This window comes from Poecile atricapillus, chromosome 21 (genome assembly GCF_030490865.1).
Source record: "Poecile atricapillus isolate bPoeAtr1 chromosome 21, bPoeAtr1.hap1, whole genome shotgun sequence".
Classification (NCBI taxonomy): Eukaryota; Metazoa; Chordata; class Aves; order Passeriformes; family Paridae; genus Poecile; species Poecile atricapillus.
In genome coordinates, this window is record NC_081269.1 from 8,480,014 (window position 1) to 8,587,364 (window position 107,351).

At 50.1% G+C, this 107,351-nt stretch overlaps 8 protein-coding genes across 10 annotated transcripts; 6 read left to right on the plus strand and 2 right to left on the minus strand.

Moving 5' to 3' along the window:
* The first annotated feature begins 2,416 nt into the window (after positions 1 to 2,416).
* CLIP2 (CAP-Gly domain containing linker protein 2) lies at positions 2,417 to 62,453 on the plus strand. Of its 2 annotated transcripts, none has more exons than XM_058854482.1 (16): positions 2,417 to 2,519; positions 12,872 to 13,085; positions 29,009 to 29,547; positions 34,770 to 34,894; positions 39,160 to 39,373; positions 40,322 to 40,519; positions 41,654 to 41,757; positions 43,713 to 43,773; positions 49,635 to 50,579; positions 52,709 to 52,766; positions 54,092 to 54,175; positions 54,563 to 54,719; positions 55,198 to 55,357; positions 56,249 to 56,434; positions 57,944 to 58,006; positions 58,482 to 62,453. In XM_058854482.1, the coding sequence occupies exons 2-16, from the start codon at positions 12,974 to 12,976 to the stop codon at positions 58,491 to 58,493; spliced, it is 3,018 nt and encodes a 1,005-aa protein (XP_058710465.1). In that variant the 5' UTR covers positions 2,417 to 2,519; positions 12,872 to 12,973; the 3' UTR covers positions 58,494 to 62,453. The 2 variants fall into 2 exon arrangements, with proteins under 2 accessions (XP_058710465.1, XP_058710464.1); XM_058854481.1 differs by having other exon boundaries at positions 2,433 to 2,593.
* Positions 62,454 to 64,106: 1,653 nt separating this feature from the next.
* Positions 64,107 to 77,541, plus strand: LOC131587177 (myosin-10-like). Its single transcript, XM_058854750.1, has 18 exons — positions 64,107 to 64,574; positions 64,843 to 64,893; positions 64,987 to 65,028; positions 65,104 to 65,148; positions 65,339 to 65,434; positions 65,628 to 65,719; positions 65,864 to 65,960; positions 66,125 to 66,328; positions 66,560 to 66,682; positions 67,307 to 67,471; positions 67,630 to 67,745; positions 74,590 to 74,655; positions 74,936 to 75,001; positions 75,556 to 75,679; positions 75,850 to 75,943; positions 76,342 to 76,503; positions 76,641 to 76,924; positions 77,467 to 77,541. The coding sequence occupies exons 1-18, from the start codon at positions 64,320 to 64,322 to the stop codon at positions 77,539 to 77,541; spliced, it is 2,157 nt and encodes a 718-aa protein (XP_058710733.1). The 5' UTR covers positions 64,107 to 64,319.
* A 1,916-nt stretch (positions 77,542 to 79,457) lies between these two features.
* LOC131587178 (glutamine-rich protein 2-like) lies at positions 79,458 to 80,300 on the minus strand. The gene is made up of 3 exons (XM_058854751.1): positions 80,208 to 80,300; positions 79,733 to 79,897; positions 79,458 to 79,574 (listed from the first exon to the last, which is right to left on the minus strand). The coding sequence occupies exons 1-3, from the start codon at positions 80,280 to 80,282 to the stop codon at positions 79,458 to 79,460; spliced, it is 357 nt and encodes a 118-aa protein (XP_058710734.1). The 5' UTR covers positions 80,283 to 80,300.
* Positions 80,301 to 83,166: 2,866 nt separating this feature from the next.
* SPACA6 (sperm acrosome associated 6) lies at positions 83,167 to 87,826 on the plus strand. Its single transcript, XM_058854752.1, has 9 exons — positions 83,167 to 83,520; positions 84,042 to 84,134; positions 84,225 to 84,235; positions 84,402 to 84,528; positions 84,674 to 84,697; positions 84,784 to 84,861; positions 85,318 to 85,421; positions 86,629 to 86,782; positions 87,069 to 87,826. Exons 1-9 carry the CDS (start codon positions 83,271 to 83,273, stop codon positions 87,221 to 87,223), a joined length of 996 nt encoding a protein of 331 aa, XP_058710735.1. The 5' UTR covers positions 83,167 to 83,270; the 3' UTR covers positions 87,224 to 87,826.
* A 1,525-nt stretch (positions 87,827 to 89,351) lies between these two features.
* LOC131587151 (fibrinogen-like protein 1-like protein) lies at positions 89,352 to 91,775 on the plus strand. The gene is made up of 3 exons (XM_058854716.1): positions 89,352 to 89,543; positions 89,982 to 90,110; positions 90,676 to 91,775. The coding sequence occupies exons 1-3, from the start codon at positions 89,540 to 89,542 to the stop codon at positions 91,302 to 91,304; spliced, it is 762 nt and encodes a 253-aa protein (XP_058710699.1). The 5' UTR covers positions 89,352 to 89,539; the 3' UTR covers positions 91,305 to 91,775.
* A 1,789-nt stretch (positions 91,776 to 93,564) lies between these two features.
* Positions 93,565 to 96,041, minus strand: LOC131587152 (fibrinogen-like protein 1-like protein). Its single transcript, XM_058854717.1, has 3 exons — positions 95,886 to 96,041; positions 95,293 to 95,412; positions 93,565 to 94,341 (listed from the first exon to the last, which is right to left on the minus strand). Exons 1-3 carry the CDS (start codon positions 95,887 to 95,889, stop codon positions 93,701 to 93,703), a joined length of 765 nt encoding a protein of 254 aa, XP_058710700.1. The 5' UTR covers positions 95,890 to 96,041; the 3' UTR covers positions 93,565 to 93,700.
* A 2,186-nt stretch (positions 96,042 to 98,227) lies between these two features.
* LOC131587161 (fibrinogen-like protein 1-like protein) lies at positions 98,228 to 101,745 on the plus strand. Its single transcript, XM_058854733.1, has 4 exons — positions 98,228 to 98,386; positions 99,182 to 99,325; positions 99,709 to 99,771; positions 100,694 to 101,745. Exons 1-4 carry the CDS (start codon positions 98,383 to 98,385, stop codon positions 101,326 to 101,328), a joined length of 846 nt encoding a protein of 281 aa, XP_058710716.1. The 5' UTR covers positions 98,228 to 98,382; the 3' UTR covers positions 101,329 to 101,745.
* Positions 101,746 to 103,134: 1,389 nt separating this feature from the next.
* On the plus strand, positions 103,135 to 105,950 carry VPS37D (VPS37D subunit of ESCRT-I). 2 transcript variants are annotated; one of them, XM_058854175.1, is made up of 5 exons: positions 103,135 to 103,422; positions 104,200 to 104,371; positions 104,874 to 104,956; positions 105,061 to 105,210; positions 105,292 to 105,950. In XM_058854175.1, the coding sequence occupies exons 1-5, from the start codon at positions 103,300 to 103,302 to the stop codon at positions 105,562 to 105,564; spliced, it is 801 nt and encodes a 266-aa protein (XP_058710158.1). In that variant the 5' UTR covers positions 103,135 to 103,299; the 3' UTR covers positions 105,565 to 105,950. The 2 variants fall into 2 exon arrangements, with proteins under 2 accessions (XP_058710158.1, XP_058710157.1); XM_058854174.1 differs by having other exon boundaries at positions 103,143 to 103,422; positions 105,061 to 105,950.
* Positions 105,951 to 107,351: the final 1,401 nt, after the last annotated feature.

The following is a 107,351-nucleotide window of genomic DNA, read 5'->3' on the forward strand; positions in this document are numbered from 1 at the left end:
GACAAGTAGGTACAACAAAAGCTGAGGCACAGCTTTGTAGGAGAGCACTTGATAGAAGACAAATTGAAGTCTACAGGCACTTCAACCAACTCACTGCCAGACCTCTGTCCCTGGATGAGCTTTCTTGCTCTCCCTGGAAATTCTCCTGAGAAAGTTTAATCAGAGAGGCAGATTTGTCAAAAGGATTTAAAGAAATGACTATAAGAGCTGTGAACTTTTTTCTAGCTTCATCATATTGAAGCCAGTGGGCTTTATTCTCCTCCCCAAACCCAGATCTGTGTACCACAAATTATTGGCAGGCAAAATACAATCCCTAATACAAAATACAATCTGCTGACCTTCTTTGTCATCATGTAGACACAGGGCTGTAATTTAAACATTTATGTGGAAGTTATTTGTACTAAGAACAAATTAGTGTATATAAGATTAAGCATAAAATTGTACAATTGATCAAAAATGAAGTTTAACTTCTAAGCAATTCCTGATTTGAAATCCTACCCTGAAGCACCTAAAAATATTAAAGAGGATTTTTTTTCAGAACAGCTTGAAATTTACACTCCTCCTTACCAAATGCATGTCTGCATGTAATGCTTCTTGTTAGTCTCACAAAGAGAGGTCTCCATTATTGCTCTACCCCCATTTGGGTAAGGAAAGAGACTTGGACCAAAGGATTGGGACTGACTGAGCTGGCAAATCAGGGCTGGATGTGGATGGAGAAGTGAGAAGTTGTGTTGGAGTCCAAGCCTGATTCAATAGGCACCTTCTTCTCATCTAGCTCTTCTCCTGGTGCCATACTGTCTCCCTAGGCAACTACAGATTAGAGAGGAGACAAAATTTCTTGTATACTCAGAACTGCAAAGCAATGACTTGAACTTGGATGCAGGAAAATGTCAGGGAAATACAGTGAACTAGCAGTTGAAGCAGAGGCGTTGAAGTCAGGTGCTTCAGGTTCTATTTTTGGCTTGGACCAGCCATTTCACTTCTTACTTTGGCTTCCCCTTTGCAAGATGAAAAATGAGGATGCCTACAGCTGCCTCCTGGATCATCTTGCTGAAGACAGGACTGTCAAATCTCATGTTCTGGATGATGCTCAGTTGACCTCAGCTCTATTCTTCTCTGCTTTGGTGCCTGCACCTCCTTCATTTCTATCTCCCCTCTGCTTTTTTGGTCCCCTGCAGGCAAAACAGAGCAGCATCACAGCAGCAAATCTGGGGATTGCTGCTGGGTGGGAGCCTCCTCTGTTTCTTTGTACCCTGGGGCCTCCAGCATAGCATCTGATGTGCAAATTATCCTGGGCTACCCCTTGATGTGGGGTAGTAAAGTACACTGAGTTACAGTCCCTGTGCAAAGCACTTCCGCTCCTGTCTAAATTCGGGATGCAGTTTCAGGGCACAGGCACTAGACAGGTGCTAGAACATGTACAGAGAAGGGCAGCAGAGCTGGAAAGGGTCTAGAGCACAAATCTGATGAGGAGTGGCTGAGGGAGCTGTGGAAAAGGAGGTTCAGGAGGGACCTCACAGCCCACAGCTCCTTGACAGGAGTGTGCAGCCAGGTGGAGGTCAGGCCCTGCTCCCAGGGAATAAAGGACAGGAAAAGAGAAAACAGACTCAAGTAGCACCAGGGGAGATTTGGATTTGATATCGTGGAAAATTTCCTCATCAAAAGAGCAGTGGTGGAGTCACAATCCCTGGAGGGATTTAACAGACGTGTAGAATTAACACCTGGGGACATGAGTTAGTGGTGGCCTTGTCAGTGCTGGGGGAATGGTTGTACTTGATGAGCTCAAAGGGGTTTTCCAACCTAAATGATTTTATGTCCTTGCTCCTTTGTATATCCGTGCAATGTCACCCCAGGCATGGCTCTGGCAGGGAACAGCAGGAAGCGATAAAGGACAAGTGATGATCACCACCTCAGCCCGGCCACCATCACTTGGAGTTGTCAAGTTCTCTTTGCTGTGTTCCCTGTTAAATCCCGGCTAATTAGGGGTCTCTTCTTTTTCACAGGAAGTACCGCCAGCTCTTCCTGCCCTTCCTTCCCTTCTTGTATCAATCAAAATCGCTACTACCTAAATTCAGGTGTGCCTGGAGAGCTCCTCCTTCCCAATGCCGCGGAGAGGGAGGCGGCGGCTCCAGCGAGCGAAAGGTGATCCATCTCCCCTTTATTTCGGGTTTTAGGGCAGGAGCGCTCGGGGCTGCCAGGAGGAAGCTCCGCGCTGCCTTTCCACCCTCCCACCCGACTTCGGGAGGCGCCAGGGCCCGGCAACCAGCAGGATTTCGGCCCGGCCCCTTTGTTCGCGTGGGCCCGGCCGTGAGCCGGGAGGGACGGAGGGAGCGGCGGTGGCGGCCCCGCATCCTCCTCCGCCCCCGCCGCTCCGAGCCGCCGCCCAGATCCCTCCTCCCGGCTCCCCGCTCCCTCCTCCCGGCTCTCGGCTCGGCCGCGCAGGGAGTGGCAGGGCGGCTGCCGGCCGCATCCTGCGCTGGCACCGAGCCCCGTGCCCCGCTCCGCCGGGCAGCCCCAGGGTAAGGGGGACATCGGGAGGGACGGCAGAGCCCGGCCGGCCCACGCCGCAACAAAGGAGGGATGAATGGAGAAGGTGCGGGAGGAGCCCGGGCGAGCGGGGATGCGCCGCTCGGTACCGATGGGAGGCTCGGCATTGTCCTTGGGCTGGGAAAGGCAGCGAGCATCCTCGGCGGGCCGGCATCCCGGCTGGATCCCCGGGCTGGGCAGCACCGGCGGCGGGAGGGGCTCGGGGGGTGCGGGCCCGCCGGGGGGAAGCCACCCACAGCCGCGGGCAGGGTGCGGGGTGCGCTCCCCGCCGCTCCTGGGTCACGGAGAGCGCTGGCAGCGGCCCGATGCCATGGAGACGGAGGTGGGAGTGGGTGTCAGCATCCATGTCTCGGTGCCGAGCGAGTTTTGGGGTTTGAAATGGGAGGAAAATTGCCTTTTGTCTTTGGGAAGCTTGCTGGGCTGAGTGTCCTCGCTCGGTTTTTCTCGTTTAACGATCCAGATATCGACATTAACCGCATCCTGCAGGATCTGATGTGGGTTTTTTGTCTGTTGCAAGATGTGCTTCTGGAGAAGGCCCAGGCTGAGCTGCTGGCATTGGCGTAGCGCTCAGGTTATGAGCAGCCAGGCAGATGCAGGAGGGCTCTGCCCTTGCATCTCCTGACACGAGACAGCAAAGGGTGTTTGGGGCAGCATCCAGAGGCAGAAGCATGAGTTGTTATCTCCACAGGATCCAGGCAGGCTGCAGCGGCGTTTTGGAAGCGCTGGGAGACAAAGCACTGTGTCAGCACCGAGTGTTATTTGCTGCTCTGTTGAGCATCACTCTCACAGGCCTACAGACCTTGTCTCAGAAACTCATCCTGCTGGAATGGATGTCAAGTTTTACCACTCCATCCATTACTGCTGGCTGGAAGTGTTTCCTTGAGGGTGACTTGCAACTCAGGAGCTGGTCTGCATGTGGACAGAGATACATTTGGGGTGCCTGGCGAAGCGTGTTTGCCTCTGCCCAGCTGCCTGCTGACAGCATTCCCCTCCCCAGCAATGCTCCAAGAGAGCCCCATTCATCAGCACAGCTCTGTCATTGCTGGTGTGCTGATGCTTTTGGACACAGTGCAGCTCCCGATCTTAAAGTTGCGTCTGAGATACGGCATTTTAAGAAATTACCTGCCAGGGATTAGGAAGGAGGGAGTCTGCATCAAACAGCTGTGTTCTCACAGAAGTTGTCACTACCTACCACAAATCTCTGGGAGTACAGCACTTCAAAGGCTCAGCTCTGAGACAGCACAAGTGACAACATTAGCACCAGCCACTGCAGCAGAGCAGGGAGGAGGTGTGCAGGAGCCTCAGGAGCACTTGTGCGGGGCTGCCTTCCATGAAGGGAAAGCTCCAATGTTTTTTCAGGAGATGCTGTCGGGTTCAGTATGGATGGGATTATCTACTGATAAACCAAGGGTTGGTTTGTGCTCCTCTAGCCTTGCAGGCTGCCATAATCTACTCTAGCAAGGAGCAGCTCCTGGTGTGTTTCCTCTTTATCCCTTGTGCTTTTTGGTTTGGCAGAAGAAGTGATGGAGAACCCAGAGGGGGGTTTCTGGTACAAGGGATGTGGCTCTGTGAGGGCATCCAAGCTGATTCTTCTGTTGTGTTACTGTGTGGTTAAAATGGATCAAAGCATGTGTTCCATCTCCTGACTGAGGTTGTTGGTTTTGTTTATCAAAATGCTGCCTTTGTCCATGAAACTTGGGGAAATTAACTTTTTTTTTTTTTTAATTCTGGTGAGGACAAGAGACAATATTTAAAACAAAATGTAGATGGTGTTGGTAGCACTTTGCAAAGAGTACACAATGCATGGCAAGGTTAGATACTTTGAAAGCTCTGGGAAAGCCCAGACCTGTATGTGACTTGTTGCTAGCCTGTGTTAGACACTGGTGTGCACTTATCTATAGAGATATCTGTGGATATTTATAGAGAGATCTATCTTTTCATGGATGCCTTTTGTTAAATACCTTGTGACTCTTTCCCTCTCCATCTCCCAAGGGCTCAAGAATGACCAAGGAAGTTGCTGACATGGATTGAGATTTTTCCTCTGTTTCTGACTTTAAATGCCCCCAATAATCAGTCTCTGGCTGTTGTTCTTTTATCACTGTTCTTATGGTATTTATGGTAGAATTTCAGGTCTTGTTAGCCAGGGAGAGCACCTTGGATAGTACTGGTGATGTCAGTCTCCAGCATGACTTGGGCTTTGTTTTACTGGTCAGATTTTTAAAACAACCACATTAAGTTACTGAATAAAAACAAACTGTCCATGCTCACTCCAAAAGTCCAGGTTAGAGTAAGGAATTGGGCTTGGTCTTTCTTGTGTCCTGCTCTATTCCTCTCTTCTCCATGTGGGTCCTTCCTATCTTATCCCACGTGGAAACTCTTGTCTCCATGGCTGACACTGATGGAGACACACAGAATTCTCAGTGTATCATTGTACAAAGTCTCTTTCTGCAGCACCCCCATGCTCTTGGAGCCTTTCCCTGTTCTGCTGAGAGCAGCCTGTGTGCTCTGTTGTGTGTTGATGCTAAACAGGACAAAGCAAATTCACTCCCCTCATAGCTGGATTTAATTTCTTGCTCTAACATGATTGTGCAGTAGCTCTTGTTGTGGAAAAATTACTTTATTGCAAGTGACTGATACTTTCTGCTATTCCAGAAAAAAAGATCCTGTTGAAACCCCTTTTTTTAAATAGAACCTGCAGCAAACCCACAATGTTTCTGCAGCAGACTTTTTGGAAATCATTCCTGTACACTGGTACAGTTTTTATTATCCCATTCTAAATAAATGAAACTGTGTCTATGAAACATCTGTGGCTGGTTCAGATGCAGCATAAGCAAAGAAAGATGTGTGAAGAAATAAAGCCAAGCTTTGTCATATTTTTGTTGCTTTTTTTTTTTTTTTAAACTTCAGACTGATTGAATTAAATATGATGCTGACTTGAATTGGCACTGAAATTGATATTTTCATTTCAGTTATTTATTTGTATTGAGCTAATGTTTAGTCACCTGCGTAGTTGCAGAGGAATGTGGCACAGACTGGCAAAATTCCATATTGCAGTTTCTGAGCCTGTCTTGGAGTCTCTATCTCCTCATCCCAGTTTTCTGAAGCACAAAGGGAATCTAAACCTTGGTTTATTTTGAGTGTTTATGCTCTGAATTCTGCTGTTGACTCCCTTGATAACTCCATTTGTGCCTGTGAAAACCAGATGATTATTTTTGAAAATATTTATACTGTGTGTCTATAAAATAAACACTTCAGAAGGACTTCCCAAAGTGCTTTGATGGGTTAGATATTCAGGGAGATACTGGTACCATCTCTGCCACTGCTTTTTCAGAAGTCTTGAGAAAAATAGTTTCTTTCTATCTGTTTCTTCCAGGTACAAAAAGGTGTAATTCTGACCTCCTTTGAGGTTTTTGAATGAAATGCTCTGGGGATGTTGGGTATGTGGATCTTGGAACTTTTAAATCCCTTATTGCTCCTCATAAATCCCTTTCCTGTGCTTTCACACATGCTTGCTTTAAAAAAGGTAATGGAAATCAAATTGTATTGCCTGTTCCAGAGCTCTTGGTCAAAATCAGTTCTATTTTACTGAATAACTTGTGTAGTGTAGTAAAGACCACGTGGATGTTGGTTACACTGGAAAGATTTCACAGAAACTTCAGGAAATCATCTGATCCATCTGGCTGTTCCAGACTGGATCTGTCTTCACCTGCCATTCAAGACAGAGGTTTGAAGATTTTTAATTTTTCGAAGAGTAATGTAGCAGTGAAGGAATTTGCACAGCCTCTCTGGGCAGTCTGGCCCAGTTTGAACTCTTTTCTGTAGTGCATTTGCTTTGTTGTTGTCATTGTCACTTTGCCTATCTGCCTGTTTCTGTTCAAAGGTGTTTCACTGACAGAAACCATCACAATTTCTTTTACAGTATGAACTTCTTTTGCAGCACATCCTCTGCTGGGGCAGGGAAGGCTCCCAGCCTTGGGCACCAGCTTCTGACAGAGTCACTGACAAAGGATTTCTCTGGCTGATCCGTTCTTTTTCTTCCTTTGGCATATTCCTCCCCTATTTATCTGTTGCATCATGCTTTGACAACTTCTGTGTCCTGTAATTAGTACTGGAAACTCTTCAGTAGCCTGACAGGCACAAAAAGCAGCTGCCTGTTGAAAACAAGCAACACTTTCCCATCCTTTGTGAACACTCACATTCATGACCTGCAAGTGCCTCCCCTGGATGCAGGGACTATCCTGGCTGTGGAACAAACTTCCCTAGAAAAAGAGGGAGTTTGTTTTTTTTTTTAAAACACCCTCTCCAGTTGTGTTTAATGGGCTTTGTAGCCTCATATTTGGCTGTTTTATATTGTGTACTGTGCTACCTCTGTGGCTCCCATCAGCATGAATTTGGCCCTGGTGAATAAAGCCCCTCCTTGGCTATATTTAGCATTCAGCTATTTGTTTTATAACTGAAATCCTTACTATGCAAATTGGAGCAGGTCAGTCTGCAACCTTGCATAAGTGCCTTTTTTTTATTATTTTATTTTTCTTTTCCTCCCTCTGGACTTTTGTTTCCCAGCTGGTAAGTTTGGCTTTGTTTAGCTGGTGACCCATCCACCAGAGCCATCCCTGATGGAGATTTAATGATGGACAATATTGCACAAAAGGGCAGGCTTGTGTGGAGTGTGCTGGTGAGACAGAAGATGCCTGTTGAAGGAAGGATGTTTTGCCTTTCACTGTTCATCTTTTATGTGTCTGTTTATGTGGGCTTTTACTGGGGCCTGTGGAGTAGCTTTTTTGAACTTGCTGAGTCTCATCCATAGGAAAACTTTGTTTATGTGTGTAAAGATATTTATTTATTTTTCTAGTAAACAATACTGGCAATATCAATGCCTCCTGCAAGCTTAATCTTGATGTCTTTGAAGCATCTGCAAGCACTATTCCTTTTTTTTTATCTCTGAATCTCCCCAGAGCACACTGGCTAGGTGCCAGGAAGGTGTAGGAGCACTTCCAGCACACTTAGATGGAAATGTCAAAGTCAAATGATACTTTTTGGTGATCATATGATTCAGGTTTATGGAGTGCTGTGATACACTCTGCCTTAGGATGCCAGCAACTTTGATTGCCATTTTTAGAAGTGACAACTCAGTTTTTGCTCTTCCTTTTTGGTTGAAACACGACCAGTTTGTGTTAAAGATGTTGTGCCACTGCTCTGCACTGTGATGTAGGGAGGCTGCTTTTTGTAAGGGCTTGCTCTCCTCGTGTTCCTCTTCCAGATGCTGGTTTTCACAAATAAGACTTCCTGTGAATAGGGAACTTGGATTTTATCAAAGCCTCGTGAATTGTAGAGAAATCTCTAATGGAATAGAGTGGTGATAAATCAAGTCTGAACCGACCTGCAGGACACCAGTTGTGAAATCTCTGTGTACATTCTGTTCCCTTCCCATGTGCAACTTTGGTGTCATGCCCCTAATAAATCTCTGCAGGGACACTGTCCCCTGCCCCCAGGGCTGAGCTCTAGGGAGCAGAAACTCAGCAGAACCAAGACCATGTCCAGGACTTTTCCCACAAATTAGGGATAGTTTTGCTCTGCAATTAGTACAGAATTGTTGCTATCTGCTGTATCAGTCCTCAGAAGGCATTTTGTCAGTGTGAGGAGCACAAGCTCATCCAGCCCATAAATTACTCCACAGGTTATGTGATGACTTCCTTGAATGTACTTTGGCTTTTTCTCTCTGCACTTTGCCTCAGGATTTGCATTGTGGTTTTTAGAGTGCAATAGGAGTGTTTTGCACATTGCTCCTTTTAAAAATCTTGTTTTAGAAGTAAATCACAGGATGTTCAGCCTATCATAGAGGTTAGAATTAGTTTTTAAAAAACTGAGCTTTTAAATAAAAGTCCTCTAGGCTTTCTTTTGGCATTCTGTGCTAATTATTACAAAACTTGAGTGAACAAGAGGACTAAACACACCTTCTCACGCTTGTCAGGGGAACTGTGTAGTGACAGCAGAGCTTTGTGGCTGAAAACCTATTTGAATTCTCCAACTCCAAGACAGAAAATACTTGATGGCTGAGAGATGGTACCAGGATTCCCTGGTTTTCCCTACAAATAACTGGAAGCAGTATTCTCCTTCCATTCCTGCAGTACTCTGCCTTCATTCCCTCTATGGGAGAAGGAAAGGTTTTCTTGGAAGAAGAGTCTGACCTTAATTAAAAATGAGTGTCTCTCATTTCCTCTATGCTTCAGCTAAGTGCAAGGATTTACTCCTAATCTGCCACGTGCCTCAGAAATGGGTTTCTGGTGGCTTGTCAGCAGGAGTAACTCATCAGAGAAGTGAGAAGGTGATGACACAATTACCTTGGATCAGATGGAGCATCTTAAGGAATTAAAAGATAAAATTGCCTTTTCTTCTCAGCGTAATCTCTGTCTCTGTTAGCAAAGCTGCAGTTTGGCGTTACCATATCCTGTCTCTGATGGGATTCATTTCCTGCCCCTTTCACCCAAGGCTGAGCACTTCAAGCCTGGCCCTTGGATTTGGATTTTCAAGGCAAAATTCTGTTCTCGGAGTCCCTAACCCATCTTTGCAGCATGGTCAGTGTTGTGAGGTTGTGAGCCACAATACCACAGACATTTCTGGGCATAAAGCAGATGAGGAGGGAATAAAGTATCATCATAAAATCACCCCAAGACACTTCCCCTTTTTGAGCCTGTGTGACTCACATTCAGCTGTCCCCTTTTCTGTTGGAATTTTGGTCATTGAAGCATTCCTGGGATGCTTTTCTTGGTTGTGGGAACAGACAGAACCATTCATCCCAGTATGGAGAGACTGCAGGAATAATCTAGCAGATATCTAGAAAATGCTTGTTGTTTGTCATATCTTAAAAAAGAAATAAAAACAAAATAAGCAGAGCTGGTGGCACTGGAATATCCAGAGGGGCAGATGGGGTTTTCTTTACAGTGTATCTGGAGAAAGTCACATTTCCATGAAGTTTTGCAGGAGGGCAAAGCATACAGCTTGTGCAGGTAATACGGGGACTAGGAATGATAAATAACATAGAGAATAGAGATTTTCACTTCCCCTGAAGTTTCTGGATAGAGCTTAAAGCCCATTCTGGCTGATTTCAGTATCAGGGAAGAGAGATGGCTGATGTGTTTCTCACACCACATGTTTGCCTGTGTTCAGCCTTTACTGCTGGAAGCAGATTTTTTAGAAGAGCTGGAAACAGGTTTTTCAGGAGGGCTCTGCTCACAGAGCCCGTTGGGAAGCTGAGGGTTCTGTATGGGAGCTCAGAGCATGTTGTTATCTCTAATGGAGCAGGGCAGTGCCCTGTGGAGATACTGGCCTGTGTCCCAGGCCAGGGATATTTCTGCAGCATCACTCACCTGGGAGCTAATGTGGGACTAGGATGGCTCAGGCAGCGTTGCTCTGGGTGGTGAAGATGACCTAATGGCATCATTTGGAAAAGCTCTGTGCTGAAAGCATTCAGAACTTCCTAAAAATCTGCTCATATTCATTTGTGTTGAAGTGGGGGAGAAACTTGTGACAGAGAAGGAGTATCCATCCCCAGCAGCAGGCAGAGAGTTCTTTAAAAGCATCCCAGACATTTATTTTTATCTGTGTAGTACTGACAAACCACATTTGTAGTAAAATTTACTCCAGTTCATCCTGATTTCCCTGTGTGATGATGAATGTGCAGGGGTGTGCTGTGGTCAGCCTGCAGCTTGTGACAGTGACACTTTCCATGATGAGCTTGCCCCTGTCACTCTCCCCAAAAACTGACATGCCATGGGCACAGCCAGCCAGGGGATCTGCTGCCATTCCCTCTGGCACTTGAGAAGTTTTTTGGATCTGTTGGATGTGACCCCAGTGAGTGTGGCCATGAACTGGTTGTGGTGGTTGTATTTCAGGATTAAAGCATCTGTCTGTTCCAAGGGGAGCATGATTAGCAACCTGTGGAGTTCATTTGGTTTTAGCATTGGTGTGTTGAAAGCAAATGTGTTTGTGTAAAGATTTCTGGCAGAAATATTTATGTGGTGGGAATACACTTCCTCTTGTTTCCCTCCCCAGTGTAAAAATATCCAGTTGTCCTGAGAAGAAGCAGAAAATTACAATATCCTGTGATGGGAGTGGACAGCTGATCTTTAGGGATAATGACATGTGGAAAGAGAATGGAGTTCCTGTTCCCTCAAAGATGAGCAGCAAAATAGAGGAATGCACTAAATTCACTGTTCCCTAAAGTTTATGTGGTTCTGGCTGCAAAGTTAAGGATCCAGAGAAACTCTGTAACAGAAGATGGAAAAACTGTATAATCCTTTTATTCCTCTGGCACCCTTTCCTACTTAAATTCTTCTCTACTACTGTTTTTTCCTTCCCTGTGTCTTTTTATCTTATTATCCACATTCCTGGTTAGTTCAACCAGCTGTGTGGAGGCAGCAGCAGCCCAGGGTTGCTTAATTCTGAGTAGAACATCAAACCTTGTAACCAAAATGTAGGACCAAATAATGTGTCAGTTCAGGAGGAAGGTCATGTTGTGAAGAGGGCAAACTTTCAGGCTGAAGGTGATGGATCAAGATCTCTAGGTAGAGCACATCACCCTCCAGCAGGAGAGCTAGAAATCAAGTTGGTCTCTAAAATCAAAGCCAGCCCTGGGCAAAATGTGTGATATGAGATGGGTGGGTGGGAGATGCTATATCTGATGGTTTGACAGGTAAAAGGAACCTGGCTGATCAATGTTTCTCACCTGCAGATTCAGTTCCTTTTCTCCCTAATTTATGCTAAACAGAGCTGGAAGCTGCAGCCTCCTGTCCAGCTCTGATAACTGTTCCTTGCCAGTTCTGTTGCAGGAAGGCTGTTTTATCTTTTCCTTAAGAAAAGTTTGCTGCTCTTGTCTGTTATTTCTGCTGTGGGTGATGTGATTGGATCATCCTGCCTCTTGTAGCCAGCCCTGACTTCTGTTTGAGGTGAATGTCTGCAGGTGTCTGAATCCATCCCAGGTACTGAGCACCTTTGTGAGCACATGGGGAAAAGACATTGGTCCCTCATTTTTTTGCTCAGGCTCCCTTCCCAGGGATCTGCTGATCCCTCCTTTCATTGTCTCTTTAAGCTGATGTAGGATGACTGACTCTTACTGCACTTCGTTGTTTTAGACATTTGTGAGCCCTTGGGAATGCAATTTTGGAATTCTCCTTGTGGTTTTTCCTCCTCTGTGTCTGCTCACAGCTTTTCCTGGAGCTGTGCCAGCCCTCTGCTCTCTTTGACCCAGCCTGTGCTGAAGTCCTTACTCATGCCTTAATCATTTCCCATCTCATTATTGCAATTCCCTCCTTGCAGCATCTGTAAATCTTTGCTGCACTGATTCTCAGGGGTGCTGGATCCTTCCTTTGCCCAGGAAGCAGTGTCCTCACTTTCTGGCTGGTCCTTCCCATTAGGTCCCTGCCTTACTCTGCTGCCACCTTTTTTCCTCCACTGACTCCCAGCCTCAGCTTCCTTTTGGTTGATAGACTCAATATTTTATTATTTTTCTTTATCCATTAGGAATGTGACTGCTTTTTTTTTTTTTTTTAACAATTTAGTCATTTCCTTTATTTTTCCTTTCTTGCCATAAAATTGTGCTTGTTGATGCAACATCCTTGCAAGGAATTTGGAGGTTTTATTCCATTTGCCTGCTGGGAAGGGAATGACATAAGGAAGGGTTGTGACTTCACTAATGAATAGTTGGTAGAGTTATGCTTAAGTTCTGAGAAGTTTTGGGTTTTTGTTTTTTTTTTTTCAAATTTTCTTGTAAATCCATAGGGTCAAATGCCCTTTTTTCTGTGATAAGTTTTCAGATTTGTCTGTAAGGAAAGGAGCTGAAAATCCCATCTCAGACACTGGCTTCATCCTTCTTTCCCTGCCAGTTTGGAGAGGCTGCCCTGAGGGCTGGTGAAACTCAGGGCTTTGCATGAAAGGTGGTGCCTTTTGTCAGGGTTCTGACAGCACAACTGAAGCTTAGCAGGTGCTGAACTGAGCCTTTAGAGTTTAAAACCAGTCAAAACCATTTCAGTGACTCAAATCCTAAACTTTAGGATTTTAAAATTTTAATTTTAAACTTTTTAAATTCTTATTTAATGGCTCCGAGAAGTTTCAGGCTGGGCCAAGACTTTGAGATTGATGAAAAAAAAAAAAAGTAACATGAAGATGGGAGATGAGGGAAAATATCACCCTCATTTTTTAGGGAAAGAAATGAAAGATTCTGACTCTTCTAGGACTGTGAGGACAGAGCTGGGCACTGCTTTCTGGAAGCCTGGTCCATGCTCTCCCACTCATTCTCCACCTGATTTTCTGTGCTCTTCTCTCCCAGGTGTGTGACAATGGAAGAAGAGGTGCAGCATCAAGAAGCCTGAACACCAGGACAGCTTGAAGCCACTGGCAGTAGGAGGCTGAGATACAGGGGACAGGAATCATGCTGAAACCAAGTGGACTTAAAATCCCAGGCAGGGCTGGGAAGCACTCCAGCCCAGTGGGACGAGCATCAGGGACCACCACAGCTGCTGTCACCACTGGCTCAAAGGAAGGTAAGGGCTCCATGCAGGGGCAGGAGCTGAGCCAGACTGCCTGGCTTGGAGGCAGTGCACTAGAGGAGCCAGTGGGATGTGAAATTCCCCATCTGTACGTGGGCTGATGGATCAAAACAAGTGCAGCAGGGTGAGGAAATGGACTCCCTCTCCCAAGTAATGCACAAAACAGGCAAGTTGTGCAGTGGGAGGGAGGCAGATGGATCTCCTGATGTTTAGGGCTGACAGAGGTGCCTGTACAGACACTGGCATGGGAAGGGCTGGGAATTAGGCAGATGGGAAACTCCCCCATGACCTTAAACACTGCCCTGTAGCCATTGCTATTGGCCTGTGAGGATGCAGGAGTAATGACTGAGCACTTAAGGTGATTTGGCCTGTGCTGTTCACGTCAAATTAGTGCCTTTGTTCAAACAGAAACATTTGAAGCCCTAGGATTTGAATAATGACTTCACATACCTACACAAGCCTTGCTGGTGTTGATTTATATCCAGTGTATACACAAGCTATGCAGACTGCCATTATCAGTATAATTAACACTTCAAAAGTAGTTGAGGGGGTATTTTGCTTAGGATTCATTTTTCTGGCTTATTAGCTGTTTTTTATTATATATAATTTAGTAAATATTCAAGATGGGAGTTTCGTGTGTCGTGGTTTTTATTTAACTTTGTTAAAAAAGACCTTCTTGCTTCTGGTGAAACATGTCAGGATGATGTATATCCTATCAAAACTTGTACTTTCACTACATTACACTTTCATTTGAGAAGGTCACTTGCTTTAGGTCTGTCAACCTTTTGTCCTTATAATTCAGGCTACTTTCTACATTCCTGGTTACTTTACTGTGTGTTTCAGTCTCTAAAATATAGAACATTTAGCAGAGTCAGGAAAGCCTTTTACCTCTTAGACAGCATTTCTAATCAAGGGGATAATATTGGCCAAAATTTGCTTTAGCATGCTCGAACAAATTAGTTTGGGATACTGATGCTGCAGAATGAGGGTCACAAGACAATGCTGTCTCTTGACAGAGTAATGCAGAAATGTTAATTATTTAATCAAAGCAAAAAAATACCTGTCTCTGAGGTTCTGTTTTTCTTGGGCACATTGGGATGGTGATTCAGGCACAAGCTCTGCACAGGATGTTCACACACAGACTCTCCTTGCTGCTGAGCCACTGGCTCTGCTCTCTTATTACACATCAGGGGCTGTGCTTCGCTCATGGATTCTTCCAGCTGAGCTCTTTCCTCTTTCAGTGACCAACAGTGTGTGTGTGTATAACCTCTGCCACTGTAAATTCTTTCCCTAAACAGTAATGTAAAAGCCACAGCTCTAATTTTGTTTTTTGCACATCTACAAGTCTTGTTTGAGGGGCCAATCGCTGCTTGAGGTCACAGGCAGAGTTCCAGATCCTTTGGTGTGATGCAGCACTACAGGGATTGGAAAGGTGCTGCTCTTCCCTTGCACATTGGTCCAATTATTACCAAATGTTTGGATTGCAGTTTTGTGTGAATGGCTTTTAATATTAGAAAGCCTGACTTCTTTATTTTGTGCCCAAATCTAAGATACTGAAGTATCCTTTTATTTTTTTTTTTGCTAGAGGGAAGCATAAATTGACAAAGAAAAAGCTTGATAGGTTTGACTGTGTATTTTGAAGTTATTTTTCTGACCTGTATTTCTGAATTTCCCCCTTGTTTCTCCATACCCTCAACTGTGTTTGAGAAATGAACCTGAACTCCAGTGATGTATCTGTACAACTCCCTGTTGTGATTCTCTCAAGGTGCTTGGGCCTGGATTTATAATTGCAGTGTGACATGGAGTGGCTTTCAGTTGATTTTAATCACATGAAAAACATCAAAATGAGAGAAAAGATCTGAGATTTCTCTTCCCCCCAGAGGCTTTGTAGTGGCATCTCAGCAGGCACAGTTGGTGCATGTCCTGTGGGATGAAAGGGTCAGTCAGTGGCAGGGTGAAGGCAACCTCTGGGCTGAATGCAGTGCCTGTTCACTGGAGTTCCTTTGTGCCTTGTTCAGCTCCAGCCATCTGTCACCAAGGGATGTGCAGCCACGTGCCCTGTGTGGCTCCAAATGCAGCCTGGCCTTTGCTTGAGACGTTCTAAGTTTTATTCCTGGAAAAAAGTGGGCATGGAGAAGGGGAGAAGTCTTGTGATGGTGGGTTGGTACTGGGTGACAGATGTACTGCTGCTCCTCTGCCTCTCAGGGCAGTGCAGGAGGCTTTTGGAAATTGTGGAGCACTGAGCCATTCCTACCTGGAAGGTGAGAGCAGAGCACAGTGGTGTTAATTAAACAACGTGGGCTGGGTGTATGGCAGTGGTTGGGCTGGTAGTGTTATCTCTGACACCTTCTCACTCAGTGTCCTGCTCCAGAGCTGCTCTGTGCCCCTGCATGGGCTGTACCTGCTCTTCCTCCTGCAAATCTCTCAAAAAAGCTTCACACTTTGATCCTCTTCCCCTCCCATAAGTTTATCCTTTTTATCTTTAATTTTGTCTGCACAAGTGCAAGTGGAGGTACTTCCCTTTATTCTTACTCTGGAACACACAAAGTTGCTTTGATTTCTCCTTTCTCTTTTCCCCAGTGTTCTGTCCACATTCTTTTGTAGAAAATCAAGTGTCTCTTATCTGTCTGTCATTTCTCTCTTCCTTCCCCAGGCATGGAGATTCCTCTTCAGTATTTCCATGTACTCTTGACAAGTCACATCTGATGTACCAGAAAGGGGGTGGATGCAGATGGGAGATGCTGTGTGTGCAGAATTTCACAGTTCATGGCTGTGGGTTTCTAGAGACCAAATGTGCTGTAGTCACACTGAGCCAGCTTGTCACACATTCTCTATCAGAGTTATTTTTCCTGAAAACATATTCAGAGTCAATTCAGCTTATGGAATATCCTACGTCCTCTTTGAGCTTTCCTTGAGTGGAGAATTGTTGTGTCTCCTTACCTGAGCTGGTGCTCTCAGAGCTTTTGTGGTGGTGGTCTGGGTTAGGTACATTGGCTTGCTGTGCTTGTGGGCTTTTTTATAAAAAAACCAAAATTGTCATTCCCACTGAAAGTCAGTGGGGAACTGGCTGCTGACATGGACTCCTGGAAGAAATCAGCCTTGAGTGGTGTCCCTGCTGGCTGTACCCCTCCCTTCTCTCCTATAAAGCTGGAACAACAGAAAAAATAAGTTCTGCTGCTTTGCAGTAACTATGTTCCTTACCCAGACTGAAAATTCATCTCTAGCTGCCTTAGGAGAGGATTTCCCACCAATGTGTTGGCTTATTTCCCACGTTTCAAGTGAAGAAAGTCACTGCTCTTGAGCCCACATTCAAGAGAAGTTTGTGCTAAAGGTGTGGGTCACGGGTAAAGGGCTCAATATAATATTTGGATTTCTTGGTACAAAGCTCATATGTCTCCATTTCTTTCTCACCCTCCTCCTGGAAAAGCAAAATCCTGCTTTTGCAAGATGGAAAGAGAATGGAAGCTGTGATGAATGGGCCCACAGAGCCCTCCCAGCTGGTGGAACAGGTGAAAGCTGCTGGGAGGAGAAGCATTCACATTTCAGAGTGGGTTTTGTCTGCTCAGAGCAGTGTTAGAGTAATGTGGTTGGAGGAGAAATTTGCCTTTCATACTTCATTTGGCTGTCAGCTGGCTCTAGTGTTTGTTTATGGTTCTTAAATCTCCTGTTCAATTAAAAAAATCTAGCAAAAGACAGGGGACAAAAGAAATGTTTGTATTTGCAGAAGGAGCTGGGCAACATTGAGACTTCAGTGCTTGAGGCAAAAAAGCCCAAACTTGTTAAGTTTTCTGTGAGACTTATGTGCATTCAGTCAGAATCCTCAGATTTTACAGATGGATCCTGTCTTTCTGAATGGGCAAGTGCAAATTTGTCACATGAATTTCATATTCAGGCATGGCTAACAATATCCAAACTGTTTTTCAGCAGTTACCTGGTTTTATTACCAAAATCTGTGCTTTGACAGCTAAACTATACAGCATATTTCTGGGAGCCTGGCAATGCCTTCTTGTTTTCATATAAGTCTTGTGCATTATTTTTGATGAAGAATAAACGCACTAGGCTAATAATGTTGGCATAATGTCTGCTTCTGCAAACACTGTGTGTTGCTTTTGTTCACTAAAAAGAAAAGTGAAGCAGACTGTAACGCTCCCAGGGCCATTAAAGGGAAGGGGATGACTGGTTCCATAGGGTAATTAAACTAAAATATGCTGTAATGAGGGTTTGATAAGCCTGAGCTGGGTATTGGATCCCAGTTAGTTGCATTTGGGTTTTGGGTACTGATGGGCTGAGGCTGGTCCCTCCTGAGGGACATTTACTGCTGTGCCCCAGGGCTGGGTTTGCATGAGGGGGTTAACTTTTTTTAAAAAAAAAAATATATTTTCTAGAAATGTGATTATGTTCTGAGGGCTGCTTCTAGTTTGAGATTCAGCAATTCTGTGGCCAAGTCTCTTTTTATCTGTAGCCTCCTCAATTCTGCTGGAGGACCCTAAATCTCACCATCACCTTAGCTCTCTTGTGCATTCACTGCCTTTCTCTTGCCTTTCCCAGTGGAAAATCTTCATTCCTTTTTATTTATCTGCCACAGTGTTAACAGCAACATCTTGGTAAATTAACTTGGAAATCAGTTGTTCGCCCCTCAAGTTTCTCAGGAGGTTTTTTAAGTTAAATTGGCCGGATGCATAGCAGTAAGAAGCAATTTCTGTTGCTTCTAGAATTTTCTGTGGTAAAAAGTAGAGGGAGGGATGGTGTTCTTCCTGGGGAATTTATTCCTCAGTAATAAGAGAGAACTTGGGGAGGTCATTCTCAGGTAATTATTCATGTTTTGGTGGCATCTTCACACAGGTTTTTCTTTAATAAAGCTGCAAGAAACTGCTGAGGCTCTCTGATTTTGTAACAATCTATGAATTCTAATTCTCAAATAAATATTAAAGACACTAAACCACTGTTTTGTCTGCAACAAAATAGGATTGTAATGTCCAGAGCAGCTGATTGACTGGCACAGACATAGGGACCTAATTCTTGTCTGTTCAAAGGCTTTGTGCCTCTTGATTAATATTAACTTGGGGTGTTACGTGCTGGTGAATTGAGAGAAAAGACCCCACATCATGGGGCCAGGGGCTGCTTTTATTTCTAGCAAACATTTGGTTTTGCTGTTTTGCATCATGGCCTCATGGAGTGATCAGTATTGTCAGCTCCTGTCTGAGTGCTGTCCTCAATTAAATCCATGCTGCAACCCTGGGGTCGGATTAGTGATCCTGCTGGAAATGTGTCACTGGTGTTGGTGAAGTTTGATTAGTTCTTGCTTTATTTTAATGGCTCTGTGTGTACAGGGTCTTCAGCTCCTTGGGGAATTAGGAGGTTGAGGTGCCAGAGAGGTGTTTGAGGATCAAATCCCTCTGTTATGGTGTCAGCAGATTTGCACTCCCTCGGTACCCAGAGCTGTGGGATCTGCACAGACCTGGTCAAGGAGCTAACAGGTGGCTGAAAGAAAACAGGATTGTTTTCAAGGGCTGAACAGGAAAAACTGCAAATGGGAGTTGATGCTGTCATGAGACCCTGTATATTTGTCCTCATCCTCGTGGCATCTCCTGTGCCAAAGTTTTCTGGCTTGGTTGTGGATCAACCACTTGGCTGTTTGCATGGGGCTTGTACTCACCTCACGTGCCTTTTGTGAGCTGCTCTGCCTGCCATCCTGCACTCTGAAATACCTTTTGTACTGGGGTTTTTGAAGGTGGTGGTTCTTCCACCCTTTCTGGTTCCCCTCCTGAAGGGAAGAAGTACCTTTGGTGTCATTCCTCTCCCAGGAAATGATTCAATGCATTCCAAGCAATATAAAAGGACATTGAATCAATCTTAGTTTAATCAGCTTTACAGGTAACACATAGAGATAACTGTGAGTCTGCTTTTAATTGTCTTAATGATTAGATACTCTTAGAAGGATTTGATGTAGTTAATCCTTAATATTCAGCTCGTTCATTGTGGATGAGGCACACACCAAAGACATATGGAGGTCAGACGCCCTCCTGCTCTCTCTGTCTGTGGCTCTTCACACAACAGCAGGGAAAGAAAATCTGCTTCCCACAGATGTTCAGCTTATGGAGGTTGGAATATAATGAACTGAATCCTGCTCAGCTGGGCTGGTGTAAGTCTGCAGTAGCATCACTGTGGTTGTGGTTATGCCCATCAGAATAGGGATGCAGCTTTGGGGTGGGATCTGCTCCTTTTATGCAACATTTAAGTTACTCATGTAATTTCTGGTGGTCACTGTGGCTTAGATCTGTTGGGTTTGAGAGCACTTGCTGTGGGGGTCGATGTTTGTGTCATAGCTCATGTATTTTAGGATCAGATCTGGATCATGCTCATGTTTACTTTCCAAAAAAAAATAAAAATAAGACACCCACTGCAAATAGGTGACTTGAGTTTTCTGCAAATGATGCCTGTTTGTGTACAGCTCATTGCCTTTTGAATTGGATGCTTAGCTGTTTAAGCCAGGTATTTGGAATGAAGTAGATGACTCAGTGTTAATCTGCTCTCAAATATCCTTTTTATTAGATTAAGCAAAGCAAAGCCAGCCCAACAAACTGCATTCTGCACAGTGTGGGGCTGTGTACAATCAGTCCATTGTGTGCTCTGTGCATGGATGTATGGCTGTAGGAATAAATGGCTGATGGAGCAATGAATCAAAGCTGTGTTTAGTACAGTGCAGCCCCAGGATTGTGCCCAGGTTTGCTTGGCAGTTTTGAGGTGGTCGTCTTTACCTCTGCTTGGTTCCTCTGGGATGCTGGAGATGGCCCCTGATCTCCCTCTTTCAGGTGTTTCATCTTCTCAAAGAGATGCTGTAATTGTACTGATGTCATGTTTCTGCTGAGGAAGAGGAAAAACTACATGCAAGGGAAAAAAGCCCAGTGCTTGTCTGTGTGCTGGTACCATCCCAGTGGCTCAGACTCTTTCTCAGCACAGCTGGTCACACTGAAAATCAGCCTCTCAGATAAGGAGCTAACAAAGCATCCTCCTTCATTCTTACATGTCAGGTGTTAAATTTTTGTGTTTCTCCCCTTCAAGAGTAGCTGCAGACAGGGCATGAGGAAATACCATTTGTGGCTGCAGGCTGGCAGCTCTTGTAAAGAGCAATTGCTGTGAAGATTATCCTAACTCCTGCCAGAGGCAAGCAGAGCAAAGTAAAATTAGAAAGTCAGGGAAAAGCTTGTGGTTGTACCAAAGAAATATTTCTGAGATTGAGCAGGTCGAAATGAGCAGTGGTTATCTGTCAAGGGAGGAGGAGTGAGGAAGATTTTACTGCTGTGCTGTATTGCTCCATGTCTAGCCCTGATTGTGGGGAGATTCCATGGTGCCAGCAGAACACTTTCCGCCTGAGCTTGCAGCTCCCAGTTGCACAAATGTACCCAATAAAGGATGCTTTGAGCCTGAGCTGGGGGAGTGTGGGCCTCTGCAGTGCTCAAAGTGCAGTGAGAGCACAGGTGTGAGTGGCTCATCACCTGTCACAGCAGGGAAAACACTGCCCTGGACTCCAGCTAATCAGACCTGACCAGATCACTGAGCACTCCGAGGATGTGTGAGAGGTTATAATGCTTCCTCCATAGCTGGAGTAAATACTGTGCCCTCAGGCAGTCTGTGCCAGAGCTGGAGTCAAACTAGACTGACTCCTGTCATTTAACTTTCCTTTGCCATGGATTGTTAGAGCTGCAGTCGATCTGCTTGTGCATGGCTGCTCAGGTTATGCCCTATCAGCAAATACCCTGAGTTATGCACACACAACTTCTGCATCTCTTTCCCAGTACAGGGAGCTGCTGGGATCCCCTAAACTGGCTCCAGTCTAACCAGAAAGTAATAATTGCCCTCCAGACAGAGCCAAGCTCTTTTTTTGGTGTCTCCTATTCTACATTTGATTGGGACTGAGCTGATGCTGTAATTTCTGAATGAATAAGTCAGTGCACCTGCTTGAGCAATGTACTGCTTGGCTGCTCACCTCAGCTGATGCTGTAGGAATGGTCCCAGAGTGCATCCCAGTGGGTTTTTATGTAGGAATGATGCCTGAGCAAAATTCCAATATGTAAAAAGGCTATGAAATGTCAAAACCCTGCTGCTCAATTACTTCTTCTGGTGGAGGGAAAGCACTGTGCTTTACTTGGCTGCTCGTTACAGTGCTTGGTTCTCAAGATAAATTTCTCCAGTTCAGAACAGTCCCAAGACTGTCACACTCTCTCTGCTAGTGCCAGTGTTCTGCCTGGGAAAGCGTTTATAAATGTCTTATTAAAGACCTGTGTCTGCCTCCTTCTCTTTCTTTTTGTCATTGGATCAGCTCAGTGAGAGCAGCTGTCTTCACTTCCATCACAGCAGCCCCCAAACCACACTTGTGCCGTACAGATTCCCACAGAAACGGCAGACAACTGTGCTGTGTGTGTGTGCTGGGGTTTGTGGGCTTAGGCTGAGCTCCTCCTCGAGCTTCTCCATGCTTCTTTGGAAAGAAAAGGCTCCAAGGAATCAGCTTTGTGCTGGTTTTATAGAGAACTGAACATACGGTGTGACTGCAGCGAGTGGGAGCTGCTGGAGGGAAGCTCCCTGTGCCGGCCAGCAGCTTTTCCTGTAAGTATCTCCCCCCTCCCCACTTGCTATTTCTGCTCTTGGGGGCCACCTCACAGGTTACTCTGGGCTGCTTTCTAATGCTCCTTTCTTTAGTCTTTCATTACTTGGTCTGTGCAAGGTAACCCAGTTTGGCTATGGGGCTAGTGGGACAAAACTGAGTGAGTCCTCAGAGCTAAGGGCTTGCTTGAATGGAAAACTGCATTTTCTTGTGAGAATAAGTTATGGTGAATAAAGTGAGTAATGCTTCTGTGTGGAATATTCTCTAGCTGAAGTGATTTTGTTGTTTATTTAAGGAAAATGGAGACTGTTGTTTTGTAATACACCCTGGGTTACGTTAACATACTAACCTCACATTTATTAAATTTTAGTTTTGCAGATGTGTCTGTAGGTTATTTCTAAAGATGAGGGGTGGCACATGCTGAGGAAGAAGATATGGGTGCCCCAATCTTTGTTAAACTTGCAAAGCTGTTAAAATTGTGGGATTTTTGTTTTCATTATTTTCAGTAAAAACAGGGTGCTTCTCCAGAGGTGTTATGTATAGGCCCTGTTTTAAGGCTGAAAAATGTTAAATAGAGTATTGAAAACTGAATGTTGAAAGAATATGGTTTGAAAAGTAATAATTACATAAAAATTAAGACTGCAATCTTGAGATGAATAGATCCATCCATATGCTGCAAGGTAATTATCCCTCAGTGAAAGAAACCTTGTGCATTTTCTACTAGTCACTTGCCTCCCTTGTGCCTTGTACTGCCAAAACCAACCTGCTTTGCATATTTCGTTGAATACAGTTGTTTACTTGAAAAGAACTTTAAATCCTCGCACACAAATATAGAGTTTTGCTGTTTGTTTCTTTTCAGAATTATAGTAGATTTGATTTAGCATAGCTTGTAACCCCCCCCCAGCTCCTCCATCCCTCCCATCTCTAGCAGGCACCAAGAATGTGTGTCTCGCCTGTGGCAGAGCAGATTTTGTACCAGTCAGCATCTTGAATGAGACCTTTATAAGAAAGCCTTTGTTTGGGGTGTCTGAGGTTCACTGCCCTTCCCAGCTGCCTCTCTGGAGGCAAATATTTGTCTCAATGGGCATCTCCTTCCATTCAGTGCAAGACAACTTTGCAATGGTCCTTACTCGGTTTAGCTTCTCATTCATAATTCTCATTCTTATTGTCTTCCTCCTCACTGCAGTTTTATTTCTGGATATGCCTCCTCTCTTCGAAGGAGCTAGACATGGGGATGCTGAAATTGTATCAGATCTTATTATCCATTGGGGTTATTCCTGGGAGCAGCAGGGGCAGTGGATTTTCAGGGTGCCAGATGCAGAGCTTGCCTCTGTGCCAGATCACGGCCCCAACTGTTCAGCTTTGAACTTGCAGAGCTTTCAGTCCTTGTTTCCAAGTCAGCCATAAATCTCTGGGGCTCCTTCCTCCCACAATGTGCTGCCAGGCAGTTGGCTATTGTCTGCAAAGTATTGCTTTTTATCCCAGGCACCTATTCCCTCTCTGTTTCTGCCTCATCCTGCAGTTGGAAAGGGCTGTGATAAATCCTGCAGAAAACAGCTACCTCATTGCTGTGCTTGATAGTTTGAATTTCGTTATGGCAATGGGATGGCTTTCACCTGATTGCTAACAACGTCATGTTTACGTAACCCAGGTTGCTTTGAGAAGCTCAAAAGAAGCTCCCCATGTGGGCACCTAGAAATTCCATGTGGCAAGGCCTCACCATCACTGAGTGCTGTGGAGGCAGCAGGCACCAGCTCTTCTCCCATGGGTGGTGCCTGTGCAGCTGCTGATGCTGCCAAGGGAAGAATCCCTGTCTCCCTGCACAGGTGGCAGCTCCTGGAGGTGCAGCAGGTTGTGCATCCTTCCCTCTTGCCTTCTCTCTAGCTGCTCTAGGTGGTAGGGAACAGATGCTCTGGACTGGCCTCCTCTGAGGGGAAGCTCTGATGAGCTCTGTTCTCCACCAGTGAAGTTTTGCAGTGCCTGGAGATGAAATGTCATTGCAGACCCAGAGAAGCTTACACAACTAGAGTGTAAATAGATGAGTAAAAACCACTGCACCAGGAGCAGATGGTTTTGTGGCTGTGAGGACAAGACCATTGTCCTTCAGCTCACAGTGGAGGGTGGTGGGCTGTTGGATGGGATGGGATCATCCAGCACAGATGTTTGGTGTCCTGAGCAGGGATGGAGTCTGACTGTCATCCCCACCTCATCATCTGAGCACTGAACCAAGCAGTGAGCCAGGCTGCTCTGATGTCTCCAAGTCTCAGTAAAACCAGACATTATTCCTTTCAGCTGGCACCCCTGTGGCCAGCAGTAGAATTTTCCAACTGACAAAATCTTGGCTTCAAATGGGCATTTACAGTCCCCTGGTCTCAGGACTGTCCTGAAGCCCTGCCCGGGCTGGGAGGAGCAGCCCAGAGAGTACCAAAAGGTTTTTTTGACCAGTCTGGGTTACAAGGCTGCACTTTGAGATGCTCACAGACTGCACAGCTCGCTGCCTTGTCACAGGTTAGTGGCATCTACAGCAGGGGCCAGTGACATGAAGGTGAAGTGTCTTCAGTCTTGTGACAGTGGCAGTTCTGCTGGGCTGGGGCACCTTTTGTTGCTAGGTAGTGGATGAGAAGTTTATTGATTACCATTGAAAAGGGAATGCAGCCAGCAGTGGGTGGGCAGCTCTGTGCTGCATGTCAGGCTGTCTCGTGATGTGGTGATGTTTGAGGGTAAAAACCTCTGAAAATTAAAATACAAAAGGAAAAAGACCTCCTTTAAGGGCACTGTAAAGCTCTTCTGTAAATACAGTGTTTGTGCTTATTTCTCCTTCCTGACACAAGACCCTGCTCTGGAATCTCTTCTTTTTGTTTGGTTGTGGTTTTGGGTTTTTTTGGTTGTTGTTTTGTCATTTTTTCTTTGGTTGGTTGGGATTTTTTCTATGTATGTTGTTTTTTTGTTGTTCTTGGGGTTGTGGTTTTTTGTTTTTGTTTTTTTTTTTTCTTTCCTCTTTCTTTTAAATCTAGTGTGCCTCCATTTTATCAATTAACTGCTTGTCTCCTGATTCCCATGGCAACACAACAGGCTGTTGCATTTCTGAGTCCTTTGGCAGTTGTGGTGCCTGGCATGTGCCTTGGGAGCAGTCAGACTACAAAAGGGTTCTGCAGGGAGTAGGAAATAACATGGGCAACGCTCACTGTGCCCTGCTTCTCACACTAAACTGCTCTTCCCTTCCTCTCCCTCCTCCCCTTCAGATACAAGTTTCCTTTGTTTCAGTGGCCTGGTGTTAAGAAATGAGCAACTGGAGTGCTGTGGGAGGTCAGGAGATGTGGAGGGAGTGAGGGGATGGATGGGTTCAGTGGATGTGGCTGGAATATAGCACGAGGCTGAGCATGTTGTCAGGGATGCTGCAGAGAAAAGCCATTCCTGCTGATGCTGCAGAGCAAGTGCTCTCTTCCTCCCACTTCAGAGTTTCCAGAGCTTTCTTGAGCAGGGGGGCTTCTTCCTTCTGTACTATACAAAGCTTCTGTTCACTCCTTCCTACAGCAGTTTCCAAGAGCTGGAAGAATCCATGCCCTCTTTGCAGAAGCCCTTGTGCTTGGAGGGATTTTGGACACATGGCTTTCATTGACACGGTAACAAGAGCCCTGTGAACAGGCTGAAACTTCAGTTAAACTTTTCACCTCTCCAGCTCCTGGCTGGTAGGAATTTGGCTTCTGAAGTACTTGTGCCCTGTCAGTGTGGGTCCCTAAAGCTGATGGGATGAGTTTTAAGAAAGAGCTCTAAGCACCAGGTTTGCTGTAGTGGTTAATGTGTCAGCTTTGTGAAGGCCAAGGGGAAAGTAGAGATTTGGAGCTGGGTAAGAAGTGTGTTTAGTGGATACTCTGTGTGACTCTGATTTACAAGTTGCTGCTCAGCCCTGGAAGCTGTGACCTACAGGAAGCCCATTTACTCCAAAAAGAATGAGCCAGCTAATGAACACAATAGGATTGTAAAGTTGGAAAGCCCGGGTGGAAGAGATCCTGCTCACTGCTTATTGTGTCTTGGAGCCTGGTCCCAGTGAGAGGAGGAAGGCAGTCACTCCTGTCACAGTCCTGACTAGCAAGTGAGGTTTGTGCTGGACAGAGCAGCACAGGGAGATCCCCTTGGATCAAGCAGGAAGAGCCTTCCTCATCTCTGGCTTCCAGGTGAGCTGCTGAGTTAGAAGCCTAGCAGTGACCTTCAGAGAGTTCCTGTGGCTTCTTGGTTGGCATCAGCAGGGTTGGGGTAGAAAGTACCCAGTTTGTTCTCTTGGGTGTGTTTCTCTTGCATAACCCTTCTCAATTTCATACCTGAGATCTGTACCCTTGTTTTGCTGCTTCTTGGAACTTTTTTCTTAGTGAGTTTTTTGGAACTTGTTGGTATTTGTCCAGGGAGTCTGACTAGAAAATGACTTTTCTTCTTCAAAACAGCAAATCCAAGTGACACAGACCAATAGACCAATTCCTTAGGTGCCTGTAGGCTGGGAAAGCTCAGGAATCTTTCATGGCAATCCTCTTGGGTAGATTTCCCTTCAGCTGTAAGAAGCAGCTGGAGAGTGGCAACACCGATGTCAGGTCTCTGAGAGCAGTGCCATCAGCTGCTCTCACTTTTGGGCTATCCTAAGATACTCATGGCATGGAAATCAAGTTACTCATTTGCCTTTTGGAAGGCTGGTGACCAGACACCTGCCTGGGAGGATCAGAGCTCAAATCTGCTTGGACTACTCCAGATGCTGTCTGACCATCTAGTTAATGGGTGAGTAAAATCCAAGGGAAATTAGTTCAACTTGATCATGGTTACTCTTGGCTTCTCTGAAAACCTGCTGCATGAAAGCCCATTAGCTGCTCTGTGGTTATTATTTCACATGTGGGTAATGAAAGCCATGTAAAACACAAGTTTCTACATTGTGGCCATAATAAACAAGGTGAACCTTCAGGCCATTCCTTATTTACATCCTGTACTTTTGAATAATTCACCTCATGCTCAAGAATAATGATGCTTCTGCCTGCACTGCTCAGGAGCCTGGAATAATATTGTTTCCCTGAGATGTAATTACTGTAGTTCAACATACCTGCCTGTCAGACAGGCACCTAAAATGAACAAGAGTGTGTAAAGTTCCACTAAAATTTTGGCTTCTGGGAGAAGACAGTGTTGCATCAGGTATCCATTGAACTGTTCTTTATTTTTTTCTTGGTCCAAATCAGTTTTGAAGGTGTTTGCAGTGAAATATGAGTCTAAATGCAAATTTAAATCCTGCTGCATTGTTTTTTCAGCCTTGGGCAGCCTTCCTGCCTTTCTTTGCTTGAGCTTTGCTGCTGAAGGGTTTGCTGTCCTTCCTGTGCCCATCATGGGATTTGCTTGAACATTCCCTGTGTTTTATTCTGTGCTGATCTTCTCAAGGGTTGTTCCAGCTCCAGCCCAGCGTGCTGCTTGGAGATACTTCTGCTCATGAGAGGCATTTGTACAGTCACACCTTCATTGCTGCTCTCTTCTTGTTCAGATGAGGTTCAGACCAGGCAGAGGTACTGCTTCCAGGGGCCCCAAAACTGGTGGCCGTAGGAATTTCTCAAGTGTTGACTCTGGAGTCTAATAAGAACCAAAGTGTCAAAACTGATCCCTCATAACACACATGATTTAGCAGAAACTAAGTTCTTCATGCTATTGCCCTGCTGCTCTTTTCTTTCCTCTTTACTAGCAAAGCTTCAGAGTATCTTGCTTTGAGAGCTTTTATGTTTTTCACTCTTTCTAGGAGCTGAGCCTGATCTGTCAGGCCCATTCCTTGTGGAAATGCTGTGGGCTGAGCCACAGTGATGGCTGAGGCTGAGCAAGTTTCACACTTCGTTACACATAAGCACTCAAGTTTGGTTTGTCTCTGCAGCTGCTCAGGGTGTCCTCTGACAGCCCTCTCTGATAGCAAACATTTTTTTTTTCCCCCTGGGTGTACTTTGGACTTTTCTGGTTGGTGGCACCCAGAAACTTCAGCTGAAAGTTTGGCTGAAGAGCTTTCACTGAGTGCAGGGTATGTGGGACCAAGTCTTCTCCAAGCACTCCCTACACCAGCTGTGGGAGAACCACCCTTGGGACCTCAGGGCTAATGAGAGCTGAGGATGGCTGAAGGTACCTGGTGTGTGACTTGCTGGATCTTATTTTGCAAGGTTTCTCAGTTTCTCTTGTGGTTTCTTTTAGGGCTTTATTCAACCTCCCCCTTTAACCCTCAGAGAGTTTTAATGAAGTTCACATGTCCTTGTCATTTGTTGCCTGGGGCCCAGGCTGAAAGCCCAAAGTTTGTGACAGGAGTGTTTGACAATGGGGTCAGCAAGAATTGGGTCACTGCTGTCTCATTTGCTTGGGTTGACTCTGTTCCCATTCAGGCACCTGTCATGTATTTAAGGGTTCCCTTTTGTATTGTGGACAGTTTGGCCAATCAAGACTCTGCTGGAGAGTGTGAGCAGAGCAGTGAATACCAGCATCACCTGCAGTTTTCCTTCCCTGGGATGCAGGGAATTGCTGGAAGGCTGGTGCTGGAAAAAGGGTCAGCTATCTTGAGTTCCATGCACATTGTGTGGCCCTGGAGGGCTGTGCATGAAGGTTTGTAGATGTTTCTTGTTTAAAGAGAATATTATATACTGTCCAATATATTTATATTGAACATACCCCAGGTTGTCTGCTTGCTGCTGCATTTGCTCCAGCAAAGGGCACAGCAGCAGCTGGGAAAAATGGGGAATTTTTGGAGGCTGCTGTGTGGTCCCACAGGGGCTGTTAGTGCCATTGGTGGGACACTCAATAGGGTTCTCATAGTCCCAAGTACTAAAACATCAGCCTCATACTTGAAGAGAAAAATAAATATATATTTTGATTTATTTTGGGGGGTAAAAGGATGACTTTGGCTTCTTTCTGCAAAGCAGCAGTTCATTGGGCTGCCTTTGGTCAGTCCTTGAGCTCTTACCCACCACTCCTGTCCCTTTGAGCTTTTCCACACTAGTGCAGCCCCCCGGGAGGTGTGAGGGGGCTGAGATATTGTAAAGGGGATGAGGACATGGGGTCGTTTCTTTATGTTTGTTCTGTGTGAGACCTGCAGAAACTGGGCAGCAGATGGAGAATCTGTGCAGATTCTGATCTGCAATCCTCTGATCTGAGGAAGGTGTGTGAGTAATGGCATTGCTCAGGTTTAATCTCCACAGGGCGCACGCCTGCAATTTCAGTTGTTGTCCCAGATGTTTCCTTTCTGTAAACACCTTTTCCTGATGTTTTGGCTTCCTTCTAGGATTTCTCCTTATACCAAAACCTCTTTTTCCTTGACTCACAGGCTCACCTTTACACAAGCAGGGTACCACATCCACCACCAGCGCCGAGAAGTCGGGATCAAAGGTTGCCGAGGTGGGCGATGATTTCCTGGGAGACTTCGTGGTGGGCGAACGTGTCTGGGTGAATGGAGTGAAGCCAGGCGTGATCCAGTACCTCGGGGAAACTCAGTTTGCTCCAGGCCAGTGGGCAGGGGTTGTTCTGGATGACCCTGTGGGTAAGAATGACGGCTCTGTCGGAGGAGTGCGGTACTTCGAGTGCCAGCCGCTGCAGGGGATTTTTACGCGACCATCCAAGCTGACACGGCAGCCGGTGGCCGAGGGCTCAGGGAGCGACGCCCCCTCCGTGGACTCCCTGACGGCTCAGAACTTGTCACTGCACTCGGGGACGGCCACTCCACCTCTGTCCACCCGCGTGATCCCGCTGCGGGAGAGCGTCCTCAACAGCGCCATGAAGACGGGCAACGAGTCCGGGTCGAACCTCTCGGACAGCGGCTCCGTGAAAAAAGGGGAGAAGGACTTACGGCTGGGAGATCGAGTGCTGGTGAGTTCATTGTGGGGTCCCTCTGGCAAAGGACAAGGATTTGTCCCTCTGCTGAGTGTTCCTGGTCAGCTTCAGGATGAGACAAAAGGAGGAGAGGTTTTGGTGGTGAGGTATGGGATGGAGGGTGGTCTTGGGAGATGCCTGGGCCAAGGAGGCATCAAACATCTCCAGTGTTGTTTGGGATGCTGCTGCATCTTCTGGACATGTCTCCTTCACATTGGTGCAGGAGAACGTGTTCCAGGGTACTTCTTGTATTGGACAAGTCCTGAACTGCAGAAAGTAGAAGTCCTGAACTCGTGTTGGTGTGTTAGAGCAGCCACACACGGGGGAAAATCAACCTGAGGATCTGTCCTCTTTTGATCAGTTTATTTGCTCCCATTTTCTCCTTTGCCTCTTGCAGGGACTGGGGAGAGTGTTCAGGTGAGAACTTAAGATTTCAGAAGCAGCAGTCATAGAAGGCAAATTGCAAAGTATAAAATCTGTGGTAAACCTGACTGTTCATTCTGAGTCAGGCAAGCAATGGAATGATTTTCTCCAGACTTGTTTTACCCCTTTCTTCTCCTGGCCAGAAGTTCTCTGGGACAGGACCTGTTCCCTGAACACTCTGCTCACCTCAGTAGGGCCACAGAGTGAATTTTGGCATAGCCACAGAATCCAACCTGGGAGCATCTCTCCCCTGGGCTTCTGTTGACTTGTGTTTTGGGAATGCTTTGGGTTTTTATTTTGTTTTTAATGAGGTTGCATCCTTAAAATCCTGCCCTCCCTGCCTGTTAATTTACCCACCTCAGATGCTGATAGATTAAGTTTCTGCTATGACTTGTTAGTGTAATAAATATCTCCAAAACAGTGAGCCTGGAATAAGCTTAATCTCTCACTGGTTCCAGCAGGAATGTTCAGCTTACAGAAACACCAGGAATTGTTTGCACACAAACATAGAGATCCAGGAAAAGAACAGATAATAACAAGAAGAAATAATTTGCTGTTATGGTTCATTCATTGTGCTTGGCTTTTATTTTACTTAAGGGAGGTGTCAGTCAATCATGTTGGGTACTGGAATACATAAACAATAATTCTGAATTAACTTGAGTTGCCTCAAATTCCTTAAGCAAATCTTTGCTCATCCTCTATGGATTGGTACAGTTTTAATTGTCTTTATTACTCTTAGTGTTTCCTTTTCTGAAAGAGTATATTTTTATTTGAGAGTGGCTTTTAGCTGTATGGGATCCACCAAAGGCTTTTCAGATGAGGAAGGACATGTTTTTATTGATTGCTTGTGATGGAGCACAAGGTTGCAGGGGACACTTCCAGGTTGGCCAGATGGACACCTGGCTCTCTCTGCAGTCTGGCCTTTTCCTGATGCTGCCTTTTTTTAAGTTCATTAAAGTCCATTATAGCTTGAAGACATTTTTGCTTTTCAGTTACTTTGTTCCAAGACCCTCTCTGACTCTCCAGCACTTACAGAAAGTGACTTTCAGCTTTCCATTAGAAGCTTTCCATTAGAAGAGTTAGATAATATTTGCCTTTGGCACTCAGACTCTTTCCCAGAGATGTAAAAATTGCATTAAAGAGATGAAAAATCTGCCCTGATATTGTAGAACTCATCTCTTGAAGCCTGGCAAATAAATGTGGGACAATTAACCTTTGCTTTCATGACAGTGGAACTTCCCAAAACGGAATAATTGCTGAAGTTGTGTTAATGTGAGGCTGGCTTATTGCTTTTCTGTGGGGAAAGAAGGGATGGAAACAGAGCAGTGGAGCATTTGCTGCCTGGGAGGAATTTCTTCCTGTTTTTTTGCCTAAGAAAATGTATTTTGCATTCTTTGTGGAAAGGCCTTCTTAGCAGCTGAACTCATTCCCCCTTAGATGCCATTGCTTTCTGAAGAAGTGGGGGAAGCATGTGGTTTTATTATATGTCAGCCTAAATAAAAAAATAATTTAAACTAAAAACATTCCCCTTAGAATAGGTATTCTGCCCTTCAGCCATGCTTGTATTTCCTAACTGGAATTGTGCACTTCAGCATTGAAATGGGGTAATAAATAAGACTGCTCAAGGGCCAGGTTATATCCCAGTGGCTGGTTTAGTTTGCCCCAGATACCTTTAGGATGGGTTCCAGGTTTTTTGCTGGAACTTGCAGGTCTCCAAAGCCAGGAGACACAGGCAGAGTCAGTGAAGCAGCACTTCAGCTGACACTGGGCAGGGCTGTGGAGCCTGGGCTGCTGAGAATGGATCCTGGCCTTCCCCCTGAGCCTGTGGTTTTAATCATCTTGTCTGTCTGCTGCCAGTTGTTTTTGCCTGCAGTGTGCTGCAGCTCCTGGCAAATGATGGAAAGCACTCATGAATAAACTAATCAAGTTCTTTCTTCAGTATCCCCCCACTATGTCCCTGTCACAGCCCTGCTGGGCCAGCCCAGAGCTGCAGAATGATTGAACCTCCTGAGTGAGAAATCATTTCCTGAGAAGCTCCCTGGGCAGGAGAATTGCAGCCTAAGCCCTTCTTCTTGGGCAGAGACAACTCACTGCTCTGCTGCCACCAAGTCCCTGAGCTGTTCCAGTGCCTGAGACTGGAGCCTTGCTGCAGGAAAGGCATGCAAGGTGTCACGAAGGAAGGATTCCTGCTCTTTATTTTCCTGGTTAACCATTGGAGCCTCTCCCACTTTGTTTTTTGCCTAAGAAAATGTATTTTCTTTGTGGAGTCCTAGAGGTGCAGCAATGCAAACAATCACCAGGCATATTCCCTTGTTGCTAACCAGGCAGAAAAGAAGGAAGGATCCCATTCTGTAGTTGTGCCAAGGCAGGATTCTTAGTATTCCACTGCCTCCTTAGAGCTCCATCCATAAGACCAGCAACTGCTGTGTCATGACTAGAGAGTGGCAGGATGGCAGTGTGGGAGTGATGGATCTCTGTCCCTGTGGAAGTTTGTGAGAGGCAATGGGAAGTGCAGTGTTCCAGCTATTTGCAGGATTCAAGGGACAAGAAAACATCTAGGATTCCTAGCTGGAACTCTTTCCTCTCTAGATAAGATTTTTGCAGGAGTGTGGCATGTCAGGATAAGGGGAATGGCTTCAAAGTGACAGAGCAGGGTTAAGAGTCAATATTAGGAAATGTTCTTCCTGGTGAGGGTGCTGAGGCCCTGGCACAGCTTGTCCAGAGAAGCTGTGGCTGCCCCATCCCTGGAAATGTTCAGGGCAAGGTTGCACAGGGTTTGGAGCAGCCTGGTGTAGTGGAAGGTGTCCCTGCCTGTGACAAGGGATGGAACAAGATGAACTTTAAGGTCCCTCCCAACCTAAACCATCCTGTTTCTATGCAGTGAAACCAAGAGGGAAATAAATAGCCCAAAGCATCTGCCCTGCCACCACATTAACCCTTAGAGGCTCTTTGTGCACACACTCCTAACCATTAATTTAGGCTGAGACACTGCCTGGCCCTTGTCTGCTGGGTCTGTAGTTATCTCTGGTTAAACAGGAGTTGTAAATGGACTGTGGTGGAGCAAACTGTGTTACTAACATGGGTGGACTTGGTATCAAAGACAGCCCCAGGAGGGGATGCTGTAATTCCAGGCTTCCCTCTTACACCACCTCCCCAGGATATTATTTTCTCACTGGTGCCTGACAGATAAATGCACAGAAATGTCTTGCATCAGCAGTGCTGTCAGACTCATTGCTGTGCAGCGCTGACTTGTGCTGTGGGGATGGGTAGGCACAGAGATAAGTGGCTGGATGAAAAGAAACTGTAAAAATTCCTGTAGCTTCACTTACAGAGGGCTGGCCTGTAATTCCTGGCTGTCTGTTTCTCCCCTTATCCTAACAGCCAGTTCTGGCATTCTCAGATGACATGGTATTTATCCAATCACACAAAGCTGCTGAGGGTCAGATGGCACATGGAGATGACACAGCCCCAGTGTGTGATGGCCACATCTCCCACAGGTACACACATTTACCCCCTGGCATATACAGGTCATCCTTTCAGGACTCACAGCCTTTGCCAAAAGCACCCTCTGTAAATCAAATATTATTGCACAGTGATTTTTCAGTGCTTGGAAGGACTTGAGGTAGGACCCAGATTTCAGAGCTGTGCTGTTTAGTCCATAAAGATGCAGTTATTTTTAGTCTGGCAAAACTCTTTTTCCCTTTGCATAAGCGATTTTTTTTAGGGATTTAGAATTGGTAAATCTAACATCCCTGGAATACACAAACCCAGAGATTTCTGCATTCAGCTCTCACTGTTTTCTGTAGGAAAATAATAATCTGTTGACACCTTTTTATGTTCAATTTAATATTAATAAAATTAGTAACTACAAGTCATTCGGGACGAAGCTGCAAATTGAATTTTAAAACTTATTTTTAAGCTTTCTTCCTTGAATTTAGGCATTAGCAGAGATAGGCTAAAAAGGCTTAGATCTTAGAAGTATGAACCTTTAGAACCACCCTCCTCTTTTCTTCCTTTTCTCAGCCCAAGTGTCTGAGTGGGAGTGTTTAGCACAGAGGCAGCTGCTGCTCAGTGCCACAAGCTCTCAGAGCAATGATCAAAACACAGCTCCCAAGGCTCCTGCTTGCCCTCCTTCTCCTCAGTAAGCTGCAAACTTCAAGAACTTTTAAGTGTAAACTCAGGAGAAAAAGGTGTGGTTTATGTGTTCTTATTTCTCCATGGTGGGGGAATAAACCTGTGCTGGAGGAGGCCTGGCAGTGAGCTGAGCCCCACTCCCATACAGTTTGCCAGCACTGGGAATTGCTGTGGGAAGTGTAGATAAAAGTGGAACACCTCTATTTTGAGCAGTTTCTACAAGTTGAGGAGCAGTGAATGCTTTCCTGCCTCAGCTGTCCTCTTGCTGTCCTGTCCCAGTATTCTCAAAGCTGTTGGCTGAAGGAGCACAGGGCTGAAAACCTGTCAGTGCAGGTGATGGCTCTTCAGGTATGAGCTGTGCCTGCAGGGCTTAAACTCCTTTGTGGCCTCAAGTAGCTTGGTGCAATTCGTTGATACCTTGAAATATGTTTTCATTATATTTACTCTGGTATTTTTCCAGGCAGGCAGTCCCAAAAATCACTTTGGAGTTGTTGGAAAGACAACTTTAGTGCTGGGAGAACTCGGTGTGAGATCTGCCGATTCCATCAGATCTGAAAACACGGACGTCTTGTCCCCCTCTCTAAATACCTGCCCCAGCTTCAGTCCCCTGGTGTCAGGGCTGGTGCTGCCACCTCTAATCCTCAACATCTTGTCTCTGGCAGGTCGGTGGGACGAAGACAGGAGTCGTGCGCTACGTGGGAGAGACGGATTTTGCCAAGGGCGAGTGGTGCGGCGTGGAGCTGGACGAGCCCCTGGGGAAGAACGATGGGGCAGTTGCTGGGACAAGGTACTGTGTGCTCTGAACACCAGCCCAGGTCCTGCACACCTCCTGGGGGTCTGGGGGGCAAGTGCCATCACCTGGCAGGAGAGTTAGGTCTGTGTTTGGTTGAGGGTAATTTTGAGTCTTTTTGCAGGGAGATCAATACAAACCTCATCACTGGGCCATTTTAAAGCAGGATCAGATAACTTCTGTGAAGGAGGAACCTGAATGGCTTCAGGAAACAGGAGAAAGTAGGGACAGAAGATAACTTGCAGTGGGATTTAATTTTTGCTAGAAACTGATTCTGTTGATTGCATTAGCTCTGCTTTCTACCACACATTCCTCTCATAAACTTTCTTCTTGTGCTACAAGTCCCCCTGTCAGAACTACAAAAGACAAAGATTTTTACTTTCTTCTCAGCTTAATGTTTTATTCTGTTCTTACTGGGAACAAATTTCCAGAGAACTGAAAGAATTCTGTCCTTGTACTAATTCTGTGGTGCGATAGGTGTCTGCTGATTGATCTTACCACCTCTGGCTCCATAGGCACCTCCACTCTTTTCCAAAAAAAACCTTGTCAGTACCTCTAAAACTAGGCAGGGACATCTCACAGGCATGCTGGGAAGCTCTTTCTATCCATGTGGAATTTAGTTAAGGGAATGACCCAGACCTTGGATTTGGGGCTTGGTGGTGCTCAAATCTGTTATAGAGCAGCTCTTTGACTGTGCTTCAAATACAGGTGCAACTTATCCCTTGTCCTACACAAGTTCCCTAGGTGGGAAATACTGATGGTTTCTTGGAGCTTCTGAAGGCAGTCTGGCTTTAGAGGTGAGATTTATCTTTCACAGAATTAACTAGGTTGGAGAAGATTTTGATATCATCAAGTCCAACCTGTAACTTTGAAACTGTGAGGAGCTGAGAGTTCCTGCCTTGTTAGATCTCAGGTTCTGTAATAAAGGTTTCTTATGTTGGGTCAGCCTTGTTTTGTCCAGCTTGTGCTTTCATTTAAATTAAGAGAAAAAGCTGTCTTGTTCAATGTCAGGGCAAGAAAGCAGTAAATGATTGGCAGCAGATGGCTGAGTTCCAGCCTGTTCTCAAAATAAAAGAACCAGGATGGTAGAGAATAAATCACGGAGTGAATGCTGCTTTCTTTATCATACAATTCACACTGCTTGGAAGATTAATCTTCAGGGTGCTCAGAATTTGTCTCTGTGCATGTGGATGGTGTGAAAGGCAGATGTGAGTGTTGTGCTGTCTGCCTCTCCTCCTCACCTCTGTTGCTGTGTTTTGAAAATCCAACTTTTGGAAGTCATCTGTCTTCTGAAACTGCTGCATCTTGGCTGAGGCACTTCTGGTGTGTGCCCTGTCTGCAAAGGCTTCTCCTTTTCACAGTGTTTAGAGCAACATTTGCAGCATTGTCCATGTCTGTCCTTTTGAGCCTTCATCCAGCCCTTTGATTTTCTTGCAGCATGTGCCCATTTCAACTGCAGTGGTTTGGAGAAGCTAACAGAGTAGAACCAGCTCTCTCTATGGCACGCCTCAGTGGGTCTTCCCTGTTTGCTGTGGCAGCATGGAATTCTTGAGGCTGTCCTGATCTTGTCCTGCCAGGATCAGCCTGGGCAGAGGCTGTCCAGGACTCTGGAGTCTGTGTTTGGGTGATGGTTGCCATCTAGTGAGCATCCCTGGCCTGGCCAGCAAGCCCAGCACTGCCTGCTGCAGCTGCAGGAGGAGAGTGAACCCAAAACTGGAGCTGAAGGCACTGAGGCTGCTGGAAGCAGTAGAGGTAGCGTGGAGCCTTGGTGACATTGTCCACCTTTGCTGTCATAGGCAACTCCACTTGAGTGGGTGGTGAATTGGGTGAAATTTGTGGTGAGACACTGATTTTCTTGCAGGCTCAGGTGTGGATCAAGGGAAGGCCAAAGGGCTGGGCTTTCCCAGCAGCTGTGGCTCTGAATTCAGTGGAGGCTGCCTGCAGGCTGTGGAGCAGTAGCAGTGGCCCAGGGGACAGGGTATCACTGTGGGGAGCCCCTCTGTACATCAGATTTGCACTGGGGTTTGCTGCAGCTGCTTTCCTGTCTGCACAGGAGACCACAGAGGTGCTGGTGTGGCTTGGTTTGGTGTCAATTCCACAAAGCCAAGCAAGTTCCATGTACTCATCTCTAGTGATTTAAATGTTACCCGCTTATTTTGCTGTTCTCCCTTCTCTCTCTGCTCCAGCTGGAGTCCTTGCTCACTAAACTCCTAGACATTTTACTTCTGCATTGTTTGTCAGCCTGGGACACTGAAGATTTTTCCATCTATTTCAACATTTCCTGTGCTGTTTTCCACCTGCAGTTTGCATTGACATCACAGCACTACTTTTCTGTCCTGTTTCCTCTCTGTAATGTGAGTTGGGAGCTCCTCCACACTCAGTGAGAGCAGCTCTTGGTTTTCAGATAGATTTATTTTATTTTTTTTTCCCTGCCAAGTGGTTTGGACCCAATTCCTGCTTCTGAATTATAAAAGTTAATTGCAGGCACTTTTCAATCTGGAACTGAAAGAAAACGGGCAGACAGAGTGATGCAAGTTTGAGCTTGCTAAGAGCTGTCAGAGGCTTTTAAGGGAATTAACATTTGGGATTGTTGTGCAGCCATGAGTACCAGTCTGTGCTTACCCCAGGCAGAGCTGTGTGCCTGCTGGAATTTGGGAAAATGATGCTGTGCAGGGCTTTGCAAGAGGTCAGCCTGTGGTATTTTCAAACCCAAGGGCCTGTGTTGGCAGGAAGTCAAGGAGGCTGAGAGATTTGGGGTTGTATAGAGGAGCTGTTTAAAGTTTGTTAGAGAAAAAAAATAGATCGGAGCTGATGTTTAAAAATTAATTTTGTTCTCATCTGGCTGGAGATCAGGCTGTTCCCTGGCCTCTCCAAGCACACAGGGGTCTGCCTGTGACACAGCTGTATGGCTGCCAGCACTTAAAAATAAAAGGGAGTTGGGGAAACAGCTGCTCACATCTGGAGAGAGAGAAAACTTGTGCTAGTAGAACTGGATTTGTGTAATTTAGTCATTAGAACCTACTTTTTTTATATTAAGATAGGACAGATGGTTTTATGACCCAGTGTTTAGTCCTATTCTTGCTGGGAGGCCTGTGAGAAAGCTCTTAAAGGAGCTTTTTGTGTTGGCTGCTCCCCTGAAACGAGGATACACAATGCTGGAGGTGATGTGGTTTTTCTTGCTGCAGTGCAGCTGGCCAGCAGCAAATGAACCTTGGTTTATGCTGGTCAGCCAAGCCCCTGAAGGAATTTCCAGGGTTTGACACTGAGCTGTGGCTCATTTTTATTCTGGAAGAGGCTTCTGGAGAGACAGAATCTTTGGGCTCACTGCAGTTGTGGAAGAGACTGTCATTATCTGATCCTCCCTTTTCCAAGTTTGTTTGCATGGGAAACAGTTTCTCTGCCACCTGAAGGAGGTGGCACACGCTGGAGTTTGCTGTAATGGTATTTTTAGCTTCAAAGGTTTGAGGTTTCTCCTGTTTTGGTAGGGAAGATTTTCCCTGTTGGAACATTTATACAGAACTGTGTGATTCAGATCTTTTTGTCTGACAGAGTCACAGTGTGGGGCAGGTTGGAACCACAGCTGGTCATCTAGCCCAGCCTTCCTGCTGAGGAAGGGTTATCCCAGAGCACATGGCAGAGCATTATGTCCAGAAGGTTCTGGAATATCCCTAATTTGGGAGACTCCACACCTGCTCTGGGCAGAGCAGCCTACTCAAGGCTTGCTCACTGTACATGGAAGAAATATTTCCTCATGTTTAGCTGGAGCTTTCTGTGGCCTCTTGCCTCATTGCTGAGCTCCACAGCGCAGAGCCTGGTCCATCTTCTGACATCTCCCTGCAGACACACTCCACTGCACCACGATCTTCAAAGCTGGGTGAAGGGCACAGGCAATTTTGGGAAGATTGGTTGGTAAGGAAGGGGTGCTCGTGCTGTGGCTGTGGTTATGTTCTGGGAGATGGGCTCTCCAGGCTGCCAGCTCTGTCTTTCCTGGCATCTTATCAAATGCACAGCAACCTAGTGCTTGGCAACTACCTCAGGTCTCCCTGCTGAAACACCACAAATGCAAACATGGAGTTGCCAGCACTACAAGTAGGAAAGGAGAATAATCCAGTTATTTGTACACAGGAAACAGTGCCACAGCAAAGCACCCAGGGATCAGCTGTGGGCTGGGGTTTCTGTACTCTTGGCAGTGCCATTGTGCGAGGCCTGGGTAGAGATGGCTGCTCTGCCACGTCTCACTTGGTGCATCTCCTGTGTCCCAGGTATTTCCAGTGCCCACCCAAGTTTGGCCTCTTTGCTCCCATCCACAAGGTGATCCGGATCGGGTTCCCATCAACCAGCCCTGCCAAGGCCAAGAAGAGCAAGAGGATGGCCATGGGAGTGTCAGCCCTGACCCACAGCCCCAGCAGCTCCTCCATCAGCTCCGTCAGCTCCGTGGCCTCCTCAGTCGGGGGCAGGCCCAGCCGTAGTGGGCTGGTAAGTGGCTCCTGCATGGTCCCTGCAGCCTCAATCTACCTTTGTGACCCTTTGGGACCCTTTGGGACCCAACTTCACAAAGCAGGAGGGTTGGGGTTTTCTTCCCGTGCAGCTGCTCCTTCACCATTCATGAGGTGAGGGGAGTGGAGTGTTGGGAGGGTGTTACCCCCTCACAAACATGGACACAGCTCCAAGTAACACACACCAAGTAACTGTGACCACTGATGAGCCTGAAGTACAATTTGCAGTGGGATGAGTCTCAGTTCTGCTGTCAAGAGCAGCTTTATAAGGGATCCCTGCAGAAAAAGGACGCTGTTTCCAGTCTCACGTGGTTGTGCTGCTCCACTGCCCAGCTGGGCAGAGCTCCTGCTGTGACTGTCTCACTGAGGAGGGTGACGGTGTCCTGGTCACATGCCTGGGGTTTTGGCAGGTGCTCAAGCAGGCAGAAAGCAGAGCAGGCAGTGATATTAAAATTTCTGGCTCTGCTGTGGTGTCACTGCAGAACAGCCGCAGCCCTCTTGGCTGGGGACAAGGGTGCAGTGTCATTCCTGGAAGAATAACCCCATAATGGTCTCCACTTGAGATCATTCTAACCCAGCTGAGCTCACTTTTTGGGATTTCATCAGTGCAGGCCATCAATAAAATATATCTAAGAAAGCAGATGATACAATGCATGATAATTTTTCCTGACCCAGTTCCCACCCCATGTTCTGACCTTTGGGAAATGGTGATTTTATTGCAGTGCAGAAGAGCAATTGAGCTTGTGAGCATTGTCCAGATGTTTCTCAGACTTAACCTCCCCTGTAGGGCCCAGAGCTGGAACTGCAGCTCTGCTCAGCTGAATAAATGATCATTAGGTGAGCAGCACTCCAGATTTAACAGGGGACTTCAACTATCCTGGACTGGAAAGGACACAGCTTTACCCCCTCTCTCTTTACCTCTCCCCAGCTGACAGAGACCTCTTCTCGGTATGCCAGGAAAATCTCTGGCACCACAGCTCTGCAGGAGGCACTGAAGGAGAAGCAGCAGCACATTGAGCAGCTGCTGGCAGAGCGTGACCTGGAGCGGGCAGAGGTTGCCAAAGCCACCAGCCACATCTGTGAGGTGGAGAAGGAGATTGCCATCATGAAGGCCCAACACGAGCAGGTAGGAGGTGATAGGGCTTTTTATCACCAGCTCTCAGATATATATGAATATTTGATATCCACTGGAAGTGTCAGATCATAATGCTGCCACTGTGTGTGAAACTTGGGCTCTGAATTTCTGCCTTTTGTGTGGTGAGTTAAGCTGAGGCTCTTTCTCCACATCCCAGTGTCACATGTTCTACCTCTGCCCCGAGCCAGGAGCTGGAAAAAGTCTGTGCCAGATAAGAGGCAGTAGATAGTCTGTGTCTGGTGGATCAATACATTTCAATGCTGAAATGCAAGTGTAACGCAAATTTGTTCCCCTCAGCCACTGAATCTGGCTGTGGCTGTGACTGCATTGCAGTGATTTTATGGTGCTGAGAACATCAGTTCATATTCCACTGCTTTCTCACCAGAGAGGATGTTTTTATAACCTTAATAAAGGCAGGAAATCTGGAAGGAAAACAGGCTGATCATATTAGGTTGGTGTTTGTTTATTTGCTTGGTTTTTGCTCAAGCATTTGTACAGAGGATATTTTATGTTTTAAAATGCTTGAAGAGAGTTGTGTTTGTGCTATTTGTCAGTATGTGGTTCTTCAGTGTCTGCTGTTGTCCTGAATTCTTGTGCTTGTAAAGCCCAGTGAGCTACCTGGGAGAAAGGATGACACTGTATGTTTGTGTGGTGGGTCACACCTGCCTGTCAGAACTGCAGGAGAAATTGGGAAATCAACTGCAAGCTGACATCCTTCTTGTGTGTTGTGTTTTCCAGTAATTATCAGTAACAACTGAATTAACAGAAATCTGAAATATCTCTCTTGTTTCATGACCGAGGCTGAATTGCACTGGTAAACTCTGACCAGATTTTCAGAACTTTTCAGGCTTCAAGTTCTTAATTCTAATCAGAGCTGGGTTCTCTGAAAGGGTCAGGTCAGAGAGGCACTGAAGCATGGATCACTTCCAGCTGCTGGAGACAGAGCAGTTTTTATTGTCTTGATCCCTACATCCTAAGCTCTTTGGAAAATGTGCTGTTACCACAGCATCCTCTGAAACAGATCATCAAAACTTCCTGTTCCCTACTTCTGACCCTTTTTTAAACAGCTTTATACTACTTCAGACATGGCTAATTTTTGTGTCTCGGGCTCCTTTTTTGCTCCAGTATGTCACAGAGGCAGAAGGAAACCTCCAGCGAGCACGAGCCTTGGTGGATGGGATGCAGAAGGAGAAGATTGAGCTGTTGAACCAGCTGGAAGAGGAGAAGAGGTAAAGCAGGATGGGTGTGAAGGAGGTGAAGTCATGTGTGGACAGTGATAAAGCCTTCAGGTGGTTTTGGCTTAAGGATGAAATAAAAATTGGGTCATAAACAGGCATGTGCACGTTGGGCCATCACAGACCCTCCTGTACAACCTGGATTTGCTGAAGACCCTTTCCTCCCCTCCAGTTGTGATGGGCTGATCTTGAGGATGTTCTTTGTGAGGAAGGGAAGGCAAACTGGAGCACAGTCTGACTGTAGTGTGATCCACTCTCTCCCCGCATCCCAGAGACCCCCATCTGTGCAGATGTCATGGTGCACACATTTCCTCTCTGGATAAGAGTGAAGACCTGTGTGTTATTCTTGGAGTCCAGGTGCTCCATGTATGTAATTAAACTCTTCAGTGGGAATAGAAACACATTTCTGTGTATTAAATAACTGAAAATAGTGTTTATTTCAATTGACTGATGCCCTTCCTGAGGATGAAATGTTCTTTCATGCAGAAGTCTCCCCATACTCCTGGTAGGCAGCTGACTTTCCCAGCTCCAGGCAGCCCTTTAACCCAAGACAGCTGAGTTTCCCTCTAAATATCAACAGATGCCTCCCTCCTCTAATTAGAGGAGGTTTAGACAAGGAAGCTTGTTTATGAAGTTAGTTTATGTACACTCACAGCTATTTTTATCTGTAACAGAATCATAGTCCTTACATCTGGCTACTAGCTAAACATCCTCTGTCTTTTTTTTTTTTTCTGATCAGTAAAGAGAAAAAGAGGGATGAGGCTAGCAGAAAATGGAATTATTTTCTACTGTTACTGGCTTCTCTCTTCCAAAAGAGAAGAGTTTCCTTGGCATGTCTCTGGTTTTATTTGCATTTATGCATGACTGGCCTGTGCAATCTGTGGGGAAGGCTCCTCTGTCTGCCAGGGTAGCTCACAATTTCCACGCTGTGGAAACATTAAACACTGCCCACCCTCTGCCAAGGAGGCAGAGGATCCAATTCCCTTGGAATATTTTGTATGGACCCTGTGCATTTGGCACAGGAATTTCCCAGTGCAGGATAATAAGGTTTAAATAATCAGTGAAACCTTGTTGTGGTTTGCTTGTTTTCAGGATCCTGTGTCAGAGAACAGGAGTTGTGTGTCTGAGAGGATGTGCCTTGTAAAAAGGCCGTGTTTGTGTGTGAAAAGCTGATTATAACTGTCCTGCCTCATGGGTCTTGCTGCTCAGTTACTGCTGAGCTGTTTGTATTGAAGAAAGCTGACCTAGAACAGAGGCTGGACAGAGCTAAGAATAAAGTAGGTATTTATTAAAAGGCCTTAAAAGATACACCCTGAGCAGTACAAGAGCCTGGCCAGGACTACACCCAAGATGGACCTAAAAATGGTCACAAAATTGATGACTGGTCATGAGGTCTCACATTTTTATAAGTTTTGGTCCATCTGCATATTTGGATTAATTGTCCAATTACAGCTCCAGGTTATGAAGTCCCACCCTTCTTGTTTTCTCTCTTCAGCCCACTGTTGTTTCTGCTTTTGGGCCTCAAACTGTGATTGTCTTTGGTATTAAGATAGAAAAGGAATTGTTTTGTCTGCCTGCTCTGTGAAGAGAGCTCACTAACACTTCATATGAAGCCCAAAACTACACAGCTAGGAAACACAGAATATGAAAAATATGAAAGCTAAAACTTAAGGCATCAGCATCCAAAGGTGGTCTGTATCCCTCTCCTCTTAGACTTTGATTCTGCAGACCATGACATGATTTTTAATACTGGGTGGGTGGTTTTAGAGCACAAAAAGCTTATCAGTAGTTTTTGGGCAGCTTTTCTGTTTGTTGGTAATGATCTCTCCACTGATGGTTGCAGTAATCCATAAAACCTGATTAATAGTGAAAATATGCCATGTCTGCTCAGACAGAGGGTGCTGAGCTGAGTGTTCCTGATTGCTCTTTGTGTCCCTTTCCTTCCCCAGGAAAGTGGAGGACTTGCAGTTCCGTGTGGAGGAAGAATCCATTACCAAAGGGGATCTGGAGGTAATTCCTTATCAACTTGTCAAAATGTGGGGTCCAAAGTTGCATGTGGGGCCTCACTTGAGTAACTTCTGCCACCTTTTCCTCCCCTCTAACAATCCTTTATTGATGGCTTTGGACCTGCAGGGAACACCGTGGTGTAAATGGTGAGGATTGTTCTTTGGTGTGGTGCCCAGTGTCTGTTCACCCTTGGAGCTGCCTGGAGTTAGTCTGTCACTCTGAGTTGTTAAAATCTGTATCTGAATGTGTTGGAACTTAGGTTTTTCCACTCTAGAAATGAATTGACAGTTCCATTCCTGTCCCTGCAGTGTCCTGCTCTTAGCACACGGAGTCTCCTGGTTGGATGCTGTGTAATATGAATACAAAATTCTGTGTATCCTGAGGAATCCTCATGTGGAGTTCACTGCCCAGGAGTGTGGGTTTGACTCCAGGATTGAAACCCTGTCAGTGGGAGGGGCTGTTGCTGAGTGATGCTGTTGCAGTGAACATCGTGCAAACTGGAAGTGATGTTGGGGTGAGGTGATGTTGGCCCTTGAGTGGGAGGCTTTTCCTTGGGGGAGAAGGAAAAGAAAATCTTTCTGTGAAAGCAAGGCTCTGCTCTCCAAATGTAAATAAATAAATCAAGGGCGTTTTCCATCTCTTTAGCTGGAGTGCCAGGTTAGTAACAGCCAGAAATGTCAAGGGCCCTGCTCCTGTGCTTCACTGTCACTCACAGCAATAAAAGCCCAGGAAAATAGCAAAACTAGGAAATGGATATGTTGCTGTGGCTGTGATCCTGTTGGCATAAACCTCTCTTCCTTCATCCAGAAGCTGAAGGAGATGTTTGACAGGGTGTAAATTAGCAGTGAACTGATAGCAGACCTTTGTGGAAGCACAGCAAGTGCAGTCTCTGCCTGTTGTGTGGGTGCAAAATCAGATTTCTGTTCATCCCTGAGCTGACAGCTTTCCCACAGTGCTTTAGAGAAGGGTGGTTGATCTGTGCATCATTTTCTTTCAGAGCAGTGAATTGTCCCTTTGTAAGCTCCAAGTGTTTAAGCCTGGCTGTGGAATTATGGCAGTGGGACCAGGGTTAGCCAGATGATATATTTGGATGTATTTTTGTTTTAAAAAAGCCACCATGCTTAGCAAAATGATAATCTGCTATGGATAAGGGCTCCTATTCTCAGTTTGGGACTCGCAGTCTTGGATTTAATTTTCCTTTGGGCTGGGAAGGAATTGTTTTGCAATGGGGATATGGCCAAGCTTTCAGCAGGACATCATGGTCCTGTCCTCACTTCCATGCCTGTCTGTAGAAAATAATTTAAGAAATGCTTGATTTCCTCTGATCCAGGGAAGTGGCATGCCCTCCATGAGTCCAGAATCAGTCCCAGCATTGGCAGAGGGTTTTGCTGGGGCCATTTTTTACATCTTGTCTGCCTAATTTGCATGCTCAGACTGAATGACTGACCCACTAGAGTTAATTCTCACCTTCCTGCTTTTTTTATGGAGACAGTTAAGCTTTCCAGAAGCAAGTAATTAACTTAGAGAAAAAAACCCAGAACTCCTTATTAGAAATCAGGAGGATAAGAGCTCCTTCATGTTGCAGTGTGTTTCCTGGGAAATGGTTTTCCTTGATATTCCTTGTGTAAAATTGCAACAAAGTCAGGCAGTAGCTGCAAGCACAGCCCTTGGCATCCCTCTCTAGAGCTGAGCTAGCCAAAAGCAAAGTCCAGTGGCAGCTGCCTGCTTTCCTCTGGTCTTGTTAGTCCTCTTACAGCAGCAGTTTTTCTAGGTATTCAGAGAAGAGTGTTCATACTGACTTGACAGCCAGTGGCAGACATGATGACATTGGTAAGAACAGATTCTTGCTCTGGGGTTTCTGCTGAAGGCTTGGCCAAATCCCCTGATGTTTGTCCCAGTAGCATGTTTTGAACAAATCTAGGGCTCTTGGGTGTTGAGCACAGCAGACAGCATCCTTGGAAACAATTTGACCAAAGAAGTCCATGTGTTGGTGGCCTGAAGATAAAGATCAAGGTTTTGGACCTCTGATAGAGGGGCTGTGGCTTTAACCTTGAAGTTTAGTTATGAACTCAACCCATTTTTGATCCTGGTTGGCAGCTGATGCTCTAGTGATTTGGAAGATGAAAAACAAATGTAGGAAAAGCTTTCAAGAAAGACTTTTTGTCGTGGGAAGACTGTGATTTACAGGAAATGTTACCCTCATCAAGGAACTCTCTCATGCTCATCTCCTGGATCCTGCAGCATGCCTTGAATGCCAGTGGGAAGTCAGTTTGTAATTTGTGAACAGTAATTTAAGGCTAATAGCTGCAAGTAAATCTGAAATTCATATCTGGGCTTCCTCAAAGTGCAGAACTGTGGATTTGAGGTTCTGACTCATACAGGCTAGTACTAGCAAACCAATTTGCATAAAACTATACAGGATTTAATGTAAATCTAAGAGTTTAGGACTGTAAAACAGTTAATCTATTTTTTAATTGTTTTTTGGTTGGTTGGTTGTTTTTTTCTTCTATTTTCATATGTTTTTCTGGAGTTGGAAGATAGCAGAATTAATAGATACTGAGCAAGAATTTCAGGTGGGACTGAGAGCTTGATTGGGCACTTGTGTTAAACTCCAGAGCCTGGAGAGAATCTCTTTGAGAAGTCCAGAGGTGAGTTTTGTAATAGGTCAGCATGCTCAGCTAGCAAATATCTGATGTGCTGCCACCAGTTAATTAATTGGTATCAATGGAATATTTATTCCTCTTGATTAAAATCAATCCTGGAACTCCCTGTCGAGATGTGAATCTTAGGGCTTTGCAGGAAGCAGAATTAATTTTATTTAATTAATTAAATGCCTTTTTTTTCTTAATTAGGATGCAATAAACCAACTTTTGCACTTAAGTTATATAATCTAGGGTTTTGATAACATTTGGGCTCTTGAATCCACATCTTTTTTTCCCCTCCTTCAGGGGTTAAATAAGGCACATAAAATCCAGAGCCATGTGAATATAAATGGCAGTTTTGTCACCATCTGTGAATACATGTACAATGTTATTTTGCAAGCACGAAACATGGATTTTTTTAAACTTCTGTTTCTATAATTTGTACACAACTAGCCAAGCCTTGCTTTATTGTAGGGCAGGGCTGAAAAATCCTTACAAATGGTTCCAACAGAAAGAGAGGGGGAAGCAAATAATTATTTGGAAAATGAAAGGGGAAAAAATGGAGGTAAAAATGGTCCTGAGCAGGTTTGTTTGCTTTTTGTTAGATTAATTTTATTGTTTGATAGATTAATTAAGTTTAAGGAAAATGTGGGTTTTGTAAGGCTAAAAGATGTGAAGGCCAGAGTGTGCACGAACCTTCCTGTGTCTCCTCTCTTTTATTTATAGGGAATTTTACAAGATATTACAGTGGTGGTTGTGGAGTGCTGAGCTTTGCCACCAAGTGCAGCTTTGTGGTACTTCAGCTTTAAAAGTGAAGGGCACTGAGGCAATGCTCAGAGCCAGTGCTCCTGGATTTGGGTAGATTACATGAACTTTTTGTGCACAGTTGAATTTGTCAAAGAAAAGACCCCTTGAAAACAAACCAAACCAACCAACCAAAAATCCCCAAACCAACCAACCAAAAAAAGCTCTGTTTTCTTGTGCCAAAGTCAGTAGAGTCTTACTGTACAAAAATCACTTTGAAATTCATGTCAGGCCCATTCAAACTCAAAGCACTGATTTACAGAGCAGTTTGGTATCTCAATTCCCTGATCTTTTCAGTGCAGTGTATTTTTTGTTTTACAACATGCCACGTACAGCATGACCTGAGGTGTTTTATCCCCACTTAGGGTAGGACTCACACTGTCTCCAAAGCAAAAATAAAGGTTGGGAACATCTGACTCTTTCCAGTCTACCTTGTGATTCTTCTTGAGGAAAGATGTGGAGAATCATTGCAACCTCTTTGCATTCTCTGTGTGTACAAGGGCCTTGTACTGGTGAGAGCTTTGCTTTTTGGGAAGTGTCTTCAGTTGATGCAGCAAAACACTGAAGCAGGTTTCTAATGCAGAAGGATGCTTTCCTATCACAGATTCAATTTTCTTATGAAGAGCCACTACAAGTACCACGTAAAATCCCTTAGGGACCATTTTCTGTTTGGTTGGATTTTTCCTCCTTGCTTGGGTTTTTATTCTCTTCCTGTTGTGAACTGCCTTTCCTTGTCTTTTATGCTGGAGATGATGTTGCAGCCTTCTCTTTCCCTCTCTCTCTCTCTCTCCCTCCCTTCCCCTACTCCCATCTCCACTGTTCTTTTTTCCCTCTGTGTGAGCAGACTCAGACGCAGTTGGAGCATGCCCGAATACGGGAGCTCGAGCAGAGCCTGCTGTTTGAGAAGGCACAGGCTGAAAAACTCCTCAGAGAATTAGAGGACACCAGGGTAATGGACCCTCACTTGCCCTGCCTGCAGACAGCGCTTGCACTGCCCTGGTGCTCATGATGCCTTGCTTTGGGTTTCTTTCTTTTTGGTTTTTTGTGGGGGTTGATTGATTTTGGCTTGGTTTTTTTTCTGTTTGTTTTGTTTTTTATTTGCTCTCTTTCCCAGAAATAGTAAACTATATGATTTCTAGCTTTGCTTCTCTTGTGGGGAACTTGTTTCTCAGACTGAGTTTGCTTCCCTGCCCCACGCCACCATCTGACACATGAGCTCTTACAATTCATACATATCCCAATAATATCCACACCCTGCACAATTCATTCTGCTTCGAGGCTCCCCCAGGCTGTAAGAGGAAATAACATTGCAATCAACATTCCAGTCTCCCCTGCTCCTTGTGGGAGCTGCCATCTGAAGTGGAAGGTGCTGCTGAATGCAGGTGGGCCTGCAGCAGGACAGGCTGCCCAGAGGAATCCTAAAAGCAGCCAGATGTGGAAAGGGCTTTTTCATGCTCATGTGGTGTGGGATGCAGCAAACTTGCTGCAGCGTGAGCAGCAATGGGTTTGAGAGCTGTAGAAAACACAAATGTGAGGGTCTCCAAAAGGTCTGGATGGTTTGAAGCACCCTGTGCCCATCTAAAATAATGACCACCAGCCTCCTGGGCTGATGGCTGCTGGGGAAATGGCAATTGAAAGGGAGTGAAATTGATCTCTTGGAGTTTGCCTCGCTTTCCTTCTTTCTTTTGCCTTTTTCTAATATTTCATCCTCTTCTCCATCCGTAGTGGCAGCACCCTGTACTCCCTGTGACGTGCAGGGAGTTCAGCCCTGCCAGGTTACATTCAGATGGCAAAACATGGATCCATAGCCCTTAAGCTCAATGTGTACCATGGCCAGATTTTATTGTCTTGCATCCTCTAGCCTCCTTTGTTATTTTGACTTTGCTAATAGACTCTAACAAGTACTCATATGTAAAAATCCCTTTTCCTTTTTACACCAGGGTAAACAAATTCTGTTACAGAAGAGAGGTTTGCAGGCTGAGGATTGCTGAGCAATAAAGAAAACATGATATGCTTAATGCTGGTTTTGATGCTTGTGAAATTCTTGCATGTGCAGTCACATCTCTGTGCATCATCTGGCAAGATGCCTGGTCTGGAAACATAATGCCCTTCCAGGACATTATTTTTCATAAACCACCGTTGCTCCCTAGTGAATTTCAGGAGTTATTTCCAAGGTGTTTTTCTGTGGAAAGCAAGAGGTTTGTATTAGGAAAAAATGAATTGCAATTGGCACAGACATAAGCGCGAGGTGTCGGCGTTGGTTACCCTGGTGCAAAACTGTGCTCAGGTTGGAGGGCACCGGGCGTTCTTTACCTCTTTATTTGAACTTTGACTAATCTACCTTGAATTTATTTCCACTGGAGAACGCTCACTAAAGGGGAGAGAGGCGCTGACTTTGTGTTCTCTGTCGCGTTGCAGTTAACCACGGTGGCGGAGAAGTCCAGGATCCTGCAGCTGGAGGAGGAGCTGAGCCTCAGGCGCAGCGAGGTGGACGAGCTCCGGCAGTGCCTCCAGAGCTCCCACCAAGCAGAGACCCCCGAGCACAACCTGGGCTTGCAGTCAGAGGCTCTTCGGCTGCGGGATCAGCTGCTGTCTGCCAACAAGGAGCACCAGAAGGAGAGCAGCCAGCTGAAGGAGAAGTACGAGAAGACGCTGAAGAAGTACCAGCAGGAGATGGAGAAGCTGAAATCTGTCAATGAGAAGTACTCACAGGAGATTGTTGATCTAAAACATAAAGTTCAGCAAGCCACTAATGAGAACATGGGGCTCATGGACAACTGGAAGTCCAAGTTGGACACGTTGGCTTCTGACCACCAGAAGTCTCTGGAGGACCTGAAAGCCACACTCAACTCGGGCCCTGACACCCAGCACAAGGAGATTGTGGAGCTGAAGGCAGTGGTGGAGAGTATAAAGTTGGAGCACCAGCTTGAGTTGGAGAACCTGAAAGCAAAGCACGACATTGAGACAGCTGTCCATATAAAGGAGAAAGAGAGTCTCAAACTGAAGCTGCAGGAGGCTTTGGATGAAGTGGAAAAAAGCAACAGCAACTGGAAAATGCAACTGGAAAGCAACAGCAGTCAGCACCTTCTTGAGCTCCAAGATGTGAAGGACAAGTGTCGAGATGCTGAGCTGAGGGTGCATGAACTGGAGAAACTTCATGGTGAATATACAGATCAGACAGAAGCAATAGCTTTCTTGAAAGAGCAGATATCTTTGGCTGAAAAGAAGATGTTGGACTATGAAACATTACAGAAAACAGAAGCCCACAGCAAACAGGAAATCCAAAGATTGCAGGAAAAAGTGCTTGTCTTAGAGAACAAGCTGCAGTCCATGGAGGCCCTGCATCCTTCTCAGCATGCAAATGTATGGCTTCGGGGTCATTTTGCTTGTTTATTTTCACTCTTGGGAACTCCTCAGCCGCTGCCTTGTGCAGTTTTCTGAGGGCTCAAATATCTGGATGGTTTTTCCCTTCCACTGAGGGTGCTCTTTCTGCACTGTATCTCCATGCTGAAAGTGTCTTTCCACTCTGGAAAGCCACTACAGTGGGACAATTAGGAAAAAAGGAGCAAGTGGGGCCACACCTGGGTTTGGAGGCTGCTGTGACAGCAGACCAGGGCTGGCATGGTTTGTCAGGGTGGGCTCTCATCCTAGTGGCACCAGGCATGGGGTAATAAAATGCTTGATTGAATATAAGACCAGGGAGGGCTAAAATAAGAGTGGTAATATGAAGGGGTCAATTTGCTGTGGCCTTTGTGTCTCTTTAAGTCATTCTTTTATATATATATATATTTTTATTTTTTTTTTTGACTATTTGCCACAGGATGCATCATCCCCCCCTTTGTGCATGGCACAAGGAATCGTGGCTGGTTCTGCACTGTAGTGAGCAGGGAGATTGGTACTCATGGCTCTGGGCTGGGCCCCTATTTGTCTTTGGATTTTGCATGAGAAATGAGGAAAAGCCCAGTTTCCATCCTGTGGGGATGCAGAAAATTAAAATAAGCTGTGAAATGTGTGCATTTTAAGAATACTGTGTTGAAATTTCAGCTGGTGATGTAGTTTCTGTTCCAGACAGAGATGCCAATGAAATGAATTCAATGCCTGTGTTTAACTTCCCAGCATGAACAGCCCCACTGAAACCAGTTGCACCTCCAGGGAGCAAAGTCAAACCCATGAATTCCACGTTAAGTCAGAACTTCACACCTTGGAAACAGGCACACTACAACAGAGGCAAAGGCCAAGGAGGAATCTCCAGCATTTTTAGTGTTTGAAGGGTTGCTCCAGGATGTTTCATCTAGTAAGGACAGTTGGGAACAATAAGTACAGCCAGGAGCCTGGGAAAAAAGGGGTTGTTATTATAATATGTAACACATTATAGCCAATATTCAAACAGGAATGAATAGAAAAGAAGCTGGAGGCTTGTTCCAGAGCCCTTTAGATAAATGGAAGGGCTCTGGGGAATATTGATAGTGGATTAGAAGCAGGGAAGTCTTGAAGTAATTATTTCAACTATGTGTCAATTAAAATTGGGAGATTATGGGAAGAAATGCATGGGTGAAAGCCTTTGAGTATCATGGGGCAAGTTCTATTTAAAATTGTCTTAGTTAATTTGAAGTGACTGCAGTATTCACCATTCAAGTATTTTAAACAAGCAAAGGTGTCTTGTGACACCCTTTCCTAGACCTTCAAGGAAGAACTACAACTGTGCTTCCCAGGAATGGTTAAATAGTTATTTCCATACCAAAAATACATCAGGAAACACACACATCTCCTCTGGTGCTGCTGTTTGACTTGTCCCACAGCCCAGACTTCAGAGAAGTGACCCTGGAGCTCTGGACTGTGGTGGCCACAGCAACTGTGTGTGCTGAGGTCCCAGCAAAGGCTGTTGGATGGGAAGAGGTGTGAAGGGCTCAGTTTTGGCCTCTGCCACAGAAAGTTTGGCACTGAAAGCTCTGCAGTCTCTGGCTTTTCATTGAAGTATAGAAAAGAGGATGGGGAAAAAAGCAGAATCCCCTGTATGGACCCGGCATTTGCTTGTTATTATTTTTATGAATGCATTAATTGTATAAAATCAATTATTATTTTATCAATGTTTTTATAACTTTGGGCACAGCTAGGTTCTAGAGAAGTTGAGGAACTTGTTGCCTGGTAGGTGTCAAGCTGCATGCTGGAGAGCATTTGCAGCTGGATATTTGGGATTGAGCAGAGGTGTCTGAGGGACAGCAGCTCTTCCATCCCTCTGGAACCAGAACTGGTGGGGAAAAACCTGGGCTCTGTTCCCTCTGAGTGAATCCTGCTGTTGTGTGTGAGCACTCTGGTCAGCCTCAGTAGTACCAGCTGGACAAGTGGCTCCTCAAAAAAGCTTTTATTTCCCTCTTGGGAAGGATGTAAAACATCCTAACGTGGACACGGATGGGGCTTTGTGGTTGTTAACATTTGCTTTGAATCTTTGGGTGAGGGGTTGGTTTATATCTTATATTTTACATTTATTCTAGATGATTGAGACTAATGATATTTCAGAAGAAAAGATAAAGATGAAGCAGACTATGGAAGGTATGAAGCTATTATTTTTACCCTGTTCTAGTGACTTGTACACTTTCTCTTCTTCTGACTTTCTGCTCTTGCAGGGATGGCTGCATGGCAGGGGTTTAGGAAATCATCTGTCAAAATTTGCTGCATGACATTTGTTGTCTGGATTTGTTTTTTCCTTGTGATCAAGCTGAGCATATGCAAGGGTGGATGTTTTTACCTGTGTTAGATGCTCTCCATGCAGATGGTGCAGGTTTGAGACAGATCTGGGGAAATAGGTGCATTTCCATCCCATCACTGATTTTTACAGCAGGTAAAATTCAGGCATTAGATGTTATTTGGTCACAGGAGAGGAGTGGTAATGGTAGATATTCAAATAATGATAGTTAACTTTTTATTAAGCTTACTATAAATCAAATCCATCCTTTTAACAAAATGTGAAATTTATACACTCAGGAAATTTGTATAAAGTGTTCTTCAAACTGAACCATACTCAGCCCCCTCACAGAGGGTGAGCTGTAACACTGAGTCTGAGCAATAGCAGAGATGGATTCAGAGGTGTTTTGTCCTATTTCCATTGCCCCCAGTGCAAGCCAGGCATTGTCCATAAGCCTCATCTGCCTCTGCAGATCTGGGATTCTGTAGAACACATCCATGTTACTCCCCATCCATGGAAGTGCCCAAGGCCAGGCTGGACAGGGCTTGGAGCAGTCCAGGATGAAGAGCAAAGATATCTTCCAGGTCTAGTGGAAGATGTCCCTGCATAAAGCAAGGGTGTGGAACAAGATGAGCTTTAAGTTCCTTTCCAAACCAAACTATTCCATGTTTCTCTACCAAATTGTTTGCTGATTGACAGGTAATTCCTGCCTGGTGATGGCAGAGCTTAACTAGATCCAGCAGCCGCTGCTCTAAATGGCCACTCAGTGCACGTGTGCATTGTTTCCACACTGAATAAAGCCTGGAAAGATGTACTGGAAACAACCAGGTCACATTTGCACCACAGAAGCATCAGACTTCAGATCTACAGCTCTGAGCATGGAAATGCATCAGTTCATCAGAAAACATGTCTTTTGAAACAGTCCCTGCCTTCCACTGTAGGATTTGACACAAAGAAACGTGCTAAAAGCTCCTTTTGGGTTTTTTTTAAAAATTAATGTTTTATTGCCTTTTTCTCCCTCTTCCTTTGTGGTTGCTTTCTTAACCCTGTCTGGTACAACTTCCCAGTGTGCATCCCAGCTGCAAGTGTGGTGAGATGCAGTGTGTGCCTCCATGCTGTGCACCTGACACCTGCCCAATTTACACAAAGCTTTTTCCAACCCTCTAATCTTTGTCTTTTCATTCCCCCACAGACCTCCAAGACAAGCTGAGTAAAAGAGACAAAGAAGTGTCATCCCTGGTGACCCAGACTGAAACTCTAAGGGCCCAAGTAAGTGGTAAGTTTCCCTAATCCAGTGTTGGTGGGAATGAAATGTTTCCCTGCTTGTCTTATGCACTGGTGTTGAACAAGAGCCCAGAGCTGAAATAAGCTGATGTAAAACATGATGCTGCTGGTTTTTGAATGGTTATTGCTGGTAAAAATTAATTCAGGAATTGAACACAAACTGCAGAAGATATTTGTGTCCTGTGAGGGAGGGTTTGGGCTTGTTAAAGCTAATGAGGCAGAAGTCAGTCGAGCTGGGTGTGTTGTTTCCAGGATCAAGCCAGTCAAGAGCTCATCAGGTCTGTGCTTTTGGGAGTAGGGATTGGGAAAAGGCAAAAAGCAGGAATTTAAGTAAAGGATTAAGTGACCTTTCTTCCCCTGAATCCTCTGCTTCTCATAGCTTTGGAAAATAAATGCAAAACAGCAGAAAAGAAGGCTGATTTGGTGTTCAAAGAAAAGAAGAGGTTGGAAGGAGAACTGGAAGCCTTGACCAAGAAAACACATGATGCTTCAGGGCAGCTGGTCCTGATCAGCCAGGAGCTGCTCAAGAAGGAAAGGTCGGTGTGCAGGTCTGGAGGACAGAGCTGGAGACAGAGGGGCTCTGTGTATATTCATGTTCTTCCTGGATGCTGTAATCAACCACCAGAAGAAATGTAGGGTTGCACTGTTGAAATCCAGCCCAAAGCTTTCCTGTTCCTTAGAGATGCTGATGTGAGAGTTGGAGGCTGTGAATTCTCAAAAGGCACTGCCCTTTCACTGCTTGCCAGGAGCTGCAAGACAGCTCAGTTCCCGTGTAGATGCTGAATGAAGTCATCTCCAGAGCCAGCCAAGCTGCTGCCCTGCTCCCAGGCTGTCCCTGAGCTGGTCCCAGTCTCAGAGCTGGCAAAGAGGGACGAGAAAAGAGCAGTGGGGGTCAGGTCAGATGTGCTCACCAGCCTTTCTTTGGATCTGTAGCAAAGGTGGGGGGGAGCACAGCAGAACTCCAGTGGTGGGTGGGCTCTGGGAATTGTTCATCTCTTGCTGCTGCTGTTGCAGGAGCCTGAACGAGCTGAGAGCGTTGTTACTGGAGGCAAACCGGCACTCCCCGGGGCCGGAGCGGGACCTCAGCCGGGAAGTGCACAAAGCTGAGTGGCGGCTCAAGGAACAGAAGCTCAAAGATGACATCAAGGGGCTTCGAGAGAAACTGGTTGTGCTGGTGAGGGCACTAAAATCCCTTCTGGGCATGGCCTAGAGGCTGAAGGGCTCTAGGTCTGAGCCCTTCACTCCTGTTCCAGATATTTGTGTTTTCTTTTGTGCTGCTGAGCATCTTTTGGGAATTCTCTTGACAACTGAGCTGTGGCCTGGCTTAGCAGCACCTCACTAAGCAGCAAAGATATCCATATGTCATGTAATCACAGAATATCCTGAGCTGGAAAGGCCACAAGGATCATCAAGTCCAACTCCTGGCCCTGCTCAAGACACCCCAACAATCACATGTGGCTGGGAGCACTGTCCAAATGCTCCTGGAGCTCTGGCAGTCCTGGGGCCATGCCCACTGCTCTGGGGAGCTTGGGCAGTGCCAGCACCCTCTGAGGGAAAAACCTTTCCCTGATATCCAGCCTAGACCTCCCCTGACCCAGCTCCAGCCCTTCCCTGGGTCCTGTCCCTGATCTCAGAGAGCAGAGATCAGTGTGTGCCTCTCTGCTTCCCCTCGTGAGGAAGTTGTAGACTGCTGTGTCCTTCTCCAGTGTTCTTCTGATCCCACAGCTTTTAGATTTATGGCTAAATAGGGCTACAATCTGTGGGAGAAACTGAAAGTTGTTCAGCTACCCCACGCCTTTTCCATATTCTCTGATCCAAGAATAAGCAGTGTCCTCAAATTCCCGGGTACTTCAGCGTCCTCCAGTGGCTGAGATGTGAGGAATTGATTTGAACTGCTGGGAGCAAACTGGAGCTGCTCCTGGTCCCTTGATGCGAGCTGCGCTCTGCCCCCTCCCGCTGCTGAAATCCCAGTGCGGTTCTAGGCATGATGTGGATTTCCACCTCGAGTTTCTGCAGCTGTTGGTTTTGATATAACATCTTTTGATTTTCCCCTTGCTGCCTTAAGGACAAGGAGAAGTCAGTGATGGACCAGAGGCGATACTCGCTGATCGACCCCTCGTCAGAGTCGGAGGTGATCCGGCTGCAGCACCGGCTCGTCAGCACGGAGGATGTGCTGCGCAACGCCCTGGAGCAGGGACACCAGATGGAGAAGCTCATGGAAGCAATGAGGCTCTCCTCTGAGAAAACACAGGTAGAACATCCCCAAACAGGGTTGTTTCAGCCCTCATCAGTCCCCCTGGGGTCTTGCCCTGTGCTCAGGGGGTGATGCCGTCAGCTGGGTCTCCTCGTTGCTGGGAACAGCCTGACAAAGCCTTGCTCTGTAGATGCAGCCTAATGCTGTAAAATCCCTGCTGGTTGGTAATGACAGGTCCCTTTGAGCTCCAGAGAATGGCTGCCAAACATGGGGAAGTTGCACTGTAACTGTTCTTTATGTGTACAGTATTGTCTGGCTGCTCGTGTTCATAACACAGAGGTTGAGGTTTTTCTGACATCCCTCTTCTTTGAGAGATTTATCTGTGCATCCCTAAGCAGAAACTTTGCAGGTGACTGGTGATACCCATCAGGTACCTGCCTTTGGCAGAAAGAAAACCTTCGCTTTCTCCTTGTGTTGGACAATGCCTGACCCACAGCTTTGCAGGAGATAACAAGGATTTGACACTTGGATGTTTTCTTGAAGAGTTTTAGTGACTCCTCTGGGAGCCTTGTTATTTAATTTCAAGCAAATTGCACCACTTTGTTCATTATGGTGACCATGTTCTGAGATCAGACTTCAAGCCTGATTTTTGATGTCAGCTGTGTGGTCAGTGCCCAGATTGGGTGAGCTGCAGGCAGGTAATTGCCTGTGGTGGGGGGTGCTGGACTCTGGCAGCAGCACTATTCTTGCCATCCAGGTAGAATCCACTGCCTGGCAAACAGCTCAGTCTCCTGTCACAGCTTAGTTGGAATTTCTGCCTGGTTTTCATGATCAAACTAAACCTCTGTCCTGTAGGGTTGGTTCTGCATCTTTGTGGTCCCAGTGAGGATGGAAACTGGGACTCTTAAACCCTGCAGCCTTGTCTCCCCGTAATGCCATCAGCAGTTCACCAGTGGATGTGACTCTGATTGCCAAGGCCCAAGCAGCAGCACTGGGAGTGCTGGGGCTTCAGGCTGCAGCTTTCTTCTCTTGTTTGTGCTGCCTGTACTGTCACTGGGAAGCTGAAGGGCTCCATGCTACTCTGCTAGAGAAACCTTATAAATGTTTAAAAGTTTTGTCCTCTCTAAAGATAGAACAGCCTGTCCTGGTTGCCAGACTTATCCCCAGAGATGGGAAATGGGGAATGGAAATGTGATTTCCAGTGCTGGATGTTTAGAATGCTGTGCTTTGCAGCTAACACTGTCCTTGGCTGGATTTGTGTTTTGGTGTTTAAGAGCTGGGGTGAACAGTGGGTTTGTGTCCACAAGGAGCTTGGGGGTGTTTGGTAGCTGGGGGGGAATGCAATCTGGCACATGGGGATTGAGCCAGGGTGCAGAGGGCAGGAAGATTCTTGCCCAGATTCTCAGAGCAGGAGTGAGCTGAGGTTTTTGCATCCTTTTTCCCTTGTGTGGAGTGGGCAGCTAAGGGAGGACAGGGCAGTCTCACTGCCTACTTTTCAGTGCTTGTAAGCAAAACCAGCAGGATCTGTGTCCCTCTTCAGTAAGTGTTGTCTGTCTTCCATTGCAGACTGTTGGAAATTCAGGGTCTGCTAACGGGATTCACCAGCAGGATAAATCCCACAAGCAAGAGGTGAGTTATGAGCAGAATGTTGTTTAAAACAGGATCTGCTTGGTGTGGTTTCTTGCCTGCTGTGGTGGGGACAGCACTTGGATGGGGGTACTTCTGCCAGCACAGCTTGACTGTTTCATTCCCACAGCAAAAGCGAGAGGCTTTGCACAACTCCAGCTCCCAGGTGTGGTGGGAACCTCACTAGAAACCCCTTGAAGCCATGGGGAAGGTGGTGGTGAGGAGCACACAGAGGTGCAAAGGGAGTTTCCCCACAGTCTCCTGGATCAGTGCTGTGTGACCCTTCTCCTGGCAGCCCCTGCTAGAACCTGCTCAGCCTCACATCTCTGCTGTCCCCTTTACATGGGTGGCATTTGTGGGACATGCTGTCCATGGCCTCCCACCCCATAAAAGCTGTGGGCATTCTGCTCCATGCCTCTTCCAAAAAAAGCCTCTGTGCTTGTCCTCATTCTGCCTAACAAGATCTGTTTTCTTCTAGGAGAAGCTCTGATAGAGAAGAGGTGAAAAGGATCATTTCACGCCAGTATCAGCTCCTCTGCACAGTCAGGAAAAACACCACCACATCTGGCTTTAGCACCTCCAAAAGACCACACACAGTATTTTCACTTTAAAGCAGGACAATGTTTATAATGTACTAACTGTTGTAATCAGGACAATCCCAGAGTCCAGTTTTCCAAGACAGCCATTGTTCCAGGAGGGAGCAGAAAGACCTCTCTGGGTTTGGTTTCTTACTTGTATGGTTTTGACTGTGGAATTTGTATTGTTTGAGCTGCCCTTGTCCCACCAGCTGACGTGGTTTGGGTGACAGCTGCCCTGACCTGTGGCTGAAGTGTCAGCAGGTCCCAGTAACCCCACAGGAGCTGCAAAGGGATTGGCCTGTGGTGTTCAAAGCACGTGCCCATAGACTGCACCCTTCCCACGGGGTCTGTCCCTTCCCTCCCACACACCCTGGTGTCCTGAGGACCTGCACAAGTGAGTGAAACCTGCTGGGCTGATGATGTGAGGTCTGGGGCCGTGTTCTCCTCCTCCCTTTGTGGAAGACATCACTGTTTTAGAGCAGAGGCTGCACTTAGTTCTTGTATTATAGCATGTTGTGGGAAATAATCCAGTTTCAGAGGGATATTTATTTTGTTCTCCCCTACCATTTGGGGAAGAAGATGTGGTGGCTCTGAGTTTGGGGTCAGGCACACCTTGCCTGGGTGTAGTTGGCCTTTCTCCTGCAGTGAGATCTCTGAGCAGGCTGGAGTCCTGTGCCATGGCCAGCTGTCCAGCTTGGTCCCCCTCACTCCTGGGGGGTTCATTTGGTCTGTTTTGAACTCAGGACTCTGCAGATGCTGGATCCCAGCATCACTGGCCTTGGAGCTCCATGCTGGGGGCAGTCAGTGCTGGACAGGTGCATTGAGAAAATGGTTCCCTCCTTGCCTGTTTCATTTAACAGCTCACTGTGGGTTGCCTGGTGCTCTGCACAGCTGTCCTTGGCTCTTCAGTGTGATGCCCATTTGCTGCTAAGCAGGATGGATGAGGTGAAGGTGCTGCTGTGAGCCTTTGATGGCTTCAGCAATCCTCTGTGCATGACCTGAGTGTGTTTGGAGCAGAGGCAATCCAAGAGCGGAGCCCACACAGCTCTCTCTCTGTACCAGCAGAGGATCTTGTTCCTTCTTCCCAAGGCTTTACTCTGACTTTGCACCACAGCTCCCAAGTGGCACCAGGGCAGAGGAAGGTGACAACATGCTCCTAAAGGTGTGAAAGAGCCCAGCTCAGGTTCACTGTTCAGTAGCACAGACAACAGTCACAATATTTTTCCAGGCTTCTCCCACTTAGTGCCCAACTCCTCCAGCCTTCGTGAGCTCTTGTGCTGTGATGGGGCATCTGTGACAGGACAAGATGGGAGAGGAGTTGTGAGGCTGGTGAACATGATGGCACATCAGCTCTGTTGCTTTTTGCCCTGATTTCCCACGAAGTTGTGTCACCTTTTCTCAGTGGGTTGCCAGGCTCCTGCTTCTTTGAAGGATGGGCAGCCAGAAGCAGCCTGGGAAAGATTTGATGGCTGCAATCTTGCCATGAGGAGGATGACATTGAGTACTTGACCCTTCTCACCTGATACAGGTAATCTCCTGTCCTTTGGAGGATGGGAGAGGAAGGGGACTTGAGGGAAGTAAAGCAGGTCAGAAATCACAGCGGAAATCTGCACATGGTAGCAGGAGGCAGAGCATTGGATTGAACTGGCTGGAAATAATTCATGCAGGATTCTATCCTGCCTTGTAGAAGTGTTTCTTCAGCTCTTACTAATCACCAGGAAGATTGCCACATCTCTGCCTTGCTCTGGGAGTTTCCCAAGGGAATGGTCTCCAAAGCCCTTCTGTCTGAGTATTCATCTTCTAAGTGATTTTGGAAAATCCCAGAGGGAGTTTTTGTTTGTTACAGCCCTCAATAGTGAATACCTCACAGCTGTTTTTAAGAATGTAGGGCTGATGTTTCCCAAAATGCTCCTGTTGGCAGGATGGGCTCTGAAGTCATGTCTGCAGATCCCATGGGCTTCCTGGGCACCTGCAAGAGGGAGGCCCCATTCTGGTTTGTAACTTGCTTTCCCTTATGGGTTTTCCAGTGACTTGTGACCAGCTGCCTTCACCTACAGCAGAGGTACCTGTGTTTTCCACCTCCCTTTGGCTCTGTATAGAATGAGACCCCCTGGGAGTGCTTATGGAGACCATTTGGTTCTGTTGATCAGATCCAAAGCTGTCAGGCTACGAGAGTCTCTGGCTCCTGCTTCTTCCCAGGGACCATCCCCTGAGAGCAGCTCAGACCTGTGGCTTTTCCTGTTCAGCCTGGGAGACAATGCAGAACAGGAACAGATGGGTTCAGACCAGGTTCAAAGTTAGTGCTGATGGTCTTCTCTGGCTGTAAATGACTGTGCTGGTCCCTGAGGGTCAGCCAGGAGCTGTTGGCACTGCTTGGTGCTCTGTGCAGGCTGTGTGGTCACTGTGTTGCAGGGCTGAGGGTTGGAGCCCCCCACCCATTGGGGGAGCTGCTCCCAAATAGGGCCATGCACGATGCCAACAGGATATGCTGTTGTGTGCTCAAGTGGGCTTCAGCTCAACCCTGTCTAAGGGGCCAGGAGGGGTTGGACTCACTTCCTTCCTCTCCAAAATTATCACAGGCTTCCCCAGGGCACCACCCTCTGGCTGCCCTTCTGAGGAGGTAAGAGACCACACTAGGGACAAACTTGGAAAGGACAAGGGGGAGGTTCCCCAGCCCCTCTATTTATTTGTAAGTTTAAGTGCTATTTTTACCTATGTGGTGGTGTATAAAGTACTTCATGATACTTGGTCTTACTGGCTTGGTTCTTTGGGAGAGAGTTCCGGGGCACTGGAGCGGTGATGCGCCCTTGTCCTGTTGTTGATCCGGGCTGGTTCCTGTTTGTGCCTTCACTCCCCCTTTGGCTTCAGCCTTGCTCTTACCTCGACCCCTGAGAGCTGGTAAGGGAAGGGCTGTGCTTTCCCCAGCCTTTCTCCCAGCCTGAGAATGCCATGCTGGTTTTCCATCTGCAGATGGGGCCTGAGCATCCTGCCCCAGAGCAGCGGTGCAGGGTGGGGAGCAGGAGGTGACGTGCTGCTGGAGCCAGTGGCATTTTCCTGACAGTTAGTGATGCTTTTCTGCTGAGAGCTGAGCCCTTATCCAGTGAAAAAAACAGCCTTTGCAATGGAGACTACTTAGTATTGAGAGATTTCAACAGCAGAATTCAACAGAATTCTGTTCTCTAGAATTTCTTCTCTAACTCTCAAGACCAAAGGGAAAAGAATCAGTCTTGCTTGGGAATGTCAATTTTATCCCTCCTGCAGCATGCAGAGAGCTGGAGCAAGGGGCAGCACAATGCTGGTGCCCTATGGAATGATGACAGCTCTTGGAATGACAGGTGCCAAGCTGCCAGCCAAGGCCTTACAGCTCCTGCCTCCCCCCAGCCACCAGCAGCTCCTCTGACTTGCAGTAGAGATGCATAAGGGTTTCATTAAGCAAAATGATGCAAATGACACTGTAAAAGTCTTAACAAAAATTCCAGTACTCCGTTATTCAGCAGCTTTAGCAGCTCAGCACTATCTGTAGGGAGTTATTAATACACTAAGATCCTATAGGCCTCCTGTAAGTTACCACAAAAAAGATGATACTAGATGTATAAATGGATGATAACCTTTTACCCATACAGTATGTATTACAATTTTGTAGCTTAGTCATTTTTTGGCTATCAGATTTTGTTAGTATGATACAAAAAAAAAGACAAAAAAAAAAGGTTTGACTGCTAATGTCTATTTTGTTATTTGATTCATTTTCTTCCTCTGTACAAAAGCTGTACAAATCTGTCTGTGTAACTCCTCCACATCTGTATTCATGTACCATCCCCTTGTCCTGGCTTGCTGGTGTGGTGAGCTCCTACTAAACAATAAACTCTGTGGCTGAAGTTGGGCATCCTGGGGCTGCTGGGGCATGTTCAGGGTGTTCTGCAGTGCACAAACTGTCTTGAGCTGGAAGGGGCTGGGGCCACGGGGCTGTGGCACTGTTCCTCCTGCCCTGAGCACCAGCAGAGACCTTGAGCTGTCTGTGTTTGGGCTCTGCAAGTGGCTGGGAGGCTGCAGAGCTGCCCTGGGGATGAGCTGAGCTGGAGCACAGCTGCATTTGCTCTTCTGCATCCCATGCCAGAGGTGGGGACAGCCAAGCCCAGCACCATCTCCTGCCTGGGCAGCTGCTGCTGTCGAGCATCTCCCAACCCTCAGCGTGGTTGTGCTATTTATTAATCTGTGATTATTTTCTAATTGTCTCCCCAGTCCCTCACTGACATATCCACAATGCCCTGAGGTGAGGAGTGTTGCAGGGTGCTGTGCCAGACCCATCTCCCTGCACCTCAGCACTGATCCATGCTTGTTTGAGCAGTGCCACCTTCATTTTGCATAGACTGTGGTTGGGTCATCCTCATTCCTTCCAGGTCATCTACCACAGACCTTCAGAGCACAAGGAAATGGGGATTGCAGTGAATCAGTCCAGGAGGAGCTGCCCCACCCCAGGCCCTGCCTCTCCTGTCCCTGTGTTCCACCACATGTCCATATGGATGCTCTGAGCATCACGGAGTTTTGCTGTCACACCTGAGGCAGGACTGGATGGATTTATGCTGGTTCTTGGTGCTGAGGCAGAGCAGGCAGCTCTGTACTGCCCCACAGCACTCTAGGCTGTGATTTTAACTATCTGAGAAAAAAAAATGATGTAATAGTATTTTTTTTATGATGCGTTACATGCTCCAAACCAGGCCTAGGGCTTGCTGTGCCAAACCACCAAGCAGCCAATGTCTGAAACCCAGGTGAAAGCAGCAGGTTTGGCCACTCTCTCACAGGGACTGAGCTCTGTGGGACCACTGGCCCTGCCCACGGCCTCTGCCCAGGTGCTGCTTTGGGGATCCCTCACTTGCTGAGGAAACAAACAGAAATGTGCCCTTTGCACTTCACCTGGGCTGTTGTGGTTGTTCTGGTGCCCTGCCCGTGGTGACTCACACTGACAGTTCACCTGCACAGCAAAGCCAGGCTTACTGCCCACTCCACAATGCAAGAAGGAAACCAACAACATGGGATGCCACAGAAGAGGACACTGCACAGCAGATGAAGAACTGGCTTAGCTGCAACTCAAGTCTTCAACTGATTAAAAGAAAAAGAGAGAGGCCTCTCCTGTCCTGTGAGACTTTTGAGCACCTTTCAGCCGCTAAAGGGGCTCCAAAAGGGCTGGAGAGGGACTTGGCACAAGGGCCTTGAATGACAGGACAAGGGGGAATGGCTTCACACTGTGACGTGGCAGGGTTAGATTGGCTATTGGGAAGAAAATATTCCATGTGAGGGTCAGGATGCTTTGGCACAGGTTGCCCAAAGAAATTGTGTCTGCCCCATTCCTGAAAGTGCCCAGGGCCTGGCTGGATGGGACGTGGAGCAAGCTGGTCTAGTGGAAGGTGTTCCTGCCTATGGCAGGTAATTGGAAAGAGAGGATCTTTGAGGTTCCTTCCAACACAAGCCATTCCATGACTTCATGACTTGAGGAGTCTGTGACCCACCAGCTCCCAGGGGTGGGGTGTGCTGCCTGGCAACGGGAGCTGTGATGAAGAGGGGCATGAGCAGGGCAGGCTTCAGTCCTGCAAGGGATGAGGAAGGAGGAAGGAGGCTGCCAGCTGCTCATTCTTTTTTTCATCCCTTTTGCTCACCCCCTTCGTTATGCCTTTTGCTGATCCCTGACTGACCCAGCTGGGCAAGAAGGCTTCTGACCAGCCAGGGACCGAGTGTGTGCAGACATGGAAACACCCCTGGACACGCTCAGCCTCTCCCAGCTCCTGGATCTCTCCATTGGGGTACCCGAGAAAGGAGCCATTCAATTTGCAGCCATGAGAAAACTGCTGCAGGTCATGCTGGAGCACCTGGACGTGCAGTACCTGACCACTGAGGAGCCGTGGCCGGGCCAGCTGAGTGGCCCCTCACTCGCTGATGTAGCTGCTGAAGTGAAAGAAATTAAGAAGGAGATGGAAATCGACAAGAAACACACATCTGAGGTAGAGGCTCTTCCCAGCCCCCTGGGCTCTCCCCCACCACACAGCCCCTCCTCACCTCCTCAGACAGCGGTGCTTGGCACTGCCCTCACTGCCCAGGCAGAGCTTGAGCTGCTGGCAGTGGCTCTTTGCTGAGCTGGGCTGGGGCTGGTGGCACCGGCACCTGCTGGCCTGGCTGAGCCATGGGCTGCCCATGGCAGGGTGGGGCTCTTTGGGGTGTTGCTGCCCTGGCCATCACCTCAGATATCCCACTTCTCGGACTGCTTCACAGGTTCTTGAGGACGCTGATGGAATCACAAGTGCATCAAAGGGCTTAACCAAGGTACAGGTCTCTGCAGACCACTGTGGTTCTGCAGGTAGTTTTCCCCACAGGCCCTCCTCAGGTACTTTCCACCCTTACCACTTTCTCCTACAGTCCTCTAGGTCAGAGAACTTGAAGAAGAAGAAGAAGGGACAGGTCAGTGCATACCACTCTGGTGGTGACGGTCGTGTTCCCCACACTCCTCATCTCTGATACCACTTTCTCCTACAGTCCGGCACGACAAAGGAAAAGAAGACCCAGGGGGCGCAGGATGAGGTGAACTGCTGCTGGGAGCAAGTCCTGGCTCTGAGACAGCAGCCAGTGCCCTCGGCTCTGCTGGCTGGATGTGTGGAGAATGCTGCCTGTGCTGTCCCCCAGTGCTCCACAAACCATGGCAGGGCTCAAGGCCTTGCAGGTCCCCACTGACCCTCCCCAGAGGCTGACTGGCACCACTCCTCTCTCCTAGGACGTGCCTCTCTCCCTGGATCTCCGTGAGGAAGTTCAAAGGATAAAGACAGCACAGACCCACATGGCACAGACGATGAAGGAGTTGGCTGCCTCGGTGAGCTACAGGGTGATGTCACCCTTGGGCTCTCATGGGGAACTTCAATGGGACTCCAAGAGCAGCAGTTTAGGGTCAGGGTTTCAGGAATGGGTGGGGGGCTCTGGGGTTTTCTGTGCAGCTGAAGGGCCCCCATGCTGGGACAACATGATTGATGTCTGTGTCCTGCCTCTGCTGTCACTGACCTTCCCAGATGAAGAAGCTGGAGGAGGACATTAAAAAGCTTAGGCAGGATACAGCCCAGTGGAGAGAAGAGACCAGTGAAGAGCTCTCTCAGCAAATTGAGTAAGAGGATAAGAGTGGGTTTCATACCCTGTGGGGCTGCAAGGAAGCCCAGGGGATCTGGGAGCACCCTGGCCTGCGGGTACAGGACAGTGCCTGAGCAGCCCTGCAGGGTAACCCTGCCCTTGCCCCCATCTCGCTGGCCAGGGCTGTGCTGCAGGAGACAAAGCGAGAGCTGCAGAAGATGGAAGAGCAGGAGGAGATGAGGAGTGCCATGCTGGAGCAGCTGCTGACAGTGACCCAGGTGGATGAGGCGAGGTCCTGGGGGAGGACTCCTACCACTCACTGGCTTGGTGCAGTAGCCCTGCTGGGGTTCCCAGCCATATTCCCCAGCTGGGTACGGCCACCCAGTGCTGTTGATTCCATCCATCCCATCTCTTGAGCCAATTCCCTCTGTCCTTCCTGCAGTTGGCTGGAACAGAGGAGACAGTGGGGAGCATGGAGGAGGAGCAGAAGGCAAAGGGGGAGTGCCCCAGCTGCTCCGTCGACATCAGTGAGCAGTTGGGGGAGCTCCTCCTGCGCTGTGAGAAACTCCAGGAGCAGGTGGACTCCCTGGAGTCTCGGCAGGTGGCCATGGGCAAGCTTGAAAGGATGATGAGGAATTGGGGCCAGGTACGCACTTGGCAACATGGGGGACTGGGGAGGATGTTGATGGCATCCCCCAACTGCATGTGCTGTGCTGTAATGTGGGGGAGACCCAAACTGCACCAGTCAGTGGCATGGACAGAAAAGTCCTGTTGACACTGAGGGCTCGTGGCCACTGGCTGAGTAATGCGGGTCTGCCCCTGTGGAGCAGCCAGACTCCCTTTGGTCAGCATCAAATGTTTTTCCTCCTTGGAACAGGATCAGGAGATGATGCAGCCCAAGGATGCCACAGTTGTGCAGATGCAAAGGGACTATGAGAAGCTCAGCTTCATCTCAGAGAGTCTTCAGAAGGACTCTCAACAAAAGCAGCAGGCAATTGAGGTGTGTGGCTGAAACCCCTTTGGAGCCAGAGCATGACCCAGGAAGACTCCAGGCAGGGATCTCAAGGAATCTGTCTCCCTGCTGACCTGCTCACAGCACTGTGCTGATTCCAAGTGCCTTTCCTTGATATTGTTTTTTGGATAGGGGGAGCGAGATGTGCTCCCTGCTCCTGGGGGGAGCCCCAGGAGGCAGCTCCAGCCCTGCTGGGGTGTCATGGGTTCCTTTCTGTGCTGAAAGATGCTGTTCCAGTCTCTGGAGAAGCTGCAGAAGGAGAAAGCAGATGAACAGGAAATGTTGGCAGCCATGGACACGGTACAGTCTCGAGGGGCCTCTGTGCCAGCCCAGGGGTTCCTGAGCAGGGTGACAAATGTCCCTTGTCCCTTGGGGGCTGGCTGGCAGAACTGGCCTGCGGGAGGGAGGATTTCCTGAGCTCATTGGGGTCCCTTACCCTTCACATGGTGGGACCAAGCTCACCAAGGTGATGGGGCAAACGGGGCCACAGCACCCTGAAAGGGGCATGATGGCCTGGAGGAGGCACTTCTCCCTCTGCCCCTCACGTGTGCTGCCCTGCCTGTCCTTCCTCATCCCTTTCCCCATCGCTCCCCTGCCCTTCCCCTCTGCTAGAAGGCTGACAAAGCTGCCTTGGGCAGCAAAGTCAACTGCAGCCAGTTTGATGCAAATATGGAGCGGCTGGATGAGAGGATGCAGGAGCTGCAGAGCCAGATTTCAGGCCAGGAGGAGCACTGGAACAAGATGCAGCAGCAGTTCAGTGATGCAATGGAAGAAAAGGTGAGGGGTTCTCATGGTCCCCACCATCAGAAACTGGCACCTTTGGGGCTTGACAGCCTGAGGCAGCATCCCTCTGAGGATCCCCTTCCAGGCTTTTCCCTGGAGACCTGCATGTTGTATCCTGGGGCAGCTGGCTGAGGCTGTGCACCTGTTCACAGCTGGATCGCCTGGAGCTGAAGGCTTTCAGTAGCCAGATGGGCGAGATGTGGAGGAGAAGCATTGACCACCTCAAGAGTTTAACCAAGGAGGGTGACAGTGGTGCTGGGATTAGGAAGTGAGTGTGATGGAGATGGAAATGGCCTTGGGGATGGTGATGGTCCCATTCCCTCCAGCTGTCCCAGCCACTGCCCAAGGAGTCCCCTGCCCTGGGACCAATTCAGCTGCTAAATCAGCCATGGAGATGCTGATGAAGCAGCTGCACCTTCTCCTTCCACCAGCAGCACATTCCAGGCAGGGCTGTGACAGAGCTCCCCAGAGCTGCCCAGCCCCTGGCTGCTGCCAGTGAGCTGCTGCCTGTGTGTGGGCAGGGCTGTGGCCCCAGGAGCTCCCCCAGCCCTCTTCTCTCACCCTCCTTAGGCAGCTGCCAGTCCCTTTCATGTGCCTGTCCTGTGACCGCATGCTCACCATGCACGTTCCTGGCCAGTGAGTAGCACCAGGGCTCTGGGGGCAGAGGGGTGTCAGGGGGGGAGATGGGTGCCAGCAGGGACCAGCTGTGCTGGGCACAGGGGTGACAGTGTCCCCTTGGGAGGGTGTGATGTGGGGAGCCCCCCTGCAGCCCTGCCCTTCAGCAGGGGGTGTGGGCACCCATCCCAAGGGCTACAGGAAGCCATGGGCTATAATCCTATGGGTTTGGGGGTGCTGCCTCCAACAGGAACAGGCTGTTTGTTCCCTGTCACACACCTGTAACTCCTGCTCTCCCCAGGAAGCCTGAGACACTCCCATATTTGCAGCCACTGTTCCCCAGCAGGGAGCCACAGTACAGCCAAAGGTAGGGGCTTTGAGGACACATCCCCAGCTCCTGGGGTGCAGGGTAGCCCTGCCTCAGCAAGGAGGGCCCTTCCCTGTGTGCGAGAGGCTTTTGCCTCCTGCAGCAGGTGGACAGGAGCTGGGAGGAACACGCTCCTGCAGGCAGCACCACCAGTTCCCTCCCTGGCACAGCAGGGTGATGCCACAGGGCTGGGCACTGAGTGTCCTCTGCCCCATCCCACAGGGGGCTGGCGGTCCATGGCAGTGTCCCCCGTGTGCCTCAGAGATATGAGGACCATCAGAGCACACTGCCACCCATTCAGGATTCTCTCCAGAGCAGAGAATTTCTGCAGGGACACGGGACCCTCCCCAAAAAGGTAGGGATGATGAAGGTAAGACATGTCATGTGGGGCTGGCAGGGTGATGCTGAGTATCCAGGGTCAATTTGTACCTTCAGTTTCCCCAGGGAGAGCTGCTTTGGGAGGGTTTCAGGGGATGCTGAATTGCCCCCATGTTGCAGCCAGCTGCTCTCTCCTTCCCAGCCCAGAGTGACCCGAGTGCTGGGCAGTTGTGGACACACCTGGAGGGGCCGTAATGAGCAGATTCCTGTGGTGACCAGGACACCACATGAGCCAGGTGTGGCCCTGTCAGGGGATATGGGACTGCTTGTCTGCTGGGTCTGCACCTGGTCCCTGGCCAAGCAGGTAACCCTCCTGCTGCCCCATCCTGGGCTGGCAGAGCTCAGGTGGGAGCAGCCCCTGGGATGTGGGGGCTCACCCCTTCCTCTCACCCCCAGGCCCTGCTGCCTCACGGGGTCACCGGCCAGGCACGACCCCCAAACTCATCTCCAGGGCACCAGGGCTCCTCCAGCACCGTGAGATTTGGACAGCCCTCAAGTAGCTGGACAGGTCTGGGAACCTGGTGATGCACCAGGGACGTCTCCTCAGCTGAGAGGAAAGTCTGACAATAGCTGTCAGAGAAATAACTTTTTTGTTCTATCAAGTTAATAAATAAACTTTCAAAAATACAGGCAGAGTCTTTTCCCACTGTCACTGAAAACTTTGGGATAAATAAAACTTATTAAAACTTATTAAATGGACACTATCATTTTAGTAGCAGCAAGTTAGTTTACTTTATGCTGGTCAGAGGGTGTGTAGTGGATAGTTCCAACCATAGATATGCACAAAACTTTTCACTTATTTATCTGATTTTAGCAAAGAAATTAATGTTCATCCATTCAAAATCACAACATTCTTTTCATTAGTTAGTATTCTAACCTCTATTGGTTGGAGCTTTCTTGCTTCTCATACTAATTAGCCCACATGTTTCAATCTTTTTATTATGTTTTTCCAAGGTAGGGAGATTTCCAGGATATACTGAATTGTCTTTATTAATCTCTTCTTTGTCTTCTGGTCTGTGCAACAACTCCTTGGAGTGCTATAAATTCTGAATTTTACACATCCACTTTTCAGCTCCACTGGGCTTTGTTCACTGAAGCTTTTAAGGATTAGTTTGGCAAATCTGAAAGTTTCCTGATTTTCCCAATCAAACTCTAATAATAACACCCTGTGAAAAGAAATTTACCTACCTGCTGGCTAAGAGTTGAACTTACACTGCTAAAGACTAATTTAAAAAAAAATAATTAAATGTTATAAACTTCCAAGTCAACATGAACATCGCTGCCACAGAGCTTTGAAGCAGGAAGGACTAGGGGTGAACAGAGAGTGTTTTGGAAGGGGGCAGGTTGGGATGCACAGTGGGTGTTGAAAGGAACAACTTTCTTTGTCTTCCCCCACAGCCTTGGAGACAGTGGCAATGATTTAATTGTCTTTATGGACTCTCAAGCTGACATAAAACCAGAGGAAATTGTACAAAGGCTTCACCCACGGAGACTCTTTGCCCTGAACTCCAGAGGAGAAAGGAGTCCATGCCTCAACAACCCTATAGCTCAGGGAGAGGCTCCTGGGGCTCCTCCTGCACCTCCAGCATGAGGAGCAGCACCTCACTGCTCCCCTGGAAAAGGCTGATCCCAATGGATGCTCCAAACCAGGCCTTGGGCTTGCAGCAGTGGAGGAACTGGCTTAGATGGAACACACATCTTAAACTGATTAAAAGAAGAACCATGAGGCTGTACTCTCCTGGAGACCTTTTAGCACTTTTCAGCAAATAAAAAGACTACAAAACAGGCTGGAGGTGGACTTTGCACCAGGGCCTGGCATGGCGATGGCCTCACACTGAGTGAGGGGAGAGATAGGTGGGGTATTGGGAAGAAATTCTTCCCTTTGAGGGTGGTGATGCCCTGGCACAGATGGCCCAGAGAAGCTGTGTCTGCCCCACTCCTGGAAGTGTCCAAGACCAGGTTAGATGGGGCTTGGAGCAACTTGGTCTGGCGGAAAATGTTCCTTTACCTGTCCCTGACAGGGGGTGAAACGAGATGATCTTTTTGGTCCCTTCCAGCCCAGGCCAAACTATGACTCCACTGATCCAAGACTCCATGAGTCTGGGTCCTACTGGTTCCCAAGAGTGGAGTGGTGTGTGTTGCCTGGCAACGGGAGCTCTGATGAAGAGGGGCATGAGCAGCACAGGCTCCAGTCCTGCAAGGGATGAGGAAGGAGAAAGGAGCCTGCTGGTTGCTCATCCTTTTTATTATCACGTTTGCACATCCCTTCTGTCATCCCTTTTGTCATCCCTTTTATCATCCCTTTTGCTCATCCCTGACAGATCCAACAGGGCAAGAAGGCTTCTGACCAACCAGGGACCGAGTGTGTGCAGACATGGAAACATCCCTGGACACGCTCAGCCTCTCCCAGCTCCTGGATCTCTCCATTGGGGTGCCCCAGAAGGGGGCCATGCATTTTGCAGCCATGAGAAAACTGCTGCTGGTTGTGCTGGAGCACCTGGACGTGCAGTACCTGACCACCGAGGAGCCGTGGCCGGGCCAGCTGAGTGGCCCCTCACTCGCTGATGTAGCTGCTGAAGTGAAAGAATTTAAGAAGGAGATGGAAGCCTACAAGAAACAAACATCCAAGGTAGAGGCTCTTCCCAGCTCCCTGGGCTCTCCCCCACCAGACAGCCCCTCCTCACCTCCTCAGACAGCGGTGCTTGGCACTGCCCTCACTGCCCAGGCAGAGCTTGAGCTGCTGGCAGTGGCTCTTTGCTGAGCTGGGCTGGGGCTGGTGGCACCGGCACCTGCTGGCCTGGCTGAGCCATGGGCTGCCCGTGGCAGGGTGGGGCTCTTTGGGGTGTTGCTGCCCTGGCCATCACCTCTGATATCCCACTTCTCGGACTGCTTCACAGGTTCTTCGTGAAGACATTGGTGGGATAAAGAAGGAACTTTCCCGCATGTCAGAGGAGTTCAAGAAGTTCCAGGAGGCACAGGTCTGTGCAGACTACTGTGGTTCTGACGGTCACATTCCCCACACATACTCTCCAGAGACTTGGCTCTGACAGTGCTTTCTCGTAGACTGCAGCTGTTTCCAAGAACCAGAATGAGATTGAAAAGTTAAAGGTTGCCCAGCGTCATGTGGCAGAGGACATGAAGAAGATCCAGCAGACACGGGATGAGGTGAACTGCTGCTGGGAGCAAGTCCTGGCTCTGAGACAGCAGCCAGTGCCCTCGGCTCTGCCAGCTGGATGTGTGGAGAATGCTGCCTGCGCTGTCCCCCAGTGCTCCACAAACCATGGCAGGGCTCAAGGCCTTGCAGGTCCCCACTGACCCTCCCCAGAGGCTCATGGCCACCACTCCTCTCTCTTAGGACATGACTCTCATCCAGGAACTCCGTGAGGAGATTGACAAGATAAAGACAGCACAGGGCCTCATGGAAGGAGACATAAAGAAGATTAAGGAGGCCCTTGGCTTAGTGAGCTGCTGGGTTGGGTTATCTTTGGGCTCTCATGGGGAACTTCAATGGGACTCCAAGAGCAGCAGTTTAGGGTCAGGGTCTCAGGAATGGGTGGGGGGCCCTGGGGTTTTCTGTGCAGCTGAAGGGCCCCCACACTGGGACAACATGATTGATGTCTGTGCCCTGACTCTGCTGTCACTGACCTTCCCAGATGAAGAAGCTGGAGGAGGACATTAAAAAGCTTAGGCAGGATACAACCAAGTGGAGAGAAGAGACCAGCAAGGAGATCATTCAGCAAATGGAGTAAGAGGACAAGAGTGGGTTTCATTCCCTGTGGGGCTGCAAGGAAGCCCAGGGGATCTGGGAACACCCTGGCCTGCGGGTACAGGACAGTGCCCAAGCAGCCCTGCAGGGTAACCCTGCCCTTGCCCCCATCTCGCTGGCCAGGGCTGTGCTGCAGGAGACAAAGCGGGAGCTGCAGAAGATGGAACAGCAGCAGAAGATGAGGAATGCCATGCTGGAACAGATGGTGGCTGACACTGCCAGTCAACTGAATGAACAGGTGAGGTCCTGGGGAAACACTCCCCCCACCTCCTGGCTCTGTACTGCTGGATCTCCACTCCACATCCTCATGCTGTGCTGTGCTGTAATGTGGGGGAGACCCAAACTGCCTCAAATTTGCCTGGACCAGTCAGTGGCATGGACAGAAATTAAAGACTTGACACAAAAGTCCTGTTGACACTGAGGGATCATGGCCACTGGCTGAGTAATGCGGGTCTGCCCCTGTGGAGCAGCCAGACTCCCTTTGGTCAGCATCAAATGTTTTTCCTCCTTGGAACAGGACCAGAAGCTGAGCCAGCAGATGGAAGCTAAGTTTTTGCAGGTTCAAAGAGACTATGAGAAACTCAGCTTTGCCTCAGGAAGCATCCAGAAGGACTCTCAACAAAAGCAGAAGGCAATTGAGGTGTGTGGCTGAAACCCCTTTGGAGTCAGAGCATGACCCAGGAAGACTCCAGGCAGGGATCTCAAGGAATCTGTCTCCCTGCTGACCTGCTCACAGCACTGTGCTGATTCCAAGTGCCTTTCCTTGATATTGTTTGGGTCAGGGAGGAGGGTGTGCTCCCTGCTCCTGGGGGTGCCCCAGGAGGCAGCTCCAGCCCTGCTGGGATGTCATGGGTTCCTTTCTGTGCTGAAAGATGCTGTTCCAGTCTCTGGAGAAGCTGCAGAAGGAGAAAGCAGATGAACAGGAAATGTTGGCAGCCATGGACACGGTACAGTCTTGAGGGGCCTCTGTGCCAGCCCAGGGGTTCCTGGTCATGGTGACAAATGCCCCTTGTCCCTTGGGGGCTGGCTGGCAGAGCTGGCCTGCGGGAGGGAGGATTTCCTGAGCTCATGGGTGCCTCACCCTTCACATGATGGGACCAAGATCACCAGGGTGATGGGACAAATGGGTCCACAGCACCCTGAAAGGGGCATGATGGCCTGGAGGAGGCATTTCTCCCTCTGCCCCTCACGTGTGCTGCCCTGCCTGTCCTTCCTCATCCCTTTCCCCATCGCTCCCCTGCCCTTCCCCTCTGCTAGAAGGCCGACAAAGATGCCTTGGGCAACAAAGTAGATTTCAGCCAGTTTGAAGAGAACATAGAATGGATGGATGAGAGGATGCAGGAGCTGCAGAGCCAGATTTCAGGCCAGGAAGAGCACTGGAACAAGATGCAGCAGCAGTTCAGCGATGCAATGGAAGACAAGGTGAGGGGTTCTCATGGTCCCCACCATCAGAAACTGGCACCTTTGGGGCTTGACAGCCTGAGGCAGCATCCCTCTGAGGATGCCCTTCCAGCCTTTTCCCTGGAGACCTGCATGTTGTATCCTGGGGCAGCTGGCTGAGGCTGTGCACCTGTTCACAGCTGGATCGCCTGGAGCTGAAGGCTTTCCGTAAACGCCTGGAGGAGTCCTGGAACAGAAACATAGAGGATCTTGAGAAGAGGATGATGGGTGATACTGGTGCTGGGTTTAAAAAGTGAGTGTGATGGAGATGGAGATGGGTTTGGGCTTGGTGATGGTCCTGTTCCCTCCAGCTGTCCCAGGTGTGGTCCCCTGCCCTGGGACCAATTCAGCTGCTAAATCAGCCATGGAGATGCTGATGAAGCAGCTGCACCTTCTCCTTCCACCAGCAGCACATTCCAGGCAGGGCTGTGACAGAGCTCCCCAGAGCTGCCCAGCCCCTGGCTGCTGCCAGCCAGCTGCTGCCTGTGTGTGGGCAGGGCTGTGGCCCCAGGAGCTCCCCCAGCCCTCTTCTCTCACCCTCCTTAGGCAGCTGCCAGTCCCTTTCTCATGCCTGTCCTGTGACCGCATGCTCACCATGCACGTTCCTGGCCAGTGAGTAGCACCAGGGCTCTGGGGGCAGAGGAGTGTCAGGGGGGGAGATGGGTGCCAGCAGGGACCAGCTGTGCTGGGCACAGGGGTGACAGTGTCCCCTTGGGAGGGTGTGATGTGGGGAGCCCCCCTGCAGCCCTGCCCTTCAGCAGGGGGTGTGGGCACTCATCCCAAGGGCTACAGGAAGCCATGGGCTATAATCCTATGGGTTTGGGGGTGCTGCCTCCAACAGGAACAGGCTGTCTGTTCCCTGTCACACACCTGTAACTCCTGCTCTCCCCAGGAACCCCGAGACTCTCCCATATTTGCAGCCGCTGCCTCCCAGCAAGGAGCCACAGTACAGCCAAAGGTAGGGGCTTTGAGGACACATCCCCAGCTCCCGGGGTGCAGGGTAGCCCTGCCTCAGCAAGGAGGGCTCTTCCCTGGGCTGGGACAGAGCAGACTGGAGAGCAGAGGGCACCTGTCGAGGGCCAGTGCTTGGCCCTGGTCTGGGGGGTTTTGCAGCCCCCAACTTGCACTGCTTTGTCTCAGATCTCTGTCCCAAGGTTGGTGAAAACACATCTGATGAGCTGTGTCTGATTTCATTCTGAGCTCAGACTTGGTGAGGAGTTGTGTGCCTCTTGGGAAAGGAGTTCCCAAAACCTGCCCTGTAGCTAGGACAGCCCAGCTCCTGCCAGCTGGTGTCCTGTGCACAGGGACCTGCCACGGCCATGGCCAGCACACCTGGCTGTGGGGAAAGAGCCAGCAGATCCAGCCTGGTGGGATGGGCTTGGGTCTCCTGTAGCAGATGGACTGAAACTGGGAGGAACAGATCCCTGCAGGCAGCACCACCAGTCCCCTCCCTGGCACAACAGGGTGATGCCACAGGGCTGGGCACTGAGTGTCCTCTGCTCCATCCCACAGGGCCCATGGCAGTCCCCCCCGTGTGCGACATTGCTGTGGGGACCATCACAGCAGCACCTCCGCGACGCAGCACATCAAGGCTTCTCCACAAATAAGTGCACAGCCGCCACGTCTCCTCAACAGGGTAGGGATGATGATGGTGGGGACACAGAAGGGTGACTGAGGCTTGATGGCACTGCTGAGTATCCAGGGAAAATCTGTGCCTTCAGTCACCAGGGAGACCTGGGTTGGGAGGATTATTGGGAGATGTTGGATTGGACCCCACGTTGCAGCCAGCTGTTCTCTCCTCCTCAGCCCAGAGTGAACCAGCTGCTGGACAGTAGTGGACACACATGGAGGGGCCGTAGTGACCAGCTTCCTGCAGTGATTAGGACACTGCACGAATCAGGTGTGGCCCTGTTAGGGCATGGGGGTTAAGGAGGAGAGGGGACAGATTGTCTGCTGGGTACAGGCTGGGGGATGAGTAGGGCTCTGTGTGCAGAGCTGGGCAATGTAGCATGGCTACTTTGCATCTGGGGAAGGAAGGAGGGAAGGGGCATAAACAGAATGGAGCAGGAGGACTGGCACATGGGGCAACTGAGCTTGGAGCTGGAGTAAGGTGGGGGCATGCCGATGGCCAGTGTGGGACAAGAGCTGGAGTGCTGGTGGGTGGACACAGCTCCTGTTCTCTGAGGGTCTCTGGCTGGGCAGGTGACACTCCTGCTGACCCCTCCTGGCCTGGCAGAGCTCCACCATACAGGGACTCCCACAGAAAGTGGCGGCTCACCCTCACCCCTCAACCCACAGGCCCTGCCACCTCACGGGAGCACCGGCCAGGCACAGACCCCCGACACATCTCCTGGGCAAGAGGGCTCCTCCAGCCACTCCAGCCCCGCCAGACATCCACAGCCCCCATCCAGGTGGACATGACCCATCGCCCGGTGCTCGATCTGGCACATCTTGTCAGAAGTGAGAAAAAAGTGTGACAACGGTCATCAGAAACATGACGCTTCAGTTGTATTAAGTTAATAAAAAGCCTTAAAATTACAGCCAGAGCCTTATTTCACCAGCCTCTCTCTTCCCCAGGCTCTCTGATGCTCCTTTAGCTCCTTCCCTGCTCCTGTGGCTCTGCCACCAGGGTGAGCAGATCGCGGCCCGGGGCCAGGCCCTGAGGCCGCTGCCCAGGGAAGCAGGAACAGCACTGCAGAGCCCGCACTGCCTGAGGCCTCATGGGCTGGGAAGCCAAGGGCAGATCCCGATGGTGCCTGGCAGGCACTGCTGGCGCTGCTGGGCTCGGCTGCCGGCTGAAATCCTCACAGGCAGCCCTGATGCCGACTCAGGAGCCGCTTGCAGCCATGTCCGAGCGCTGGCCCCGGCCCTCAGCCCCCAGGTGGAGTTGTCTCTTAATCTCTGCATGGGGACACTCCAAACTCATTTGTCACCTTCCTCCTCCTCTTCCTTTCCCCAGGGGCAGCATTAGGGACTGGCCCAGGGGGTTTCCTCCCACAGGGCTGGCAGTGCCTTGTCCAGAGCTCCCTCTCAGGAACCCTCTGCAGAGCTGCACCAGCCAGGCACCCCCGACTGTCCCACAGCCTGAGGCTGATCCTGCCAGTGCCGGCCATCCCGGGCCGGAGCAGCTCCCTAGGCTGGGGAACACCGGGGACATGGGGACACGGGGAACACCAGGGGACATGGGGACACGGGGAACACCAGGGGACATGAGGGCACGGAGTACACGGAGGACACCAGGCACCGCTCCCCTGTGTCCCCATCCCCACAGAGCCGAGACGTGTCCCAGGGGCTGGGACGGACTCGAGCACAGAGGAATGTCTGCTGTGAGGGGAGAAAGGACACTGCAGTTGTGTGGAAAAATTCACACAATTTTCACACAATTCAACAGCTCTGCAGTGCTGTTCCTGCTTCCCTGGGCAGCGGCCTCAGGGCCTGGCCCTGGGGCACGATCTGCTCATCCTGGTGGCAGAGCCACAGGAGCAGGGAAGGAGCTAAAGGAGACAAGGCTCTGGCTGTAATTTTAAGGCTTTTTATTAACTTAATACAACTGAAATGTCATGTTTCTGATGACCGTTGTCACACTCTTTTCTCACTTCTGACAAGATGTGCCAGATCGAGCACCGGGCGATAGGTCATGTCCACCTGGGTGGGGGCTGTGGATGGCCGGTGGGGCTGGAGTGGCTGGACAAGCCCTGGTGCCCAGGAGATGTGTCGGGGGTCTGTGCCTGGCCGGTGCTCCCGTGAGGTGGCAGGGCCTGTGGGTTGAGGGGTGAGGGTGAGCCGCCACTTTCTGTGGGAGTCCCTGTATGGTGGAGCTCTGCCAGGCCAGGAGGGGTCAGCAGGAGTGTCACCTGCCCAGCCAGAGACCCTCAGGGATCCAAGCTCAGTTGCCCCATGTGCCAGCCCTCCTGCTCTATTCTGCTTCTTCCCTATTCTGCTTCTGCCCCTTCCAACCCAGTCCAGAGCCCAAACTCCCATCCAAACCTGCCCAGCTTTGCATGCAGAGCCTCGCTTGCCACCCATGCCATGCCCAGCAGACAAACAATTTCATCTCTTTTCTGACACCCATGCCCTAACAGGGCCATACCTGATTGTGTCCTGATCACCACAGGAAGCTGGTCATCATGGCCCTTCAAGGTGTTTCCGCTACTGTCCAGCAGCGGGGTCACTCCAGGCTGAGGAGGAGAGAACAGCTGGCTGCATCGTGGGGTCCAACCAAGCATCCCCCAATAATCCTCCCAACCCAGGTCTCCCAGGTGACTGAGGGCACAGATTCCCCCTGGATACTCAGCAGTGCCATCAGTCACCCTTCCATGTCCCCACCTTCATCATCCCCACCTTTTTCTGGACTGTCGAGAAGGCCTGTGGCTGCCCACTTCTCTGTAGGGAAGCTTTGATCTGCTGCATCACAGAGCTGCAGCTCCGATAGTCCCCACAGCACTGTGGCATACGGGGGACACTGCCATGGACTGCCAGCCCCCTGTGGGATGGGGCAGAGGACACTCAGTGCCCAGCCCTGTGGCATCACCCTGCTGTGCCAGGGAGGGGACTGGTGGTGCTGCCTGCAGGAGCGTGTTCCTCCCAGCTCCTGTCCACCTGCTGCAGGAGGCAAAAGCCTCTCCCCACAGGGAAGAGTCCTCCTTGCTGAGGCAGGGCTACCCTGCACCGCAGGAGCTGGGGATGTGTCCTCAAAGCCCCTACCTTTGGCTGTACTGTGGCTCCCTGCTGGGGAACAGTGGCTGCAAATATGGGAGTGTCTCGGGCTTCCTGGGGAGAGCAGAAGTCACAGGTGTGTGACAGGGAACAAACAGCCTGTTCCTGTTGGAGGCAGCACCCCCAAACCCATAGGATTATAGCCCATGGCTTCCTGTAGCCCTTGGGATGAGTGCCCACACCCCCTGCTGAAGGGCAGGGCTGCAGGGGGGCTCCCCACATCACACCCTCCCAAGGGGACACTGTCACCCCTGTGCCCAGCACAGCTGGTCCCTGCTGGCACCCATCTCCCCCCCTGACACCCCTCTGTCCCCAGAGCCCTGGTGCTACTCACTGGCCAGGAACGTGCATGGTGAGCATGCGGTCACAGGACAGGCACATGAAAGGGACTGGCAGCTGCCTAAGGAGGGTGAGAGAAGAGGGCTGGGGGAGCTCCTGGGGCCACAGCCCTGCCCACACACAGGCAGCAGCTCACTGGCAGCAGCCAGGGGCTGGGCAGCTCTGGGGAGCTCTGTCACAGCCCTGCCTGGAATGTGCTGCTGGTGGAAGGAGAAGATGCAGCTGCTTCATCAGCATCTCCATGGTTGATTTAGCAGCTGAATTGGTCCCAGGGCAGGGGACTCCTTGGGCAGTGGCTGGGACAGCTGGAGAGAACGGGACCATCACCATCCCCAAAGCCATCTCCATCTCCATCACACTCACTTCTTAAACCCAGCGGCACTTTCACGCATCCACCTTGTCTCAAGTTCCTCAATGTTCCTATTCCAGGTCTCTTCTATCTCGCTACTGAAAGCCTTCAGCTCCAGGCGATCCAGCTGTGAACAGGTGCACAGCCTCAGCCAGCTGCCCCAGGATACAACATGCAGGTCTCCAGGGAAAAGCCTGGAAGGGGATCCTCAGAGGGATGCTGCCTCAGGCTGTCAAGTCCCAAAGGTGCCAGTTTCTGATGGTGGGGACCATGAAAACCGCTCACCTTCTCTTCCATTGCATCACTGAACTGCTGCTGCATCTTGTTCCAGTGCTCCTCCTGGCCTGAAATCTGGCTCTGCAGCTCCTGCATCCTCTCATCCAGCCGCTCCATATTTGCATCAAACTGGCTGCAGTTGACTTTGCTGCCCAAGGCAGCTTTGTCAGCCTTCTAGCAGAGGGGAAGGGCAGGGGAGCGATGGGGAAAGGGATGAGGAAGGACAGGCAGGGCAGCACACGTGAGGGGCAGAGGGAGAAGTGCCTCCTCCAGGCCATCATGCCCCTTTCAGGGTGCTGTGGCCCCGTTTGCCCCATCACCTTGGTGAGCTTGGTCCTACCATGTGAAGGGTGAGGCACCCATGAGCTCAGGAAATCCTCCCTCCCGCAGGCCAGTTCTGCCAGCCAGCCCCCAAGGGACAAGGGACATTTGTCACCATGCCCAGGAACCCCTGGGCTGGCACAGAGGCCCCTCAAGACTGTACCGTGTCCATGGCTGCCAACATTTCCTGTTCATCTGCTTTCTCCTTCTGCAGCTTCTCCAGAGACTGGAACAGCATCTTTCAGCACAGAAAGGAACCCATGACATCCCAGCAGGGCTGGAGCTGCCTCCTGGCCAGGAAAGAACATCCCACTCCCCCTACCCAAAATGCTTGAGGGAATGTACTTGGATCTGGACTCATGCTGTCTCTGGAGGGAGACAGATTCCTTGTGATCCCTGCCTAGAGTCAAAAGGAGGGCCTGGGGGATCTTCTGTCACCACAGAATTTTCATCCACACACCTCCATTGCTTTCTGGTTTTGTTGAATCTCTTCCTGGAGGCTCCCAGAAACAAGGCTGAGCTTCTCACAGTCCCCTTGGATCTGTACAATTGTAGCCTCCAAGTAGTGCAGGCGCTCCTGGTCCTGCCCCAGGGGAGGAAAAACATAGTATTGAGCAAGAGGGGGGCTGACTGCTCAAGAAGGACAGACCCACATTACTCAGCCAGTGGCCACAAGCTCTCAGTGACAACAGGATGTTTGAATCAAGCTTTAATTTCTGTCCATGCCACTGACTGGTGCAGTTTGGGTCTCCCCCACATTACAGCACAGCACATGCAGCTGAGGGATGCCATCAACCTCCTCCCCAGTCCCCCATGCTGCCAACTGCCTACCTGGCCCCAATTCCTCATCATTGTCTCGAGCTTGGCCACTCTGCCCACAGCCATCTGCCGTGACTCCAGGGAGTCCACCTGCTCCTGGAGTTTCTCGCAGCACCGGAAGAGCTTTCCCAAAAGCACTTTGATATTGAAGCTGCATTTGGAGCAGTCTGCACTCCCCTCTTCCTGCTCCTCCTGTAGGCTCCCAGTTGACTCTGCCATATCTCCAATCTGCAGGAAGGGCAGAGGGAATTGACTTGGAGATGGGATGAATGGAATCAACAGTGTTGGGTGGCCCCAGCCAGTTGGGGAATATGGCTGGAAACACAATCAGGGGTACTGCACCAAGCCAGTGGGTGGTGGGAGTCCTACCCCAGCTGTCCCAGACATCATCTGCTCCAGCATGGCATCCCTCATCTGCTGCTGCTGCTCTTCCAGCTCAAGCTGCAGCTCTCGCTTTGTCTCCTGCAGCACAGCCCTGGCCAGCGAGATGGGGGCAAGGGCAGGGTTACCCTGCAGGGCTGCTCGGGCACTGTCCTGTACCCGCAGGCCAGGGTGCTCCCAGATCCCCTGGGCTTCCTTGCAGCCCCACAGGGTATGAAACCCACTCTTATCCTCTTACTCAATTTGCTGAGAGATCTCTTCACGGCTCTCTTCTCTCCATTTGGTTGTCTCCTCCCTCAGCTTTTTAATGTCTTCTCCCATCTTCTTCATCTGGGAAGGTCAGTGACAGCAGAGTCAGGACACAGACATCAATTATGTTGTCCCAGCATGGGGGCCCTTCAGCTGCACAGAAAACCCCAGAGCCCCCCACTCATTCCTGAGACCCTGACCCTAAACTGCTGCTCTTGGAGTCCCATTGAAGTTCCCCATGAGAGCCCAAAGATAACCCAACCCAGCAGCTCACTAAGCCAAGGGCCTCCTTCGACTTTTTTACGTCTCCTTCCATGCGAGTCTGTGCTGTCCTTATCCTGTCAATCTCCTCACGGAGATCCTGCATGAGATTCGTGTCCTAAGAGAGAGGAGTGGTGCCAGTCAGCCTCTGGGGAGGGTCAGTGGGGACCTGCAAGGCCTTGAGCCCTGCCATGTTTTGTGGAGCACTGGGGGACAGCGCAGGCAGCATTCTCCACACATCCAGCCAGCAGAGCCGAGGGCACTGGCTGCTGTCTCAGAGCCAGGACTTGCTCCCAGCAGCAGTTCACCTCATTCTGTGCCTTCTGGATCTTCTTCATGTTCTTTGTCATGCCAGACTGTAGGAGAAAGTGGTATCAGAGATGAGGAGTGTGGGCAACAGGACCGTCACCACCAGAGTGGTATTCACAGACCTGTGCCTTCTGGATCTTCCTAATATTCTCTGACATGCGGGAAAGTTCTGCCTTTATCTCATCAAACTCCTCAAGAAGAACCTGTGAAGCAGTCCGAGAAGTGGGATATCTGAGGTGATGGCCAGGGCAGCAACACCCCAAAGAGCCCCACCCTGCCACAGGCAGCCCATGGCTCAGCCAGGCCAGCAGGTGCCGGTGCCACCAGCCCCAGCCCAGCTCAGCAAAGAGCCACTGCCAGCAGCTCAAGCTCTGCCTGGGCAGTGAGGGCAGTGCCAAGCACCACTGTCTGAGGAAGTGAGGAGGGGCTGTGTGGTGGGGGAGAGCCCAGGGAGCTGGGAAGAACCTCTACCTTGGACATGTGTTCCTTGTTGTTTTTAATCTCCTTCTTCATCTGTTCCATCTCAGTGGCCAACTCAGCGAGTGAGGGGCCACTCAGCTGGCCCGGCCACGGCTCCTCGGTGGTCAGGTACTGCACGTCCAGGTGCTCCAGCATGACCTGCAGCAGTTTTCTCATGGCTGCAAATTGAATGGCTCCTTTCTCGGGTACCCCGATGGAGAGATCCAGGAGCTGGGAGAGGCTGAGCGTGTCCAGGGATGTTTCCATGTCTGCACACACTCGGTCCCTGGTTGGTCAGAAGCCTTCTTGCCCAGCTGGGTCAGTCAGGGATGAGCAAAAGGGATGATAAAAGGGATGAACAAAAGGGATGACAGAAGGGACAGGCAAAAGCAATAATAAAAAGGATGAACAATCAGCAGTCTCCTTTCTCCTTCCTTGTACATCAAATGACTGGAGCCTGTGCTGCTCATGCCCCTCTTCATCAGAGCTCCCGTTGCCAGGCAACACACACCACTCCACCTCTGGGAACCAGTAGGACCCAGACTCATGATGTTATGGAGTCATGGAATGGCTTACATGTTCCCTGCTGGGTTCTGCCCACACCTTTGGCTGGTGTGAGGTCAGTGGGGCTGGCTAGAGTGTGGCTTCCCACCTTATCTGGTTCCCTGGCAACCCAGGCGCCCAGGTTCTGCCTTGGAACCCTGCATTTGTCCAGGGAACTCAGGCACTTGGGTGCTAAGTTTAGGTCATGGGCTGGTGGTTTGTGGCCCTGATGCTGATGTTGGTCCCCTGGCACCCTCGAAACCCTGGCTTGTGGCTGTGGGTCCTGATGTCCTGCCTCCCTGAGGTGCACCCCTGCCTGCTCTGCTTCGGGCCCCCCCTTCAGCGGGCACGGCTTTGCCGTGACATTACTGGAGCCTTTGCCAATAACCCTGAACTTAAAGAATGCCATGAGGCCCTTGTTGAGGCTGCTCAACCACTTGCCTCCGTCACTGTAGGTATGTCATGAGTCCCTAGGGACATCAAACCCAACTGGGATCCTGCCCAAGGACATCTGTCCTGACTGGCCCCTCCTTTGCACCAGGGACATCCATCCCAAAGGGGATCCCCACCCTGAACAGCACTCCAGAGCCCTCTGGGGTTTCTCATGTCAACCAAGGTCCTCACACTGACACTGAGCAGGATCCCAGGAAGCTGGGGACCCTAGGGACCCACCCTGGACAAGCATCCTTGGGACTCACAACCATGCCAAGGTCTTCTCTGTCCTGATTTGGCCCCCAGGGACCTTTGAGGATCCCAAACCTGCCTTGAACCCTGAGAATCACCCAACCATGACACACTGGGGATCCCTTTTAGACCTTAGGAATCCACAGGGACACCTGACATTTCCCAGTATCCCTTAAATCTTGGTCAGGACTCCAGGAACCCCCAGAAACCCCCAGACTTTACTGCACCTTCCCATCCCAGAAACTCCAACCCTAACCCTGTACTGATTCCTGTGTCCCTGTACTGGTTCCAGGGTCAGGACAGCGTGAGGAACTTCGGGAAATCGTCATGGATGCTATGTTTTTTTTAGAGGAGCAAAGGGGCAAGAGTGAGCAGAATGAGGGACGTGAGACACAGGACATGGGACATGAGACATGGGGCAAGGGGGGTGGGATGTGGAGGCCTTGAAGGGGGATGGGGTGGAGGTGAAATATAGGGTGTATGAAGGTCTGGGAGATGTAAAGGGATATTTGAGGAATCTTGAGGGTATATGGGTTTCAAGGTCTACAGCTTCCTGGGGAGTTGGAGGGGATATTTGGGAATATACCTCACTTCAGGAGGGATATATGGAGTCAAAGTTAGTTGTATAAGGGATCTGTGGGGTCTGGGGTAGGTCTATGGGGACCAGGGGGAGGGCACATTGTCTTACCTGAACATTTGGGACACACCAGAACCCCTGAACGAGACTCTGCAGGAAGCTGTCAACACAATCTGGACAAAGCTGAACCAACTGGGGAAAGGTGTGGGGCCACCCTGGGAACCCCTGTCCTAGAGAAACTCCCAGGGACCCCATCTGGGCTGGACAAGGGCTGAATCCTGACCAGCTCATTAGAAGGATGTGGGTCCCCAGTGATGCCCAGTCTAACACTGCTTCCTCCCCACCAGTTCCAGCCTGTATCCCACCCTGTGGTGAGTGTCTGTCCCTCTGTCTTGCCCTCCCCTGTCTCCTGGTGCATCTCCCACTTCCCTGGGATCACCAGGTCTCTCTTTCCCAGGATTCCAGCCAGCTGCCCGTGTCTTCCAGTGTGCTACCTGCAGCCTGGTGGACTGTCAGTTTGCCCTGGACTGCCCAGGTATGAGGCCATGGGGGACTATTGTGTTAATGGTAAGGAAATCTTCCTCAACTTCACAATTCTTAGGTTATTTTTGTACTATTTTTTAAGTTTGGTGGCACTTGAGTGACTCCAGTCACACCTCTGGTACTGATTGAGGTCAAATGGTCTAACTTTGCTTGTAAAGGTCTAGGCTAGAAAAACGCAGAATGTGTGCTCATCAAGGATGGTCATACATTGGGGGTAGGTAGCTTTTAGGATGGAGGTGTGTTCAGTATTAAAATGAGATTACAGTGAGCAGAGTTGACCCAAACCACAGAATTTCCCCACAAAAATCTCTCCCTGCATTTCTCACCTGCGGTCCCACGCTGAGCACACCCACCCAAGCGTGCATCTGCCCATCCCTGCAGCCAGCACAGGAGCACCATCACCTCTGGCAGTGCAGGTGGGAGCTCATGGGCCTGTCAATGCTCCCAGTGCAGGACCTGTGGACCTACACGGATGAAACCATTGTGCTGCGCTGCAACGTGCCTTTCCACACCCCCAGCAGCCTGCCCGTCACCTGGATGTTTGCCCCCAATGTGAGTTGTAGAATCATAAAATCACAGGATGGTTTGGGGTGAAAAAGACCTTCAAGCTGGTGTCATTCCAGTCCCCTGGAAGGTGTGCAGGGACACTTTTCACTAGACCAGGCTGCTCCAAGGCCAAACCAACCTGGCCTTGGACACTTCCAGGGATGGGGCAGCCACATCTTACCTGCACAACCTGTGCCAGGGTGTCATGGGGAGAGTGGAAGTTTCAAAATTTATTAAATAAGCCCTGCTGCTGAGTCTGAGGTTCAGAAAGGATTCCTTTGTGTGTTTAAACTCTTCCTGGGAGATGGGTTCAGATGAAGGTAAATTCTTCCTTAGCCTCAGAATTTGGCAACAGCTTAAGTCTTAGGAATCATTTTGGCCCACAAGTCCTAATGACGGCAAGTCAGATATATTTATAAAAATGAATTCTTTAATAAAATAATGAACAGGCAAAATAGATGAAAGATCTTAATCAGAATTACTACACAGTACAAAACTACAAGAACTATTAGTATAACATAGAACAGTGCGCTATATCAAGGCATCTATATTAAAGCTAGCAAAAGAAATAGTATTGAATAGGAGCCAAATGTAACTTACCACCAAAATGACAATAATGTACACAGATTCCTCCACCCAACTGGGAAATAAGTGTCCCTATTTATGGGAGGAACTCCACACATTTCCAGGAAAATATATAGAAGCTTTCTACTTTGCAGAAGTTTGCTGTGGCTTTTATAGTTGTGAAGTGACTCTTGCTGTCAGTCAGAAATCCAGCTTATCTTCCACGTCTCACTTTGACAGTAGGATGTTCATTGGAAGCTGGGAGATGCCAGAGCGGTGCTAACCCGGTGGTGCAAAAATAACTGATTACAAGACATGAAATGAGTTATTGTTTGGGTTATCTGACTGGCTGACAAACAGCAGATAAGCTCTTGTGGGGGAGGAGATGCCCTGCTCACCACACTCACAGGGAAGAAGCTCTTCCTGCAGGAGGTGACTTCTGTGACTTTTGTGTACACCTGGTTGTGCAGCCCTGGGTGGGATGGGAGGTGTGTGCACAGAAAGGGGTCCAGGAAGCACGGAGGGGATGTGCCAAGCATGTGCAGGACACAGGTGCCTGTTATGGATCCCATATGGATGAGTGCAGTCCTGTATGGATTCCGTGTTCCTGGCGGTCTGGGCAGTGCTGATGTGCCCCTCCATGCCCCAGCTGCGCACACAGGACATGACACTGTTCAAGGAGCTGAAGGGGAATCCAGAGAAGCCCTTCAGTCTGACCATTGAGGAACCTGCTCCAGGAACCGTTGCCTGTCGCCTGGGGGAGCCTTCCAAGCCCATTATCCGCAAGTTCTTCTACCTCAACGGTGAGCCCGGACACCTGAGCTCCCTGGGGGCAGGGAGCAGAGGGACCTGGGACACCTGGGTCCACGGGAAGGGGGTGAGCAGGGTGCCAGGATGTCTGGCTTCATGGTGGACAGGTGGATTAGAGCATGTGTTCCCTGGTGCCTGACTCCTCTGGGAGCATGTGGGGTGGGGCAGGGACCCCCAGATGCCAGGGTGGCTGGGGACAGCAAGGTCTGTGGCTGGAGCAAGAGCTGCAGGGGTAGCTGGTCCCTGAGTCCCATGACTGAGGGGCCTGGGTCCCCACAGTGTCAGAGGGAAGCGTGGAGGAAGAGAAAGGACTCCAGGCTGTGTTCAGCACTGTGCTGCACAGGCTCCATGACAAGACCCCCGTGCCCCACACACCAACCATGGGGCTGGCTCTGGCTGCCGGCTCCATGGCATTCATTCTGCTGCTGATGTGAGTACTCCTCCCCTGGTGAACTGTACTCTGAAAATTCCCATGCTTCTGGAGCTCTTCACAGACCAGCATGGGACTCCCCATCCCCTCTGGATTCTCCGTCCCTTGGGATTCCCTGAAGTACAAGGGGAACACAGGTATCCAAGGGTGGGCTAAAGACTGCCAGGACTCCTAAATTCACAGGAGCCTCCATGTCTCCTGGGACTCCCTTTGCACTCTGACCCATTCCAGGATCTCCCCCATGCACACAGCAGCACTCAAGGCTGCCTTTACTTCCCCCAGATTCCCTAATTGCCCCTGAAACCCTGAAACTTTCCCCTGTTTCCCCTAGAACCCTCTCTGTCCCTATGGGGGCAGTTACCCCAATTGTCCCCAGCACACCACAGCTTCACCCTTAGGCCCACCAGTTGCTCCAAGGACCCCCCAGTTGCCCCTTGAGCAACTAACGGGAATAGGGTGTCCTCCCTGCTCCCCATTCCTCCTTCTGTCTCCCAGAGCCATCTGGCAATGCCTCTGTGTCCATCAGACGTGCCACAGATGTGGACATCAGGATACCCAAGAGGATTCAGAATCCCCAGATTCATCGTAGGGGACTTCAGCACGTGGATCCACCCCACAGGACCAGCATTTCTGCAATTGCTTTTCTTGTGTTGGGAATACTTTTAAAACAGAAATACAGAGTTCTGAAAACCTGGATTGTGCTTGTGATAGAAATAGTGGGTTCTTGGGCTTGCAGGCATTAAAACTGGGTACTGGGCAGCATTTTCTTTCCCTGGGTGGACATTCCAGCAGCAGCTGGAGCTGCAGAGCTGTCAGTGATGGTGAGGGTGCAGGATGAGGGAGAAGGGTAGTAACTTGACAGACTTGCTCTAGAGCTGCCTTAAGTTTGTCAAGGATCAATGGGACTGGTTGAGAAATACAAAGGATGGGTCCCTTGGCTGCCCCTGACTCCAGCAATGGCCAACAATGACTGGAGAAAAGCTGCCAATAATTATAATATCAATGTGGGATCTCAGGGCAAAAAGAGGAGGGGAAAGCATCTCTGCTTGCTTGAGATCAGCAGATGGACAGTGTCTCTCCTTCTCCCCTGAAAGGATTCCTCTGCTTGAGCTTCACACCTCCAACTGCATTGGAGCAGACCTGGGAAGAGTTCTGTATATATAACTGGGTCATAATATATATCAACACTCTGTAGTTAGTGCATTTATCACCAAGAGTCCTGAATCTGCTTTCCTGTTCCTTCCCTAAACCTCACTGTTTGGAAACATGGATTGTGTAAATTCTTGTTCAGCTGGGCCAGACCATGCTGGTAAATTGCAAACAGGGAATCTGTGTTCTCACAAGTTCCCACTGAACACAGCCAGATTTATCGTGCCAGATATTGTATCAGATCTTCTCTGCACTGCCTGTCCCTGCCAGCCTTTCTGAGTGCCTTACAACCAAACTATTCTACCTTTGCACATTTCCAAATTCCCTCTGTTCCCTCTGATTGCTTCTCTGGATCCCCTCTTACTCATTCTCTTCACTTCCAGCCACTCTCAGATGCACTCCATTCCTATCCAGCTGCTTTCATATCCTCTTCATTCCCCTTGTTGTGCTCTCTTAGACCCCCTCTGTTGTTCTCCTTGCACAAACAGATCGTGTCATCTGCCTTAGAGAAACCTTTCATCAGGCCCTTCAGCTGTCTCCTTTCAGGTCAGGACTGTGTCCCACTGGGCACTCACGACTCCTCCTGCTTCCCCCAGATACAGACCCCTCCACCAGGATCCCCTGCCTGTGTCATGCACCCCAGAACACACCAGCTGCTTCAAACACTGCCCCACAACACTTCACCTCCCTGAGGATCCTGGGGCTGCTCCGCTGCCCCACCCAAAGCCAGGCTGGGCTGGAGCAGATTAAACAAGAGCCCCTTGACCTGGCAGCACCAGCTGCAGCGGTGGGAGGCAGGGACAGACCTATGTTTGCTCTCCACCTGGCTGGTGACTGTGGCATTCAAGTGTTTTCTGAGCAATACTCTTCGAAGTTTGCAAATATGCTGTTCCCAGGGGAAATTCCATCCAAGTCACTAAGCACTCACAGAAGAGACCATTCCAAGGATTCTTGCTTGCACGGGAATTATTTTCTTTGCAATCCAGAGCCACGGGCACCTCCACCTCAGCTGGTGTTTTCTGCAGGCACAAAGGAAACCAACTTGATCTCTTCCAGCAGAAAAAGGGGGGGTAGGAGCCACTCAGCCCGCCCAGAGCAGAGGGCACTACAAATCCCTCTGTGCCACCAGCCACTCCAGAGCTCGGCTCCAGAGGCATTCCCGGAGGGAGCAATGGGTGAGTACAGGGCTGGGGAGCCGTGGGGAGAGCAAAGGCAGGGCAGCTCAGCAAGAGGGAGAGGCTCCATGCACTGGTTCTTGCACACTGATGGGGAGCAGTGGCACCGGTGCCCTTTAGGGGCACTTGTCACCTCTTTGAGCACCAGCTGCTCATCCCCCATCTTCTGGCTCATCCCAGCCAGCTGCCTGCTCCAGGGACCAGGGGTGGAACTGTTGGGTACTTTGCTCTGCCCAAAACTACCTGTTTGACTTGTCCAAGGGGAAAAGGGCAGGTTGTCTACCCCTCTGGCAAGCTTTGCAGCTTGCAGGGAGCAGCCTGATGCTGCCCAGCATGCTCAGTGCCCTCCTGCACCTCACAGGCTCATGTTAACTGCAGTGCTGCTGCCGTGGGAGGGATGGTCACATTTCTTCTTTTCTTCTTGTCCCTCTCTACCAGCTCAGTGTCTTCTGCTCCTTGCCTCCCTGCTCATCTTGGCTGCACCAGGCCATTCTGTGCACACACAAACCCTAAACACCTTCAAGAAATCTCCCTCCAACACTTCATCGAGTGTTCTGAAGAGAACCAGTAGGTAACATCCCGTGGGCATCTGGTGTTGTGTGCAGGTGTTCAGCCAGCTCTGGGTAGGGCAGGACTGTGCACTGTCCCTAGCCCTAGCCCTGCTCCAGGCTGGAGGATGGTGAAGGTGTGCCTAGAGCAGGCTGCAGTGCTGTGTGTGTGTGTGTGTGTGTGTGTGCACTGTGCAGGCTGGGAAGGGTGGCTTTGTGCTTGAAGGAATCATTTTCCCCCATTCCCTTAGTCACAGGCAGGGGCTGGGCCCTATTCACCTTCCTCCCAGCATGACCCTGCTGTAGTGGCACAACCCCTTGTTCAGGAGACCCAGAGGAGCCCAGTGGTGCCCATATTCAGCCTCTTAGACTGATATCAGCATAGCTCAGCCACTCTGGGGCCTGACTCCTGTTGGTTTTCCACACAGAAAAGGAACAGAGGGTTAAGGCCAACCCACTCTCACCTGTCTGGGCTGGGAGAGCTGGTTATCCCCCATGCACTCTGGCCAGATGAATCTCCCTCCTGCCCAAGATCTTGTCCTGATGCCCAGGCTTTTGTTCTATCCCCTTGTGTCCTGCCCCAGCCTGGCCCAGGGACTGCAGCGAGGTTCCAGTTGACAGCCCCAGTGGCATCTACATCATCCAGCCCATGGGGCTGCACCCCATCAGGGTGTACTGCGAGATGGGTGGGGCAGACAGGGGCTGGACCGTCATCCAGAGGAACCGGCAGGACACGGATATCACCTGGGCCGAGTCCTGGAGCACCTACAAGCACGGCTTTGGGAACATGCACACCGAGTTCTGGCTGGGCAACGAGTACATCCACCAGATCACCAGGCAGAAGATCTACCAGGTCAGATTTGTCATCTGGGATGCTGCAAACAACATGAAGTTCGCAGACTACAACCTGTTCAGCCTGGACGATGAGTCCCAGGGCTACCGGCTGAGGCTGGGAGCGCACTCGGGGACAGCGGAGGATGCCATGGATTCAGACAATCCCAGGAAAGTGCACAACAACATGAAGTTCTCCACCAAGGATCGGGATCAGGACACTTACAGAGGGAACTGTGCCTCTCGCTATGGGGGTGGGTGGTGGTACTCGGCCTGTTACTCTGTGCAGCTGAACGTCAAGGGGCGCCTGGCTTGGGGCCGCCTGTGCCGGGGGAACTGCAGAGCCTCGGCCATCCTCATCAAACCAGCTGCATACCACTAGAACTCCTTCCCCCTTCTGTCCATGGGTTCCACCTGGCCAGGCCAGTGCCCTGCTGGGGCCTGTTTGATGATGAGGCCTCGGGAGGGAATAGGGTTGTTCCTCTATGTCAAGAACTGCTTTGTTTTTCTCCTGTCCTGAAAAGTAGCAAAGCTCCTGGCTCTGTCTCTGGCCATTCACCTGTGGTGGGTTTTTGTGGGGGGGATATTATTAGAATGCATCTTTATAAATGCTGCAGTATCCAAGCATGTTCCTTCTGGAGAGAATGCTGTGCTCAGAAACCTAAAACCCTCCTGATCAGCATGGTCTTATGCTCTTTTTGCTTTGTGGGTACAGATATTTTCAGCAGAAAGGTATCCATCATCACCAGCTAACCTGATCTAAGCTATACTGAACCCAGGGCTGGCCATGTCCACAGCACATCCCTGCTGCAGTCTGTGTTCATCCTGCAGAATTAAATCACTTTCACACCTGCATAGTGTCCTTCATTTATTTGGGAGCTCCTTGCAGCTGCTGACTGTTTCCTACCAGAAGCACACCTGAAGCTTCTGGTGCAGTAACAAAAAGTTTTCAAAGGAAAATCTTTTCACACAACTCAAGTGAGGAATTAGAGGCAAAACTTTCACTTAAAGAAGAGGGTTGCAATTCCAAGGTGGGGATCTTCCAGAAAGGGAATGTAGCATCACACAGCCAGCAGAGGGTGCGAGGGAAGCATCAGAACAGTTCAAGCCTGCCAGCCATGACCTGGAAAGCCAGGCTGATGTCATCCTGCCTCAACCTTGTGGACACTGGGGGAGAACTGGGAGACTGGAAAGGAACAGCAGTACTGCAAGCACCATATGGTTGGTCTCTCTGGGCAGGTGTGAGAGCTGAGACAACCTGACATGGCAGAGATCCCAGAATTTCAAGATTCTGGATCAGCTGGGTCTGTGTGAAATTGCTCCAGTGCAGTGATAGCTGTGCACTGGACAGCTCAGCAATGGGCACGGTACCTGTGATGTGGTCTCCTGATGCTGAGCAGGGGGAGGATGTTGGTGTGGCAGTGCTGAACAGAGCAGGAGACATTTCACAGGCTGCACTCATAGACTGACAGAATATTCTGAGTTGGAAGGGAACCACAAGGATCATTGAGTGCAACTATTCTCATTCCAACAGAGACCAGGAATGCAGCTCAGCATCACTCAGGGCTGGCTGCTGGGTGGAATGCTGTTTATCAAGCCTTTGTCCAGCCTCTCCCCTTCCATTAGGTTGTGCATCCAGGCTGGAGCACCAATGCCTTTTTAAACCAGCAGACACATCTCTTAGTCCAGAAGTGCTGCTCTCAAGTCAGCTCCAATGGGAAGCCTTTCTCAACCAGCAGCACCCTCCTATCTTCCTCTTCCTGTGAAGCAGTGCTGCCCACCCTGCAGGTGCCTCCAAGGCTGCCAAAGAATGCTCCTTGAGAACTTGACAGCTCCTCAGGAGCTCTGCAGGATGCCCTGGGGCTCTGGTCACAGACATTGGCTCCAGAGTCCCATTTGTTCAGCATTCCGAGCCACAAACCTCCCCTGAGCTCAGCTTTCCTTCCACAGAGTGAGAAGAGGAGCTGTGGGTTCTTTCAAGCCCCGAGTTCAAACTTCCCTGCATCAGAAGAGAACTTCCTAGACACATTCCCTGTCTGCAGCAGGGAACGATGGGACTGGCTTACCCACATCACTCACACCCTCAGGGAGTCCTCTGCCCTCTCCACACTCCAGCTTGTGGTGGTTTCTCCTCTTTCCCAGCACAGAGCAGCCACCCAGCCATGAACAGGGGTGAACTGAGTGAGGGTTTTGCATGACCAGGGCTTTGCTGGCCCTGTTGGCTAATTGTAGCCTTACAGCCACAGTCCAGTGGCTGGAACAAGCCATGGAAAGGAATATTGCCTAACACACTTTCCCCCAAGTCTGCCACCCTGAAGACTGGAGAGAGTGATCCCCCCACACCTGTGTGCAGGTAGACACGAGGCAGCACAGTCTGGCTCCAGGGTTTATTGCAGCTGATTCCTCCCACCGTGGGTAGCAGAGCTGTGGGGTGTGTGGGGTGTGTCCAGGGAGGGAGCAGGGCCTGGGCAAAGCAGGGTTCACCGACTGCAGGGGAAGGGAACTGGCACCATGTCCCCCTCCCCAGGATGGGAGTGGGTGCACCCACCCCAAACCAGTGCCTGTGCCCCAGTGCCAGCCAGCATCATGGCACTGGACAAAGCTGCCCGTGTGCCCAGCGCTCCAGGCGATGGCTCCTGAGCCCCAGAGCTGCCGTGTTTCAGCTGCTGAGGGAACAGGAGCTGTGGGCAGAGCAGGATGTGCACTGGGACTGGCATGGGAATGGGGCACTGAGCTGGGGATGGTGGCACCCCCTCACTCCCAGGGGGCTGGGAACGGTCAGCACACATCTGTGGGTTTGACCAGGATGAGGGAGGATGCGCAGTCACCGTTATCACAGAACCCTGGCCAAACAATGTAGTTTTTGGCATTGAGCAGGACGTTCTGGCACCTGTTGTACCACCACCCCCCGTAGCTCTTGGCGCAGTTCCCGCTGTACTGGTCCTGGTCCTTGTCGACCGTGCTGAACTTCATGTTGTCATGAATTCCCCCCTTCTTGGGGTGGTAGAGGGTCAGGTAGTCATCCCCATCACCAGAATGCCGGCCCAGCCTCAGTGGGTACCCGCTGGCCTCGCTCTCCACCCTGAAGATGTCGTACTCGGCGTAGTGGGTGACGTTGGTTTTGTCCCGCACCACGAAGCGCACCTTGTAGGTGCCCTGCTGCGTCAGCAGGTGCAGGTACTCGGTGCCCAGCCAGTAATCGCTGTGCACATTCCCAAAGCCGTACTTGTAGGTGGTCCAGGACTGCTTCCAGGTGAGCTCGGTGTCGTGGGAGTTCCTCTGCACCACGGTCCAGCCCTTGCCGTCGGTGTCCATGTCGCACCAGACGACGCGCGGCGGGGACCTGGCGGGCTGGATGACGTACACCCCGCTGGGGCTGTTCTTGCGCAGCCGGCTGCAGTCCGGGGGGAACCCTGAGGCTGCAGCAGCAAACACGGGGTGGGGGGGAGAGAGAAGGACCATGAGTCTACCAGGACAACAAGGAGCTTCTGGAGATCAGTGAGAACTCAGGGAAGGAGGAGTTCTGTCTGTGGCTTTTCCACTTCAGGGAACCTGAAGGTGTCTGAGCCAGTGGCCTCTGTAAGAGCTCTGGAACCTATTTCTCACGGTTTGCTGTTTCATTTGGAGCCTTCTAATGCATCTTGCCAAGGAAAGAAGGGTGAAGAAATTTCCAGGATTGCCAATTATGTCCTACAAGTATGTCTGGCCCATATACCCTCGATATATTGAGCTGCAGCTCTTGCAGGGACCAGAAGTATCCAAAATGCTCCATTGGATGAGGATATGTAATGAAAGTTTATGTTTTCCCTGGGGTTTATGGCACTGGATAAGTTCTGCCTTGGTCTTTTAGGGGTCTCTTCCCCCAGCTTGTTATAATTTATCTGATCTCTCATGACTTACTAGCCAAATTAATTTGCCACCTAATTTATTTTCCTTGATTTGTGTCTGATGGGAGACAATTTGCTGTGGGTAATTCCAACCCAACCCATGAAACTCTGGGTACTGTATTCCTCCCTTAAAGGGAGGGAGGAAGGGGATGTTCCTAATGCAACAAGAGCTAAACAAAAAGCCAAATAGCTAGGGGGATCTCTCCTAGAACTGAGCCCCACAAACATGGCACAGCAGTCCTTCCAAGCTGTGGTGTTTTGGCAAAAACCTGTTGGTCTCAGCACGGACCCACCAAGGGGGTGAAGGCGACCCGGCAGGAGCGAGGCTGCAAAAGCCGTGCTCCAGGGGTTGTGTGTGTGAAGAGTTCCTGTGCTGTGCATCCCTTGGGGTGTTTGCTGGCCTTCCCTAGCACAGAGCAGACCTGAGGGTCCTGCTCTGCCCCTGGGTGCCCAGGCAGTGCCCCCCAGCTCCCCTGTACTCACCACTCTTGGAGCTGGCAGTGGGCGCGGCTGGGCCCGCGCTGGCACACAGGAGAAGCATGGCCACCACGGTGGGCAGGAGGACAAGGTCCCGCTGGAGCCAGGGTGTCCCAGCCTGGAGCCCTGGGGAGGAAAGTGCCCATCACCATGGGTCCTACTGCACTGCTGCCAAGCAGACAGGAGGAAATTTCCTGGCCCACACAGGGGTACATGCCCAAACCCTGTGTGCTGACCAACAGCACCCCCCTTACAGCCTGCACTCACTCCTGGGGGAGATGCCACCATGCCTGGGGCAGGATCCCCGAGCAACCACACATGCCACATGCTTTGGTCAAGTAGGGAAAGGACCAAGGTGAAGCTTAGGTCTCCACATTAACCAGTCCTGACAAGATGTTGGAACACATGGCACAGGTAGCCAGGCTGGCACCAAGCGTTTGTGTTGTTTGGTGCTTTGCTCTGGCAGCCCTCCTGCTCCCAGGGAAACTCACAGCTGCTGTCCTGCTCATCATCCTCTGCCTTTGCATACTCACCCCTGTGAGGCCTCATTTGAGCCCAGCAGCACACCAGAGTGAGGTGTACCTGAGCAGGAAACTCACCCATCACGGCACAGCTGCGCAGAGAGCAGGAACCCAGCGGTGCAGCCTCCCATGCCGAGCTGTCCACGCTGGCTTTATAGGCCCTGCACACACCCACGTGTGCTCACACTCATCATTTGCACAGGCACAAGGAGGCACTTGCAGATTGTGACTGGAGCAGTTTCCAGATCCCATGACAGAACAACTGAGGGGAGGGACACACGTCCCTCCAGCCAGAGACGTACAGAATAACCCCCTCCATGCTGAGGAATTTCAGTTATTGACTGTCCCTACATAAACACTACATGTGAATTGCACACTTGGAGCAAAATCTGGAGAACTGTGATCAAAGTGAAGTGGAGAGACTCAGCTTTTTTTAAGGATATACAGAAACCAGTAGAGGAGGAGAGGTCTATGTGACCAGTGCCATGCACAACATTGGCAAGTTGAGGCCCTCAAGAGAGGTGCTCGCTCACTAACTCTCCACTGGCAGGTTTTAGGATCAGTCAGGGTCCTGCAGCCAGAGCTACAGTGTCCTCTGGCAGCCTGGTCTGCATGCTCTGAGCAAGGGCTCCAGTTAACAAACAGCTGTCTGTGGGTCCCTTTGCCACTCTCCTTCCCAATCCCTGTCTTTGGCCTGGTGAGTCCCTGCAGATCACCAGCAGTTTCTCTGTCTTCCAAATCAAAATGCTCTCTGGACGAATTTGGGAGGGCTGTCCTTCCTGCCAGAGGGTCTAGGAAGCTCCATAAGTTTTTCAAGTCAAATTTAAGAAGATGTGGCCCTTCTACCTTCTTCTTCTGTGTTGGTTTCTGATCAGACTTTGTTTTCATGGCACAGCTCCACATCTGCTGTTCACAGCAACCCAGGGTCAAGCTGAGGCTCCCACCCAACTTTCCACACTGTGGAAATCAAGCAGTGCCTTGATGGACAGTGGCATCCAGACCTCTCCAAGATAATGGATCCCTGGTAAGGGATTCCTGGATTGACAGGATAAGAGAAAATAGCCTCAAGTTGCACCAGGGAAGTTTTAGATTAGATATTAGGAAAAATTTTTTCATGGAAAAGGTTGTCAAGCACTGGAACAGGCTGCCCAGGGCAGTGGTAGTCACCATCCCTGGAAATATTGAAAAATTGTGTGGATGTGACACTTGAGGACATGTTTTGGTGGTGAACACTGATGCTGGGTTGACAGCTGGACTTACTGATCATAGAGGTCTTTTCCAACATTAACAATTCCATGATTCTATGATCAAGTTCCATCTGAAGCCTTCAATGCCACCTCTGCTAGCTTGGTGAGAGGCTGGGAGCCAAGGGTGAGCTGAGGAGGGGATGTCTGTCCTGCCAGGTCCAAGCAAGGTGGAAAGGGCTGAGTGTGAGCTCCATGTGAGGCAAACTGCTGGATCCAGGATCCTTGATGAAGGGACACAGGGCAGGGCTGGAAATATGCTACAGCAGGGATGTGAGCAGCCCATCCAGGAAATAAACCATCCACAGAGTCTGAGATCAGAAAAAGGGGACAGAGAGGGGACTGGAATCCCCCACTGTGCTCCTGATGTGGCTCAGATGAGGACTGGAGGTCTAGGGCTGGGTTTAAACTGACCTCAGGAGCCCAGGGGAAGGTCCTGGGTGGGACAGGCCACCACAGCTGCTAACCCTGAAAGGACAAATCCCCCCAACTGGGCTGGCTGTGGGGGCCCAGTGCTAAGGTGTGAGGGCTGGGGAAGGGGGTCTGCAGAGCCCTCATAACTCACAACACTGCAGATCCATCCCTGGGGAAAGGGAGCTCTGGCATTTTCTGTAGACATCCACGGTGTAAGCACTCCTAGAGCAGAGAGGGGCTTGAAGTGAGACCATTTTACATCAGTGGCACTTCATGATGCCCAGCTCTCCCTTGTGATTGCTGCAAGGTGCCAGGGGGCACCACGGTGCGTGTTGCACAAGGGGCAGCATGGCAGTGGCAGGGCAGGGGTGTCAGGAGGCACTGGAGCGTAACTTTGTGAAGTTCAGGGCACAGTTTCCCAGGAACACTGGAGTACCTCTTCCCTGAAGGGTCTGTGGGGTTCCTGGGGGCTGTTGAGCTCAATGTCAACTCTGCAGAGACTGATTTACGCCTGATGTTTGATTTCCATCCAGGGGGTGAAAGTCATCTGGGTATTTACTTACCATCTGTGGAGATGCCCCAAGAACGTCATTCCCTGGGGAAACACTGCACAGTGAATTGTGGTTATTTTAAGAAATTTGCTTATTGGCACCAAATTATTTGCTTTGCCTCTGAGGAAAGCTCTTCACCTGCGTGGCACACAGACTTCATTGTCGGAGGACTGATCACTTGATGGTGAAGAGCAAATAAGCCCTAAGCCACTGGTCCTGCTGCCAACCAGAGGACAAGTGCCCAGGTTTGGGTCTCATGCCTCCACCCCCTCACCTGCCCAACCCTATAACTTTCAGGCTGGACACCCCTCCAGCCAGGCCAAAAGCACCCAGCTTTGTGCTCCACAGGGTGCCCAGGGAGACGGCATGGGTGAGTGTAGGGTGGGATGGGATGGGATGGGATGGGATGGGATGGGATGGGATGGGATGGGATGGGATGGGATGGGATGGGATGGGATGGCACCTCTGTGTGTGACAGGGTACCCCAGCACTTTGTCTGCTGTGGGTTTGTCCTCCTCACACCTGGATATCTGAGTCCATCGCCTTGTCTGTGCCTGCTCTGCCCTGGGCTGGGAGCTGGGGCAGGAGCCTGCTTGCTCTGCTCTCTCCAGGTTGTACCAGTGTAGCCCTGGAGTGCCACACAGACCATCTGATGAGTTTCATATTTACCATTCTTTGCAATTTTCAGTTCTCCATGGAAAGTGTTAAATACTCTAGAGTAGAACAGCGATGTTTTAGATTTTCCTGCTCACTGTGTGATTTTGAACAGGTACTCAGATCTGGAGGTCAGATGCTCAAAAGCACTTTGCTGTCCCCAGCAGAACACTCACAAGAGGCTGATCCTCCTCCTGCATCTCCTTCCTATGCAGATTTTCCTTCAACAGACCCAGGGGAAGGGCTGGCACTGGGGGGATAATTTCTTCCCTAGGGGCTTCAGGGAAAAATGTCTTTAAAAATATCCCTAAACAGAAGTATATCAACATACCAAATGTTATGTAGGAACTAAGAAGTGAATCAGCTGTACAGCTGAGCTCATCTGCATGGGCCTCATGGCTCTGAGGGAGCTCTACACAGAGTTTTATTTCCCTGTTTTACTCTGAATGGGATTAGTGGCTTTCCAATAGAAGAGTTATGATCTCTTTCTTCCCATCTCTTCCCATTTCAGCTACCCAGTGCCTTTGTCTCCTGTTTTTGACCTGCCTGCTGGCCCTGGCAGCATCTTTTCCTGATGTTGACATAAGAAACTTGTACCTCCTCAATGGCACGATGGATGACATTATGAATGCTCCCCCAGACTCCTCCGAGCTCGGTAAGCATGGCCCTGCAACAGGGAGAGGCAAACAAGGTCCTGGTCAGTCAGATCCTACACAGCTGACATCCTCACCATCCTCTGCCACACCAAGGAAGGACTAAATACTGATCTGAGAGTGTCTTACTGCAACAAGAGTAACCTCAGGGCCCCCCTCTGCTTGCTGCCTGTGGCATGAAGTTCTTCTGTCCATAAGGGACAGGAGAATAGCCCAGAGCTCAGAGCTCACAGGGTCCCAGGGGAAAGGACAATTTGGCCTCACTGGCAGCAACACCAAGCCCAGAGTCTTTGGGCTGTGTGCTCTTCCTTGGAGAAGAAGGGTTTGAGATGCTAGCAGGCATCTGACATCCCCACACTCACTCCTGTCTCCTGTGTTCATTTAGGTGATGGTGATGGACACGTCCGACAGGCCAGAGACATCGCCCACCACCCGCCAGCGAGCCGTGGTGAGTCCCTGCACCTGCCTGGGAGGTGTCACCATCACTGGGCTCACCAAGAGCTCTCAACTTAGCCACGTTTTACACGTGCACTGGCTCCTCCCAGGAAAATGTTGATTTTCTGACGGGCTGCAGAGCTGCCAAAGCTCATAACCTCAGGGGATTCTGCTACCAGCTGTGTCCTGGGCTCACTACTTGATGAGGTGCTTTTTGTGTGGGGAATTTTCCAGATAAAGGTCCCAGCTGGAAAGTGATGCTTCATTATGGGAAGTAGTGATTAGTCATTTTCTTATTTTCACTGCACAGTCAATGAGAAGAGTGGATCTGACAGAATTTCTGAGCTGGCTGGGCCAACATTAGCCCATAAAGCCAAAGATAGGCCCTACCTGTGTGGGGACAACCAGTGACAGAGGTGCTGGGGAAGGCCATAATCAAATCCAACAAGTCAGAAAATCTCTGAAGAGCTACTTGGGTAAGGCCAGAGAACAACAGTGGCTCTGCCCTGTTGACATCCCAAGGGCTGATTTAATTGTTAGATATTTGGATGTCATGATCACCCTCTCTCTGGGGCAAAGCCCCAAACCTCTGTGCAAGTGTCTTTGTCCCCCAGATTTGCATTTGTCTGTGGTGATACATCATCTTCATGACACAAGAAAATCACTGAGACTGAACCCACCCTGCATGAGGGTTCTTGGGTGACAGCAATGCCTGGCTTGGTCTCACCAGACATTTTTGCAGCGTGTCCCCATCAGTTTGAATCTGGTTTTAGAAAGATGTGAAGCTCAACTCTCACACTGATCATGTCAGGATTTTGATTTATTCCCATGATCCCATGGCAGGAATACAGCCTAGGAATGTGTGTGCCAAAGGGTGTAGACACAAAAGAAACACCCCATTTTCAGGGGATTTAATAACCAGCTCTTGTTTCCAGCCTCAGCTTGGCCCAGGGACTGCAGTGAGCTCCCCCGTGGAAGCCACAGCGGCGTCTACATCATCCAGCCCAAAGGGCTCCATCACCTGGTGGTGTACTGCGAGATGAACGTGACCCACGGGGGCTGGACCGTCCTCCAGAGGAACCAGAGGGACACTCCAGTCACCTGGGCCGAGTCCTGGAGCACCTACAAGTTCGGCTTTGGGAACGTGCGCACCGAGTACTGGCTGGGCACCGAGTACATCCACCAGATCGCCAAGCAGAAGGTCTACCAGGTCAGGTTTGTCATCCAGGACTCCGCAGACACCTTCAGCTTCGCAGACTACAACCTGTTCAGCGTGGAAGATGAGTCCCACGGCTACAGGCTGAGGCTGGGCTCCTACAATGGGACAGCTGGGGATGCCATGACCTCAGACAATCCCAACAACATGCACGACAACATGAAATTCTCCACCAAGGATCGGGATCAGGACACTTACAGTAAGAACTGTGCCTACAGCTACGAGGGCGGGTGGTGGTACTCGTCGTGTTATTCTGTGCGGCTGAATTACAAGGGTGGCATGACATGGGGCAGCCTGTGCAAGGGGAACTGCAAATCCTCTCTTATCCTCATCAAACCAGCTTCGTATTGTTAGGGCTTCTTCTTCCTCCTCCTGTCCACAATGGACACTCTGCAAAGGCTCTGCATGGCCAAAAAAGCGTGAGCCTCTCTGGAGCAGAGCGAGGAGCACAAGGGTAGCAGGGTTTTAATGAAATGCCACTTTACAATCCCCAGATTCCTCTCTGCTCAGCTCTGTTCCCTCGTGCTTGTCAATGATTCCTTGTCATTATGTTCGTAATCAAGAATTAAAAAAACACTTATGAAATTTGTGGATCCCACATGTACCTTCCCTGTAGGAGGAAGACACACATGCCCTGGAGTTACATCAGTTTCCTTGCTGTCTCCAGAGCTCACAGAAAGCAAAAAAGCTACGTGCCCCAAATTTCCATATACTCTGAGCCTCTCTGCAGTGTTTGATAAGGCATCCAATAAACGTGCTTGCTTGAGCTCATTCTTCAGTAATGACATCTGTTCTGTACCTCTGATCTTCTCCCCTGAGAGCAAAGAAATCCCATGGCAGGTGCCAGGACTGGAGTCTTGAGGCTTATCATAGAATCACAGCCTGGTTTGGGTTGGCAGGGACCTTAAAACCCATCTCATTCCACCCTCTGCCATGGGTAGGGACACCTTCCACTAAACTCAGCCTGGAGACAGAAAGCCTTGAGTGTCTCTCATGGGTGTAAGAAAATTAAACCAAATTCCACTGTGATAAAGGCCCTGTGATCTGCACAGGGGTGCTCAGGAGGGACCTGGAAGATGGGAGGACTGATCCTACATCATCACTTGCACTCACAGTCATGAGTCAGAAGCTGAGGCAATGTCCTGGTGCCAGGGTCCCACTCCTGCTAGGAAGCTGAAGCTGTCAGGAGATGTTCTGTGCTGCCTGGCTGTACTGCCATGCTTTGGTCCTGCAGAAGCAGGATTTCAAAGCCATCAGTAGATCTGTCTGCTGTGATCATGAAGCAATGAACTTAAATGGAAGCAAAGGAGAAGTAGGCTAGGTGTTAGAAATGAAGAATTCTCCACTTGAATTAAGAGAGACTGATGAACTAACTACAGGAATGGGACCACCATATCCAAGTTTCTGATGGATTAGATTTAGATGAACTTTGGCCAGAAAAAGACCAGACAGAGCTAATGCAGTGAGGCTGCAGGACAGAGTCCCTAACAGCTGCTTTGTCCCAGGATTGTTCCAGTACTGCCAGGACAGACTGTCAGAGAAGCACTTTGGTATTCATAAACCCTGTCTGGTTTTGTCCTGCAACAGCACAGTAACAGCCATGAGTTTCGCTTCCAGGACCAATGACTCACGGAAAACCCATCCCTGGCCCCCCAGCCACAGAGTCCAGTGGGCACTGGGAGCCATCCTGAGAGGTTTGAGAAATGGTGGCAGCAGGAGGGACTCACATAGGGGTGTGCAGGATGGGCACAGAGGGCTGCACGGTGGGGTGCACAGAGAGGGATGCAGGATGCACAGGGTGGGATGCAGGATGCACAGGGCGGGATGCAGGATGCACAGAGAGAGATGCAGGATGCACAGAGCGGGATGCAGGATGCACTGAGAGGGATGCAGGATGCACAGGGTGGGATGCAGGATGCACAGAGCGGGATGCAGGATGCACAGAGAGGGGTGCAGGATGCACAGGGTGGGATGCAGGATGCACAGAGCGGGATGCAGGATGCACAGGGCGGGATGCAGGATGCACAGGGCGGGATGCAGGATGCACAGAGCGGGGTGCAGGTTGCGCACAGCCGAGAGCAGGGTGCTCCCAGAGGGTTGGGGTTTCGTGCAGCGGCTGCAGGGTGCGCGGAGCAAGAGCAGCGCCCGTGTCCCCGGCCAGGGGCGGCGCGGTGCGGGAAGGGAGCGCTCCGTGCTCCGCCGCGGCTCCTTTAAGACCGGCGGGGGCGGCGGGCGCGAGGCGGCGCGCGCGGCTCCCGGCGGCGGGGGCGGGGGTCCCGGTCCCGGTCCCGGTCCCGGTCCCGATCCCGATCCCGGAGCCGGCCCATGTCCCGGCCCGCGGCGCCGCCCGGCTCCCCGCGCCGCCTCGGGGCGCTGAGCACGGCGCAGCTCCGGGCGCTGCTGCAGGACGAGCCGCGGCTGCAGCGAGCCGCCCGCCTCAGCAGGAAGGTACGGCGGGGGTCGGGGGGCCGGGGTCCCGCATCCCGCATCCCGCACGGTCCAGCCGGGCGGCGCTCGCTCCTCTGGGGCTGTCCCGGTGCGCAAGGTGGAGCCGCCCGCGGCCCGGGAACCGGCACTGCCCGGCCCCGGTTGCCCCCGCCTTGCCGCCCGTAATGCCGAGGGCTCCGGAGGAACCGCAGAATCCTCCGGCGGGGCGGGGGAGCCTCCGCTCGGGGGTCCTGATGGCGGCTGCGCGGGGCTCCCGGTGCTGCAAACCCCTGGCCACCAAACCCCGTCACTGCCCCCGCATCCCCGAGATGCGCTGCGGGCCCTTCGCCCTCCCTCCAGCCCGCTCTCGTTTTCCGCAGCCGGGATGAGCCCCGCTCCCTCCCGGCTCCGCTGCGGAAACGGGCGCAGGTTGCTGTGGAATCGCTCTCGGCTCCATTTCGGCATCTTCCTTAGGTAGCCCCGAGTGCAGACGGTGTGTGCGCAGCGAGGGGAGGGTGCGTGTCCCTTCCGTGACATCCATGTCCTCTGCCGAGCCCTTTCCCTGCCAGCTGAGGTTTGCCACGGTCAGGTTTAGCCACCCTGCGTAGCCCCCTCCAGCCGCTGCATTCCCCCGGGATGCATCCATCCCCTTTCCAGGCAAAGCAGAGGGATGGAGACAGTGCAGAAAAAGAGGGTTCACCCCCGGATGGACACGGCCCCCCGCCCTGCAAGGTGCTGGGTCTGGTTCTGCCAATTCTCTCATTGCTGACACACCCGGCCCCAATCCCATTCCCACAGTTCCAGAGCCTACAGCTGGAGCGGGAAATGTGTTTGGCTTCAAATTGCACCCAGGCCAGGGTGAATCTGTCCCTGCGCCCACGGCTGGAGGATGGGAAGGCTTCCCTGGCCATCAAGTACCAGGAGCTGCAGGAGATCCGAGAGGCGTGTTGGGACAAACAGCAGCGCCTGGGTGAGTGGGGTGTGCACAGCCGGGCACATCCAGAGCAACCCCTGTTAACATGAGGGTCCAGGTGGGCTCAGCATTCTCAGATCTACTCCAGGGAAATGGTTCAGCCATGATCAGGAGTGGTGGGAGGTGATGCTCCCTGTGACACAGCAAATCCTTATCTGGGACCACTCATCGAATCACAGAATGGTTTGGGTTGGAAGGCACCTTAAAGGTCATCTCATTCCATCCTCTGCTGTGGACAGACCTTCTCCTAGACCAGGCTGCTCCAAGCCCAGTCCAGCATGGCCTGAGCAATTACAAGGATGAGGCATCCACAGCTTCTCTGGGCAGCCTGTGGCAGGCTGGGATGGAAGCCGTGGTGTGTAGGTGGCTCCAGGGATGTATTTGAGGGTGTTTCTGTGCAAGGAGGGGGGGAGCTGATGCTTGGGGATGGGAAAGACAGCAACCCCAGCAGTGGGGTATCCAGGGAAGGTTGGCAGCCCCATCCCCTTCTGACACACAGAGGTTTACCTGGAGAAGTGGAGCCCACAGAGTGCCCTGGGCCAGCTCCAAGCCAAGCTTGATGCCTCCGAAGCAGAGTCAGAGGTGAGTTAGCTGAGCACCCCTGTGCTCTCCATGCCCTCCCATATACCAGGGCCTACAGAAGAGTCCAGGGGATGCTCCTTCTAATCCCACTGCCCATCCCACAGGCACAGATAAAGCAGTTCCTGACCCAGGACCTGCCCCTCGAGTCCTTCCTGGAGTCCTTCTGCCAGAGCCGCACACGCTCCCACGTCTGCCGGACGCAGCTGGAGAAACTGCAGGAGCTGCTGCAGAAGGACCAGGTGCAGAAGGACCAGGTGGGCAGGGACCCTGTGGGCCCTGCAGGGTGCCCAGGTGCCCCAGCTGGCATGGCACCAGCCCGCCTTGCCCCATTGCAGAGTGGAGCAGCCCCCAAAGCCTTTGATCTCTCCTACGGCTTCGTGCCTGCCTTCCTCATCCCCTCGGAGGCTGTTGCGCCCTTTCCCGTTCCGGCTGCACCTCCCAAGCACCATCTCCCAGCCCTGGAACAGCAGCCAGCATCCCCCAGCTCTGAAATCCCCAGCCTGGGCTCTCCCCTGCGCCTCGTTGGACACATCCCCCTGCTCAGCCCCCAGCCTGGCCGCGGGCAGCAGCAACCACAGCACCAGAAGCAGGAGCCTCCACACCGGTAGCAGGGCAAGGATGGGAGATGTCCCTGCTCCTGTGCCTCCACGGGAGCTGTGCAGGAAGACCGTGGGCAGGGAAGAACAGGGGTGGGGGGTGGTGTAGGCACAGCTCCAGAGGGCTGCAGGGTGTGTGGGGCAGGCACAGGGGTGGGTGCTCAGTGAGGGATGGAAGCACTCGGTGTTGGGGCAGGTGCCATGGCTGGGTAGGGGTCCTGCATTTGGGGAGCTGCTGCGGGGAGGTCTCTGCATCCAGAGCAAGGGGAGCAGTGACAGGAAGTGGGGGTGGGTGGCTTGTAGGGATGTCAGTGGGCTTAGCTGGGAGGGATAGCAGGGAAAGGGCACAGGAGCGCTGGGTGTCCCACATGCTTCCTAAATAAAGCCTCTTTCCATGCTCTGTGTGTGCTCTTTCCATGCTGTGCCCTTTGGCTCTGGCTATGGGCAGCAGGATGGGCACCCCAGCTGTGGTGATCCTGGCAGGGGGTGTCTGTGCACCCTGGTGCACCCTGTTCCCTGGGGATTGAGGGGTCTCTGTCTGCCCACTGCCACCGACAGCTCCAGGCCCTTCATGGGCCAGCTGGGACTGGGGGCAAGGTTCTGCACAGGGCAGGAAGGGACACTGGCTCACAGGCAGGAGCCAGACTGGGTGACCCCCTCCTCTCCCTGCCTGTCCCTGCCCTGCAGAATGAAACCAAGGAGGGTAAAGGTGCTCCGGCTCACCCCGAGGAGGAGAGGTTACCACTGGGTGTGCACCTACATTCATTCCCGGGCCCAGCCCAGCCCCTCTGCCAGCTGGTGTGCAGCCAAAGCTGGGCAGGGAGCTGGGGGTGCCCCCCATGCCTGGCTCTGTCAAAGCCAGGCTGGATAAGGAGCAGCCCCCAGCCCAGAAGAGGGGTACCCCCACTCCCCCTGAAATCCCCCAGGCAGTGGGGTGCACAAAGGTCTGCAAACCTGGACTAGAACCAGCCAGGAACGGGGTGCCATGTGCCCCAGCTGGGGCCCCTGGAGCAGGCACCGGGGCTGGTGAGGGAGTTCTATTAACAATTAACTCTATTAACCAAGGAGTGGCCGCAGGGGATGCTGCTTTAGGGAGGAGGAGCTGCCCCTCCATCCTCGGGTGCTGCCAACCGTAGCAGCCCTTCCCTGGGAGGGCAGAGTCTGCCCACACAGGACTGGGGCTGTTCCAGGGGCTGTCCCCTCATCCCAATCCCTTCCAGACCAGCCCCTTTTGGAGGCTGATGGCCACCCCTTACTGCTGCTCCCCCAGCCTGCAGCTCCCTGTTCCTCATCTGCCCAGCCCAGCAGGCACAAAGATCTGCCAGCAGCCAGGTTTGACCCTTCTTTTCCAGGAGACCCTGATGAGGCACTGAGACCCCACACTCCCAGCTGAGGGGAGCAGCTGAGCACCCCAAACCTGCACTTATGGGATGTCAGCCCATGAAAATTCAACACTGAGGCCATCAGGCTTCATCCAGCTATTTTAAATTTCCCTGGAGCGTTAGATTTCCTAGTTTGTCACAGCATCAAATTACCAAGTGACTGTTAACTATTCAGATCTTGGTGCATCCCTTTGATGTTTGTTGTCAGTGATTTAAGGGTGGGAAAGAGCTACACCAAAGAACCCAGAAAACCCCCTGGGGTGAAGGTGCAGGGTAGAGCAGTCCGGGCTTGGATGGCTGAGGCTTCACCACCAACTCACCCTCCTTTTGGTGACACACAGCTGGCAAGACCTGGTGCCAGGGGTAAGAGAGTGAAGGACGAGCATCCAGCAAGGATAGAATACATCACCTGCAGGC

Bases quoted from the DNA above. Each gene is read 5' to 3' on its own strand.
- VPS37D (XM_058854174.1), top strand. From the start codon at position 103,300: ATGTCCCGGCCCGCGGCGCCGCCCGGCTCCCCGCGCCGCCTCGGGGCG. The intron at 103,423-104,199 runs GTACGGCGGGGG...CCATTCCCACAG, and splicing joins CCGCCCGCCTCAGCAGGAAG to TTCCAGAGCCTACAGCTGGA. The intron at 104,372-104,873 runs GTGAGTGGGGTG...TCTGACACACAG, and splicing joins GGACAAACAGCAGCGCCTGG to AGGTTTACCTGGAGAAGTGG.
- LOC131587177 (XM_058854750.1), top strand. From the start codon at position 64,320: ATGGAAACACCCCTGGACACGCTCAGCCTCTCCCAGCTCCTGGATCTC. The intron at 64,575-64,842 runs GTAGAGGCTCTT...ACTGCTTCACAG, and splicing joins ACAAGAAACACACATCTGAG to GTTCTTGAGGACGCTGATGG. The intron at 75,944-76,341 runs GTGTGGCCCTGT...CTCAACCCACAG, and splicing joins TAGGACACTGCACGAATCAG to GCCCTGCCACCTCACGGGAG.
- SPACA6 (XM_058854752.1), top strand. From the start codon at position 83,271: ATGGGCTGGTGGTTTGTGGCCCTGATGCTGATGTTGGTCCCCTGGCAC. The intron at 84,862-85,317 runs GTATGAGGCCAT...CAATGCTCCCAG, and splicing joins GTTTGCCCTGGACTGCCCAG to TGCAGGACCTGTGGACCTAC. The intron at 86,783-87,068 runs GTGAGCCCGGAC...GGGTCCCCACAG, and splicing joins CAAGTTCTTCTACCTCAACG to TGTCAGAGGGAAGCGTGGAG.
- LOC131587151 (XM_058854716.1), top strand. The intron at 90,111-90,675 runs GTAGGTAACATC...GTCCTGCCCCAG, and splicing joins GAGTGTTCTGAAGAGAACCA to CCTGGCCCAGGGACTGCAGC.
- LOC131587161 (XM_058854733.1), top strand. The intron at 99,326-99,708 runs GTAAGCATGGCC...GTGTTCATTTAG, and splicing joins CCCAGACTCCTCCGAGCTCG to GTGATGGTGATGGACACGTC. The intron at 99,772-100,693 runs GTGAGTCCCTGC...TCTTGTTTCCAG, and splicing joins CCACCCGCCAGCGAGCCGTG to CCTCAGCTTGGCCCAGGGAC.
- CLIP2 (XM_058854482.1), top strand. From the start codon at position 12,974: ATGCTGAAACCAAGTGGACTTAAAATCCCAGGCAGGGCTGGGAAGCAC. The intron at 40,520-41,653 runs GTAGGAGGTGAT...TTTTTGCTCCAG, and splicing joins TGAAGGCCCAACACGAGCAG to TATGTCACAGAGGCAGAAGG. The intron at 56,435-57,943 runs GTAGAACATCCC...CTTCCATTGCAG, and splicing joins TCTCCTCTGAGAAAACACAG to ACTGTTGGAAATTCAGGGTC.
- LOC131587152 (XM_058854717.1), bottom strand. The intron at 94,342-95,292 runs GTGAGTACAGGG...TTGCTGCTGCAG, and splicing joins CACTGCCAGCTCCAAGAGTG to CCTCAGGGTTCCCCCCGGAC.
- LOC131587178 (XM_058854751.1), bottom strand. From the start codon at position 80,282: ATGCTGTTCCAGTCTCTGGAGAAGCTGCAGAAGGAGAAAGCAGATGAA. The intron at 79,898-80,207 runs GTACAGTCTTGA...CCCCTCTGCTAG, and splicing joins TGTTGGCAGCCATGGACACG to AAGGCTGACAAAGCTGCCTT. The intron at 79,575-79,732 runs GTGAGCGGTTTT...ACCTGTTCACAG, and splicing joins GTGATGCAATGGAAGAGAAG to CTGGATCGCCTGGAGCTGAA.